This window comes from Schistocerca nitens, chromosome 5 (assembly GCF_023898315.1).
Source record: "Schistocerca nitens isolate TAMUIC-IGC-003100 chromosome 5, iqSchNite1.1, whole genome shotgun sequence".
Classification (NCBI taxonomy): domain Eukaryota; kingdom Metazoa; phylum Arthropoda; class Insecta; order Orthoptera; family Acrididae; genus Schistocerca; species Schistocerca nitens.
Window position 1 is genome coordinate 123,850,126 of NC_064618.1, and position 144,179 is coordinate 123,994,304.

A 144,179-nucleotide genomic window follows, 5' to 3' on the forward strand; every position below is an offset into this window, starting at 1 on the left:
CACAGAAACCAACAGAAGCATCCTACTTGGACGAGAGTCACCCCTGGCCGACTGGAATGTTGTCGCTGTTTATGTTGGGTGAGTTTTAGATGTGTAAAGAAAAAGGACGTACCTTGAATCCAAAAATAAATTAACAAGTTGCATACCATTTTATACATAAACCAATGTTAAGGAAACTCTCACTACTTTTTATAGCTCACAAACGACAAATCAGAAGAACGCAAACCCATTTTATATGGAAAATGATCTCATTATAAATATTAAGAAGTTACTTTTTCCAAATGAAATATATTAAACACAAAATATGCGAAAACCTCTTCACTAAACAGATGACCAAAGAAAAATATATAGAAGAGGAATTCTTGTCTTCAGTTTATAAGTAGTGTTTGATTGTAATATGTTGTTATTACCACTAAATTAATTTTCAGCAATCAGACTGTTTCGTTAGTTGTACACATCACATCCTTTAGCCGCATTCACTTCTAACAAAGTCCCCGTGCGTTTAACCTGTATGATCACAATTTAAATCTTTATTACAAGTACATACTGTTTAAGACTGGGAAAGTATTGAATAATTACAGTTCCAATCAAGTTTCCTATACTTTGTAGTTTATTATAAAGCATCAGACGCTATTTCTTCTGTCTCTTGCACACACTTTTAATACCACAATTCTAGCTTTCACACATATTAAGTTGACAGCGGCTGATAATTCTTCGTTATATGAAATAAAGTTGGATACATTTTGTGCAGCTCTCTCGCATTGTCTTTTCGTGTCTCTCCTATTAGCTGACTGTGTTACACGCACTTCCATGCACACAAGGCGACCACGGCCCTCTCGTTCAAATTCTGGCCCAAGTGCGGACAGACTTCCCTATGTACACACAAATGGTCCCTATTTCTCGCACTAGCCATGCAGCGGTGCAAAGAGAACGAGTAGCAGAAGAAAGAATACTTCACTGTGGCTAATGAGAGCCATGAACACAATTCTGTCATAGCTGTGTATGTACTAGAAACATTTCAAGACGACTAGTCTCATATTTACGATGTAAGGCCAATTCAGTAATGTTGATATTCAAATTACTTCTCTAGCATCTGAGTGGTGCATTATGGACTTACAATATGAGACCTACTTACATGCATAAAATTTCATAGAATTCAGTCACCGCCATTTACAGTAGAAAATTAAGGACACATCTGTCTTATAGTGGGTACTTCCTCATGTAGTTGACAGTTTTGTATACTATTCTTCATACACTTTTTACCTTAATCCACACAAACATAGGTGAAAGACATGAGAACAGTTAACTGATCAACTCTACAAAAAAATTGCACCTAACAGGAATAAAGTACAATCTTATGGTTGAAGCTCCCTGTCTGTCCATGATTGTTACCTAATATATAACTATGCAAATGTATTGCGGCCTTGTACAACGACAAAAATCTCTTGTTTAACATCCAAACATGTGGCAGTGAAGTTTCACCATTATCAGTGGGTTCTATTTTCTCTCAGATAACCTGAAAGAAGTGTTACATTTCATACAATAGCTTTGATATTATGGTATTTACGTTTACGAAATTGCTGGAGGAAATAATATATACCCTAGTATCACATAACGTCGTTCATGTGGCTCTCTAACACTTGCAGTAGAGCGAATATTTTTCACCAGTTTGCCATCTGCAATGGGTCAGGATTATTCAGTTTTACGTTATCTTTATTTACCAAAATATTAATTCTAACATAATATTTATAACACTATACCGAAAAACCCCGTTCAAATGAAGATGATAAAGTACAGCTTAATATCAGCGGACTGCAAATGTTACACATACTTCAGAAATGACTGTATGTGACATTAGATAGTATATTATTTCTGCTAGTAGTTTTTTAAATGTAAACAAATTGGTCTCTAAACTACATGTATTATTAGAAAAATAACAGCCAAACAAATATCAGTATTTTGTACTGAGGTGTATAGTTTCTCTGTTTATAATTTTGAAGATGTAGCTACGATAATCTCAAAACTATGTGTATTACCTTATTTATATATTATCTGTCAGAAATTAAATTAAAAAATTGACGTTGGTGAAACTTAACACAAGATGTTAGAGTGTTGAACTAGAAGCATTTGCGTTAACTGAAGCGAGAAGCATATTACTCTAATTACATATTAATTATAAAAATAAGGAGGGTGAGACCTTCAGTCACAAGATCACTAACTCAGTGACATACTAAGCAATTGTGAATAAGCGCTACAACAGATCCTGAAACCCAAAAGCAAAACTGCATCGACTACACTCTTTCTGAAGTTCAAGAAAATTAATCTCTCTCAAAAAATAATTTTTAAATTTCTGTATGCCTCTGTAGACAGTATGTCACCAGCTGCCAAACATGTCAACCACAAAGCAGAAATTTATGGGCTAAGACAGTATATTAAATATCTACATTTTGAGAAGGGTGTGATCAGGTCTGGTCTGCTCAAAATCCATCTTAAGACAGTAAATTATTTGAAATTCTCAGAAATATTTATAACATGCTGAATAGAAACACTAATGGAAAGAAGAACTACACATATTTCTGGAAATACATTTATTAGCTAATATTAGAAAAAGCAGACAAACACACAACACTTTCCATAAGCGACTGTTCAATCACACAAACACACAGTTTACAAAACATGAACAAAACCCGCTAGAACACACAATGCCAGCACACAAATTACATAGAAGACAGTGGAGAATCAAATACAGATAAGGGATACACAATAAAACCATTAGAAAGGAATAAATACTCGAACTTTGATCTAGGCCTTACAAGAGACATAATGGTAAAGGCAATTAAATACGTAATCAAGGGATGGAAAATTGACATTACGTAAGGAAACAAAAGACAAGAGAGAAACCAGGTAGGAAGATAAAGCGAAAAACTGGAAACATCAGTGGTCTCCTCACAAAAATTGACATAGGGGCTATGGAACTAAAAGACCTAGAAGAATACATTGATGAGACTAAAATTTCTAAAGGGTGACGTATTATAGAAAACCAGTAACAGAGCGCTTCAATACCAGGAAACTACCTAAGCCTTTTTATAAAAACGTCTCAACATATCCACAAAACAGAAAATGAAATGGCTAAAACAAAAGAATCACAAAGTACCATCTTTAAATAAGTTAACAAAATTTCAACCAATGGACATTCCTATCTAGCCGGTTGTAAATTAAACTGGAGGCATTAATACGTAATTATAGAAAAACTATGTATTCATATCAATTACTGACACTGTAACAACATTGGGCGATCTAAAATGGTGTGAACTCTGAAGAAAATTCAAGAGCCAAGATCGCTACTAAAACAAGACCATTTTGCCATCTTCGGATCTATTGCTTCATAACATTACATTATCTATTCCTCAGTACTGTAAGTGTTTCTCAATGACACATACATAGTGTAACAACACTAATACTACTGAGGAAAAATATGACATAATATTATAAAGCACAAGACCTGAAGGTCGCAACATAGTATTGCTGAAACCCGTTATCTAAATCTAATGAATGCTTTGCTGGTGATCTTGGCATTTAAAGCTCATTCAGAATCCACAGTCATTATGTACTCAGAAACAACAGTCGCTTACACATCATAGATGAGATAAAATAAAAATTAAATGCAGCAACATTTGCACAAAAATTACACTTACATATTTCGGTATGGCACACAACCGACATCATAAAACGATGATTATAAAGGGAAAATGAGATTCCCAAATCACATATACGAGAGATAATAAGTATTTTAAAATTAATCACGAAGTTGTTTACCTGACACAACAGGATAGAGTCTCCATAGGACCACATATCTGTGGACTCCTAGGCATCATATTAATAAATTACAATGATAACAATTCACTTGAAAACGTTTTGAAACCCATAAAATACCGACTAACGTTCTGGGATCGCTAGAGAATTGACATCTACGTGTTGTAGATGAAACATCCAACTGCACACAACTGCACAATGACTCAAATACAATCATACTACATGTAAAATTCACCACAGAATTAGAAAACGACATAAAAATTAATTTAATAGACATTGCAGTACACAAACAAGATAACCAAAAAAATTTTCCATGTACAGGAAACTCACCACTACCAGAACATCTATAGAAAAAAATATCAAATCACTGCACATCACACAAACAAGCTTGCGTGCTACGAAGGTTGAATAAAACTCCAGGCAATGAGGTATCAACAATCACACAAACAGCTGTTGAAACTGGACGCAAAACCAACATGATAGACAAACTAGGCCATAAAGTTAAAGTAAAAATGGAAGAGACACCCAACACGCAAGAACAAACAGATCGAAACTAGGAAACACAGACACATAAATCTCAGACATACGAAACACAAAAATGCACAACACAACTGAACAAGAAATATCTACAACAACAGACAAATGGCACACTCACTACATTAAACAGCTCAAAGGATACGCAACACATTCGAAAAACCAGGACTGAATATGTCATAAGTACAAACAACTCTATGCAAAAGAAACTGAGGACAACCAGTGATAACATACACAGTTTCAACACATTTGGAGTCTATCATCTTACATTTCAAGACTGTCATTCATTGTCTTTCTGTATTGGACAGACCAGTAGAACTTGCGACTGCAGATTCATTTAACACAGTAGGACACTTAAGAAAAGCATCAATTATTGTACATTTACAAATACGTTATGGACACACATGACAGTCCAACAGATATTAAAACGAATCTAGAAATTCTTAATGGCAGGAAAAGACCTCCACAAAAATTGATAATAGAAGAAAATGAAGAGTCGAACACTATTACTTTAATAAATTGAAGACATAAAGTCTGAAAATGAGTTGTGTTCATAACAAATGACAGTTAAAGTATCAGACAACAAAAATGAGTTGATAGAGCGTATCATGACAGTGACTCTTTTATAACCTAACAGTTGCAAAGCGGAGAAAGGGAACAGTTTCATTTCAGCCGCTACATTTAGGTAAATATACTTAATGCAGTACTGAAAAGTTGTGACTAACTGTCACAAAAAACCAGAAAAGCATCAGCTGTACTGAAAACGTCACACACGCACACTAATAGCAGAATGTGATACCAAGGTACATATATTTCTACTAACTACTGCATAAATGCACTTGAATTGGTACATTCAAGAATAGAATAATGTGCATTTGTTTAGTTTAATAGTCTATACACGAAAGAGATTCATGAATAAATTGGGGTTTCCATACACATTGCTTATGGCTCAATACTGAATACTCCTCCAAACTGCTTGTCTATTGTGAGTCACATTACACCACCTGATAACACATGTAAGAGTGGACTACTACATGAATACAAGAACAGTATTAATAATTCCGACCCAAAAATATTGAATGATGTAATTCCTATGGAGAGAAAAAGATTAAGATTATCTTACCACAGCCAGGAGTCTTACTGAAAATGAATTCAACGCCAAACGACATCGATGCATAGAAACCACTGTTGGCAATTTATTTGTTGTCAACAACACCTGAAACGACTGTGCATCCAGTAGAGCAACCTAGATTTGACCAACGTTGGGTAAATTGACTGTGAATACACACACACACACACACACACACACACACACACACACACACAAACATATATATATATATATATATATATATATATAGAGAGAGAGAGAGAGAGAGAATAATATCTCTTTATGAATACAAGAAATTTTTCGGACTTACTAGATTACAAGTTGTGGCAGAGGTACGTTAAAATACAGCCCAATGACATCAGTCAAAAATAAGAGGTATTAGAGATAAAGTTAGTGAACTATTATAAATGCTGACTCTGAAATTATTGGTGATCGGAGCACCACTTAAGTTATTTGACACTTCAAAGGCTTCCTGTACCAGGATACAGAATAGTGGGCTGTTTTTGTGGGAGCTCCTTGTGTGGGGGTTGGAGGGGGAGAAGTGGCTATGTACATATAAAACAGTGATCCAGTTGAGTTGTAGAGGAATGTTGTACGAGGCTTGGCTGTCAGGATGCACCATATTAATACTCGTACGAGTTCCCACAGTGATTTATTATCTCCAGCTACAGTGCCCTAATTCTGCTCAGTCTGCATCCCTGGGTCCCGCAATGCTTAGGACACCACTTCGCTGTCTGCAAAATGGGTTGCCGCAGAATGGCTGTCTCAGCAACCTGCGCAATGCCCTGCTGTGTGTCGGCATTGTATGGCTGCAGAGTTGTGATGATGTCAGGATGTGCCGGCAGTTGACTCAGCAGTCTCTGTCCCTGCCGCCCCAGCGCCGCCTGCTGTGAGCTGCAAGGCTGCCTGCAGTGTGCTTCCTCACCGGTGTGGCTAGGGTTGCGGCAACAACAATCACCCCCATCCTGGCGTCCAAATCTGTGGTTCTCACCTCAGGATGCCCCCGGCTTGTGTTGGAAGCCAACAAGACTGCCCGCAGTAGCTAGCCATGGCTGTAACTTGTGTGCTCAGAAATATTGCACCGAAGCTAACCTTTTCCCACCTTAAGCGGTGGTGCCACTACAGAGTCCATAGACGTATCACAGCACTGTAGTGAACTGACATTTGAATGTTGTGCAGGGGCTGTAGAATTTAGTGAAACTTATAATTGTTGTTGTTTATAGGTCCCCTAACACTGACTTCAGAGCATTTCCGCTTAAGCTAGAGACTGTTCTTGATTCCCTTTGTAGGAAGTACCAGAAATTAGTTACATATGGTGACTTCAATATAAATTATCTATATTATGGCGCAGGAAGAAGGATGTTTGTAGATCTCCAAAATTCATAGATCTGATGCAGACTATGCTTTTTCCAACAACAGGTGAACAGTAGCACAGCCAAAGACAATATTTTTATTCATTCTTCATTACTAGATGGGCATTGTGTTAGTAAAAGGGTGAATGGCCTTTCAGACAATGATGTAGCAATTTTAAGACTAAAAGGCTTTCATACTGAAGTAAATCTCACATATAATTACAAACTATGTAGAAAAATTCATCCAACATCAATAGAGTGTTTTTTAAACCTTGTCAAGGAACAAGAGTGGCATGATGTTTATAGTACCGCTAACATATATGATAAGTATAACGCTTTCCTTGACGCATTTATCATGCTCTTTGAGAGTTGCTTTCCATTAGAATGTTCTAAATGGGGTACTAGCAGTAACAGACAGCCCAGGTGGCTGACTTGTGGGACAAGGATATCTTGTAGAACAAAGCAGGAATTATATCAAAATGTTAGAAGTAGTCACAACCAAGCTACAGTTTCCCTTTAAAAACAGTATTGTAAGGTGCTTAAAATGTTATTAGGATGGTATAGAGTATGCAGTATACAAACAGAACAGTTAATTCACAAGATAAAATTAAAACAATATGGTCAGTTGTGAAGGAAGTGCCTAGTCAGCAGCACAAGGTCAGTGATAAAAAGTCCGTTTGTAGCAAAAATATTTCTGTTACTGATAAATCAGGTATCAACGATATAAAGTCAGTTTGTAGTAAAAGTATTTCTGTTACTGATAAATAAGATACACGTACAGTATTTAACAATCATTTTCTGACCATTGCTGGTGAATTAAATAAAAATTTTGTTTCTACAGTGAATCATATAATTTTCTTGGCAAATGCCTTTCTGAGATTGAAATAGTCCTCTCTGATACAGACAAGGGGGAGATTGAGTCAATAATTAATTCAAAAAAGACTGAGGAGTCTCATGTATATGACTGAGTGCCTAGCAGAATATTGAAGTACTGTGCTGTACATGTTAGCCCTGTATTTATCCATATTTGTAATTTTTTATTCAGGAATTATCAGTTTCCTGGAAGATTAAAGTAGTCAGTAGTAAAGCTACTTTACTAAAATGGAGAAAAGGATAATGTGGACCATTTTAGACCTATTTGTATACCATCTGTGTTTTCTAAAGTTATTGAAAAGGCTGTGTATGTAAGGATAATTTATCATTTTATGTCACGTGATTTGCTATCAGATATGCAGTTCGGCTTTAGAAGTCATTTAACAACTGAAAATGCTATATTCACTTTTCTCTGTGAGGTACTGGATGAGTTAAACAAAAGGTTTCGACCGCTAGACATATTTTTTGATTTAACTAAGGCATTTGATTGTGTTGATCACAAAATACTGCTCCAGAAGTTGTATCATTATAGAATACGGGGAGTAACTCACAATTGGTTCACCTCCTACTTTAGCAACAGGAAGCAAAAGGTCGCTATTCACAACGTTGATAATGGCTGTGATGTGGAGTTTGGATGGGGGTACAGTCAAGGGGAAGGTGTCCCAGGGATCAGTGATGGGGCCTCTTCTGTTCCATGTTTATATAAATGATATGTCATGTAGTATTATGGGTAACTCTAAAATATTTCTGTTTGCTGACAGCACTAGCTTGGTAGTAAAGGATTTTGAGTTCAACATTGATCCGGTTTCAAATAGTGCAGTTCATAACAAGTTCATGACATGTAGAAAATAAACTAATGCTAAATCGCAGTAAGGCACAATATTTACAGTTTCTAACACACAATTCAACAAATCCTGAAGTTTTAATTACACAGAATGGGCATATGATTAGTGAAACAGAACAATTCAAATTTCTAGGTGTTCAGATAGATAGTAAACTGTTCAGGATCTTAATGCTGGCCTTTTTACTATTCGAACAGTATCTGAAATGAGTTATCGTTCATCACGAAAATTAGAGTACTTTGCTTATTTCCATTCGCTTACGTCGTATCTTATTATATGTTGGAGTATCTCTTCCTATTGAAGAACGATATTTTTGGCTCAGAAACGTGGCAGTTCGCGCAATAATTGGTGTAAGTGTAAGGACCTCTTGTTGACCCCTGTTCACGAGTCTGGGAATTTTGACATTTGCCTCTCAATATGTATATTTCTTACTGTAATTTCTCGTTGACAATATTTTCTTATTCCCAAGAACAAGCAGCTTTCACTCAGTTAAATGGGGCAGAAATCACCCCAGCACTTGGATCGGTCTTCCTTAACACTTGTGCAGAAATGTGTGCAGTGTACCGCTACATCCATTTGCAATAAGCTACCACTCGAATTCAAAAACCTGAGCAGTAATCCACAAGCTTTCAAATCGAAACTAAAGAATTTCCTCATGGGTCAATGGGTCACTTCTTCTATTCTGCCGAGGATTTCCTTAAAAAATTAAGCTAATTCTTGTTGTATCGTTGATTGCGTTAACTTAAACTCATGAATTGACTTTTTTTGGGTTCATAAACATTTTATTTTTACCTGTTACTACTTTTATGTTGTAATTTCATGTACTGACATGTTCCATAACCTTGGGGATCTGCTCCTCAGTTTGGTCTTACGCAACTTGACTTGTAAATAAAATAAAGTAAGAATGCTCAGGAAGAGGTGAGTCATTTTTATGTCATGGCAGATTTCAACTTGCATTCCTGCAAGCAAAAAGTGTGTAGCCGAAATTATCATGTATTGTGCTAACAAGCAGACCAATTTTCAGTGAACGGTATTGGTAAATTCAAACAGTTATTTTCTTCAGAGTAGAGCAGTAATTTATTTTTGTGGATATTCCAAACCAAACATTGCACTAGCGTTCAAGATGGTTTACTTCTTTCACCATCCTATGTTTCACTTCAGAATTTGTATTGAGAAAAAAAAGTTTACCGAAACTAGAATTTCCATTTCCGTGGCAGGTGGGCACATTAGCGCGGTGCCTAAGACGTTCAGCAAGAGGTTACAGATATTTCTTTAAGAGACCAAAGTATAGTAATGTAGCAGCGGTACGTTCTGTGTGACATAGCTCAAAGTTTACTGCCGAAATTTGAAGTTGCTGTCCTGTAGCACATTCCTGTCACGTATTGTTATGTATGTGCCACGGTCATACTTCAATGGAATGCCACTATAATTTTACATTTTTTACTAACATGAAATTTTTTACTATAACATTATAACATTGTATTTAACCGTTTCAAGTCTCCAAATGCGTGACGTCGTAGTTTCCAGTTTATGACTAACGCAATGTACTCTGTAGCCAATATCATACATTCTTAAGCATAACTCACAAGTACCTGAAATTACTTTCAATATATTTAGATTAGGGTAGTAGAAGAAAATTCCTTGTACTTATCGACTAAAAAGGGTAACAGGAGAAGACCAATGATTCAAGAAACAAAAAAGTTAACACCCAGCTTGAGGAGATATCGTCCGCCAGTCGATGTTTTCAGAAAGGTGTACTTGATCCCCTATCGACTTTCAAACGTAGGAAAATGCCGGAAATTCAGATTGTCATTTATTTTCGTAAATCTTTTCCTGAAATGCTCAGTATAATAACGTGCGGACTGTTCAATACTTTGTGTGTAAGTACATTTTCGTGCAAGGAAATAACCACCTAAGTTGACAGTATGGAAACGTTTGTAATCGTAACTGTAACCTTTCTCCACCCACAAAACTTCTTTGATATGCCGTCTAGGCTATTCACTAGTTCAGCTGCTAATGAAATTATGCTGTCGCAAAATATTTCGTAAATGCCACGAATACATAAAAATACACAATGTGTCAAAATATAAATAAGAATAACCAAGGTCATCAGACTTCCTTTTTCTTTTACTATGTGTAAGCTGTTCTTTCATTATTCTTACTTTATTCTTTCTTTTGCCGTTTCGATGTTTTACATTTCTTTGTACGTGAAGAACAAGCTAGAAAAATGTTATGTGAGTTTCTGGTTACGTTACTCGAAATAGTAGCTGTTTTTCTCAAGGTTGGTATAGTGAGATGTTTGATTTATTGTTCTCCATGAGCTGAGTCGGTACTGGATATTACATTCCTTTCTTTGGATGGTTGTACTTTTTGTACGCCAGAGAGCCGTTTCGACGTGTCTTGTTCACTAATTGTTTCAATACTGATACTAAGATGTTCGTGACGCTCTGTGAGTTGCGACATTACTTCACTCGGTATAGCGATATTTCTTTTTGCGAGTAGTTCTTCTTCATCTTTCTGTTGTGTGGTTTTCAAATCGTTTTGCTCTGTTTCGAGGTAGTGTGGTATGGTCTGTAGCGTCATAATAACAAGTTGTAAGTCATCTCTAACCTCTGCTCAGATTTCTACAGAATGGTTTTGCTGTGATTCATGAATTCTGCGAATGGGATGTCAGTTCATTATTCGTACTTTTGATATCTTTACGTAATTCTTCTTGTGATTCACTGTTTTATTCCCAGACTTTTTTTTTCTATGTTTAGTAGCAACTCTATCAAAGTTGGATTATTACTTAATGTGTTCATGTTTGCTGGACTTGCAACGGCTGAGTTTTTATTGTTAGTAATTGATGTTGGCTCCTGTACTGTTTGCTTAGAAGAAACCGAAGCAAAATCCGAATCGACTGACTCAAAAATTGGTTCTTGAGCGAGCCCCGGATTTACGATAATTCCGAACGGTGACAAAACTTGACAATGTCACCCCCCATCTCCCCCATCAACCGTTCGAGACAGGAAATCAAAAAATTTAAAAGAGGCGATTTTTCTAAACTTTTTCATTTTGTAACGCAAATCTCTCTGAATACTTTAATATATAAATCATATACGACCGAGGAAATGTAAGATATGGTATTCGGTCTTAAATGTGTCAAAGCCTAGTGCAAAGTATCTTCACACAGCATTCTTCTATCGCACGTCACTGTATTTCGCTCTGTGGAATTCAAACGCGTATATGGAAGCCATTAAGCCTATGTTCAAGACAGTGGAAATTAAAATGTCATGTGGTGCCTCTCCTGCTCCCAGTCGGCCGGTTTGACGCCCTGCCTCTCTTAAAAAGACGCACAATTGATACTGGGTGGGATTCTTTGTGAGCGGAGATAAAAACTCTTCAGAAAGTTTGCACTCTTTATTGCCTATTAGCTAATAACTTCCTCTTTTGTATGATATAAAATTAAATATTGGAAAAATAAAACAGTACAGACAAGAGACAAGTAAGTCAGTAGACACTTCTTCAATCTTTAGGTTCCAGCATTTTTTTTCTCCTTAATCTTGCTAAAGCTTTACACAGTGTGCTTTCGTTTCTGTGAAAGAATCTTTTACCTCATCGAAGTTCGTCAAGAGTTTTGCCACATTAACAATCAAAATATCGTTGTCTAATTCTGAAAAAGCTGTTGATACGAATAGTATCCGAGACTGGTGTGGTTTCTCAAGCTGATTACTTCTATTTTGTCATTGTATGGTAGATAAAACAGGCCTTGCTAATGTTGGAGCAGTTGTAACACGTGCCACATAAGTGAGACAGTTTTGCCACAAATAGTCATTTTTATGCACCTCATTTACATAAATAACACGACAGAACATAATTCATGAAGTACCAATATCAAATGTCTACTAGGCCTATAATAAGCAAAAAGTTTTATGTTAGGTAATAACTTCACATTTCATTCATGCTCCCCGGTTTCACAAGCGTGGGATCGAAAAGTAGTAGTACGAAATTTTTATATAAATTTGGACTCGTCCTGTTCTTGCATATAATTTGTATGATGTCCCCGTATCTGCTCCTTCCTCGTTCTAACAAACAATCTTTTCATCACTAATTCTGTAGCTATTCCTGCCATTGTGAAAACTTATTCTCTGGTTAACTTCACTAATCCTGCCAGAATCACAGGTTTAGTTCTCTCGCGGTTATTCCCTGGTTAAACGTTTCGAGAATAGAACTTAAAACAGCTGCTAATCGGGGACTGTACAACTGGTATTGTAGCGATCTGGCAAAAATTATTTTCTTCCTAAATTTCATTTTCAGGTCACACCGAGAAGATAATCCGCAATCTATTTCACCTGTTATTACTGTTAGTCATTTGTTTCCACTCTGATAGTCAGAACATATAGATTTCGCTAGTAATTATAACAACGCTGATCATTTGCACACCCAATCAACCACATAAATATAATGCGACTGGCATTTACCAGTTCGGGTTTATTCGGCTTAGCTCTTATAGCCCCGTCCTCTTTTGTCCGCGGGGAAGGTTTCTTTATTTCTAGATGAGACGGGTATTCCCCTGGCGGAGACATCAAATACACTATACACACATTCAAAAATAAACCTATGATTCGATCAGAAGTCAATTGAGAATTTGTTCAAAAATGTTCTAAAACCAACTTTTCCTCTTTTCAAAATCATGTGAATAATCGATAGACCAACATGTGCAGGACTCTAGGCGCTTTGTGAATCAAGCTTTTTTTCTTCAAGAATATGAGTTTGGAAATTGTCAAATGGTTCAAATGGCTCTGAGCACTATGGGACTCAACATCTTAGGTCAGAAGTCCCCTAGAACTTAGAACTACTTAAACCTAACTAACCTAAGGACATCACACACACCCATGCCCGAGGCAGGATTCGAACCTGCGACCGTAGCAGTCCCGCGGTTCTGGACTGCAGCGCCAGAACCGCTAGACCACCGCGGCCGGCTGGAAATTGTCGTCCGGGGCAGGTACTCCAGTTTGCATCCCTACCCCCCATCCCACTTACTAGATCCCGGTGTGACCTGATGACGAGATAGAAGAACAAATTAGAGTTGATATGGAAGACAGAGAATCTAGTAAGAATTTAAACGAGCTTTGAGAGGGTCGAGATCAAGTAAGACAGAAGGTGCAGATAACATCCAACAAAATTCACCAAGTTGTGGGGAGAAGTGGTCGCTGAACTACTGTTCAAGTTGATACGTATCCTCGTAATCTACGAGACTGGCGACATCAGGCTTTGGGAAGAATACAATCCACGCAATTCCGCGGACAGCAAGGGCAAATCAGTGTGAGAACTATCACACAATTAGTTTCACAGTTCATCCATAAGCTGCAGAGGAATGATATGCAGAAAAATGGGAATCACAACTGAAGGCCCGTTAGATGACGATCAGTTTGGCTTTAGGAAAGGCACGGGCATCAGAGAGGCGGTCCTCGCGTTAAGCTTGATAATGTAAGCAATACCGAAGAAAAATCAAGACACACTCATAAGATTTATCAGCCTGAAGAAAAGCGTTCGACAATGTCATATGGTGCAAGATGTTGGAAATTCTGAGGAAGGATTAAGCTGTAGGGAAAGACGGGTAATATCAAAAATTTACAATAGCTCGTGTGAGTACGAGCAGTGGATAATTTTGATAGTGTTTCTTTTCTTCGCTGGCAAGTACGTGTTTACTTTCAGCGCTCACAGACCAAGTCAGTTTAACGAAGACTTAAGAGGACCGGTCGAGCTCGCAGCGGTGAATCATGTGGTGGATGAGCAAAAAATTATGCTCATATGGCAGCTCAACAAAAACTGGAAGTAATTACATTCTACAACAGTATACAGAATGGATTGGATGTAACTGATAATATGTACTAACTGTATGAGAGGCAGATATTCAAGAAGCTGGCCTCTTACTGTATATAAATTTGTTATGATCAGAGAAGCTTGTAATGCAATTTGCATTGATATTGTGAACCAAAACTACAGTGAAGTTTGATGTCCAAATTTTCTTATTGACCTATCTGTGGTTGTATTTGAAACCTCCGTCTCACAAAAGACTTATTTTTTAAATAAAAGGTCAAAGAGTGTTGGGGAAGAAGATCGTATTTCAAAATAACACCAAATAGAAATAACACGAGAAGCGTGGAATGCGTATATGAAAATCATTTGCTGTGGCCATTCCAAAATCGTCCGTATGTCTTCTTCTCAAAACCGTGAGTTGATTAGTGTTTTTGGAATATGTCTTTTTTTCTTAATGAATCAAATCCAATGAAGTCGTTTTACTTAAAAGTGTAATGTACTATTAAAATAATGCTATTTCCTCGAATATGAGGGTATATGTTTTCTGTTTTTTCCTAAATTTTAATAAACGTTACTATGGACAGTACATAAAACATTTTTGATTCTCCTTGCTGACTTCAGTATCTTCCTTTTTTAGTTCAGGAAATGACATACCCATGGAATTGTTTGTGTAATTAACTGACAACTTCCAGACGTCGAACATCATTCACACTTTGTGACAGATTTGTCTTAAATTTCACACACTCCGGTAGTAAAATACGCAAATCTCCTTCTAATGATTTGTGATGTTCATTCACCCTTCTTTTACTTTAAGGTAACCTCTTTATAGTAACAAGTTTGTTTTCTACTATAGAGTTCCTTTCGGCTTTCACGAAACTCAGAAAACAGTTCCCCTGAATAGTGAGGACATTAAACGTGCCTGAACCAGTTTCCGAAATAGATTTCAATTTTTTGTTCTAAACATTGAGCTTGTGCCTTTAGTGCATTAACACTAGTGTGCTGATCCCTTAAAATAGTTTAAACCTTTTCATTTAATTTATCAGCAGTAGCCTCTATTGTTTCATTATGTTCTTTCGTTTTACCCTCTGTTTCAACTTCCCATTTGTCTGAACCATTTCATTGTTCACGAGACGTAATCTTGTTGTAGTTCCATACTTATTTAGTTTCCTCTGTTACTGTAGCCCTTATTTTGTCCTCTTATGCTGCTAACATTCTCATCAAATCCTGAAAATAAATTGGTCTAGCAATCTGCTGTTCGACTTGGACATGACACGCGGTAGGAGCCGCACACTCATCTGACACAGCATCACAACCAACATACTTGTAGACTACAGTGTCAACACCACTTTAGACACACATGCACTCCCCTCAAAGTAACACCACCAGTCTCCTGAGGCACAGAATTTAAATTAAAAGTTTTGACGCTGTCGTATTGATTATTCATTACTGTCGACAGGGAGAAGAGTGTCACTACCATCAGACTGCTTCACCAATGTAAACTTCTCAGTCGTATCTAAACCACTGACAAATTACCGCTTCTGGTTACAATAGTCCGCTCCATCTCATAACGTCAGCCTCCATAGTTGTCACCAACGCAGCAGAATGACATGGGAGGGACACAGGTTCGATTTCCGGTCGGGTCGGAGATTTTCTCTGCTCGGATACTAGATGTTGTCTTCATCATCATTTCATCCTCATCAACATGCAAGTCGCTGAAGTGGTGTCAGCTAAAAGACTTGCAACAGGCGACTGGTCTACCAGACGGGAGGACACACACACACACACATACACACACACATTTCATTTCCAATAACTCGTGATGAATACAGAGAGACACGAAAAAGTAATCCACTTCTACACAATAGTACACTACTCCACTGCAGAACACAAGCCAAGCAACTGATAAGGCAAGAAAGAATAATATTTTTCCACTAAATTGTCCAAACCTCTATATATATCACCACAAGATAACTAATGACAGAAAGCAGACCAATGAAATCCGCCGTCAACATGAGAAATGACAGTTACTACTGCAGTTCACAATTACTTCAATAGCACAGTGGTAAACAGTGAGCATAATGAATGTAAATTGAACGTAAATGAGTATGAAAAATCATCTGTAATACTCCAGCGATAGTGAATGTCTTTTAGCAGTCCGACATATATTTACAGTGTGCTGGAGATGTGAATCCCGATTTGTAATCATAATAGTCAAATACGAAACATCGAACACCGTCACCGCAAGTAGCACCAGCTTCACACTTCACTAATAATTCGTCCATAGAGGGACATACGTAATATTCGTAATAATAAAAGCGATCGTTGATCAGAAATATCGTATGAGAATGCTCGAATTTATCAATTTGTGCAGATAAAATTTGTGTATTGCGTTGTGTGACCGTGTAGTGGCTGTAGAATATCAGTCACATTAATGCATTTAAATAAAAACTCCAGTGACCAAGAAAAAGAAATCAAGGAGAGTATTTAAATACCACTTCATACCACTGACTTGTGAAACAAATTAATAGAATAATACATATCCCCTTGGTGTACAATCGACATGTGCTACGTAGAAAATAAGTACGTACTTGTCATATGAACGAAGTCTCTACACACGATAGAAAGCATTTAAGAAATTAAATTAATGGAAAAAGGAATTGAACTGACTGTAGTAATTTTTATGTCAACTGACTATATCGAATTCTGTTCCAAGTCTCTTAGCTACTAACAGAATGTTAGTAATGCGCATATAAGACTCAGTGTTCAGAGAAGTTTCGAAACTTTAACTGATAAAAATTTAATCATGAAACGTAAATACCTAACCAAATGACTAAGGAAATAATTTTGCAAATGCCTACGGTTAATACCAATATCGTGAACCATCTCACCAAGCAATAACCCAGCGACAACAGCATTCAGCACCAACCATGTCTTCCTCTAGTCCCAGCACCTCCGAACAAAGTGGGTTTGAAAACTGTGGTCCAGGATGCTTTGTGTGCGGTCATTGGCCTCATTGGCCCGGACATTCGGGAGCATCCAAGCATGCTTTCCGCAGTCCTCACATACAAAAACTTCTAACGTAGCCAGTTTCGTAGTTGCCACGGGATACAGAACACTATTTGCTGTAATGCTGCGATCACTATTTCACGAAGTGATAGAAATATATAGACAGCTAAAGCAAGCGTAAAAAAACGGTGACGTATCTGCGCGACTAACAATAACAAATAAATTCCTGAAGACTAAATACTTTACATAACTCAGTTTGAGCGATTCAATTTTCGGTAGTCAACTCATAACGCTGTAGGATAATGTTTCGTGGTGTTGTTATCTTACGAGCTGAGCTCAATTAAGTAATGAAGTTGGTGTATACTGACGTCAGTTATTAGAGACAGTGGTAAGCGCTTATCGACGATGGATCACCAGCACGGTAGTGAAGAAGTTCCACTATCGATCTCATTAGTTACATCGTACGTATGCCAGCATACTGGCCACTGTGCTGTTAGGTACTTCATATAATTTCTTAGCGTTCCATTATTTAATAGAATTTATTTAATGCTAAGAAATTTAGTTATTCGTGAAACGTTTTATTAATAATACGTAGTGCTCGGAAATACTGTGTACTGCGACAGTCCCACACGCTGCAATGAATGTTTGATTGTCAGCGAATTATTGACCATAGAAATTACTATAAAGAGGTGAATTGCTTACTGGCGACAAGACTACTAGAACTAAACTCTCACTGGAAATTCCGTAAGTATAGATCATTAATTGCGAAATTGTTACGTAGCCCACAGGATTTAACATCTCTTCTACAAAATCCCGTTTATGCACATTTAGATATGCCATATATAGTACCCAGAAATGCTTATTCACAACATCAGAGCGTACATTACAGAAAATTGTCACCCTGTGGTATCGGTGTTTATGTCTCATCGTCTTATAATCCAGATGGTTTCTCCCTTTGTCACCAGGCCTTTTCCCAGTATAAGTCCCACTTTTGCAAATTTTGAGTAGTGTATTGATTATCTCTAGCTGAAATTAACTGCACAGTTAAATACGTTTACCTTTTGTCTCATTTCTGATATCGAGCCTACATTCCTTGATAACTCTGTCCGCTAATGTTTCCCCTACCATAGCGTTCCAATCCTCCACGATCACTAGACTCTTACCTCCCTTTCTACTATACCGAGTTACACGACCAATGTCCTCATATTTTCCTCTTACTCATCTTCTGTTTGTGTCATCTGAGTCTACATCAAAGTACATACGCCACCGAATGGTGCATGGCAGAGGGAACCCTGTACCACTATTAGTCATCCCTTTTCCCATTCCATTCGCAGAAAGAGAAATGGAAAAATGATTCTATTTTCTTACAAGCGATCCTAAAATTTTCTTATCTCATGCGGCCTGAGTGGCCGAGCGGTTCTAGGCGCTACAGTCGGGAACCGCGCGACCGCTACGGACGCTGGTTCGAATCCTGCCTCGGGCATGGATGTGTGTGTTGTCTTTAGGTTAGTTAGGTTTAAGTAGTTCTAAGTTCTAGGGGACTGATGACCTCAGAAGTTAAGTCCCAATGTGCTCAGAGCCATTTGAACCATTTTTCTTATCTCATTTCGTGTTCCTTACCGCGAAATGTGTGTTGGCTGTAGTAGAATCGGTCTGCAGTCAGCTTAAAATGCAGCAATCTGTCAATTTTTCCGACAGTCTTGCCCAAATTAAAAAGTCCCTCCAGGGATTCCCATATTAGCTCACAAAGCATCTCTGTAATACTCATGTGTTGATCGAACTTAATGACCTCGATGTATTTTTTTAAATCGATCTGGTGGGGACCCCCAACACTCGAGTAGTTCCCAGAAATTGCTTGCACTGGTATTCTATAAGTGGTTACTTTACGTATAAGCTACGCTTTCCTAAAGTTCTCCCCATAAATCAAAGTCCACCATTCGCCTTCGCTGCTAACGCCCTAAGTGCTCGTTGCATTCCAACATTTTGCCTAGATGTATAACCGACTTGACTGTGTCAAGAAGCAAATTACCTATGCCGTATTCCATTGTTATGGAACTGATTTTCCTACTCATCTACATCAATTTAAGGAGGGTAGGTCGTCAAACGGGCCGACTTGGAGCAGTAGAGGCACAACAGGACATTTTAATTTCCACTGTCCATACTTTTACAAATAAATTCTTAAAACTTTGCCAGCATGACCAGGAAGGATTCAGAATTCACAATCATAGCAGTGGAAGTTCGAAAACATAACGAAACGATTTTTGTTACATGTGAAATTTCCTAATTTTTTTCACTTACTAATGTCAGTATTTTTTGCTATAGGTACACTTTTCTTCATAAATAAGAGAGATTATTCGATGTATTTTGCACAGCATACAAACGATACTTAAAGGTGTATGAAACTCTAGAATTTTCCAAATCTATTAAAAACTGTGGTAAAAATTGAGGTAATTATCTACAAAATTTGTGTTTTTTCTAAACATGAAAATACAACAGCTCATTCGTTTTTTCATAAATTAAATAAATTCTAGATTTTCATACACCTGTAAGTACGGTATGTATGCTGTGCAAAATTCATCGAAGAATCTCTCTAACTTATGAAGAAAAGTGTACCTATACGAACAAATACAACTATTAGTAAGTGAAAAAATGATGAAATTTCGCACGTAAAGAAATTTATTTTGTTATGTTTTCGAACTTCCACTGCAATGAGTGTGAATACTGAATCCTTCCTCGTGATGCTGATGAAGTTTTATGAACTTATTTGTAAAAGTATAGACACTGGAAATTAAAATGTCGTGTGGTGCCTCTCCTGCTCCAAGTCGACCCGTTTGACGTTCTACCCCCCCTTAACATTTTTCCACACTTACAGTAATCTGCTGTACATCACACGAACTAAGAATTATGCATCCTCCTACAGCTGATCAACAACAGCGTCTTCAAGCATGCCACAGCGTCATCAGGGAAAAGCCTCGGATTGCTGCCCACCCTGTTAGATAATTTGTGTATGTAGAGGATAACACTTCCCTGGGGCACCCCTGCTGCTCATGAATACTCGCCGTCGAGCAAAACGTGCTGGTTTATGATGGCCAAGAAGTCTTAGAGACACTCGCATATGCGTAAATCTATTCTGTATGATCGGAATTTCGTTAACAGTCTGTAATGGGGCACCGTGCAAATCCGGAAATGTAGGAATGTGAATTGGCATACATACTTTCACTATTATTGCTGGCGTAAATCACTCTCTTCCATACCTTCTTATTAGTAAATATTCCCACTCCCATTACACCAACTTCTATTGCTGTTGATCACTATATTCGCCAGACCAGAAATTCTTATCTTCTCTCCATTTCACTTTACTGATCCACACACTTCACTGACCCACACAATGTATCCAAACGGAGCCTTTTAATATCTAACAGGTTCCCTATCATATTCAAGCCCTTAAGATTCCATGTTGCAATTCGTTGACTGTTACCCTACAGGTTATTTATTCTCTCACAGTCACTTCCCATTTGGATGCCCTCTTCATCATTTCCAAAAGATAGTCTAATACGTAATCTTTGGCCAACAAACAGATCATCATGGCTCTTTCTTCAATAACTGGCCACACATTTTGTTCACTCATGCTATGTAATACTAACCCTAGAATGCATAAATAGCATAGAGTAACAAATATGCATGAGAGAGTTCTGGAAGGCCCCTACCTTAAAACATTCACTAAATGTTGGTATTAAAGGAAGTATTATAAAGTTACGAAGGAATTGATGACACAGAATAAATAAGAAAGTATTTGGTATGATGTTATGACTCTTATTTTAGCATAAAAATTATGTTATAATTTCCCAGAATTGGATAACTGTCAGTTTTACAAACCCACGTCACAATATGTTCTCATTTTAATTAAGACACTTCACAAATAATTCCACTAGGTACTTAGCACACATTTTTGTGGCTCTGAAGAATGATTGACCGTATTTCTGTCTTATGTGGGTCCATGAGGCATCTTCCATTTGGTGATACAACTGCTACAATCTTCGCCGGTTGGCTACTAATTCCGCAACACGCTCTGGCTTGTAGAGCTTTATTTTGGTGGCGTGGCTTGTTGATTCTCCTCGCCGTATGAGAAAAGTTTTGTTGTTATCAGATCTGGCTTCCACATAGCTGGGACGTTAATGTCAAAATAAGGACAAAATATTTATTGCTATTACATTGAATACGTTTCTCCATTAGACAAAATATCACCTTCTTGGCTGTCTCTTCCAAGAGTGTCTACTTGCCTTCTCGTCAAGAAGATCAACTCCTGATGTACATTCATTATAGAATAATGGTGCCTTTACGACTTTCATGTAAAGTGCTGCTATTTTGCAGAGACGTAGCAGGGTCACACATTTGTTCTTTATGCCCACACAACGTAAAACTGTCAAATTGTCTTTCAGACGATAGTGCAGATTACAAAATTTCTCAGGCCGTGGAAGCCTTCATTTATGGAGGGCCTTCCTTTATGGTTCAAAATGGCTCTGAGCACTATGGGACTCAACTGCTGTGGTCATTAGTCCCCTAGAACTTAGAACTACTTAAACCTAACTAACCTAAGGACATCACACACATCCATGCCCGAGGCAGGATTCGAACCTGCCACCGTAGCAGTCGCACGGTTCCGGACTGCGTGCCTAGAACCGCGAGAGCACCGCGTCCGGCCTTCCTTTATGTTTCGTTACACTATCTATTACTGGACAAGATTGTATTTTAATGATAATGTGTATTCGTTTTCTGCATCCTGGTGACAGTGATTTACTGTATTGAGTTCCATCATGCATGAAAAGGAAATCAGCAGTTTTGTAGTCTGTATCATGGCATTCCTTCTGTATCATCGCATTCTCTCCCGTTTGTTTCACCCGCGACACGAGAAGACATTAGTTCATTATACTGATGATCATCAATCTGAATCTCTGCTGTCTTCTTGACAAAAGATAGTTCCTTCTTCAGGCCATTCAGCAATAAATGATTTAAAGTTTTGATTACTTGTACTGATTTCAGATGTTCTTCTGCCATTATATGCAGTATGGTATATAATGGTATGGTATATAATAATCCACTACGGGATAATAGTAACTCGAAGCCCCTGAGGGAAACAGCGTTCAGGCCTGGAAAGAATTCCAACGTGCACTCGGTTTGTCTGCCGGGGGTCCTCATCCTATATGTGGAGGGGGCCTTGCCTGCGGCTATCGAGCGTACGGCGTGCAGTCGTCTGGAAGGAGTTGCTCACGTTGGCACCAATGATGCCTGTCGCTTGGGTTCTGAGGCGATCCTCAGTTCGTACAGGCGGCTGGCGGATTTGGTGAAGACCGCTGGCCTCGCACGCGGAGTGCAAGCAGAGCTCTCTATTTGCAGCATTGTTCCCAGAGTGGATCGGGGTCCTTTGGTTTGGAGCCGAGTGGAGGGTCTCAACCAGAGGCTTCGTCGACTCTGCGACGGTCTTGGCTGCAGATTTCTAGACTTGCGCTATTGGGTGGGGAATTGTAGGACGCCCCTACATAGGTCAGGGGTGCACTACACAAAGGAAGCGGCTGCTCGGTTAGCAGAGTACTTGTGGCGTGCACATGGCGGTTTTTTAGGCTAGGCAGTAGTGCGAGGCAGGCAGGGAAATCATAACGCGCTCAGTGTAAAGACACCTCAGCTATCAAGATATTAGCAGTAAATTTTCAGAGTGTTCGGAATAAAGTTCCTGAATTTACTGCCCTCCAGGAAGCGTGTGGCACGCAAATTATTCTCGGGACTGAGACCTGGCCGAACCGTGAGATAGGAAGGTCTGAAATATTTAGTGAGGGTTGGAACGTGTATCTGAAAGACAGGTTAGACACAGTAGGAGGTGGTGTTTTCATTGCAGTTGACAAAAATATTGTGTCTACTGAGGTCGAAGTAGAGTGTGGTTGTGAAGTTATCTGGACACGTTTAACAGGGCTAGGAGAAATAAGGATAATTGTAGGGTGTTATTACCGGCCACCAGGTTCCATCGTGACAGTTCTAGAATCATTCAAAGGGAGTCTACACTCTGTATCGCAGAAGTACCCGGATCATGCTATATTAGTCGGAGGCGACTTCAACTTACCTAGTATAGACTGGGATGTCTATGGATTCATTACAGGTGGTACAGACAAGCCGTCGTATGAATTACTTTTGGACACATTATCCGAAAACTGTCTTGAGCAGCTAAATCGACAGCCAACGCGTAATGGAAATATTTTAGATCTGGTAGCCACGAACAGACCAGACCTCATCGACGGTGTCAGTGTTGAGACAGGGATTAGTGATCATGATGTTGTCATTACGACTATGGTTACTAAAGTTAAAAAGTCGGTCAAGAAGACTAGGAGAGTATTGTTACTAGAAAGAGCAGATAAGCAGTTGTTAGCATCCCACTTAGTAAATGAATCGATTTCATTTACTTAGGGTACGATGGACGTGGAAGAATTATGAGCAAATTTGAAACACATTGTAACTCACGCATTGGACAAGTATGTGCCGAAAAAGTGGGTTACGGACGGAAAAGACCCACCGTGGTTTAACAGCGCAATTCGGAGAATGCTCAGGAAGCAAAGACAGTTGCACTCGCGGTACAAGAAAGATCGGGAGAATGAGGACAGGCAAAAGTTAGTAGAGATTCGTGCTGCTGTAAAAAGAGCGATGCGCGAAGCATACAACCATTACCACCGTCATACCTTAGCAAAAGATCTTGCTGAAAATCCAAGGAAATTCTGGTCTTACGTAAAATCGGTAAGTGGGACGAAAGCTTCCATCCAGTCACTCACTGCAGTCTGGCCTGGCAACGGAAGACAGCAAAACGAAAGCTGAAATTTTAAATTTAGAATTTGAGAAATCTTTCACGCAGGAGGATCGTACAAACATACCACCGTTTGAGACTCGTACAGATTCCCGTATGGAGAACATAGTGATAAACATCCCTGGGGTTGTGAAGCAGCTGAATGGGTTGCAAATAAATAAATCGCCAGGTCCTGATGGGATTCCAATTCGGTCTTACAGGGCGTACTCTACTGCACTGACTCCTTACTTAGCTTGCATTTATCGCGAATCTCATGCCCAACGTAAAGTCCCGAGCGACTGGAAAAAAGATGGGTAGAAGGCCGGATCCTCAAAATTACAGACCAATATCCTTCACATCGGTTTGTTGCAGGATTCTCGAACATATTATCAGTTCGAATATAATGAATTTCCTTGAGACAGAGAAGTTACTGTCAATGCATCAGAACGGCTTTAGAAAGCATCGCTCCTACGAAACGCAACTCGCCGTTTTTTTCAAATGATATCTTGTGAACCATGGATGAAGGGTAACAGACGGATGCCATATTACTTGACTTACGAAAAGCGTTTGACTTGGTGCCCCACTTCAGACTCCTAACTAAGTTACAAACATACGGGATTGGTTCCCAAATATGTGAGTGGCTCGAAGACTTCTTAAGTAATAGAACCCAGTACGTTGTCCTCGATGGTGAATGTTCATCGGAGGTGAGGGTATCATCTGGAGTGCCCCAGGGAAGTGTGGTAGGTCCGCTGTTGTTTTCTATCTACATAAATGATCTTTTGGATAGGGTGGATAGCAATGTGCGGCGGTTTGCTGATAATACAGTGGTGTACGGGAAGGTGTCGTCGTTGAGTGACTGTAGGAGGATACAAGATGACTTGGGTAGGATTTGTGATTGGTGTAAAGAATGGCAGCTAACTCTAAATAAGGATAAATGTAAATTAATGCAGATGAATAGGAAAAAGAATCCTGTAATGTTTGAATACTCCATTAGTAATGTAGCGCTTGACACAGTCACGTCGATTAAATATTTGGGCGTAACATTGCAGAGCGATATGAAGTGGGACAAGCATGTAATGGCAGTTGTGGGGAAGGCGAATAGTCATCTTCGATTCACTGGTAGAATTTTGGGAAGATGTGGTTCATCTGTAAGGGAGACCGCTTATAAAACAGTAATACGAGTACTGCTCGAGCGTTTGGGATCCCTATGAGGTCGGATTGAGGGAGGACATAGAAGCAATTCAGAGGCGGGCTGCTAGATTTGTTACTGGTAGGTTCGATCATCACGCGAGTGTTACGGAAATGCTTCAGGAACTCGGGCGGAAGTCTCTAGAGGAAACGAAGCGTTCTTTTCGTGAATCGCTACTGCGGAAATTTAGAGAACCAGCATTTGACGCTGACTGCAGTAGAATTTTACTGCCACCCACCTATATTTCGCGGAAAGACCAGAAAGATAAGATATGAGAGATTAGGGCTATTACAGAGGCATATAGGCAGCCATTTTTCCCTCGATCTGTTTGGAAGTGGAACAGGGAGAGAAGATGCTAGTTGTGGTACGAGGTACCCTCCGCCACGCACCGTATGGTAGATTGCGGAGTATGTATGTAGATGTAGATGTAGATGAATACTTATTCTGTTTATGAAAAATACACTCACATTCAACTTAGTACTGGGATGTAGCTTTAACAGTGCTTCTGACCTCTCAGTAAAGAGTAACCTGTGCCTATGCCGATTGAAAACTGTTGTCAGTAATCTAGCTACGTTAACGCGTCATTCTGGTAAAATATAGACAGTTATGCTCTATACAAGTAGGACTGCAAAATTCATGAAATAAAATAATGAATGTAGCTTGCAACAAACAGTGTTCCTTCTGACGTAAGCTAACAGTATTTCCAAGGATTACATAAAATATCAACTAAATTAAATAATTTCTGAAACACTTTCTTAAGAGAGTGAAAGTTTGGTGACTCCAAAGGACCCCTATTATAAATCTAATGGTTAATATGAAAGTATATGTTACCTTCTGCAGCCTTATGTCGTTGATCATTATTTATTATTCCGCCTTTTAGTGGAATTTTCGCACCTAAAGTCTTCACCAGCACGTAGGGAAGACCTTTGACAGATCAAGAGTGACTCTTTATGCTGGTATCATTCGGTTTTCATTGCTGATGATTTTGTAACTTAAAATTTGTCGTTGGCTCTGATTGAACCATTGTCTAGGGGTGTTTCTGTTTGGTAACCAAAGGCTGTACCCCTACAACACACAGGATCGCGGTTTCAGCAACATCTCCCTAGTGTTCTTAAATAGTAGTTGCACAACAAGCTTGCGAAGAGTCCCCATTGATGAACCAATGTCGTGCCATCCCGATAGTTTTATCAGCAAGATGAGGAACTGCGATCCATATGAAGTACCATGGTACCAGCCAAATACATTGTGCACCTACGCATTGGGTAGCCTGTAACCTACGTGGTCTGACACTCGTCTACCACAAGATTATTTCGTTAATAAAAAAAGAGGTGAAAGTATCACAGATGCAAGAGTCATCTGGCTTAAGGTACAAACCGAACTCTAACGGCACTGATGGTAGTACAGCCGTTATGCGTGAAAGGTGGCAATGTTCAAGATGGAAGATCAATCATAAAAGCTTAAATGCTTTTAGAGTGATTCAGTGCCGCGCGATGGATACCACCTTAGAGAGTTCCCCAGTGAATGCCGAATCCCTATACAGTTAACATGACTACACACTTGCTGTCTGAACAGGAATAATTTGTTTTTGAGTCATCAGTCTTTTGACTGATTTGATGCGGACCGCCACAATTTCCTCTTCTGTGCCGACATCTTCATCTCACAGTAGGATGTGTAACCAATGTTCTCAGTTATCTGTTGGGTGTCTTCCAATCAGTTCTTACTCTCTACAGCTCCCTCTAGCATCAAGCAAGTTATTCCATGACGTCTTAACAGATGTCCTACCATTGTGTCCCTTCTTCTTGCCAGTGTTTTGCATATATTCATTTCCTCCCCGATTCTGTGTAGAACCTTCTCATTCATTACCTTGTCGCTCTAATCTATTTTCAGCATTAGTCTGTGGCAACAAATCTCAAATGCTTGGATTCTCTTCTGCTCCGCTTTTTCCACAGACCATGCTTCATTATCATAGAATGTTGTGCTACAAATGTACATTCTCATGAATTTCTTCCTCAATTTAATGCTTATGTTTGCTACTGGTAGACCTCTCTTTGTCAGGAATGTCCTTTATCCGAGTGTTAGTCTGCTTTTGCTGTCCTCCTTGTTCCGCCCGTCATGAGTTACATAGATACTTAGATAGCAGAAGTTCTTAACTTCACCCACTTCTTGAACATCAATCCTCATGTTAAGTCTCTCTGTATTCTCATTTTTGGTACTTTTCATCTTCCCTCGATTTACACTCAATCTATATTCTGTACTCAATAGACCGTTCATTCCTTCAGGAGATCATGCAATTCTTCTTCACTTTCATTCGGGACAGAAATGTCATCAGCGACTCATATCAATGACATGCTTCCACTGAGCCTTGCACGGCTTATGTTCATGCCATTTATTGTTTGTCATCTTCTATTACGGTACTCCCTCCTCGTTTTCTTATTCCATTTACTGGCGTCACGAACTACCTGCCTTACTTGACCGTGAGTGGCAGCAGCAGCGCGTGTCGATAAGTGCACTGTCGTACCATCTCTGGAGTGACCGATAGTATTTCTGGGGCGTCGTGTGTCTGGAAGTGAGTTGGACCAGGAGGGCGGTCGGGACGCAGCAGCAGTGCAATCAGGGACGGAGCCAGTATCAGCGGGGACGACCGTTGGTTGGTCGTTCGGTCGCTCGTCTCATCGACGACGTGTATTTGGGTAGGATCCCTCCCTGTGCAGAGATGTTGGTTGTGTTCCCTCTGCATGGTTGGGTCCGAGCCAGTGTCTTCTGGACGTCGTCCGTTCGGAGGAAGTCAGTTCAGTTGGACCAGGAGAGCAGTCGGGCTTGGAGCAATGAGTTGGCAGTCACCTGGAAGCCAGAAAGTGCGAGTACGCGGCGGGACCGTGGTCGACGCAGACGGAAGGCCGTTGGTCGGTTGATCGGCTGGTCGTAGCATGGCGACTTTTGGTCTGCTGAGCACTGACACCAGTATCAGTCAGGGAAGAGTTGGCAGCCAGCAACAGTCGTGTCCGTATGGTGTTAGTATTCGCCGGGTCCGTGTCGGCGAAGGTGGGCTGCCGTTGGTCGTTTGCTCGGCCGGTCGTCTCAGTCGACGACGTCTTGGATCCTCAGGACAAACACCATTTTCCGAGTCGGGATGTGGTGCGACCTTGTTGGTTCGTTGAAACTGAGCAGCGACGCAGTCTCCACAGCGCGAAGCCAGGCCAGGGCTTTTGGCGGCGGGCACGCGCTGTTCCATCTGGAGGCGCTAGCTGTGCGAGCGACTTTTCGCTTTCTTCCGAAGCAGGATCCTCAAGTTGTGTAATCAGTTACCTGTTCTTAAAACTCGACTGTTACGATTCGTTCGTTATTTGTGGGTTGTCGTTTTCTCAGCCCGTGGCGCCTGTGATAAAAAGTCGAGTGTTTTCTTGCCTAGAATCTGCAACCTCCGGTAGTGACTTCACAGTTGTGACTTGTGTTTTCGGATTCTTTTAAGCTCGTCTTCAGTGATGAGAGATGCCTTGATCTTGGTGAGGCCTAGTTGAAGTTATTGGTATCTCGGTTTACTCTTCATCGGCCGATATTTTCCATTATTTGTGCAGTTGGATCTGACCGTTGGAAATCGGGCAGATTGTCGGTCGGTCGTGAACCATCCCTTGGTTGTGTTGCCTTCCGATTAAGAGCTTGTCGGTCTGGCTGCCTGTCTCACCCAAACGTGTGTTAGTGTTACTTCCCAGGCCGACACTTGGAACCTTCTGAGCCCCGCTCCTTGTGTTTTACATAGTGATTTCCTTTTCGTCTTAAGTACTCTGTGTGGCCTTCAGCCGAGTTTTAGCTTATTAAGACTGTAAGCTATTTTTCTCATTCTCGTGAAATTGTTGTCTTCATGGTGTGTGACCTTCAGCCGAGTTTTAAATTCTCTTAAACTGAAAATTCAAAATCTTGCTCTTGCCGTTAAGTTATAACACTGTAATCTTTTTGGGTGTGAGGCCTTTATCCGAGTTTGCATGAAGCTAAGACCCTCAGCCTTTTCAAATTGAAAGCTCTTCTTCCTAGGCCTTAAGCAGTAAAATTGTTTTGACATGGTATGTGGCTTTAAGCCGAATTTTGATCTCTTTTAAATTGAAAAATTTAAACTCTTGGTCTTGCCTTAAGTGATAACATTGTTATTCTTTAGTTTAAGGCCTTCAGCCGAACTTGCATAAAATGTTTTAAGCTAAGGCCCTCAGCCGGTTAAACTGAAAGCTCTTCATCCTAGGCTTTAAGCCGTTAAATTGTTTGGTTGATGTGCGACCTTCAGTCGAGTTTCAGCCTGTTTAGAATTCATTGAAAATCTTTGCTTTGACCTTAAGTCGTAACACTGTTCTTGCTTAATGTATAACCTTCAGCCAAGTTCTGTGGGAGAGACTTAAGCTAAGGTCTTCAGCCTATTTTTATTCAAGAAAAAGAATTTTTTTAAAGAAGCGAAATTTCCAGAAGAACTCCTGCACGTAAACTCTTTGCACAGGCATTGGGTCCTGGATTTTCGTATGTGGCTTTTAGCCGATTTAAATCAAATCAAAGGAGCTCTGTGGTTAAAACCTTGAGAGTTTTTAATTCTTGTTTATGTTATTCTGTGTTTTAAATAATAAAATTTATATGTTGAGTGTAACTGACAGCAACTTATTTTGGCCCCTTTCCCCAAATATAACCTAATCCGCTCTGTCTCGCTGGTTCAGGGATTTCATCCACACTGAATTTTAATTCAGTTCGTGAACTTTTTTTCCGTAATTGTTTCTTCGATGTATAGTTCGAACAGTAGGGACGGAACGCTACATCCCTGTCTTACTCATTTATTAATCCGAGGACTTACATTCTTATTATTCCCTCTTGGCCCTTGTACACGTCACCACCTCTCGCTGTCGCTAATCACTATTCTCCTCAACATTTCGGATATCTTGCATCATTTGGGTTGTCGAGCGCTTTTTCCAGGTTGACAAATCCTACGAACGTGTCTCGATTTTTCTTTACCCTTGCTTCAGTTATCAATCGCAACGTTAGAACGGCCTCTCTGGTGCCTTTGCCCTCCCTAAAGCCAAACTTATCGTCGCCTAATCCATCCTCAATTTTCTTTTGCATTCTTATGTATATTATTCTTGTCAGAAACTTGGATTCATGAGCTGTTAAGCTGATTGTGCGATAATTCTCGCACTTATTGGCTTTTGCAGTCTCTGGAATTGTGTGAATGATATTTTTCAGAATGTCAGATGGTATATCGCCAGATGCATGCTTTCAACGCGCTAATGTGAATAATCGTTTTGTAGCTGCTTCCCTCAATGATTTAGAACTTCTGATGGTATGTTATATATTCATTCTGCCTTATTTGATCTTTTTCCTCCAAAGCTCTCTTAAATTCTGATTCTATTACTGGCGCCTCTGTCCCTTCCCTATCGACTCCTGTTCCTTCTTCTATCACATCAGGCAAGTCTTCCCTCTCACATACGCTTCATTGTAGTCTCTCCACCTATACACTATCTCCTCTGCATCTGATAGTGGATTTCCCATTGTACTTTTAATGTTATTATCCTTTCTTTCTATTTCACTGAAGGCTAACTTTTCTATATTCCTTATTGCTGTATCTATAGACTTAGAGAACTTCAAGCGTATCTCGTCATTACTTAATGCTTCCGTGTCCCACTTCCTTGCGTATTGATTCTTCCTGACTAATCTCTTAAACTTCAGACCGCTTTCATCACTACTACGTTGTGATCTGAGTCTATACCTGCTCCTGGGTACGTATTACAAACCAGTATCTAATATAGGATTTTGTGCCTGACGATGATGTAGTTGACTGAAACTTTCTGTATCTCCTGACCTTTACCAAGTATACTTCCTCGTGATTCTTGCTCAGAGTATTCGCTATTACGAGCTGAAATTTATTGAAGAATTCAATTAGCGCCTTTTCTCTCTCAATCATAGTACCGAGCGCATATTCTCTGCTAACTACTTCTGATGAGAACCACAATAACACTGAACCGTTCACAGTAACTCACTCTCTTCCCAACCTTCGTATTCATAACGTATCCTACTCCCGTTATGTCATTTCCTGCTGTTGTGGATATTGCCCTATACTGATAAGACCAGAAATCCTTGTAACCTTTCCATCAGACTTCACTGATCTTTACTTTTCCTTTTCAGATTTTCTAATTTCCCTACCCCGTTCAAGCTACTGACTTTCCACTCTCCAAGTCGTAGGTCATTGTCCTTTCGTTGCTTACTAAATCTTTCTCTCATGGTCACCTCCATTTTGCATCTCCTCTCGGTTATCTGAATGGGAAACTTCTCTGGAATTTTTTTGCCAGTGAAGAGATCATCATTACCCTTTTTCAATTACAAGCTATATGCCCTGTGGATAGACATTATGTGTCTTTAGTTGAGTGACTTCCATCGCTCTCTGGATCCTCATGTCGTTGATCATTCCTTGTTCTCCCTCCTTTAAGATCAGTTCCCCACCCCAAGGGAAAGAGAGCCCTGAACCAATGTCCACTCCTTCACCCGCTTTAACATTGTCGTTTCGAGACTGGGGACGACTTCTTATGCTGGTAGTATTTGACTGTCAAAACTGATGATTTTTTTTTCAGAATGTAAGCTATGGCGGGTCCAGAACGTATGACAGAGAACGATTTGATAACTAATCAAAGACGTTGCCCATAGACCACAGGTACACAGCGATCTGTAACGAAAATATGAATCCGACAATAACTTAATTTCGTGTAAGTAGCCCTCAGGGCTTCTGCATTCCTTGGCTGGGTACATGTTTCGTAACCCTGGGATTCCTGAGCTGGGCACCGGTAATCACCGCCCGTCGTCTGTCACTGTAAGTTCTGGGCACGCTTCAGCAAAATCTGTAACGTGCGGTAGCAGGACTTCGTGTACGACAAGGATTGAAGATCTTTGTTTCACTGTAAGTTCTGGGCACGCTTCAGCAAAATCTGTAACGTGCGGTAGCAGGACTTCGTGTACGACAAGGATTGAAGATCTTTGTTTGACTGCCCTGATCGTGAGGATGATGAAAACTTCCAAAACGTATCGCCTCAATCCCAAGGGGCTCTGCGCACCGGTGGGATATATGGCTCTTTTTATTGAAACAGTTGTTAGCGGACAACCTCTGGGGTACCTGCTGCACCTCCGTTGTGTAATACTTACCTAAGCGTGTGGAGCTCTGTCTGGGTAACCCCTTAATTCCCTAGCTTTTCGTGGGACTCAGATGTATATCTCGAAATTTTCACTTCCTTTCCCCTGCAATATAGGTGGACTGCTAATACTAACAACCAGTCCAACAATAGCGCCTGTATTGCCCATCATCCTGACACAGAATGGTTTCCAAAACTATTTGTACTAGTAACAGAATGCCTGCTGCTAATAAGAATGTGTTTATAATAGTGAAAAAAAGAGGTCGGTTTTGAGGAAGTTTCGCGTTTCTGTATGCAAAACGGTTTAGAGCACTTACTCGCACTTTAAAGTTAGTCAAGTGATTGGGCAATGGAACATTGTTGGTTGAAACCTGTAGTTCACAACCTTCTCTGAAGCTGCAGAAAGCTAAATGCCTTGGGGAATGCGCCAATGAAACGGAGCGATATAAAGCTTTGAATGTAACTTCATCTTCTGGTGGAGTATGAGACTACGGCTGTTCAACGTTCAATAAAAACAACACCAATCGCCGTTGTATAGGTTTATTTCTAGGCAACCAGTTTCGACGTTACACTACGTCATATTCAGCCCAAAACTGCTCCAATCCAGTAACCTTTGTGTTACAAATATATCAGCGCCTTTAACTGGTCTCGTAATAGCTATTACGGACATACGTGCTCGTTGTTCAACAGTCAGCAATTTGGTGTTGTTTTTATTGAATATGAAGCCTTGGTCTACAGCAAAGGTTTTCTGTCCCGAAGAGATATTGTTGATATTACTCAGGAAGAACTGAAAGGTTACTTGGCTGTAGAATATATCCTTAATGTGCGAAAGACACTCTAAGACACAAAAAACGACATATCACGAAGATACTATCCTACTGCGGCAGACATATGTAGATACTATGTATATGTATAGATAAACAAATGATTACAATTTCAGAAAAATTGGATGATTTATTGAAGTGAGAGAGCTTTGCAAATTGAACTTGTCATCAATGCCTTGGTCCACCTCTGGCCGTTGTGTAAGCAATTATTTGACTTGGCACTGACTGATAGAATTGCTGGTTGTCCTTCTGAGGGTTTTTGTGACGAACTGCGTCCAATTGGCGCTTAAGATCGTAAAAATTTCGAGGTATTCTGAGGGCCCTGTCCGTAACGCTTCAAACGTTCTCAACTAGGGAGGGATCTGGCGAAACTGCTGGCCAAAGTAGGGTTAAAGAAACACGAGGATAAACAGTACAAAATATCACCTTTTTTGGGAAATGTAGAATATCGTCAACGAAGAGCTGTTCTGTGAAGGTGCCGCAGATGACAGCCACTGGTGTTCTACTATGAAAAGAAATGGCATCACAGATCATCTCTTCTGGTTGCAGGCCACGTGGTGGGCACAGTCACGTTGGTATGCATGGCATCTCTAGACACATCTTCAGCCTGCAATGTCATTCACCGTAGTGTAATTGTTTTCAGTGATGATTTCCTCTTTAGTCTGACTCCTGATGACCAGCAAAGCCCTTTCAGAAGACGCCCCAAATATCAGCGGGATACCAGCCTGCAAGTCGCCCAACATGTGACTCAACAATCACGACGGATGATCTGGGATGCTTATTCTTGTCATAGGAAGACTCCTTTTGTTGTCATACGTGGCACCCTTACAGAACAGCGAATTGCCGACTATATTCTACTCGCTATTTTATTGTCCTTCATAGCAAACCATCGTGGGCTTAAGTTTCAGTAAGAAAACTCCCATCCGTTCTGTTCTGATGATTCCTATATGAAGCGTTGTTTTTTAGTCTTATAGTGTGTCAATAAACAGATGGATGCTGATCTGGTAAAACTCCATTGCGTTACTTATTCTGAGTAGCATTAAACTCCCGGTGGATATCAAAGTAGGTTTTCTTCGCTGGAACATGTGATGCTATGAACTGAACTCAACGCTCTGTTTTAAATGACAACTCTTTGGGTACACTACTCTAGGATGTAAGGGAGAAGCCACTTGTCGAAGAAGAGCAAGAAAAGCTCGTGGCAGGCTTTCCTGGACTCCGTCACCCGTTTCAATTTTTCCAAAAATGTAGGGGATCTATCTACAGGATTTATGCTAATTAAAGACGTTTACCACTACCAACAGTGCTGAAACAATGGTGTCTCTGAACAACGCCCAGACTGTGATGGTGCATTTTACAACTACTTCCGATACCGGCCAGTAGCCAGCGCTCACTGAGAGGTAAATTGAACTTCAGATCAAACAATTCTGAGTTTTACAAGTACCCTTTCTCAATATTGGAGCTGTATTCGACAGTATCTGAGACTCATGGTACTGCACCTGATCACAACCACGTCTGATAACTCATGGTGCATATACACGCATGTTTCCTACACTTAGACTGTTTTGATATGGCAAACAGGTCATGTTCCCAGCTCGTCGAGAGAGGCAACTGATATCTGTCCTAAGGCCAGTAAAGGACCGAAGTCACCAGGGCGTCAACGATCTGTGCAGGAAGGATCATGGAACAAATGGTTAACTATCGTCTAGTCTCGATGTTCGAGAATTGGTAACTCCTTAGCAAGTGTCAGTGTGGATTCCAGAGATTTCCATCCACTGTTGACAACCTGACCCTGCTAGGGACACCTATCCAGCAGGCTTTTCTATGTAAACATCAAAGTATACGTGCATTCTTTGGCATTAGTAATGTGTACGACATTACTTGGTGACACAATATTTTATGGCAGCTGCACCAGTGGGGCTTCCGTGGCCACCATCCAAACCTCATAATATCCTTTCTGTCTAAGCGCTTTTAGCCCCAGAGTTGGTGTTGTGCTGTCTGATCGTTTCGAGCGGCAGAATTATGTTGCCTAGGCACTGTTTCAAGTCTTACCCTCTTTGCCTTAGCCATAACACTATCACATCTGCTATAGGAAGTCCTCTACAGTGCTCCTTTACTTGTGGGCGATTTTGTGTTTTTCTGTTCCTCTCTTCCAGTGTTGCAACAGTGACTCATCACTAGCAGCTTACAGCTCAGAGGTTGGAGCAATGGCCTGCAAACATAGGTTTTGAGTTTTCAGTAGAAAAGTGTTGTGTGTTTTCATTTTAATTATTCGAATCGTACTTTTAATACACTTGTGTTGTTTATGTGGAACACCATGCTCTATTTTAAACACTGTGAGGTTCCTGGGCCTCACATTTGACTCCAAAATGTCGTGGAGTAACCACATATCCAGTCTCTGTCTTGCGACTAGAGAACCGCCTCTTACCATCTGGAGGCAACTTGTCATGTTGTGTCAGGTGCACGACTTCCCATCTACTTCCATTTCACTAGCAATCCGTACCATTGCTCATGCAGCTATGGAACGTCTTTTCAACAAAGGTCCATGGGTAAAGAAGTCGTCCGGGACTCGTGTAGTGTGTGCACTGGAGTGTGGAGCAAGTTCCACCACAAATCCAGGGTTCTTACGATGTGGCACCCTGCTTACTGCAGAGGCTCAGAGTGATTTTCGATTTAGTGCAATAAAGGTGAGTTCACACTCCAGCATATTGTTTTCCCTTTTTTTCGATGGCTAAGGCCTGTTTCCTTCAGTACCCATATGTCTAACCTGAGGTTCCCGCTCCAGCTTTTGCTTGGACGAGCAACATTTCTTTTATCAGTTTGTAGTTTATTTCTTACGAATTTCACAGTCTTCCATTCATCCATTCTGTCTATGTTTTCGTTCCATTCATACTTTCTCTTATATTCCCACTTATTAATGGTGTCCGCTTTACATTCTTTTCTAAGGTTTTCAGTTCTCCCAGTCTCCCAATATCTTCCCTGCAGGCTTTTATTTTCCCTGGTTTCCGAAGCTCTTTGATGTTTTCGACCTTTCGAGCTGTGTAAGGCACAACTTGTCTCAATACTTTCTACAATATTCTTGTCTTTTCCTGTTTTCCTATACCCTTGTTTTCTCAAATAATATCATTTAAACACCCTGCCACTTTATTTGCTCTTAATACTTGTTCTCTAGTTTCATTTCAATATTTACACTTCTGGACATTTCAATACCAAGATATTAAAGTGTCATTACCCACTGAGTAATTTTTCCATCCACTTCTAGTTTCTATCTAATTGGTTCCATAGATGTCGTCATACATTTGGTTTCTTGAGTGGATATGACCATATTTAGGTTTTTGGCCGCCACGCAAAAAGTTTGTTAAAGTTTCTACAGGCTATCTTCACTGTCGGGCAGCATTACTGCTTCATCATCATAACAAATGATTCTCATTTCTTCCTTCCCCCATCCTATAACCACTACCATCCAATACCTTCCTTGTCACTTTTTCATGACTATATTGAAAGGTGGCCTCCTCAAACAGATTCCAGTACTCCATAACAAAGTCTGGTGGAGCAGTTTGGGCCCCTAAGCTGTGATGAAAGCAGCCAGCTTAGGGAAACCCACTGAGTGTGTATTTCCACTGCTCAGGGTATCAGCATCTACCTGTTGAAGTAGTCATTTACCTCCTTTCGTTTTTGTTAGGTATTCAACAATAATTTTCAACCAGGAATACCTAATACAACAAGTAAATTTACACCAGTTTTTGGATGTTTTGACACTATCTCAACCATTATTTTTTTGTACATCAGTTCATGGTTCAATACTATGTTACTGTTCATTATTTAATTAAATTTTAATAGATTTTCGTTTAGTTTTCCACTTGGTACCAAATTATAATCAACAGAAAAATGTTCATTTATATAGATAAAAAACTTATAAGAATTAATAATTTTTATATTTCTATTTACATAACTCTACAAAAGCTTCATTCAATAGCTTTTGCTTACTAAGGTTTATTCTCTTTCTCAGTTTATTTCTCTTTTTTCATATTCACTGTATTTTGGAGTTTGCATATGGCTATGGTAATAATCTCTTCTAACTTTTCATTCTTTAGCTTGATCTCTTGATATTTCATGACTGTAAAGAAACGTTAAAAGCACAGTCAATAAAACTGGCTTATTATGTTTTTCTATTTCATTCTGCTCTTCAATTGTAAGTTATTTCCTTGATGAAACTATAGCAGATCTTATAGGGTAAGTTCTAGATTTCTCAGTTTCTAAATTTCCATTATGAGCTAAAATTGATATCTCATTTCCTTTTCTATCATCATCTTGGTGACCTGCCATTCTCCTGCATTAAAATTATAAATGTAGTTCCAGTATATATTTTATTCTGTATGTTGTTCATGATCTTGTGTGTTATACCATGCATTACCTTCACATAAAAACTATAAATTTTATTAGATGTTATGTTCATAATCGCCAACCATTTTCATCAACATCGAAACCCATTCCTAATCTTTCTTTTCCATATATTATTCCTCTAACATCACTAGCTGCAATTTTCTTTTTCAAACTAGCATCTGAAACTGTACATTGTTTCTTTTGCAAGTAATTGAAGTTCTTGAAAAGCTTGATATCTACACACTGATTCTTTATCGTCATGATAGGATATGTAAGTGTTACATTATATATATATATATATATATATATATATATATATATATATATATGTGTGTGTGTGTGTGTGTGTGTGTGTGTGTGTGTGTGTGTAATTTATCAGGTGAATTTTTCTTTTGTTGGAGTGTGATTCTTTCACTCAGGGATATTATCTTTTCTTATCACTTTTACTTACATGCATAAGTAAATATGAAATGGGTTCTTGAAGAGCTGCTGTTATTCATGTACCAACTTTAGATTTTGAATGTGATGACTAAAATATAGTTGCCATTAACTGAATTGAATGTAATTTTGTTAATTTCTATTTTCTGATTGCAAAGCAAGGCTTGAGAGTATGTTGATTGTTGCCATGGAGTGGCCAAGATTAAAGTTACTGAACTCCTGGAATCTGTATAATTTAAAAAATAAACTTTAATGTAAATTAATTAACTGTTGCAATTTAAAAAGGTTGTTACAACTAAATCTCCCGCATTTACAGTAACTGTTAACACTTCAAAAAATAAATTAATACTTCAGCGCGTAATGGCCGACCAGAGGCTGCATCGGAAGATGAGTTTCCCACAGTGCTAATTACTGAAAAAATGCTTATTGAAATAATTAGCCACTGGGACCTTTTGAGTTGACAACTATTACAAAGAAATTCATTTTGTGATGACAGTAATTAGTTTCTTTAGCAGAATACTGAAAAACTTACATAAAATATGTGTAGCCGCTCAATGGCTGCCTTCCATATCGTGAAACAAACCGTGTGAGTACCATAAATTACATCCTTCCTCCTCAGCCATACAATCGTGTCTCTTAATGATCCTTTTTTATTTTCATAGATTTGTTTTAAATAAAGATGCTACTTTCAAATTATCGCTGCATATCAGTTGTTTCAAGAACATTAACTGTATCTTTTATAAAAATTGCGTTAAGTGTTTACAAATAATTTTTATTTTACCCTTAACACTTCACAATATTGTTCACTGTTTACAACCGATAAAAATGTCAATATTTAAGTGACATACTGTCACATATGCTTCAGCTACTTAATTCCCTCATCTTTATCTACTAGTCTTTTGTCGAATTAGTAAATGGTATGCAGTGATTACATTCTGGTAGATACATCTCTGACATTGGTAAATTATGTAAAGCCCAATTCAGTAGACTTTCTCCATGATTTTCACATTTACATAATGTAAGTGATAAATTATACAAATATGTAATCAAATACAGAGTTCTGTACACATTATTTATAATAAACTCACTAAATCTGTTTGTTAACATCAGCATTATTCCAACATTTCATTATGACAATTTTTATTTCGAGCTACGTCCTCACCATGAATTACTGGTAATCTATTGCTTCAATTTCTAACATCATTCATCCAAACCTACTCAAGCGGTTTTTCTATTTTTTTAAATTAAACCTTCACCGGTTTTCCATCTGAATAGTCTGAAGAATCTCAATCTGATGATAGTTGATACACTTTTGGAAAAAAGATGTCAATAATATATTTGATCAGGTTAGTGTAGTCTTCTAGGCAAGTTTATTTTGTCTGAGCTAATCTCAGAATTTGTCATTCCTGAATGGTGCAATGTATCTGTGTAATTTGGTATATAATCAGAATCAAATTTTTCAGCCATAGCATCAACAGTTATTTGTTGTTTAGTTAACAGACACATTAGACTATCTGTGCATTTGTATTCTTTCCACTAACTTTTAATTTATCGCCATCGTAATCAACTGAAAAATACCCAACAAATTACAAGTTTTAATCCAAAATCTGGATCTTCAGTAAGATCAAAATACTGTAACATCCTTTCACTAATGTTTTTTTAAACATTATCCCCTTTTATTTCTTTGTCAGACTGCATCGCCTTTATTTTTTAACACCATATCTTATTCAATGGAGCTAGAATTTCTGATTCATTTAATGTAATGTCATACTTACTAGGAGTAGCCTCAGACCAGTAGTGTGGTTTTGTAATTGGTGAGAAATCTCCAAATTCTGTCTAGATAGGGATGTTGATGATAAAGCACCATTTGATTTCTAACTACTCTATTTTCTTGAAGAGCTTTCAAAACATTATCAGCTAATCCTATGATTCATCTTTTACTTGTTCAGTGGCATCAATAACTCATTAATCGTCTTCTTTCTGCTTTTCATATTCTGTTCATGGTTGTTTTTTACAAAGCTTGAATTGTTAATTCAATTCTTCACGATTCGTTCTACTTCATTTAGCTTTTACAACAACTTCTGGGTCATATTTTGCAAACTCTCAATAGAGATAAAAAGAATTAATTATTTTTAAAGAATTGATGTTTTGCTTAACATTCTTGCACCAGCAGGAACTGGTTTAGCCAGTATCTTGTTTACCGATTACATTTATAAAATTTAAATAGATGAAATATTTTAAATATAAATAGTTGAAAAAAATGACAACCACATATATCAGTTCCAAATTTTGCTTCATTACTAGACCATGAACTATTATTATAATATTCACAAAAACCTTGATTCAATTTTTTTAATTTTTTATATTGTTTTAAATAACCAAGTGCCAATTTAAATCTGTTAATGTGTTTAGGCAAAATATCACTGTGGCTTGACATTTATCCAATATAATGTTTTATAGTACTCATTTAATGAGGATAAAAATATTAATATTGAATGAAATATTGTATTTTATTTCTGAACATTTTTCATTCGGCTTTCTAGTCATGTCTATCATAAAAAATCCATTTAGATCATTCCAACATTTACTGCAGATGTCTTAGAAATTATCAAACTTTAAATCACCACCAACTAACTCATGATAAATAGACTTGAATTTGTGTCATCTAATCTGAAACTATTCAAAAAATAAGATTATTTCTTACTAATTGGTTTGTGTTTTTGAATAAGTTTGAGCTAAATAAAAACTCTCTATTCCTTTATGTCTTCTTCTACTGAAATATTCTCTAACAAAATCCGGTTTTGCAAGAATGAAGTCATCAATACTACTACTGAATTATTGACTTAATGGAATAATTTTTTCATTAATAATAAAAGTAGTAATTTTTTTTCATTCTGCTTCTCTTCAATTTTGTCACATCTCCTTATACACTCTTGATATTTTGGTTGATCGAATGTTTTTTCAATAAACATACAAATTATTTATTTTATTCCAATTGAACAGTAATAGAGCTTGAATATAATTGCCAATTAATAATTTAATTTTTCCACAGTCACTTGGTAGTATGACTACACATCAAACAGAATTCAATAATAGCTTACCAGTTTTAATGTCTTTTCTGGGAATCTTATTTTTTGTTCCCAAGCTGTGCGATGTAGGTCTCGACTGTGTCTCATTTATTTAAATAAATTTTTATCAATATAAATCGAATGCCTATTTCAACCAAGTGGTAAGTAAACTATTCTTTAAAAAAGATTAAGTGTTCCAATAAGAGACACTTATAAAAATGTTTAATTAGTTAGCTTTTATTCAACTTCTTTAACTTCAAATATTGCATCGAAAAATAATAAACTGAATTGTGGTGGAGAAACTACTGAAATTGCTATACGTCAGTACAGTTTAAGAAATTTAGAAAGAAAATTCATTCAAAAAGTCCTATTTATATCACAGCTGATGAAATTTGAAATACAATGGCTATTGAGAGTCACGTTAAGTTGTATAAAGATATAAAAAAGAAAATGCTGCAAGTATTCTAGGATTTAATAACCAAATTACTGAAGCTAATGAAAAGACTGTTGCTAAACAAGTTCCTAAAATTATTTTATTCGAATTAATCAATATAAATTTTAATTTGGCTGATGGAATGTTGATAAACATAATGATCATTTTCATAGAGAAACTAATATTTTTGCTTAATTTAAACCTAATGCTGAGTTTCGAAGACCAATAATTTATGACCCAAATTACCATGTAGATATTGCTATTTTTGATCCTATTGAAGATTTAAAAATTACAATAAGTGAAGAAAATGACAATTTGGTTGACTATAATGGTGCATGTGTAACAGTTGTTTTAAAAATGATTAGTTAATTTTCTCATCTATAAATCATGAATGAAATCCAGAGTTAACAATTTTACTAATTCCATAAACAGATATTGAAATAAATATTGGTTATGGATGGCTTCATCCAAACTGTGCACAATTATATGTGAACATAGCAAATCTAGATGGATCAGAATCAGATTATACAAAATTTAAAAAAAAGATAATACAAATTAATTGAGTATTAAGTAGCAACCTGTTTGATTTTGTGGCCATAAAGAAAGGAAATAAAATTTTATCTAGAATAGAACATCCATTTTTTCATCAACAGCTGTGTTATGTTAGACTTCATCTGTTACTGGTAAAATAAGCTTGAAAGGACATATTATTAATAATGGAAATATAAAAAGTGAGAAGGAGATTTAACAGTAATTTTTACTAGGTCTTCTAGTTCTGCACATGCAATTCTTAGATGGCCTGACTGTAATGGTGCTGGAGTTAAAATTAAAGTGGTTAGAAGAATTTCGAACTTGATATCACAAACTACAAAAACTCGGCGGAATTTGTTATTCCATATTTCGTATTTGTTTAATTTTAGACAGATCTTAAAAATAATCACTTTCTTGACTCTTCATTATATGATCACGTTAATCTACAGACTACATACTGGAAAAATGGAGGAATAAAAATTTTCCCACAGGAAATGTGGAGTGTTAATCCTCCAAACAATTTTTTCAAATCATACAATGCCTTTCTCAGTTTTAAATGAGTTACACTATTCGAATCAGACACTGAAATAGCTCCATATAATTTCACAGTGAACTATCATACATATGTGATTAACATGAATCGTAAAAAGAACATTGTAAGTTCACAGAAAACAACTATGAAACTTTGTGCAGCTTTCATTGAAAAAATTCCTGCACATACCTTAGTGTAGGTAACATTGTATGGTAAGAAAACATTAATTTACGATCCACAGCATACACTACTAACTGGAAATTTTTTACTAGAAATGAATAAAACATTAGAAAAAGTTAATGAAATCTTAAAATCGTGTTTGCATTTCATTTTGATGTATTTTCAGAAATGATCTCGAAATAAAAACAGAAAAATTTATTATGACAATTAGGAAATAATATCCAATTCTCATTTTTGAATAGCTCTGATTATGTAGATTAAGTTTTTTTCAAAATAGGTTAATATTTTGTGAGATCGAAGGGCAGCAATCTGTACATAGGGTCAGTGCAGCCCAAAAAAGTGTTTGTTTTGCAGTTTTTGAGAATGAACTTTTTCCCAAATAAATTTTATAATCTATAAATGGACAATACGAAACAGCCTAAGCAGAGTGATGACTGTCTAGTGAAATAGAATATTAAAGAATTTTATAAAGATAAATATCGAAAAGATGAATATTGTTGTACTTGTGAAGAATGTAAAAAATATTACCTGAAAACTAAAGTTCCTTGTGAATGTGGTAGAACTGTAGATATGCCTTCTCTTAAAAAGCATTTACAATCGCCAGTTCATAAAAAGCTAATGACTGATCACGGAGTAGGTTTCTTATATTCACCACAATTCATTTTATTTATTTTCTTAAAGTTCAAGTTTAGCATGGAAAAAGTAATTACTATGAAAATTGGTCAACGTGATACAAGAAAAATATCCATTTTCATTAATTTTTCTAGGTAACTTAAATGAAATTGAGTGAATTAGACCTGAAAAATATTTTTTAGTTGATAAAAAAGTCAAGGCCCTAGGTAAGCTGTCACTTTCTAGTGAACGAGCGAGAGAAACGAGTGAGTGAGCTAGAAAACGGTAACTCAGCTAGAACCTACATTTTTTAACTACTGATGCAGTCTCAATCGCTTAAATAGAAGCCTTTAATCTAACCCGTAGGTCACAATCGAAGTAACAAACATGTACAAGAACTTACAGGCAACTGTACAAAAGAAACCATAGCCACAGTCTGCACATAAGGAAAATTTTTCAAGTCCTTTTTTTTAAAGTAGCAGCTTAACTTTCACTCACATAGTTTATGCTGTCTGCTGTTAACCATCAATGGTGCTAGCGAGATCCAGGTTTGCTCCTGGTAGGTTCTCTATCCTTCTTCTCTTTTTGTGACGTGTATATACACTGCATTTGGTATCGTTTGCTTACATGTCGCACGTGACTGCGTCACGTTTTGCGTTCAATTCGCTTTGAGCGAGCGTGAAAGCAGGTATTTTTTTATGTGTATGACCTCATACTGAAATGGTGAAAGCGACTGTATGGCACTATCTAAGTTATTAGGTTTTACTGTTGTTTTTCATACATATGAGATATTTTATCTGTCCAAGCCTTCATGATTTGGTCAAAATAGAATCGAATTCAAACTTATTCACAAGCGGTCGTTTTGTAGTCATTCACACTGACATGAAGCACTCTTACCATTTTATACTTTTATGCAGTTCATGTTCTGCAGTCACATTTATAAACTATAATTTGTACTCAAAATATTTTACATTAATGTACGATCTTAAGCTGTCAGACTAACGATTTATAAAATTTGATCGTGGATTCACTTCCACAGCCTCAAATCGGATGTCATCAATAGTGTTATACATGAAAAGTGGAGACACGTGGCAGTTGGGCTAAAACAATGTCTCCACCCTGGGTTTAGTTAGTCACAATGGTGTGAAATTAATTCTTCTGAGTGGAAAAGCAAAACGTGAACTATTATCGTGTAGTCGTATTACTAAATTAATATAGGATACAATACCGCTTATAAAGTCTGCCTTTACACCGTTAGATCGACAACGTAAGAACTGCACAGGTACAGACTTCACCATCCACCTCGAGACGACGTAAGACGGCTTCCACCTGGGTGACGCTGCTGATGTCACACACTGACTATAGATTGCTGTCGGGAGGAGAGCAATCGCTTCGGACCAAGCTGTGTTTCCCTGATGACTCAAGCTAGCTGACATTGTAATCCGTTCTACCTGGCGAGCCTATGGAGTTTCTTGGTCGCTCGTGAAACTGTCTGTCACACTTGGAGTATCAAAGCAGACTTCATATGACAGTGTATTTTGCGTTGCATAATGACTAGTATCTATCACATATTAAAATAAACATCACCGCCACGACCAGCAATTTAAAATTCACTGTTGACTTAATTCCTGTTTCTGAGCCTTCATGGAATATAATCTTCAGGAGTACTCTTACATGTTGCTCTTCCGTATTTCCTAATGGGAGCTATACACAGACCATTAGTTCTTCGTCCCGCTTTTTACCAACATCTTTGGATGCAACAAGAACTTCAGTCCAATAGCTATCCACTAGTCTGCCCTTACGTTCCAGAGATACAGACTTAATTTTATTACTTCAGGCATTAAGTCTCTGCTTCTCTTCATTACATTTGCCTTTCTTCTCTCTCGTAGCAATTCGCATTACGCGTCAGATATATATTCTAGCGAAGCAGCTCTCAGTCTTGAATGCTTTCCACAAGCTAATTCCATGTCATACTTCTGTGAGTCGAAACTGGTAACGCAGACTGATTGTTTTGCTCACACTGGAATCTTCGTTTTGAAAGCTCGGTTCCGTTTATCAAAAGCACTCAAGGCTAATTTTACTCTTCTGTTTATTCCCTTTCATAACATTAATAAATTATCATTACAGTTGTTTTCCTCATTTCTGGAAGCGACCATTAAATATCTGAGTTTCATAGGAATTCACTGAATGAAGAAATATTTAATGATGGGGACATTAAGCAAGAATCGACTTACATGGACTCTAGGTCGGAAAGTGTTATGAAACAGTTGTTGTGGAGGTCCCATTATTTTCGACAAAAGTATTACAATTTCAGTATTTTTTTTCTTAGGTCATCGGCACTCTGGCTGAGAAACTTCACCTCCCCACTTGTCACAACCAGCTCATCTCAGTGTCACTTCTGCACCTTGTGTGACCACTCAATCACTTATTAACTGTGTATACTTATCATTCATTCCCCTTGAATTTCATTCCATAGTAACATGGAGGATATTCTGTGTTGCCTAAACACACGTCCAATCATCTCTTCTAATTTGTTTGGCTAAATATTGCTCGCTTTCTCGGTTATGTGAGGAACCATCTAAATTTTTATGATACCAGTGTATCCAATTTACAGCGTCCATCAGTACACCCCCTTTCAAATGTTTCCATTTCCTTCTTATCTTGTTTCCCTTCAGTCCATGATACACCTTCATAAGGTGCTATGCTCACCATAAACGTTTGTAGAAATTTGTTCGTCAAATTAAGAAATGTTTTGTACTAGTGTACTTGGCTTAAGAGAAAGCTTTCACATAATCTACACCATATAACCAATTTTTGGTATTACGATTACCCCTAATCTCATTTCTGCTGCTCCTTAATACCTTCATCTCTCTCTGATTTACTTCCAGTTGAAATTGGGTAGTCAACAGACAGTTCATCACATACGAAATTTCTGTTACGGATCGGAGCTATGTCAGCAGCAAATGTTACTGACTCTCTTTGTCCCAAATTTTAATCCATGTCCTTAAACTTCCTTTCGTTTGTTAATTGATTTTCTGCCCTGAAGCTTGACCAATGGGGAAGTTGATTGCGTCCCTGTCTCAGGCACTTATTTCTTGATCTTCCACTCTGATTCGTCGTCACCTGCCATTCCCTATATGTTATACTTATTTTTGGGAATTCCGAAAGTCTTGCACCACTTTGCCGTGGCGTAGTTTTGCTTCCACTGTGTAGCAGATCCACAAAATTGTTTTCGACTCTTCTGGTCAGCAAGTCTGATGACTCATCTGTCCGTTCCTTCTCGCACTTACTTACCCTTGCTGACTTAGGCACTGTGTGGCTGATATTCTTCCGAAAGTGCGACGGTTTGCCTGCAGATTTCACACACTACTTTAGGAAGTCATTTGGCTGCTAATTCCTGCAGTGACGTTAGAAATTCCGAACGAGTGTGAATCATGTCATTTTATCTGTTTGATCGCAGGTCTTGAAAAGGTCTTTCAAACTCAAATATTAATGATGGATCACTCATGCCTTCCAAATGCGTAGCTATTTTATTTTCTTGTATCCACATAGCAATCAGTTCCTTCCCTGTGGTTTCCCTGTAGTTTTTCCACAAATCCTCACTTTCGTTTGGGTATACACTGATGTTCCCTTAACACTGTTGATGTTGACATCTTACCTTTTAAGTTCATTAGAAGTTATTTTTACTTTTATGTGTGCTGAATCTATCCTTAGGAAACCGTTTACTTTTCTGTATAGTGACTTTTTTATTTGCAGGCATTTCCCTTTAACTAAAATTTACTCCCGAATGATTACATATCTTTGTGAATAATGCTGCACTACTCGCTTCTGTTCTTTCTTCGATCAATTGGAGTAGTTTACTTTGCGAATCCACAGCTTCATTACCTTCATGTTACCTATATCATTATTTGTGTGTCCAATTCATACGATTATAATTTTAGATACGTCAGGTGAACGTGACGTGCCGTATACCAGTGCCTGTAGCTTCAGACAACAATTAAACATCATGGTTTCTTAGCATAATTATATCTCACCTCCTTGTATTTTGATTTTTACTGACAATTCTCGTAATTCGAATACTCTTCTGTGGGGGTAAAACTCCGTTATACATTAAATGTGGGTGGGGGAAGGTGCAGCATTATTGGCACTTGGGAACACTTGCGGCTATTTCAATTAAGTTTAGAACATCTAAATCACTATCTGGAGAAATATACGTCTACAATGTTACAGTGGTCATGAAAACGCTAGTGCATCAGTTGACAACTAACCAGTCATGCTGCCTCATTAAAAGTGGGCCTACACGCAGAATGAATACACCTTTGTAGTACCTTATTGTTGCGCTCATAGGCGAAACTAAGAAATGAAAAATATTAACACATTTTTGTAGGAGAAAAGCTATTGTGAGCTATAAATTACTTTTTAATGATAACTTATCTGTACATACAGAGGTGGAATTTGAAAAAGTTAGCAAGAATTTTGTAAGATAGATAATATTGTGGCTTATATATTAGGCAATCAAGAGCCGACTGTGTACATTTGTTACCATCTGTGACAGACAATATAAGTTCTAAGTAACAGCAGCCGGTAAATATTTTTCCTAACTTCAGGTAATATATCTGCTGAAAATTATTTGTTATTCTTCTCTGACCTTCTACTGACTCCTTAGACTTCCCTGAACCCCTTTTTCTTGCGTATCCATCCCATTCGTTAGTTGTTTTGGTTAAATAACATAGTAATCTATGCCAATTCTCAATTGGAATCATTTTCGATCTGTACATTCTTATACTTTAAATATTTCAGTATAAAGTACATAAAATATGTTTCTTCAATGGTTACTTGTGAAATTCATTGCGCTTGTGTTTCGAATTTGGAGAAAAAGTCTTTGTACTGCTATAAACTGTCGCTAATGTTGTGCCACCCACCTGTTTAGTTTCTCTGAGGATTGCCTAGAAAGTTGTAAGCCAGTTCGTTGCTGATTATGAAATAAATATTATTGTGAAAAATTAGTACTGTGCATTTAAGTTTTTGTTCTTCTTCCTTTTTCAGGTGATGTCAGTGAACGAATGTGCCATGTTGCTGCCAGATAATACTGAGAAACTTTTATTGGCCACCAAGCCATTCCACTTCACGTGCAAGTTGTTTGGTCTGATGCCTTTTACAGTTGATATAAAAACTGGATCATTGAAGAAATTAAAATCGGATCTGGTTACAGTAACCTTCGCCAGCATATCACATATGATTTGTGCATATGTTATCGTGCGTTTCTGTTGCAGACCGTTACCTACATTCTCTGTAGCAAACGTCATCTTTGTTTTCGCCATAGTGAGTATGTTCGCAATGACCCTCGTTTCAATAGTGCAAGATGTTTGGAACAATACAGAAAAATACGAGGCAATTATTAAGCTAATAGCATCATGTGACAAAGCTCTGATGACTCATATCGGTCCTGTGAACACATGTGAGGGGAAGATAGTAAAGCTACAATTGGTTCTATTATTTTTTTACTGTTGTTCATTCTACACACCAATGTTCACAATTAGTAAAGAGCAGGACTATAACCTGTGTGTAGCGCTTACTGTGGGCAGTTTTCTTGCTACCATTTTATCGCTTTTGAGATTTGCAAATTTACAGTTTGTGATCAGATACAGACTCTCACTTCTTAACGTTTGCATTCGCGATATGAGAAATGACGCTTCGTATTTTGGCAACGTTTCTGTGAAGGAACAGTCTGTGTACAGAGGGAATCTACAACGGCATCCTAGAATGCTATGGAGTGTACCAGGCTATGTGCGATCTCTCGCAAAACTGCATGCAAAACTCTGCAAATTGTCCGAGTTGGTTGCCTCTGCCCATGAGCTTTTTCTAGTGTTATATTTCATATCAGTTTCACTGTTTTCCACCCTTCAGATTTACTTACTTGGCACAAAACTATCGTTCATAGGTACAAGTAATATAAGTATGTGGCAAGGGAATTTGAGTATACTTCTTAGCCTAGTTCACCTCACGCTGTTTGTAGTGCCTGCCCACTGTGTGGAGACGGAAGCTATCCACTCTCAGAAGCTGTGTTGGGAGCTGCTGCTGGAAGTGCGGCGTGTGGGCGGCGCCGCCCACCGCGAGCTGCGGCTGCTGGAGCGGCAGGTGTCCTCTGGACGCCCTGTGGCCAACTTGTTGGGCATGCTCACTGTGCGGCTGAGCCTCGTCGCTTCTTTCATCTCTGTAGTGACCACCTACAGCACCTTTTGCCTCACCTTTTGGCCCTCAGGTTGAGTGAGGAAATACAACTAACATATTTAAGTTGGTACATATTCAAGTATCAATGACTCCAGTGTCAGTAACTATACGCCTAACGCCCCCTAAGTGACAACAGCAAGACTGACCCATATTATCCATGTTTGCGTACCTCCTAACTCAAATTGTAGTAGACAATTCCATAAACAGCAGCTGAAACAGTTGTATTGGTTTTGTGTGTACCCATACAAACACTTCTGCAACAGCTCACTTTTGTCCAAAACTCAAATCAATTTTTATATAACAGTAACAATACAGTTGGCCCTTGACTGAAAGTAGCTTCAGAGGTGAAAAATAAGAAAACCACCCTGAAAAGTCTAACCTCTTTACATCCAGAAGGATTTTACATCAGGAAAGGTTGGAAATCGGACTTTTTGGGATAAATGTAGACATTCGAACAAGGAAAGAAAATCAAAATATGTTAAGGTAACAGTAGATAACTTTTTCATGACATCCTAGGAGGGACAGGAACAAGATACAACTGAGACACAATTCCTCCAAACCTTTTTTTTTTTCACTTTTTGCACCGACATCACGTATTGGTCACTCTGAGCTAAGTTTGGCCTTGTTGCATCGCATCAGGGCTTAGTATATAATTTAAATTTAATAAAACTTACTTTACATCGGTGTGTTAATTGGGATTATGAGAGATCACCAAGGGGTGGACTTCAAAACTAGACACACAGAGGCCAATATTGCTTATAGGTCATTTGCCATAATGTTGTGATATAAAAGTGTAAGAAGTTTAAATTGGGGAGCTGTTTCTTATACATCCAGAAGCAGTCAAAAGTAATGTCAACGTATTATGTTTGCCTTAATGTTTTTTATTTCTGATAGTTTGAAATGGTGCGCCCAGACAGGCAAGGAAACACATCCGCCACCTGATATTATTCTCGATACCACTTACATACTACTATTATTGCTGAATATTTTTTGTGTAGCCTCTTCAGGTAGTTGAAATAATCCGCCAAGTTCCATCTGCGCCATCTTGTCTTCCGAGATCTAGACATCGCACAGTTTCAGCAACGAAACACTGTCTAGAAATCTGGCAGAAAATCTACATACGTTTTGTATGTAATTTATTCCAGGGCAAGACTAAATCAAGATCTTAAGTTGGTGATGCAATGACGATGTTGCCGACGATAGTGTTACTAAAGTAGAATTGCTAATCACGGTTTTCCGACATTCCTTTACAAAAGAGGATGCAGTAGACACACCTGTGTTCGAATCGGAAGTAGCTAATAGCGTGAGTAATTTGGTATCCTCGATAAGCAACTTCAATATTTAATAAAGGCAAGACTTCTTATCAAAACTGTATATCAACTGCTATTTATTCGGAGTATGCTGAGGCAGGTATGCTCAATTTTATCAATCATATACAACAGCTGGTTACGCGAAGGAACTGTACCTAATAGCTTGGAAGTGGTATGGGTCACATAATGAAAGAGAAAGAGCTCCAAATCATCAACATCGCTTTTCGGTACGGTTGTGGAACATTTATTAATGAAAAATCTTAAAATAATCTCTAGTCACGTGACACCACGGATTCAGAAAGCATGGTTCTTTTTGAAACACAATTCGTACTAAATAATGAGTGCTATCGGCGGAAGATCTGAAGTTGATTTCATAATTTTACATTTCCTGAAGGCTTTTTACACAAAACTCACGAGCAGCTTCCACTCAAACTGCATGCCTTTGGAGTATCGTCATCAGCTGTGTGGATGCTTGATGTCCTGTCACAATGGTCTCAGTTAGAAGTAAATGACACAAAGTCATTTCGTGAAACTGCAGTGACATGAAAGTGGTGTAAGCTCTCAAGTGCTCTTAATTTACATGAAAGATTTAGGACATAATTTTAGCAGGAGTTTTAGATCGTTTGCAGACAGTGGTATCAAATGGTTCAAATTACTCTTAGCAGTATGGGACTTAACATCTGAGGTCATCAGTCCCATAGACTTAGAACTACTTAAAACTAACCCAAGGAAACCACACACATCCATTTCCGAGGCAGGATTCGAACCTGTGACCGCAGCAGCCCCGCGGTTCCAGACTAAAGCGCCTGGAACCGCTAGACCACAGTGGCCGTTTGATGGTGGTATCATTTAGATTCTGGTGAAGTCGTCAGAATATCGGAACGAATTCTATAATACTTTAGCAAGACATCTGCACTGTGCAGAAAGTGGTAAATGACCTTAAGGGATAAAAATTCTGAGGTCCTCCATTAAATTTGGGTTACAAGATTAATAACACAAATTTAAACGTTGTGGATTCACCTAAAAGCATTGGATTTACAATTATAAACAACGTAAACTGGGACCCTGACATCGAAAATGCTGTGGAGACAGGGAACCAAGGATTTCGTTTTATTCGCATAATATTTAGAAGGTGCAATGAATCTATCAAAGAGACTGCCTGCACTATCCTTATTTGTGTACTTCTAAAGTATTATTGTGTGGTATGAGCTCTGTACCGTATAGGACATATGGAACATATCGAAAATGCTTAAACAGGTTCAGCTCATTTCGCATTGTCGCGAAATCTTTTCCCAGACTTTCAATCAGCTACTCTTTCCCATTGTTATCGAACCATTTAATTGACTACCACATACATAGTGAAGAATGTTCATCGTAATAAAATAAGAGAAATCGGAAGTCCCATGAAAAGATTTGGGTTTCATTTTCCACCCATGTTATTCAAGAGTCGAAAGGTAGAGAAGTAGTATCAAAGTAGTTCTATGAACCCTCTGTCAAACACATAACTTCGAATTGCAGACAAGTCATGTAGACGCAGTTTTATACGTAGATCTATACATTGTTGAATCTCGGAACTGATAAGCCATGGCCCCATACTTGGCATTAAGAATTTAGTGATATAAAGTGAATGAGGAATGAAATGCAAATGATGTCGCTCCATGTTGGGCTCCAAAAGTGTGGTGTTAGTGGAAACGAATAAATAAGGTCGCCCCTGCACGCAACAGATACGTACGAAATTAAATCAAATGTGATAAACTGATTTTATTTCTGTCATCCGAAAATCAACAATAGAAATGTAAGCTCAGGGCAGATTTGACTGGTCATAGAAACACCGCGATAATAAAACAGATAGATGGAACGGAATTAACCACACCAATTCACCACTTGTCTTAGTGTAAGAAGTGGGTGTGGGAAACATGCGATGTTGGCACAACTTGTCAATCTGCTTTGACGTCGTGTGGCAACTAGATGACAGCCAGAAATCTTCATATTTCGTGTCCTGCGTTCCTGAGGTGACGCTCTCGACAGCTCAGTTAATTACTCCTCTTCCCTTTCCACACAGCAGCCACCTGCCAGCTGACACACTCTTGTTATCCACGGAATGGCGTCTATTGTCTGTACTGATATGCGTCTCAGGAGCGGCGTCAACAGAATATTTGCAGGCTCACGTGACTCAAGGAAAAACCAGTTAGATGGTTAAAGATTCAAATACCACACACGAAATAGACCACCCTTCATGGGGTGCAAAATTAGGAGACATCGGAATTAGTGCAGGGATCCGACTATAACCCTGAAAACTGTGTCAACAATAGACTGACATGCCACCAGAAGGCAAAATTAGAATTCCTTTTGGATAGAGCATAAAAACCGCTTAGTATGACCCCTGATCAATCCACAGAACGAAAAAGTTGCCTTTCAGTTTTCAATGCTCTTCAAATGATTACTCACCTGATTGACTGATACTCCATGGTCTCCAGCTAACACCCATTGAAGGCACAGTGACTTCTGTCATTAATAATGATTGATTATCAGTCCCTCCATAGCCCCTGCTCGGTCGTTTTGCTGTTTTTCCCCATTATGCTTTACCGATTTCATTAGAGGTCTCAATTGCAATCTCACCCAAACCCACCAGTCTTCGTACAGGGACCCAAAGTTTCAGGTCTTGCAGTGACTGGAGTGTATTGCTCTCATACTGCTTCATGTTGTGGGACTTCCCACCGTGGCTGCAGATTCCCTAAGGCCACTACGTCTGATTTTCTTGTGATAACTGCTGAGAATTCCTGTAAGTGTCTATCTGCGCTCCTGAGTTGTCAAGAAGGCTGTAGGCCGACAACAAGGGGAACTGGTTGTAACATGAATGGCAGTAAGCCTTCATTCATTGGTCTCAGGTGCTTGTGAATGGTCTGCGGCCACCCACTGTTAGTCAACCATCAAACGACGCTATCCCTTCCGCGTGAGGCAAACACTTTAGGGCATTACATTGGTGGAGCTGCCAATTGTACTCAGGTGATTAGTTAGAAAAGGTTTCGGTCGTGATTATGGCAGCAAGACGCTATTTAACAGACCTTGAACGCGGAATGTTAGTTGGCGCTAGGCGCATGGAATATTCCATTTCGGAAATCGTTACGGAATTCTATATTCCGATATTCACATTGACAACAGAGTGCCGGCAATACTAAATAACACGCATTACTCTCGCCAAACTAACGAAATGGTCGATAGTCTTCATTTAACGACCAAGAACAGCGGCTTTTGTGTAGAGTTGTCAGTCCTAACAGAGAAGCAACACTACGTGAAATAACCGCATAAGTCAATGTGCTAGGTACGATAAACGTATCCATTAGGAAAATGCTGTGAAAGATGGGCGCTTTTACTAACAGCATGAGATCGCCTGCAGCGCCTCTCCTGGGCTCGTGACTACATCCATAGGACACCAGATGTCTGGCAAACTGTGGAATTAGGAGATGAGTTGGAAACTGCTGATGGTAGGTTTCAAATGCAGAGCAGATCCTACGAAGCCATGGACCCATGTGGTCAACAAGGCACTGTGCATCTGGTGGTGGCTCCACAATGGTGTGGGCAGTGTTTACCTGGAGTGGACTGGGTCTTCTGACGTAATTGAAGTGATCATTGGCTGGAAACGATTATGTTCAAGTTCTTAGAAACCATTTGCTGCCATTCATCGACTGCATATTGACAAACAACAGTGGAATTTTTAAGGATGACAGTGTGACATGTCTCACGGCCACAATTGTTTGTGACACGTTTCAAGAACAATCGGGACAATTCGAATGAAAGAATTGGCCACACAGATCATATGACGTGAAAACCCCACATTACATTTATGGGAAACAATCGAGAGGTTCTGGCAACACTTTCGCAATAACGGTTGGCCCAAGAGGGAACATGGCTCATTATTTCTGCAGGGGACTTCCAACGACTTGTTGAATCCGTAACGTCGAGTCGCTGCAGAACGACGGACAAAAGGAAGTCCGACAGGATATGAGGAGGTATCCCATGAAATTTATTACTTCCGTGTAGTATCAAAATGGTTCAAATGGCTCTGAGCACTATGCGACTTAACTTCTGAGGTCATCAGTCGCTAGAACTTAGAACTAATTAAACCTAAATAACCTAAGGACATCACACACATCCATGCCCGAGCCAGGATTCGAACCTGCAACCGTACCGGTCGCTGGGTTCCAGACTGTAGCGCCTAGAACCGCACGGCCACTCCGGCCGGCCCGTGTAGTATCTTCAGAGATAAAACATCCTACAGGCTATAGGATTAAGTAATGATTACATTACGCTCCTCATTCCTGTTGAATTGCCAGGGATACAAAATAACGTTAAGCTGATGTCCTACTTAACAACAAGAAATATTACAGTTAAACATTTAAGGTTCCCCATGTAATAGTAAATGTTACTTCAAATTAAATAGTTCTGCAGCATGAGAATTTAGTAACAATTACCTAAGCAATGACATTTCAATCTCTCTCTCTCTCTCTCTCTCTCTCACACACACACACACACACACACACACACACACACACACACACCATCGAGCATCTTGACTCTGCAGTTCTGCTGCCAAAACAAAACTGTTCGTTATAGCCACTTGCCGCACTTAACACAGGATATCGAAGCAGCTGAGTACCTCGTAAATTATGCTACAATAATGGGTTTTCGAAATGCAAGTTACTTCTCTCTAGTACAGCCACCACAAATAGTAACAAATCATAAGTTAAAACATAAACATCACAGGTTTTCCACATTGGCAAACACCATTAAAGTCAGGTTTCAGTTCTTATTTATAAGCCCTCATATTCGTTCAAACTAGTTTCTTCTATAAGTGCTCACATCTTAAAAGACAGAGAATAGTTGAAACTTTAGTAGAAGTCTTACTGGACCACCGCTAAGAATCCTTCACACCTGCTAATAATAGTCATTCAAATAATTACGCTCCTATGCGTTTAATCTTAATGCTTAATTTAGTTACACTGACTATTTTTAAGTATTAGTATATGTAACTAAGCTTCTTAAAATTTAGTGGAAATACACCTTTTCTAATCATGGCAGCCTGCAACATAAACACCCGAAAACTGTTAAGAGATATGTAGAATATACCTATCCTCGTACATACTTTTACTATCCAGAAAGCAGCTTTTTCAGTAGTGAGTGAATCCATAGATGCTGTTGACACAGAATTCAAATATATCTGCTCTAGCATAACAAATAAGAAACTATGTTGCACTCATAATCGTGATAGCGAAATTGTTAATTTTAGTGAAGAGACTCCAACACGAAAAAACTCATCAACAATCAGGCCTTTTGAGATTCACTGAAAGATTTTCTGGTGACTGTTTTATGGTCTTTAAGTTTGGAATGTAGTTCTTTCTTGGAATAATTGACACTGTCCACTGCTTATGTTGCCCAATTGAAAAAGATTATTTGTCATATTACTTTTTAATGTACATCTCCATACAATATACAGTGTCTTGAGATCTGACTAATTTATGAACTGCTTGCATCATTTAGCGTATTAATTTGGGCGCACTGAAAAATCACATGATCGTAATCAGTGGTCGTTAAGGTCAGCAATGTTATGACGAAAACACATAGGGAAAATATATATTGTTGATATGTAACACTTTACTTTTAATTTTGAGTGTAAACAAGGAATGGTAGTCTATACTTTACGTTTTAGGCAGAACATCATATTGCATTGCACAGATGTTTGATTTTGTTAGGAAACACAATTAACATCAGAATAATATAATGACAATTTATGTAGGTTATTGTTATAAAGTGTAGCTGTCACCTCATTTAAAATTAATTTTATGTCAATATTCCACCACTCAGAGTGACTACAGTTGTGTATCTCTTACTTCCAGAATAAACATCGTTATGTTTTTGCCAATACTTGATGAAGACTGAAAGCAACAGGGAGGAAATATATATATTACATAGCTAACACCATCAAAATCCACATGCACATTACAAGATATCATGGACCTCTCGTCCTGATATGCAGTTATAGAACCTTCATGCTGCTTTATAAAATAACAGAAACTACGTAATATAGTAGCACATTTGCCCATTTCCATTAAGTTTGATTTGGCAGGTGTGGAACATACCACACGGGAACAAGTTTGACCTCCGAATGGAAACTTTTTGATGATCCCGTATGGTATGTTCCACACCTGCCAATGGAAAATTAATGGAAATGGGCAAATATGCTAGTATATTAGGAAGTTTCTATTTTTTATATACAAGCATAAAGTACTATAACTGCCTGTCAGGACAAGAGGTCCGTCATATTTTTTAACGTTCATGTGGATTTTGATGGTGTTAGCTATGTGATATATATTTTTCCTCCCTCTTGCTTTCAGTATTCATCGAGTATTGGCGATAATATAATAATGTTTATTCCGGAAATAAGAGATATACGTTTGTAGTCACTCCATCGTTTCTCATGCTGAGTGGTGGGATACAGACTCAAATGAATATTTTTGTTGTTTTAATTGACTCTTCTGCAGTCGATCATGTTAAACTACAAAATATTTATGTAAAGGACACACAAAATCAATTTTTTTCTCAGGAGTTATGGAGTCTTGATCGACCAAGTAACTATCTAACAGCTTATTAACGTTTTTGCGATTTTAAAATAATAACACAGTTAAATAACGATGTAAATGCAGGTCCATTCAATTTTATTGAAAATGATCTTATCTAAGTAATAAATATGACTAGATGAATGAGCATTTGGACTGAACAAAAAGCAACAATGAAATTCTGCGCCACCTTTGACAAATTCTTAATATTGCACTTCGCTATGTCATTCTTAATGGTAAAAAGAATATTTCTTACAGGTCACAACACAGAATATTAGCTGAAAATTTTGAAACTGGAAAATTTATTATCTTACTAATGAAATGTATTCTGATTTTATTCATTGTATTTTTTTCTGGATAGTTGTTTTTATGTAGATTACTTTAGCACTTTGAATTTTTAAAATCGGTTGAAATTTGTTTGGAACATAAAAAAATTCGATCTCTTAAACAGCTTCTGGATGCCCACAGGCGAAAGCTGTTGCATAACTCCTCTCTGTATGAAGCGTTGAGGCTGATAGAATGATCACACACACTCCTTGTTGTCAAACCCACATTCTTGCTGGCTGCACCTCTTATCTATCTCACACTTACCTCCATCTTATTCACATGTTGTTTGAATACAGACCAACAGATGGTTCTGGTGTAAGCTCCACTTATATTAATGTCGTGACATACTTCATTTCAAAAGTATGGTATTCTATACTGACATTAATTTTGATATTGTCATTGATATTTACGTTTTGTTTACAATTCGTCTCATCAAATAACTGTAATATTGTGATGAAAATGATTTATTTTATATGTAAAATACACAGATAAAAATAAGTAAATTAGAATCCACTTGGTATCTCGATTACCAGCTATAATTACAAACTGTCAACCTGTGTTCTCTGTCAAACTCTGGATGAGTACATTGATGAAAGGGTAGTGGCCATTGATCTGATGGAGTCGTAAGTCGCCAAAGGTGGAGAGAGCTGGGCATTGGACAAAACATTTACTATCCTCACTTGTGTACTTGACACCAACCCCAAAAAATAAGTGGTTCAATAAATTCTAAGCTTCGTCTTCGTGAAGTGTCATGTACACAGGGTCTGAGTTCTGAAACTCGGAAACCATTGGAAAATATTTCCATAGGAAACGTTTTGCACTTTTAACTGAATAAGTTAATTTTATTTTTTAGGAAATAGTTTCGAAGATTACGTTTTAACTTACAATTAACAACACAGAAATTTAAATGAAAATTTTGAAACTTGAAAATGTCGCATTTACAAAAATTAAAACGCATATGAAACATTTTAATTATTGAAAACCTAAATTTCTTCATATAAATACAGCAGAAAAAATGAACATGTACCATCACATTGAAAATCTATTTGTGGATGCAGTAGTTACATTATTGGTTATGATTAAGAGTTAACTGAATTAAGAGAATTGAAAAAATAAATATTACCATATTTCAAAATCTGTAATTCAGGTAATTAGCTTTGGTCAAAAGCTTTTGTTAGTTTCGGATGATAAATTTAAATTTACTCTTCCACATTGTTATAGTGAAAAGTTTTCAGGATATGAAGAAAAATGGAGGAAATTGTTGTATGAAATATTATACATCTAGCTAACAAACAAAATAAAGGTAAATCACTTCAAATTACTGAATGAGATTGAATTTTAGATTTTATCTATATTTGTTAAGTTTTCACTGAGTAAATTTAGTTAGCTGAATATTAAATCTTTACTGAGTAATTTTTGTTCAGCTTATACATTTTTTAATTAAATGGAGATTTCATCATAGTTATGGGAAAATTGTTTAAATGGGGTATACAGTAAAATTAAAATCATGGTTTTAAAAAGGAAACTTTAAAAATGTGCTCCCTGTGCCAGAAACATACATATAATAATTATGTCACCTTGTCTCTGGGCAATATTCAAATGCTCACATTTTGCCAATGGTAATAAAATCATTCAGAAAATCAGGCTCAGTCAGAATACATTTGGAAAGTTAATTCATGATCATTGCAGCAATACCCATTGGCTTGTCCACCAAATCTTTGTAGAACAGCTTGGGGCACCACTTTGAAAGGTGATTTGTTCATCATGATAACATACGAAGTACCTATTGATGGTTCTCAAGTGAACCTATTGCGCATTTGACAATTAGACATCAACACATCATGAACAGGATTGTAACTCTCATCATTAAGGCTGGATGATGGCTGTTCAGAGGGAGAATTTTTGGTCAGCTATTCCTCGTCCTCCTCAAATATTTTCATGCAACTTGGCACTTGTGAAAGCTAACACAGTAGAATTCACATAGTCTTGATAGATCAGCATAGACACTTGTAGCTTGATGTCAACTCCACAGACTGGCCTCTGATTCACTTTTAGGCTTTGTATGACTGCCTTTCAAGACCTCTGCATACCCCCAACCTCCCAGGCCACAGAAAAGACCTTTGCTGGGCCTGTGTGGCCGTACATTCAATTTGTTAAATTTTTGCTGTTGAAAGGTTCAATATGTTGAACGAATTTGTATTCTATGGAGCTATTTCTTCCAGATGTTTTAATGTAGACATGGATTAGTGTGTTATCACTATTTCCAAAAGCTGGCTAAGCAATATCAAGTAGTAAGGAAGCTGGCAAATGGAATCGTTTCCAATGCTATTGAAAAACTTTTAGTCTCGTTTATGTTTGAAATCTAAATATATCCCTTTCGACGTTGTACATGTGTACCATTATCATCTGAAGCACTATGTGTGTGATGGGAAGTATACTTGCTGCATACATGCGTATACATTTACTGCCATCATGTATGTTACAAGTTACCCAAATCATATAAAACGAAAAGAAAGGGAACCTCACGATTTTTGCCCTGAGAATCATTCTACAGACGACCGACTGCCCGATCATTCTCATTCATTCATCACATCAGATTCATCAATCCATCAAAGGTCTGCCCTTGGAGGCCTACCTCTTAATGAGGTGGTTCCTCAGCTGATATTTCGTGGGAGAGTGCACCCTGATTGGTCCGGTCTTATGAAAATGGAAAAACCCTTGATGGGACTGGGAATGGAACGAAAGACTCCAATATGAGAATCTGTCACGTTGACCACTTGGCTACGGAGGCAGAATTCGTGTCACTCACGTGATAGAAAAAGTGAAGTGAATACACAAACTGGATAAGAAAATTATCTTCCACTGTACCGCTCTGCAATACACAGATTAGCCCAGATATCTTTGATGACGCTCTACATCATTTAAACTAGTTGGAAAATCGTAAATGTGTGTCAGTAGTGATTTTAAAACCGGTTTCGTTTCGTAACGATAGAGCCACTACTATACTTGGTGTCAGATATTGTACCCACTTCAGCATGTGTGTAGTAGTCTGCCCACAAACACTTCACATAATTTAGTACCTGTTTTTTTCTGCACAGTTGTAACTGCAGCACACTTCAACATCAGACCTTCTGGCCAAGGGAAAATATGGTGTAATGGCTTTCTCTTCTCACATGTACTTGGAGGTACTTAAAACATAAATACATACTACTCCTAACAGCTGTCATCATTAGTGTGCAGGTGAAGTGAATACTGATGTTATGTTGTTCACAATACTGTCCTCAGTCGCCAATAAAAAATTCTTGTCTTGTACCCATAAAACCCTGTATGTAGCTCAGTGTTCCATGAAAGGTGAGACACATTTGTCTTTGGTTTCAAACTAAATACTCCTTCTTGTTAATGTTTCAGCTCGTAATCTTTAATTTATAGTCACATACATTAGATTTTCGATGTATGTGTTCTGTGAAAGCAGTCTTTCCCATTTCAAATATGAAAGTACATCTTTCAAAGGGTAAGACAGTATGCATATGAGTTTTGTGACACAACCAATGTTTCAATGGAAATTATGGCCTACCTCTGATAATCAGTTTAGTGTTTCCTAAGTTGCAAACCTACTATGATTAAAATCAGAAGTCATTTCATTAGCAAGATTCCAAATATTCCAGCTTCAAAATTTTCAGCAAATATTCTGTGTTGTGAGCTGTAATATAAATTCTTTTTACTATTCACAATTACTTAGCCAAGTGTATTTTTCAGAATGTTTTTGTTAATAGTGGCGCATAATAACATTGTTGCTCTTTGTTCAGTCCAAATGCTCATTCATCTAGTCATATTTATTACACAGATAAGATCATTTTCAATAAAATTGTATGGACTTAAATTTACATCGTTGTTCATCTATGTTATTCTTATATAATCGCAAAAACGTTAATAATCTGTTAGATAGTTATCTGATCGATCAAGATTCCTTAACTCTTGAGATAAACTTTTATTTTGTGCGTCCTTTACATAAACATTTTGAAGTTTAATATGAGCGACTAGAGAAGAGTCAATTAAATAAATATATTTTCGTTTCACTCAGAAAAGAAAAATAGAATGCAGCATATAAAATTTTGCAGAATTACAATTATGTGTGATATCTGGTTCAAAATTTCTTTTTCCACGTAATCTAGCAATTTCAGTGGTCTATGCTCCAAGGAAATGACTTCTCGGATATTTGAGTCTTTCTTGTTCTCGTTGAAGTGCGACTATAACACGGATTTCCATCGATTCCACAACTATTTTTCCTTCCTTAGGAAGTGTAGTTGCATCTTCAACTACAGCTTCATTACGATCAACCCATCTACGAACAGAATCATTAATATTTGAACTCCAAGCGAAATGTAATGTTAAATCAACTTCCTTTATTGTTTCTTTAGAATCCTTAACAAAATTTGACAAATATTTTTAATGGATAAGGTACTCCATTGTCTTACTTCTACATTACCATTGTTAAGAATATGTCCATCCATGGTTAACCTACTGGCCAGATTCTAAGTGAACAGAATAACAGCTGATGATGAAATAAACAGATGTTCTATTCCAGAAAGAAATTGTTTCCTTTTTTATTATGATAATGTCCAACAGTTTTACCAAACAATTAACAATTAGTTTCTACTGAATTTTTTGTCACATTATGTATAATCTGTAACAGATTGGTTCTAATGACACTTAAAGTCACACAATGTTATGAATGATTAGGATGAATGCAAACGTCTACAATATTAATAGTAATTAATGTTTCCTTGTTTGGAATGTTAAAATTATTTTTCGTTTTATCATGAACTGGAACGGAGTAAAACTTGTAAGTCTGAAATTTGTTCATGACTTACTAAGGAAAAAATTTTTTACTTATCGGTAACATAACTGTAACAGGTGAACTATTGAATTTAATGAATTCATCATTTTCATCTGTTACAGCAATTACTAAATGTTGAACAGTATAAAAGTTTGGAATATTAACAGCATAATTCGGTTCATGTAATATTGGTCCTCCTTATTCAGCACTTGGTTTAAATGAAGAGACAATATTAATTTCTTTATGAAAATGGTCAGTATGTTTAACAAACATTATGTCATACTGATTAAAATATATATTTATTAATTCCAATGATTGTATTTTCAGTAAAATATTACCAATCATTTTTTGATTGTATCCAATAATTTCAATATCCAAAGCTAAAATTTGTCCAGTACTATCTTCTCCATCCATGTATAATTTAACATCGCTGTCAATAACAACATTAGGTTTTTTGAATGAATAAAATCTTCAAGTTTTTCAAATAATACTCACTGACAGGAATTTTTATTCTTTCTCCACCATAGTGAAAGTATAATTTTTTGACATAGTATTTGATGCTAAGAATGTTTAGTAAAAAACAACTAAAGTAACATTTTCTCTTATTGGAATGGTTAATCTTTTCTTCAGAACAGATGACTTTCCATTCAGTTGAGTAATTTATTATTAACAACAAATACATAAATAAAAGGAAACAGAGTAGGAGCTGAAAATAAGAATCGTAGAGAGGAAAATGAAAAATAAATACAGGCTAACTTTCATCGAATTCAGTCCAATGTCCAGCAGGAGGACCCACTCTTAATGATCGATAATTAGATTATAACTTCTGGATGGTTGGAATGGAGTAGAATTACCAATTTCTATGTTTAATTTAAAAGTTTATATCCACCAAAATACAACAATTTATCAAAAGTGAGAAAAAATCGAAGATAAAATCCAGAAAAGAATCACTACTTTTATTGAATATAGTGAAGAAATTATTCCATTAGATGAACGTGAAGATAATTCAGTTGTTATTTTTGACGATTTCATTCTTGAAAATAAGGATATATTTAGAAAATATATTACTAGAGGTACACACAATGGAATAGATTGTTTTTATTTAATTCAGGCACATTTAAAAATAGCAATATACAAGGATCGATCATATTTACCACGAGTTTGTCGGTGGGCATTTAGAATTTTACGATTTTAGAGAGATGTGAATACAGATAAAAGATTCAGAACTTTTTTAACATTGAAAAATAATGTTAAACATAAACATTGAAAATGAATGTTAACTGTGAACATTGAACATAAGCATTGGACATAAATAATTGACGTAAAATCTAAGTGATTACTGGTACCTTATCCTTAATAAATGTTTACAAAATGTGACCCAGATGATGTTAGAAAAGCTAGAAAAAATCAACTATTAAAGGAAGAGTATGAACAATTGAAATACAACAAAAAACATAAAACAAAAATATTTAACAGTGATGACCATCCAGTTATTGATGCCATTGAACAAGGAATGAAACAAGTTAAACAAGAAATTTAAGGCTTACGTGGTAATGTGTTCAAAGTGATTACAGAAAACAGAGAAGTTGAAAAACAAATGGTTCCTTAATGTCAATATTATTCAGAAGAATCTGACGATATTTACCAGTTAAACATAATGACAGCTCACCTCTTGAACATACATAATGAGAATCAGAAAACAAGATTTGCTGAAAAATTATGAAGATAAAATTAAACATACAAAAAAGTTAAAAATGAGGAAGAATCATCGAATACTGAAAAATTAAATATGAGTGATGGAATCTATTGGAAGATTACCAGTACAGTTTTATGGTGATAATAATTGGAAAAATAATGTATGAAGGAACTAATTGACTACTCAATCTGAAATGTCCCCTTTAGAAAAATTTGATACAGGACTGTGCTTAAACTGACACACAATATTTTGTTAGCGCAACGCAATCTGACTTTCAGAATTCCCTACAAAAGAATGGCTCTGACTAACATTAAACTATACCTTTAACAAATCACTTACCTCACAAAAATCTTTGCTACTCAAGCTACTGCAATACAGCGAGCGCCACAACTGCCAGCTAAATAAAAGATTCAAACTACGGAAGGCACTAACTACTGATAGGGATAGTTAGCAAATGAAAGATATTAATAGAGAACAAACAATGTATTTACCTTGATATCATCATATATATATATAGCAGTTGACGATAAAATTTCAAAACTCCGCCATCTCTCTCCCCACATCCACCACTGCTGGCGGCTCACCTCCAACTGCGCAACGCTACGCGCTGTTCACAGCCAGCTGCCTAACACTACAATGGTTGAGTATTACAACAATGCAAAGCAGCCACAGACTGCACACAGCACAGCCAGTGATTTTTTTATACAGAGGTGGCGTTACCAATAAAAAAACCTAAACAGCCTACTTACATATCTTTTAATTAATAACTATTATCTATATGAGTGAAAAATTTGGTTGTATTGATTTACCAAATTATGCTGAAATATTGTTTAATTCAGGCATAGTATATAGTGAAAATAATCAGACTAAAATAAAATCAAATAAAGGTAATGAATGTAAATATTTGATAAAAGAAATTGTCAATATTTATTTTCCCAAATAATTACCCATCAATTTAGATTCAAGTGTACATGGAAAAGTTGGTGGCATTTAATTAAAAAATAACCATAAAAATCAATCGATTATGTTTCAATGAATGATGTCAGCGATTTAATCAGTAGAATATTTATGATTAATGGTGAAGAACTAACAGCAAATAAAAATTATTGCAGTGAGAAAGTTAGAACGACACAGGTATTAATAAATAAATTTAGTGATTTTATTAGTAATAATCCAAACGGAATTCCTAATTTGACTAGATTTTTGAATAATCTTCCTCACAAGGTTTGTAAATAGGAAAAGTATGGTAAAGGGCAAGATAGTACATTAAATGACAAACTTCCTCTTGAATTACGTATTCCTGGTTGTAGTTACTATGGTCCTGGAAGATGGTTAGAAGGAAGATATCCTAGAAGTGATAAAGGAATTAATCCATTCGACAAAGCATGTAAAAACGTACTGAAAAAGAACTTCAATTAATTGCAGAAGAAAGGAAGCATTCTAACGATATTTCGATAGGTGAAGCATTAATTTTAACTGCAGTTACAGGAATAATCTATGGAAAAAGATAATCAGTGATAAAGGATGAGGTTTATAAAATTCCTTATTAACTTTTAATCTTCCTGAATGAATGACTTTAGTATCGATTATACATTATTTTCAAGTGCCAAAATACTAACTAAATCGATTAAAGTTAAATTAAATAATGAACAGTTAAATAATATCGATAATTTCTTAACAGATCGTAAAAAAGAAATGAAGATAGCAAACTGGTGGAATTTCACTCACTACATGACGTATTCCCATCGTGAATTTAATTATTGAGTATCTAATAAGAAAGAAAGATGGTTGTGGATCAACAAAACATGAAAGAGGAATCTACAATAACTACTGGCTGAATTTACATATGTTCCAACTATTGGCTCACTTGCTGTGGGTTCAGCACCCATAACAAATTAAGTAATAAACAAGAAAAATGCTGATAAAGAATTATAAGAAGAAAAACATGTAACCTAGATATGGAAAATAAAGCTTTTAAACATTACTTCTAGTGGCTGATTTAACTTTGTACCTAAGTCAGTTCAGAGAGCTTCAGAAAAATGCTGTGACAAACAAACACTGTAATTCGATTTTCTTATGGGTGGTGGAATAATAAATTACAAGTTTGTGTGCAAATACAAAATTAAGTGAATTATTTTATTTGAGGGCAATATAGATGATGATTTGTCTGCCACTAATTATAAAATAAAGATAAGACACGCAACGATGACGAATTGGAAATTTCATATCCAACTGAGTCCATCACTAGAAATGAAAAAGGAAGATTTAATACCTTTGTCTCTAAATCTATCAGTTAAAGCTATACCTGTTTGAGGTGAACTACTCATGTTTCCCGAATAACTTTTACATTAAATGATGATTGAAGAATAGAACAATAACAGATCTTATTTTATTAAATTTTTTTTCTTTGTAGATGGACAAACACATGTAATCTTTCGAGTGTAAAAATCTACTCAAACACACAATCCTCCCAGTGTAATACTAAAAATGAAAAACAAATAATTGAATGTCTTTATTCTAATTGTAAAACTTAAAATAGTAATTTCGTTAAAAAATTTTAGGTAATAGGATGAAGACAGTTAAATACTTGCAAAGAAATTATAGGTGAATTAAAAAACCAATGGGAAAAAATTATAAAAAAAGACCTATAATATATCATATTATCGATAATTTATGGTAATCTGATGACATTGAAATGGTTTCTGGTAATTTTAAAGTTATATTGAATGTATTATGGATGTAAATATTTATTAACCATTATGAACATTTGTGAAATGATCTGTTGAAACTTAATTATCTGTATGTTTATCTTGTTGACAAAGTTTTGAAAAAAATAGATAAGGACGTATATGTTAAACGGTTGGTAACTGACAATTCAAACAACAGCTGGATAAATAAAACTAAAATAATTTTACAATTCTAATATAAATGCAGTTAGTTACTGAAAACTTAAATAAGTTTAGTAGTAAATTATTATTTATAATGTTTAATGTTTCATGAAAGAAGTCAAGTGCATTTGGATATTAAAATAAGCATTAATGAGAGTGACTTTATGTCACAATTATTTGAGAATTTAAAATTCGAATTAACTGAATCAGATGTCTGTAAACAGTTTAGTGTAGTAGCTCTTTATACAGATCTTTATGAATTTAGCATCAAGTTCGATTACATATAAGGAAGTTCAGATTTATTTGCCAAGAAACGTTGTGAAGACTGACTATCAATATTTCTCATGAGTAATGGTACCAAATATTAAGAAAATTTCGATAATACACAATATGAAATCTTTCTTTTATGCCTTAAAATAAATATACAGACATAGTAACACTAATAGGTCTTAAAAATTTTTCACACTTTGAAAGTCTATTCCTGATAATATACATTTGTTTTTGAAGTTTTTTAGCATGTATTCGATTAACATAGTAATCAAAATTAAAATTATCATCATATAACTCTGAAATAACAACAGTAGCTCTTAAAAGTCTGGTCCTTTGCTTAGGGATCCATTTGAGGTAATAACATAACTATTTCTCTGGTTTTTTTTCTTCATTTAATACATCTATGCAGTATGAACTGTTTCATTCATTTTCTATACATTTTTCACTCAATTTGTTTGTTTCTTGTAAATATTTTATTTGGTTTCTGAGGAATGTTTCATTTCATTTCTTACTTTATATTCACCTGTTTCGAACTGCTGATGAAACATCATGAATAACCAATATATGAAATTGTTTGGCTTATTCGTTTTTTATTTTGATATTAAACATTATAAACCAGGTTTGCTGATAAAATGGTCTGTTTTCCATTACATGTTAAGCTGTCCTAATTGGATGGTTTTAAATTTTCTAAAATTTCTTTTTCATCTGTATATTTATATAATCTAAGTGGTTGGTTGTATTTCAATAATGTCTCTTCCTTTTAATTTGGAATGTTATTTTTATTGATAACTATTAAACTCCTTTGTATAGAATTTGGTTATTTTTAAGACCTAAAATGAATCCAATATGTCAATAAAGTGTATTAAATTTTATTTTTTGATCTACATCATTTTATTACAAGTGGAAAGTGCAAATAAAGTGATTTGGTCATTAAGTAAACATTAAAAAGAAAAGTTAAGAAAGAAATAAAAATTATAAAACCGAATTCACCAACAAAAACAGTTGTATTGATAATGTAAAACGAAACAAACACCTTTGAGAGAAAATATCTCAGAAAAGAACATTAATAACGAATTAAAAGCATTTAAATGTGAAAGTTATAAAAAAACAAAAATGCTTCTAAATATTGTCATATATATATGTAACTATGATCAATCAACTATCATAAACATAAAGATTGCTATTATCAAGAGACTGAACGTTTTTGCCAAAAACGTGTTGGTAAAATATATTTGAGAAGTATCAAAAATTACTACATTATGAAAAATATTAAAAACTGATCAAAATGCAAACAAGTAAGATAGTTAATTTTTTGTTTATTAATTATTCACATCCATTTAATTTTATACTGATATTGTGATAAAGTATTTAGTCCATCTTTAATTCAAACTCTTCATCATTGTTGGAACCTAAGATCATTTTATTAAAATAAACTCTATATAATTCATGTTTAAAGATGTAATTAAATTTATTTTCATGTATTGTTTATATTCCATCGTTTAAGTAATTTTTAAAAATATCAAAAGTAACTTAATTTTTGACAGTGGTTTTTTTACTCCTTTAGAATTTATATATTCCTGATCTTCTACTTATTTGCATATATTTTTGACCATAAACCGAAGTGTTGTTACAAAATTTTCCACCATTTTCATCAATCATTTTCCCTAAAGCTTTCGTGTTTACTTGTGCAATCTTATAAACGTTATTCTTTAGATAATCACTTACACCAAATTTGTTTTTTGTTGATTTAATTTCATTATAAAAATGCTCGGTTTTTGTGTAATCAATGAAGGAATCTGTATCCATTTGACATTAATCAATATTTTACCATATTTGCGTTTCACTACATTATAATGTAAACAGTACATTTTATTTTTGAAATACACTCCTGGAAATTGAAATAAGAACAACGTGAATTCATTGTCCCAGGAAGGGGAAACTTTATTGACACATTCCTGGGGTCAGATACAGCACATGATCACACTGACAGAACCACAGGCACATAGACACAGGCATCAGAGCATGCACAATGTCGGCACTAGTACAGTGTATATCCACCTTTCGCAGCAATGCAGGCTGCTATTCTCCCATGGAGACGATCGTAGAGATGCTGGATGTAGTCCTGTGGAACGGCTTGCCATGCCATTTCCACCTGGCGCCTCAGTTGGACCAGCGTTCGTGCTGGACGTGCAGACCGCGTGAGACGACACTTCATCCAGTCCCAAACATGCTCAATGGGGGACAGATCCGGAGATCTTGCTGGCCAGGGTAGTTGACTTACACCTTCTAGAGCACGTTGGGTGGCACGGGATACATGCGGACGTGCATTGTCCTGTTGGAACAGCAAGTTCCCTTGCTGGTCTAGGAATGGTAGAACGATGGGTTCGATGACGGTTTGGATGTACCATGCACTATTCAGTGTCCCCTCGACGATCACCAGTGGTGTACGGCCAGTGTAGGAGATCGCTCCCCACACCATGATGCCGGGTGTTGGCCCTGTGTGCCTCGGTCGTATGCAGTCCTGATTGTGGCGCTCACCTGCACGGCGCCAAACACGCATACGACCATCATTGGCACCAAGGCAGAAGCGACTCTCATCGCTGAAGACGACATGTCTCCATTCGTCCCTCCATTCACGCCTGTCGCGACACCACTGGAGGCGGGCTGCACGATGTTGGGGCGTGAGCGGAAGACGGCCTAACGGTGTGCGGGACCGTAGCCCAGCTTCATGGAGACGGTTGCGAATGGTCCTCGCCGATACCCCAGGAGCAACAGTGTCCCTAATTTGCTGGGAAGTGGCGGTGCGGTCCCCTACGTCACTGCGTAGGATCCTATGGTCTTGGCGTGCATCCGTGCGTCGCTGCGGTCCGGTCCCAGGTCGACGGGCACGTGCACCTTCCGCCGACCACTGGCGACAACATCGATGTACTGTGGAGACCTCACGCCCCACGTGTTGAGCAATTCGGCGGTACGTCCACCCGGCCTCCCGCATGCCCACTATATGCCCTCGCTCAAAGTCCGTCAACTGCACATACGGTTCACGTCCACGCTGTCGCGGCATGCTACCAGTGTTAAAGACTGCGATGGAGCTCCATATGCCACGGCAAACTGGCTGACACTGACGGCGGCGGTGCACAAATGCTGCGCAGCTAGCGCCATTCGACGGCCAACACCGCGGTTCCTGGTGTGTCCGCTGTGCCGTGCCTGTGATCATTGCTTGTACAGCCCTCTCGCAGTGTCCGGAGCAAGTATGGTGGGTCTGACACACCGGTGTCAATGTGTTCTTTTTTCCATTTCCAGGAGTGTAGCTAAAACAGTCTTTCCAGTGTAAACTGGGTTACTGAATTTCACTATTTTTTTTTCATATGAAAAGCCACTACATTTTCCAAAATACGATAGAACATTCGTATATTTTTTCTGGATTATTATTATTATTTTACTATTACGTCTGATTCTAATATTTTGCGTCATTTTACCGAAAACCGAGTTAGTCATTAGTCTAAAATTTTTTTCCAATTATTTCGCTGCATGTTTCTCTCATGCCTGTGTTAAAATCAATATACAGGCTGACTCACTCACACCTCCCTGATTTCGAAGACTCAGTAAAAGAAACCACAGTAAATACAACCACGAAAAATGCACCACATTGTAGAGCATCTCAAGGAATTTATTTATTTATCATCAATACACCTCTACATGTGAACTATTTGTAGCATGAAGAATAACGAGTCTATATTCAATTTCTTGCCAACCTCTTTGTAACATTTCTTCTGTTATTGTTGCAATCGCATTAGTGATATGATGTTGCAACGTAGGAATATCGTTCACTTCGGTCGCATACACGTGGTCCTTCACGAATTCCCACATGAAGAAATGAAGTGGTGTAATGCAACGTGAATGTAGTGGCCAGGCAATGTGTCCCCCGCATCTGATCCAATGATTGGGATATTTCATATCCAGGATCTTGCGAGCACCATCTTGTTGAAAAGTGATGTTGGGTTGAAAATCTTGTATCTAAGGGTATACAAAATGCTCAAAATGTTCATATACACTGACCCATTCACCGTTTGTTCCACAAATAAGAACGGTCCAAAAATCCTGTCATGCATTAGCCCACACCAGACATTTAGTTTAGGGTTATTACACACATGTTCCATGAGAATATACGGATTTTACGAACCCCAAATATGAACATTATGCCTATCAACCCTTCCTGATGGATGTAAGGTTGCTACATCGCAGAATAAACATCTTTCCAGGAAGCTGGCATCCATATCAATATGCTGCAGCATATCCACAGCAATTTGTTGCCAGCATGGCTTGTCGTTTGACGCCAGATGTAGAATTCGCACTTTTTAAGCACACATACGAAGACTCTGGTGACCTACAAGAAGTCGTGTTGATCGAGGTACATCAAGTTGCCTAGGTGCTTGACGAACTGACTAACATGGGCTTCTGAGAAACGTTTGTCAGATGTCCTCCACTGTCTCTTCTGATATTTCGTAATGCGCAACTTCCTGTTGCCAGATACTTCCTATGCCATTCCTTAACTGTTTTCACATCAAGTGGATCACATTCATACACATGACGATAATTTCTTTGCATCGTAATCGGCGATCCTGTTTCTGCAAACCACACTACAGCTTTCGTGTGCTGCTCTGGAGTCGCCATTTTCTCTTCATTCGACCACGCTACACACTGGCGACGATACTTGGCACTTCTGACACACGAATATAAATTCCTTGAAATGCTTTGAAATGCTGCATTTTTCGTTGTTGTATCCACTGTGGTTTTTCTCTCCAGCGTCCTTGAAATCAGGGTGGTTTCAGTGGACACTGTATTTTTCCAACCAATCTGTTTGTTCAAGTAATGAGGTCTATTGCCTTTTGTTTACTTTAATCCAAGACTTAGACACCAGTTAAGATTTCTGGAATTTGAAACATGGTTTTCTTTCTTATTTAACATTGTTAATAGTTTATTTCCTCCTTTGGGAGGAAATGGCAAATACTTGTGTAAATCACGTAATTTGTCTTCTAAAATAAATCCAAATTTATAATCCTGTATTTTATCAGTATTAAAATTTTCTGTATGTAACATTTCAAATTTTTTTATTAGTAAAAATTGAGACATTGCCAACTGTTTCAGTCTTTGCATCCAAATGTGCAGTATGTGACTGTTTCTCTGGTTCCAAATTTTGCATATATTTATTATATGATTTGGCATATCTTTTAATACTGCCTCCTAGAAATCCATTTTCAGTAGATAAAATCATATGGAATTTGGATAGTAAATCTAGTTCAATTTTAATTATTTTAAACCAGGTGCAGTAAACTCCTAAGCTGGGTCACATTTATAAGGTTTAATACGTGTGTCTGTAAAATATTAAAAAATTCTGCCAATCGTAAAACATCAGTTTTAATATAAAATCATTTACTTTGTAAATTTTTGATGGTACATTATTTTAAAACTAATTCCACATAATTATATTCTTCATAAGAAATATTAGATTTATTAAGTCTACATCTACATCATACTCCGCAAGCCAGGTAATAGTGTGTGGCGGAGGGTACTTCTGCTACCACTATCTGATTGCTCCAACAATGTTCCACTTACGAATAGTGCGTGAGAAGAATGATTGTGGGTAAGCATCTGTATTGGCTCTAATTTCTCACATTTTCTCCTCGTGGTCAATTTGCGAGATATATGTGAGGGGAAGTTACATGTTGTATAACTGCTCCTGATAAATGCTGTTCCAAAATTTCAGAAACAATCACTCCATGATGCACAACATCTCACTAGTAACGCCTGCCAGAACAGTTTGTTTAGCATCTCCATAACGTTGCCTTTCCAGCTAAACGATCCCATGATGAAATGCACCACTCTTTGTTGTATCTTCTAGATCTTCTCTATCAGTCTTACCTGACAGGGATCCCACATAGATGAAGAATACTCATAAATCAGGGGAACAAGCGCCTTATAAGAAACTTATTTCATTGATGACTTACATTATCTTGAGTCTTCTGATAAATCTGAATCTGGTGTCTGCTTTTCCCACTAAATGGACTTGAATAAACACTTTCTTTAATAGGTAATTTTGTTTCTTTTAATTTTTCTTCACAATCCATATAGTCATCAGGATAAATACCTGTTTTAGTCACAACATCTCATATGTCCACATTTGAAATATTATGACGTTTCTTTAAATGGTTCAGTTGTAAGATTTGAATATGACATATCAACACTTGAGGTCATACATTAAAAACTATCGAAGAACTACAAACTACATCCATCCTTCACTGTTTTAACAAAAGAAATATATTTATTCATTGTTTGGAATAAAGTCAATATCTTGATAATCTATGCCAATTCTTTGATAAACAAATGAACACCTTAGTTGGTTAAATTATGAAAACAAATTGCAGTAAAGAAAGCATTTCTATAATTAAGATGGGCATTTCCTTGTTATATTTCCGTTAAATGACACTGATCTCTTACTTTGTTTGCACTTCAGTATATGTTTCATCACAAATAAAACAAGTTTCACAATGTTTAACGTTTATTCTGTCTTCTTTACTCATTTTCATTAATACCTTTCGTTTCCACATTTCTGCAATTTCTCGACATTCATGTTTTAAGATTTTTATATTTTTTTCCAGACTCTGCACCATCATATGCTACAGGTGGTTTATAATTACCATTAAAATAGTTGACAAAATAACTAAATCAAAACGGTATATGTTTTTATATTTATTGATATAAGTGTTCTCATGATTTGGTTGAAAAGTATTAGCTTCTTTTAAAAGACATTCAAAATCGGCATAAACTACAAAAGGTATCCTAATGAATGATTGAAATTTTACATTTAATTTTTTGAGATTTTAAAGGCACATTTAATTTTACTTTTTTATGTTCCTTGCAATATTTTTGGTGATTTTCTAATTTTTCTTGTGATTAAAAATATATTAAACACCTATAATAAGGATAAATTTTATGTCAAGTTTTCGTTGATTAGGAACTGATTAATCTAGATAAACGTTTTATCCAACAATAGTGAGAATTATTTTCTTTTTGAATAAAAGGAAACTCAAATGGTTTTCTTTTTGCTATGTGGCAAAGTAGATATACAATAAAGTTTCAATCATAAATGTAAACATTAACGGAAATATTTTAGTTGTTTTCAAATTTTGTAATATCTCTTAACTGAACAGAATAATGACTTCTTTTGTATTCAAAAATTTCATCTAATTCTGCTCCAAGGTTTTTGTATTTACTGTTTCTTTCCCTACAACGATTAGCTGGATGTAAAGATGATTTTCTTGATTGAGGGAAACATTTTTGATCGGTATTTGTAACATTAACTACAGCTTCTTGTCTTTAATTTGATTTGGAGTATAATAAGAAGAACTGGAGTCTTACTGTGTCTATTAGCACTTAGTTTCAAATTAATGATAGAAAATAAAAAACAACCAAATGTTTCCTTTTTAATTCATCAATTTCAGTTAGTAGTTTATTCATTGATCTTCAATAATAATCTTCTAAATTAGTTGCTATTAATAAAATTTCAATACTTATTTGAAAATTAAACTCTTGTATTTCACCTTGTCTCTAAAACAGGAATATAGCTTCATATTAACTTTAATTGCTCTTTTGTGTATTAAAATATTCTTTAATTTACTGATTACTTCATCTTGGTTCCAATTAAAAATTTCTTCATCTACATCTACATCTACATCTACATGACAACTCTGCAGTTCACATTTAAGTGCTTGGCAGAGGGATCATCGAACCACAATCATACTATCTCTCTACCATTCCACTCCCGAACAGCGCGTGGGAAAAACGAACACCTAAACCTTTCTGTTCGACCTCTGATTTCTCTTATTTTATTTTGATGATCATTCCTACCTATGTAGGTTGGGATCAACAAAATATTTTCGCATTCGAAACAGAAAGTTGGCGACTGAAATTTCGTAAATAGATCTCGCCGCGACGAAAAGCGTCTTTGCTTTAATGACTTCCATCCCAACTCGCATATCATGTCTGCCACATTCTCTCCCCTATTGCGTGATAATACAAAACGAGCTGCCATTTTTGCACTCTTTCGATATCCTCTGTCAGTCCCACCTGGTAAAGATCCCACACCGTGCTGCAATATTCTAACAGAGGATGAACGAGTGTAGTGTAAGCTGTCTCTTTAGTGGACTTGTTGCATCTTCTAAGTGTCCTGCCAATGAAACGCAACCTTTGGCTCGCCTTCCCCACAATATTATCTATGTGGTCTTTCCAACTGAAGTTGTTCGTAATTTTAACACCCAGGTATTTAGTTGAATTGACAGCCTTGAGAATTGTACTATTTATCGAGTAATCGAATTCTAACGGATTTCTTTTGGAACTCATGTGGATCACTTCACACTTTTCGTTATTTAGCGTCGATTGCCACCTGCCACACCATACAGCAATCTTTTTTAAATCGCTTTTCAACTGATACTGGTCTTCACATGACCTTACTAGATGGTAAATTACAGCATCATCTGCAAACAACCTAAGACAACTGCTCAGATTGTCACCCAGGTCATTTATATAGATCAGGAACAGCAGAGGTCCAATGACGCTTCCCTGGGGAACACCTGATGTCACTTCAGTTTTACTCGATGATTTGCCATCTATTACTACGAACTGCGACCTTCCTGACAGGAAATCACGAATCCAGTCACATAACTGAGACGATACCCCATAGACCCGCAGCTTGATTAGAAGTCGTTTGTGAGGTTTAATAATGTTATGGTGGCTTGGAAGCTTTCCCCGATGCAAACATCTTGGCTTGGTAGATGTGGAGTATAGCGGAGAGTGCAGGTCTACTAGGTAAGGTTCTCTGTGGTACTTTGGTGCCAGACAAGCCGTTTACTTTTGTCTACAAGAAGAAAGAAGCTATCCTGTTCATTCATTAAGTCATTTAAAAAAATTATCATCATAAGATTTTTGTTTAATTTCTTGATTTTTATTCACACTTTGAGTTTTTCAATTACAGTTGTTATTAATGTACCCTCAGATCTTTCAATAAGCTTTTCCTGAGATCGAGTAGCTTTTGTTTATTATATTTAGAATAGTTTTTTTAAATTTTTCACTTTACAGGTTTTATAAAGAACCTTTATAGATTTTTATTCAGTTCATTATCATTGTTATTAATATTTACTGCAACATTTACAATGGAACCTAATAAATATTCTTTATTAAGTTTAGAAAATTTTCATTAAATTTCTGTTGTTAAAGAGCATTTGAGGTCCTTTTATATATTTATCTTACTTCCTTGTCATCCTTTTCCTTGTTATTGAAATAATCAATAATTGCAAGAGATCTTGTCTAGTTATATTTGAGTAACTTTTCCTTTGAATTCATTTTCTAAATCATAATAACTCGATCCACGTTTTTCTTTACAGTAGTTCTGTAAGTCTTGAAATACTATGGAATGAATTTTTTTACTTTTATTTACATAAAAAACTACATTTTTAAAAATTTGTTTGTTTACAGTTGAAATATACCTTTGAGGTTTTAAATGAAATATTTCCATCGTTGGTATAGATAACTGTGATTTGATAGAACTAAATTATAAAGTATTTCTTTGTTAGTGTCGACTGACTGATCTTTGGCGAACAGTGTACGAATGTAACAACTGCACGAGAAAAATTTGTGAGATTTCAGCTTTTCTCATTACTCGAGATTTATTGGTTGTTCTTCAGTGTCATATTAGGTGTAGATATTGGCATAGGTAACATATTACCAAGGTTTTTTGCCTTGAACCCTCTTAGAATTAGTATAATGGCAGTTGTGAGATTTCCATGTCTACAGCTGGTTACAGCTTGTCATTGCTAAATTTGATCTGAGTCAACATATTAGGCGAGCAGAGTGACATTCATCGTGGACAAATGAAACGAGATGGATGCTCAGCCCCAAGTGCTACATCACATAGGGTAGTCAGAGGCTCTAATTTCGCGCCATTCTCAGTGGGATCACTAACTATAGCGTAAACATCACTGTGTATGTGGTATCAGTAGCGGTAACATCTGTTCACGAGAATTTCTTATACTGACCCAGGCAAATACATTGTTCCGTACAATGGAAACGATTTACTACTTTCCACCAAGTGAGAAATGCATTGGTTATGCTGACTATGTGCATGGTGGGTTTTGTTCATGCTGATGATATGCTTAAGCATTCTGGCGTTGTTATTGGTACCTACGCACTTGGTATCGTCACAGACAGGGCAAACAGCGAGCCTGTGTTCCCAGCTACTACTGAGAGGGCAGACATGGGTCGGCACAACATATCCAGAGGTGCGTACGCGGGCGCTGCAAGTGACCTCTTGTCGTTCCACGAGCAAGGTACTGGGGGTGTTCAATTTCGATCTGAGGGTCGTCTCTGACTTCATCTCCTCCGTGACGACCTACAGTATCCACCCACTCAGATTCATTTCAGATACTGCAGACACCTCTATTCTCAAAGTTATGATTTGATCTTTTCATTTTACATTTTTGGATTATTTGTAATGAACGTACTTCACATCCTTTTCCACCACCCCTTATATGTTCAAAGACGTATCCATACTTTCTAACGATGTACTTAATTTGACATTAAAAACGTTCACTTTTCGAGTGAAGTTTTGTATGAAACGTCTCATTCTCTATTGGGTAATTAAAACTTCGACACCATGAAGGTGGTGTGCAATGGGAGTTAAACTGAAACGTTTGTAAATGCAAATCACTACCATTTCAGCACAACTGCATAAAGCATGTGTGAATAACACCGCCAATACTCAGCCGGGTTTCTCGTTAAAAAATCACAACTGAGTGCATTTAGTTTTAGAACATCATTTTATGCCTTGTACAAGGATGAGAAACGATTGCCAGTAGGTGTCTGAATTCGAAAGCGGCAGGATAGCGGTCCATCAAGACTGTGGATCATCAGTTCCTGATAAATCAGTTCAACTCAGTTGAAGCAACATGGTACCACTGAGTCGAGGACGATCATATCCAACAGCATGCTGCAACTCAGCCGTCCCACGCAACTAACGCCACAGAAGTGTTATGGGTTGGATGGGATGGAAATCAGTAGATTTGGTGTACGTGTACAGACATACAAATGATTACAATTTTAGAATAATTGGATGACATATTCGCAACTAACGCCACAGAAGCGTTATGGGTTGGATGGGATGGAAATCAGTAGATTTGGTGTACCTGTACAGACATACAAATGATTACAATTTTAGAATAATTGGATGACATATTCGACAGAACGAGGTTGACAAATTGAGGGACTCAACAACGCGTTGGTCCACCTCTGGCCCTCATGCAGGCATTTATTCGGCTTGACTGGCACTGGTTGATCGAGTACTTTTGGCAGATATCTGTCGTGCAGCATTCTACTTAGCTGGAGAGCTGGATCATCAAAATCCCAACTTGGTTTGAGGGCATTCGTGACTTTGTTCCAAACGCTCTCAGTTGGGGAGAGATCTGGCGACCTTATTGGCCAAAGTAGGGTTGAGCAGGCACGAAGACTAGCAGTAAAAATTCTTGTTATCCGGTTGGGCATTATCACGCTCAGTGCAGGCCCAGGATGGTTTGTCATCATAGGGAACAAAACGGGGTGTAGAATATCGTCGACGTACCACTGTGCTCAGAGGGTGCCGCAGCTGACTATCAAAGGGGTCCTGATATGAAAAGAAGTGGCACTCCAGGACAGCACTGCTGGTTGTCGGGCTGTATGGCGGGCGACAGTCAGGTTGCTCTCCCAACACCATCTGGGGTGTCTCAAGGCACATTCTTGGCCCGTAGTTACATGTCTGGAGCACCCCAGGCTATGGTGAGATACCACCTGAATGTCGCCCTCCTTACAGCCCGATAACAAGGAGTGATGTTCTGAGAACCATTTCTTTTCATAGCATGTCCCATTTCTTGTTATCCGATTATATTGTTGCCATGTCTACAATATTCTACGCCCCGTTTTGTTTGTTGCTCCTTATGGTTAACGACTCTGTCAACTAATATCAAGCCGAATAGCTGCCAGCAAAAGGATCAGAGATTCACAACACTTTTCTATCTTCTAAATTTGTGGCTCTCTTTCTCTGGGATAAACAGTCCTCTTTTTCTGGAATTGTAAAGATTTGTGTGTCTGTACATGTACATAATATCTGCCGGTTTCCTCTTTTACGGGTAAGTCTTCCGCGATGCGTCATTGTTTATTCTTAACATGTACACACATCAAAAAATGTTTTGAATCACCTTGGTTCTGAGAGTTCTGGAACCAAAAATTGGAATAGAGATCAACATAAACATCATTTCCTCAGTTTTCATTGCTCTTGAAAGCCGCACATTGCATGTTGTACCAACACACAGCGAGATCATCAAGATGTGGTGGTCCAGATTGCTGTACTCACTGGTACCACTAATACCCAGCAGCACGCCCTCTTACATTGATGCATGCCTGTATTCGTCGTGGCATACTATCCACAAGTTCATCAGGGCACTGTTGACCCAGATTGTCCCACTCCTCAACGGCGATTCTGAGTAGATCCCAGAGTCTTTTGTGGGTCACGTCGTCTATAAACAGCCCTTCTAAATCCATCCCAGGCTGGTTCGACAGCGTTCATGTCTATATAACATGCTGGCCAGTCTAGTCGAGCAATATCGGTATCGTGAAGGAAGTCATTCACAACGTGTGCACGATGGGGGCGCAAATCGTCGTCCATGAAGACGAATGCCCCGCCAATATACTGCCGATATGGTCACGCTATGTGTCGGAGGATGGCATTCTCATACCGTACAGCCGTTATGGCGCCTTCCAGGACCACCAGCAGCGTACAAATAATGGTTCAAATGGCTCAGAGCACTATGGGACTTAACTTCTGAGGTCATCAGTCCCCTAGAACTTAGAACTACTGAAACCTAACTAACCTAAGGACAGCACACATATCCATGCCTGAGGCAGGATTCGAATCTGCGACCGTAGCGGTCGCGCGGTTCCAGACTGTAGCGCCTAGAACCGCTCGGCCACCCCGGCCGGCAGCAGCGTACATCGGCCCCACATAATGCCACCACGTAACGACAGGGCAGGGAACTTCCACCTTGCTGCACTCGCTGGGCAGTGTACCTAAAGCGTTTGCCTGACCGGGTTGTCTCCAAACATGCCTCCGACGATTGTCTCGGTGAAGGCATATTGCGACACTCATTGGTGAAAGGAACGTGATGCCAATCCTGAGCGCTGCATTCGGCATGTTGTTGGGCCAATATGTACAAAGCTGCATGGTGTCGTGGTTGCAAAGATGGATCACCCCATGGACTTATGGAGTGAAGTTGCGCATCATGCAGCCTATTGCACACAGTTTGAGTCATAACACGACGTCCTGTGGCTGCACAAAAATCATTATTCAACATGGTGGCGTTGCTGTCAGGGTTCCTCCGAGATATAATCCGCAGGTACCGGTCATCCACTGCAGTAGTAGCCCTTGGGCGGCCTGAGCGAGGCATGTCATCGACAGTTCCTGTCTCTTTGTATCTCCTCCATGTGCGAACATCATCGCTTTTGTTCTCTCCGAAACGCCTGGACGCTTCTTTCTTGAGCGTCCTTCCTGGCGCAAAGTAACAACGCTGACGTGATCGATCAGCAGTATTGACCGTCTAGGCCTGATTGAACTACAGACAAGACGAACCGCGTACCTCCTTCGTGGTGGAATGACTGGAACTAATAGGCGTTGTCTGTCAGTGTAATACTTCAAGCCTGCGTGCTGCCTGTGTACTCCATACCAAATTCAATGTAGATGTGCTTCGTCTGTTGCTCTGATAGTGACATAGGATGGGCGAGTAGATAGGAAGGATGGATAAGTCAGACATAGTTAACTGGAAGTGTATATGTCTAGAGTTTGAATCGGATACAAGGTGAGAAAAAGATGAATAGCCAACGAAAGAATGACGTTCTAGAGTCGGGGCGTAGAATGACAGAAGTTTCAGCTTCATAAGGAAACTAGATATTCTGAAAAGAGGAATGCCGAGGCTCAGTTTAGATAAGGTGGGGGTCAGTGAAGTGAAATGGGAAGAAGACAAGGAATTCTGGTCAGAGACTATAGAATAGTATTAACAGCAGCAGAAAACGGTATAACATGACTAGGATTGGTTATGAATACGGAGGTACGGCAGAGAGTGAGTTACTGTGAGCAGTTTAGTGAAAACGATTGTTCTCAGCAGAATCGACAGCAAACCAATACTGACAACTGTAGTTCAGGTATACATCTGACGACTCAAGCCAAAGATGAAAAGATACCGAAAGTGGTTGAGGATACTGAACGGGTAATGCAGTATGTAAAGGGAGATGAAAATCTAATAGCCACGAGGAACTGCAAAGCGGGAGAATGGGAAGAGATAGGCTAAAGGCTTACGGAGAATAGGGGCTTGGCATTAGAAATGAGAGAGGAGGAAGACTAATTCAGTTCTGAAATTAATTTCAAATAATAATATCGAATAGGCTGTGCAAGAACCATAAGAGTCGGAGGTATACTTGGAAAAGGACAGCAAGATTTAAGGTAGAATACATCATGGTTAGGCAGAGTTTCCGAAATCAAATACTGGATTGTAAGGCATGCCCAAGAGCAGGTATGGATTCAGATCATAATTTAATGGTGATGAAGAGATGGCTGAAGTTTAAGAGATTTATCAGGAAGAATGAATAGGCAAAGAGCTAGGTCACAGAATTACGAAGGAATAAAGAGATACGCTTGAAATACTCTGAAGCTACACATAAAGCGATAAGAAATAGTTCAGTAGGCAGTTCAGTTGATGAGAAATGGAAATCTCTAAAAAGGGAAATCACAGAAGATGGAAAGAAAAACAGAGGTACGAAGAAACCATGGGTAACAGGAGAAATACTTCAGTTGATCGATACAAGAAGGAAGTACAAAATGTTCAGGGAACTTTTGGAATACTGAAACACAAATCACTTAGGAAAGAAATAATCAAGAATTGCAAGGATGCTAAGGCGAAATAGCTGCATGACAAATGTGGAGAAATCGAAAAAGAAATGATTGTCTGAAAGACTAACTCAGCGTATAGATAAGTCAAAACAACCTTCGGTGAAATTAAAAGCAAGGATATTAGCGTTAAGAGTGCGGATGGTTCGTCCTGTAACCAATGAATGCGGTTTGGAGGAGTCGATCTTGAGCAGCCAGGAGGTAAACTGATTGAAGTTGATTTGGAGGGATCGTTGTGATTCCTGGAGTGTAAGGTAGAGATAAAATGCAGAGGAGAGAGCAGATAGGTGGAATGAGTACACTGAAGGCGTCTATGAAGGGGAAGACTTGCCTGGTAACGTGATAGAAGAAAAAGCAAGAGTCGATATAGAAGACATAGTGATCCAGTAACAGAATAAGAGTTTGAAAGAGCTTTGGAAGACTTAAGATCGAATAAGGTGGAATGGAGAGATAACATTCAATCACAATTTCTAAAATATTTTGGGGAAGTGGCAACGAAACGACTATTCATGTTCGTGTGTAGACGGTGTGAGACTGGCGATATACCATCTGACTTAGGAAAAACGTCATCCACACAATCCCAGATATTGCAAGAGCCGAAGACTGCGAGAATTATTGCACAATCAGAATAAGAGCTCATGTATCCAAGTAGCTGACAAGATTAATATACAGAAGAACAGAAAAAAATATGTGTATAGTTTTAGACGATGATCAGTTTGGCTTAAGTGAAGGCCAAGTCAGCAGAGAGACAATTCTGACGTTGCGTCTGATAATGCAAGCAAGGCTGAAGAATAATCAAGGCACTTTCACAGGATTTTTTGACGTTTAAGAAGTATTCCACATTGTCAAATGATGTAAGACCTTCGAAATTCTGAGAGAGACAGAGGTAAGCTGTAGGGAGAGTCAGGTAATATACAGTATGTAAGAGGAACCAAGAGCGAACAATAAAAATGGAAGGCCAAGAACAGAGTGCTAGAATGAAAAATTGTGTAGGATAGGAATGCAGTCTTTCGCCGCTGTTGTTAAATTTATACAAAGAAGAAGAAATGACGGAAATAAAAGAAAGGTACAAGAATGAAAGTAAGATTGAAGGTGAGAGAATTTCAGTGACATGATTCACTGATGACATTGTTATACTCAGTGAAAGAGGAGAGGAATGAAAGGATCTGCTGATGAAACAGTGTAATGAGTATAGAATAAGGACAGAGAGTGAATCGAAGAAAGGCGAAAGCATTGAGGACTAGTAGAAATGAGAACTGCGAGAAACTTAACATCAGGATTGGTCATCACGAAGTAAATGAAGTAAAGGAATTTTGCTACCTGTGAAGAAAAATAGCCTGTTACGGACGGAGCAAGGAGGACATAACAAGCAGACTAGCACAGGCGAAGAAGGCATTCCTGACCAAGAGTGTCAAACATAGGACTTATTTTGAGGAACAAATGTATAAAAATGTACGTTTGGAGCTCATCATTGTATGGTGGTGAGATATGGACTTTTGGGAAACAGGAACAGAAGAGAATTGAAGCATTTGAGATGTGATGCCACACAAGAGTGCTGAAAATTAGGCGAGTGAAAAGGAATGAGGACGTTCTCTGCAGAATCGTCACAGAGGCAAATATATGGAGCACACTGCCAAGAAAAAGCGACAGGATGATAGGATATGTATTAAGACATCAGGGAATAACTTTCATGGTACTACAGCTAACTGTAGGGGAAGACAGAGATTGGAATACTTATAGCAAATACTTCAGGACGTGTGTACAAGTGTTACTCTGTGATGAAACATTTGGTACAGGAAAGGAATTCGTGGTGGGCCACAGAAAACCAATCGGAATCATGAAGAAAAGACGTAGGCTTTTCCAAGCTGATTTATTCGAGTTCAGCTAGTGCAACAGGAGATAAGTAAGGTGAAGGAGCTGGTCATCAGAGGACAAATATTTACAGAAACTATGCTGGTTAAGAGGTAGGAGTTGGTGCTGGTTAAGCTGTTGATGAATGCAATGGGAGGGGATGGATTGAAGGACTATGCTAAACACTGAATTGAGTCAGACGGATTGGTACGTGAAGGTGTCAGTAGGAGGTTTGTGTTGTTCCGGGATAAATAGGATTTTGGAGATTTTCCATTGGTAAGGGTAGTAACCTATGGAGAGGGTAGGGGTGTAAAGCATTGCAAGGGTGACTACGAAGTAGAGAGGGTATTTTACAACGTGTCGATAAGTAAAGCAGTCATGATTGGTGGAAATGTTGCACTTTTTGTGGAGTACTTGTTTTATGTCGTGTGCTTTCAGTGGGGTATTTAATTCTGTTTATGGTATATCGTCCAAGTACTGATAGCTAGGAGCCAGGGGTGTACGTTAGTGGATAGTACAGAAAAGTGAGTAATCAAAATTAGGGTCATCAGAGACGGAGCCAGCCATTGGTGGCAGAGCGGTTCTAGGCGCTTCAGTCTGGAACCACGTGACCGCTACGGTCGCAGGTTCGAATCCTGCCTCGGGCATGGATGTGTGTGATGTCCTTAGGTTAGTTAGGTTTAATTAGTTCTAAGTTCTAGACGACCTCAGATGTTCAGTCCCATAGTGCTCAGAGCCATCAGAGACGGAGATGATGTTGGACCAATAGGATGCAGAATGGTTCGATTTTATCAGGGTCTCAGGTAAGAGATGTTTGTTGTGAAGAAGCGAGTAGGGAGCTATGGGGTCATTGCCAGTGAGTCGATGCAATGGTTTCGAGAACTTGGAAGAGTTAGTAGTGAGTGTAGTGTTGGGTCTGGTGGACGTCTGGCACCATACCCTGCGTTTTTTAAGCATTTAACAAATTTCTAATGTGTCTCTGTACCTGCCGGTAGCATGTGAGTGTATCTCAGTGACAAGTCACCAAGGAGAAGTGGCACATATGATGGAATTCTCAGAAGAGGAGTAGGCCACTATGGTGTGGGGGGGGGGGATAATTAGGGTATACGGGGGATATTGTTAGGTCGTTAGACAATCAGGGTGTGGCTTCCAATCTCGATTTCTGTAGATTCCCACTAGGTACCCCAGTTTGTGCAGAAAGAGTCTTGGATAACTCTTAGACAAAGATTGGGATGGAATGGGCGAGGGCGAGGTTGTATGCAGGAGATGGTTAGGAGTACAAGTAGATGGCCACCATCAATCTGATCAAAGAATTCTGCACTGAGACGTCGAAGAATGTTGGGAGATGCTAAGATGACATCAGGGGTGATGTTGATTTCAGCATAGGTGTGGCATGGAATGGGAACAACGTCACCTCACTGGGTGTCGATGACTGATGCCACCACTGCAGTTCTTTGAGGCATCGTCTATAGATGCCGAGGTCAGTGGCTATAGTATAGCTATAAAAGTCATGGACTGTATGGATGTCATAGAGGATGTCATAGAGGATGTCATAGAGGATAGGGTGATCAGGTCAGATATTCATGGTGGCACAGTTAAAAGTTAGGGTTTGGGAGAAGTGGATAAGGATAAAGTGTGGGTGTATTGTATAAGGATTTTGCCTGAAAAGGAATGTTCTTGTGGTGGCCAATTGCAACGCCACCTCTGCCATGACGAGGGGGTTATCTGGGTGGTGGAGGATATAATGAGAGCTTCAGATGATAGGTTTGAAGGAATGTTTCATTAAGTATAAGCGTATGGATGTTGTGTTGCAATAGGGTACGGATTTAAAGGTATTTAAAGGTGGGAAGGGAGCAGTTGAACTAGTACAGGGTTTTGTAGTGTCATAGCACAATTATAAGGGGTAAGATTCTTTTGTGTAGCTGAGGACTGGGAGAAGCTTAGACAAGTGTGTCGAGGCGGCTGAAGATGAAGTGGACCTTGTTGTGGGAGTAGGTAGCCTGGGAGTTGGGATGAAAGATGAAGTGGGCAGCAAGGGGTGTCGACGTTGGAATGGATGGATGTTTTGGAGGAGATTTTCATGAACTTAATTATTTCTTCAGTGGTGGCAGCTGAATGGAGGGAAATGTGGTGAACGGGGGTTTGGTTGGGACAGACTGGGTCAGTGTGATCAGATTTAGCAGATTGTAGCTTAACTTTGTATTCGGCAAAGTAGATGCTGAGGGAGCTGTTGCAAGTAGGAGGAGATGCTAAGTTAGGGCTCCGTTTAACAAACATAGCCCTAACAAAGCTTTTGCAGTTTTACAATGTGCAGCAAGTTGACCATTGCAGCAACATTGTCTGACATAGGAAATCTGTGCAAATTGTTCAAACTGTATAGAGCTTGCATCCGTGAAATTTTTCTGCAGTAATATCTGTTCATTTAAAGCCCAATGCCTGACAGATTCTACAGGAGCGACTCTTGTAAACTCTGTATGTTGTCTGAAGTTTGTTGAATGGTTGGTGGGTCACGTCGTCCATAAACAGCCCTTTTCAATCTATCCCATGCATTCACAAGATGTGTAGGATGGGGGCCCGAATTGTTGCATAAGAAGACGAATGCCTAGCCAATATGCTGCCAATATGGTTGCACTAGCGGACGGAGAATGGAATTCACGTATCGTACAGCCGTTACGTCGCCTTCCATGACCACCAGCGGCGTACAGCGGCCCCAAATAATTCCACACCAAAACAGCAGGGAATCTGTACCTTGCTGCGCTCGCTGGACAGCAACCCTGACTGGGTTGCCCCCAAACACACCCCGGGTTCGATTCCCGGCCGGGTGGGGGATTTTCTCCGCTCGGGGACTGGGTGTTTGTGTTATCCACATCATTTCATCATCATTCATGACAATGGTGAGTATGGAATGTGTAAAGATTGGAACTTTGTATGGGCGCTGAAATCGCGTGGTTTAGCACCCCACAAATCAAATATTAGCATCATCATCATCGCCAGAAACTGACTCGATCTCTGCTCTTCAAGACGGAGCATTTCACTCTTTTGGTTGTAGTGGCCTGTCTGAAAATTACTGACACGCCATCAAATAAATTTTGATTTCTTCCCCAATTATTACTGCCATTATATGCCCAACGTAGCCTGTCTTGTCCTTTGGTACGTAGTTACAGACTGTGAACCACTACCTCATCTAGATTCTGTACTGAATCTTAGATTATAACTATGTCTCTGTGGTTCTGAAACAATCTCCACGGCACCTGTCCAGACAATTGTCTCTTCAAATAGGAAATTTTGGTGAGTATCAACACAAATGATTTAGTTGGCTAAGTTCCTCACTGAAAAATTCGTGCATATGAATTAGTTGTGGAAACGAATTTGCTTTGGATGTCTGCTGAATTTGTTAGAAAATGACTGCCAAAACACATCAAATCATACAAAATAGGATGAGTGCTGATTCGCCTACGCCTGTGCTGGATCCTCAAATTGCTTGTGACACGTTGGGGCTCAGTCCTGTCGCGGAAATGAGCAACGTGTGTGACGTGTCAGTCATTGTTGTACGGCTAAGATGTCATTGTACGGCTAAGATGTCATTCATCATTGGTATTGGTTCGTGTTACTGCATGGGAGGGAGAAAAAGTACATCTGTAATGCACGGGAGGGCGGCGAAACACAAGAAAACTCTTTGCAGCCCATTTACCATCAAACTTGTCTCTCTCTCTTTCTCTCTCTCTTTCTTTCTCTCTCTCTCTCGCTCTCTCTCTATGTCACAAGAGCTCTTGCGAATGGTCGAGAGAGTTTACATCACTTCAAAACGTCATGCTTAAACTTCGCTGTTTTGGGGAGAGCCATCATCTCTCACGTAATTTCACACCATTAGCTTCTGTTATTCTATGAAATAGATGACTGAGCTACAAAAGAGGATGACCTTAATAATTTCCCGTCTCCCTTCACAGCTTCGTAAAAACGTCATTAGTTCACTCCCTGACTCACCGATAATGCAGTACATTTCCATCAAAAGGCACAGATTCGAACATGCATAACTACTTACTGTAGAACGGGAGTAACAGTAAACGATATCTGAATCATAAAAAAGACTGTACATAACCACAACCTTCTTTTCGTATTCTTTTAAAACATCTAAATCAATAGAATGTCTCCGAGACAACTTCCGAGTGTATACTGTGTACAAAACGGGCCCGCTCTGGAGCAGCGGCGGTATTCTAGCCTCCTCCATCAGCGCCAGACTCCCACAGGCTTCTACTCTCCGGCTGTGCTCCACGCCGTGTTACGCAACCTCCGGACAGCTAACTCAATTTGCTTAAGCAGCATGATCCGAAAAGCAGAACAAAAAAAAGAACACATACATCCAACACCAAAGTCAGTAACAGGCAACAGCAAACCGGCACTTGTCCTCATTTCTCCTTCACACTGTTCAGACGGCACCTTAGTCCGGCGGAAAATAAAGAAGTTCCACAATCTGATTTGGATCAATAAAAAGTGATCTAATATTATCTAATGTAACAAATTTGTGAATGATCTCATTGCACCAAATCTTATAATAAGATTTTCGTTCCATACACTTTTATGTTCAAACTATCCAGTTTTTCCCACAATCTCTGCGATTGCAGCATCAAAACTAGCTTTCATATTCCCACATTATTCGTCAAACTTACCATTTAGATTGCATATTTCACTGCTGCAATTGATCTGCATGTGCCCTGTCGCTATTTTTCTTCCTCGCATCGTTAAATTGATCATTTCCTTAAATGAAACTTGTTCACTTAGCAACAATGGCCTATATACTGAGGTCACATAGGTCACAGAATAGCAATACGCAGACATGCAGATGGCTGTAATGTCATGTACACGAGGTATAAAAGGACAGTGTTTTCACAGAGCTGTTATTCATATTCAGGTGATTCATGTTAAAAGATTTCCGACATGATTATAGCCGTACGACGGGTATTCACAGACTTACAATGCGGAATGGTGGAGATAGATGCATGGGACGTGCCATTTCGGAAATTTCACAGCGCAGTGTCAAGAGTGTGCCGAGAATAATAAATTTCAGGCATTAACTCTCACCACGGACAATGCAATGGCAGACGGCCTTCACTTAACGACCAAGAGGTATTGGTGCTCGCGTAGAGATGTCAGTACCAACAGACAAGCAACAGTACACAAAATAGTCGCTGAAATCAGTGTACGACGTGCGACGAACGTAGCTATTAAGACAGTGCGCCGAAATTTGGCGTTAATGCTCTACGGCAGCAGACGACCGACGCGAGTGCCTTTGCTAACATCACAACATCGTCTGTAGTGCTTCTCCTGCACTCGTGACCATATTGGTTGGAACTTAGACGATTGGAAAACCGTGGCCCGGTCAGGTGAGTTCCGATTTCAGTCGGTAAGAACTGATGGTGGCGTTTGAGTGTGGCGCAGATCCCTAGGAGCCATGGACTCAAATTTTGAACACGACACTATGCTAGCTGGTGGAAGCTTCAAAATGGTGTGGGCCATGTTTATATGGAATGGACTGGATCCTCTAGCCCAACTGAACTGACCACTGACTGGAAATGGTAATGTTCGAACGCTTGGAGACCATTTGCAACCATTTATGGACTTCATGTTCCCACTCAACGATGGAATTTTTCTGGATGACAATGCGCCATGTGACCGGGCCACAGCTATTCTCGATTTGTTTGAATAACATCCTGGACAACTCGAGCGAATGACACCGCCCGACGTGAATCCCACTGAACATTTATGAGACACAATCGAGAGGTCAGTTGGTGGACAAAATCCTGTGCCGGCAATAGTTTCGCATTTACGGATAGCTATAGAGGCAGCGTGGCTCAATATTTCCGCAGGAGACTTTCAGCAACTTGTTGAGCCCAAGCCACGTCAAGTCGCTGCACTACACCCGCCAAAATGGGGTCCGACACATATTGACTTCCGCCAACTTGCTGTATTTGCCACCTGCCTTCCTCCAATCCACTGAATCACCATGGCCTACTGTTGTTTTCATAATGACCTCTGGCTGACGAAAACACTGACATTATAAACACAAAATAAGTGCACTGCTGTGATCACCTAGCTCAGATATCTGACGCCGAGTCTGCTGCTAGGCGAAACTATGGTAGCCAATCTGCCTGGCACTGCCGCATGTGACCGTGTAACGTGTGGCGTAGCCGCTGTTGCCTGCCATTCCGTTGTGGTGAGTGAGAAAGCAGTTGCCCGCTGCTATTCCACGTGTTTCACGGCGGCCGTTGCACTTCAGGTGCGCCGCATTACGAAGTACTGCACACCAAACCGACAGTTTCCGATTGACCCACATTATCTTACTCTTGCGGTCTGACTAACGTTGTATCGGCTGTTACTTAATGTGTGTTTGTAATACGTTCCATATACGTTATTTTATTCAACCGACTTACAGCTACTTCTTTCATTTTATCTTAATCTACTTGGCTAGATTTTTATGAAGAAAAGTCTTTACATTAAATTTAATATTTTTGAAGAACACAAACCTCATTGTACTCATGGATAGTATTCTATACCCGGATCTGAATAACAAAACGGTTAACAGTGAAGCACAGTTGAGCGTGGAAGGTGACAATGTTGTCGGTTCGCCGGTCAGTGCGGACTCAGTATGGCTGTAGCAGCAACAGCTGTAAGGTTCCTTATTGGACTACCTTCTTATGCCGCATTTTGAAGTGCAGTATTAAGTTCACTTTACAGGAACTTAACATCCTTGTGGCTTAACAAACGGCCCGCATCTCGTGGTCGTGCGGTAGCGTTCTCGCTTCCCACGCCCGGGTTCCCGGGTTCGATTCCCGGCGGGGTCAGGGATTTTCTCTGCCTCGTGATGGCTGGGTGTTGTGTGCTGTCCTTAGGTTAGTTAGGTTTAAGTAGTTCTAAGTTATAGGGGACTGATGACCATAGATGTTAAGTCCCATAGTGCTCAGAGCCATTTTGCTTAACAAACGGACTCCAATGTATAAAATGATACCGTGTTCCTATTACGTAACTAACAACATTAAAATAATATTATCTGTTTGAGTATTTACCAATCACTGTAATGAGTTTGTGGAGTGTCATACCTTTGCTGAGGAGCAGTCCTTAATAATGAAATGGGATTTCCTGTGCAATTGCAGTGCACACCATTCACTCTAAAATATGAAACACGAACTCAAAAATAAAGACGTATTTTGGCAATGGGTAAAAGCCACTCAGCTGAGAATCACTTTCTTGCTCAGCACTGTCGTTTTCTCAGTTCTGGTCTGAAGAAGAGTCACTGGAATTTCTAGGGATACAACAATGTTTTCCGTATAACCTTCAACAGTCACTTCACTTTTCCATGATTCCGTAAGAACCTTTCCTGTGAGGCGTACACACTACTCCACTTCTCTGGCTCTATTTGTGCCGCTGCTGCTTCTAAGAGTCTTCGAATATTTGCCTCATTAAAACTTTCCTTATTTGTTGCCACGTAACGTTTAACCAGTGCCTATATAATTTCGATGGCGTTGAAGTGGCAGTGACGTTTCAACCGTTCAACAATGTCGGCCTGTTTCGTTACCATCGTCGGAGTTGCATCTTTAATAATTCTAGTTTGGGGGTTATCCATTACAATGACAGACGGCTGATTTAAGTTTTCCAGTAGTTTCCCCTCGAACCACTTCATAACACTGTCGTGGTTCATCTCTTCGTGGTAGCCGCTTATTTTCCACGATTTGTAATGATGGAAACAGTTAGGTACGAAACCAGATGCAGTTCCAGCATCCAAGACGATAATTCTTATGCCTATTACCACGAGAACAGCAAAACTTCCACGTATGCTATCATGTGTTCCGTCTTTCATAACGGAATGACTAAATTTATTCAGCCACACAATGTCTTCTAACCGACAGTGCCACGCTGCGAAGTCACTTTTCTCTACTATAAATTTTTGTCAGTTCTTTTCTACCGAAAACCGAGGCCTCTGATACCCATTAACAAAGAAGTCTTGCTGCCACTGAATAACTCTGCCTCGCGAAGGGTAACGAACTGTTTCTTCTTTTTGTAAATAGTTGGATGTGCAATATTCTCGTGATACCCATACACCCTGTTTGTGGCGACGAATAGCATCTTGCTCGAAAACATCCCAGTTTGTTAGCCGTGGCTCTGTCCTTCTATTTTTACCGAGTGTCCTCAGTTTTTTTCCTTACAAAGTTCGACGACAGTGTTTTATTATCTTCAAAGTATCTACAGTTTTTTGGACTATCTTCTAGCCAAGTAATATGGGTCCCATCATTGTTTCTCTCCTTCTAGAAGTTTTCCCGCAACGAGCAACCACGAAAAATATGGGCAGATAGCTGAACTTGCCTTTGGCAACCACACCGCTTTGCGAACTTCCACTAGAAGCTTAAGACATTCTGTAGCTCAAAATAAATTCGCTGCACAGACAAACAAGCACACGAAGAAACGGGCCACAACTGTTTGTGTTACCGGCCGTGAGCGCCGTCTACAACCGGCAGCAGTAGCCGCTACCTGCTGTAGCAGAGATTCGACAGCGATGAACAGAGCAGGAGGCGGAGCCAAGCACTTTCTCTGATCGGCTGTTGCTATGGTAGCAACCCTGTAAACAGCGAGACGTCCATCACTATGTTATTCTGATCCGGGTATATCTATTATTTCATTTTTCCATTGTTACTACACAATCAATAATCCGTTATTCTGAATATATTCATTGTATACCCACAGTCTATGTTTCACTGCCATACAATTCTGTGTTACAAATATACAATCTTGCAAGTATTAGTAAAATCTATACTTGGTAGTAGTAAACCTTCGTCGCCAGGAATGCCAATTCTGCCAGTGCTAGTTAGCTTCTAATATCTTGCTTCCTCCGTCCATCATGGGTTAATTTGTTTGCTGTATAGAAGAAGTCCTTAACTATTGCTACTCATGATCCCCGAGTTACTCGCTTTCCTCATATCTGGTACTTCTCATAACTTCTTTATTTCTTCGATTTACTCTCGATCCATATTCTGTACTCATTCGATTGTTCATTCCATTCTACATATTCTGTAATTCTTCTTCACATTCACTGAGAACAGCAATATCATCATTGAATCTGATCATTGATATCCTTCCACCTGGATTTGAATCCCACACTTGAACCGTTCTTTTATTTTCATCATTACCTTTTCTATTAATAGATTCAACACTAAGGGCGGAAGACTACATTCCTGTTTGTACTGTTCTCAGGTCCTCAGCCGGGCGCAGTCGTTTTCAAACCACAATATTTCGACAGCGTTCCTTGCCGTCATCTTCAGGTAATACCTACAGACTGAGCGCTCCCGCTGAATCTCCTCCCCTTTGTATTATAATAAATCCCCTCCCCTTACCCTGCGTCATGCCGCACGCGGCCCTGCGTGGAGGGATGGTGGGGAGGGGAGGGCTTCTGGCTGCTGGATGCAAACCGTGGACCATCAGATTTCCTGTGGCCTTCGTCGGGCGCGGAAGTCGCTTTGGGTCGGCGCTGTGCTTTTAATTGGCTGAGTGCTGGGTCCCAGGCTTTGCTGAGGTTGAACCCAGCGTCTCTGTTGATCAGCCCGTCAGCTACACGTATTTCAATCGCCTCCTTCATAACACAGTTTCAAAAAGACGAGGCCTGCCGTAAAACTTCCGTTTTCGCGTACTCCATAGTATCTCCATCATCCATGTAATGTTCCGTAACCGCAGATTTTGTAGGCTGCTTCTGTTCAGTGTGCTTTCTGTGTTCCTGGCATCTTTCTTCGATTGTCCGTACAGTTTGCCCGATGTATGCCTTACCGCATTTACACAGAATACGGTAAACATCCGGTTTGCGGAGCCTCAGGTCATCTTTTACTGTACGTAGCAGGGCAGGTGTTTTCGGAGATGGGCGGAAGACACATTTGATGTTACACCGAGTCAGAATTCTGCCGATTTTGTTGGATACTTTGCCTGCATAAGGCAGGTACGCCATTGTCTTCTCATCCTCCTCGTTCTCTCTCTGCTGGGCTTGTGCATTCTGCCTGAAAGCACGTCGAATTTGACTGTCGTTATATCCGTTCTTCTTGAAAACTTCCTTAAGATGGTTAAGTTCTTCTTGTAGGCTTTCTTCATCCGATATTGCGCGAGGCCTGTATACCAGTGTTTGCAGTGCACCCTAACGCTGTGAAGGATGATGGCAGCTGGTTGCGTGAAGATACAGATCAGTGTGGGTTTCCTTCCTGTATACACTGTGTCCCAAGGTGTAATCCGCTTTTCACTTGACTAGGACGTCCAGAAACGGGAGTTCACCATTCTCTTCCACCTCCATGGTGAGTTTGATGTTAGGAGGCAGAAAATTCAGATGTTGGAGAAACTCATGAAGTTTTTCTCTTCCATGTGGCCATATCACAAATGTGTCACCAACATATCTGTAGAAGCACATAAGCTTCAGTGCTGCAGTTTCCAGTGCTTTCTCTGCGAAGTCCTCCATAAACAAGTTTGCTACCACCGGTGACAGGGGACACCCCATGGCAACACCATCCGATTTTTCGTAATACTTTCCATCGAAGAGAAAGAATGTTGATGTGAGGACAAACTGGAAAAGATTAGTCATTGTCGGGTTGAATTTCCCCCTGATCAAGACAGTCGTCCAGCGGCACTCTGGTGAAAAGTGAGACCACATCGAAGCTCACCATGAGGTCCTGCTTACGGAGGCGCAGCTCCCGCAGCCGTTGAATGAAATGTACAGAATTCCTCACATTTCCCGACGTGAGGGCTTAATTCCACCGTAAAATATTTGACTAGCTGATACGTTGGAGCGCCTATGTTGCTGACGATAGGGCGCAAAGGAACGTCCTTTTTGTGCACCTTTGATAACCCATAGAACCTTGGGGCTGCAGCAGCTCGAGGTCGGAGCTTCTTGACGATTTCCTTCGGCAGGCACTGGCGTAGAAGCTCAATAGTCTTCTTTTTCACTCAGTTGGTCGGGTCTCCCTTCAGTTTTCTGATTGCTGGGTCCTCGAGTAGGTCGTATATTTTGTGATTGTACTCTGATAATGGAAGCAGTGCAGTTGCATTTCCTTTATCCACGGGTAAAATAACTTTTTCAGGAATGATCCTGAAAGGTGGTAAAGGAGTTTTGCTATTTGGGGAGCAAAATAACTGATGATGGTCGAAGTAGAGAGGACATTAATGTAAACTGGCAATGGCAAGGAAAGCGTTTCTGAAGAACAGAAATTTGTTAACATCGAGTAGAGATTTAAGTGTAAGGAAGTCGTTTCTGAAAGTATTTATATGGAGTGTAGCCATGTATGGAAGTGAAACATGGACGATAAATAGTTTGGACAAGAAGAGAATAGAAGCTTTCGAAATGTGGTGCTACAGAAGAATGCTGAAGATGAGGTGGGTAGATCACATAACTAATGAGGAGGTATTGAATGAATTGTGGAGAAGAGGAGTTTGTAGTACAACTTGACTAGAAGAAGGAATCCGTTGGTAGGACATGTTCTGAGGCATCAAGGGATCACCAATTTAGTATTGGAGGGCAGCGTGGAGGGTAAAAATCGTAGAGGGAGACCAAGAGATGAATAAACTAAGCAGATACAGAGGGATGTGGGTTGCAGTAGGTACTGGGAGATGTAAAAGCTTGCACAGGATAGAGTAGCATGGAGAGCTGCATCAAACCAGTCTCAGGACTGAAGACAACAACAACAACAACACGCTATACTTTTATTTTTCTACTTTTAAACCTAGCTGTCATTCACAACACTAAGCGATAATTTTGTCTAGGTCATCTTGTATCCTCCTACAGTCCCTCCACGACGACAATTTCCCGTAGACATCAACATTATCATCGATGAGCCGGAGGCTGCTGCTCAGTGTCCGCTAGATCGTTATGTATATAGCGAATAAAAGCAGTTTTGTTACACTTCCCTATGGCAATCCTGGCGATACCACTGTCTCTGACGAACTCTCGCTATCGAGGACGACATACTGGGTTCTGTTACTTAAGTGTTCTTCGTGGCACCTATATATATGTGATTTCTTTCCGTATGATCGTACCTTCGTTAACAGTGTGCAGTGCGGTGATTTGTCAAAAGTTTTTCGGGAATCTGAGAATAAGGAATCTGCCTCTCATCCTTCATCCATTGTTCGCAAGATATCAAGTGAGAAAAGGACCAGCTGTTTTTCGCATGAGTGATGAGGCTCAAGCAAATTTCACAATAAAATTCAACAAATCATCTTGAACAGGAGAAAACAAAAACCCATATGTCTATAGTGATTGTGATGCATGTCAAGGGTAACGTTACTTGTAATGATCAAAGAAGCTTACATGTAAAAATTCAAAGGATAACAGAAAGTCTCTATAATTGGTACACGAGTGTGTAAAATTTACGTTTAATTCTTCCATACTTCTTTCGACAGGAGTTATTTTTCCTAGGATATTCAGTTAACGATTCATCAACATTTTGTCACTGCATGTCCATTATGTTTTGTTTCCAAAGATTCTCAGACATCATCAGTTTTGTCGCACATTAGTCAGTGCCATATGCTCTGGTGTTTAAAATATCAGATAAAGTGTCAGTGAGATGGAAACTATCTACAAAAGTGCATAGAACTACATCTACATTGAGACCTGGTTTCGAGATTTAAGATCCGTGAGTAGTAGGCTATTTTTCTCCGTCTAATTCATCTGGATTTACTATATTCTTGAAAAAATGACTATTATATATGGTTTTTGTGGTGTCACCGCTAGACACCACACTTGCTAGGTGGTAACTTAAATCGGCCGCGGTCCTGTAGTACATGTCGGACCCGCGTGTCGCCACTGTGTACTCGCAATCCTAGCGCCACCACATGGCAGGTCACACGACACGGACATGACCTCGCCCCAGTTGTACGGACGACATAGCTTGCGACAAGACGTATCACGTCTTCCTCTCATTTGCCGAGAGACAGATTAAATAGCCTTCAGCTAGTCCATCGCTACTACCTAGCAAGGCGCCATGTGTATCATTGCTAATTGCTTACTACTATGCAAGAGATGTATTTCCACAAGAACAAGACTACATTAAAGTTAAGTATATTAAAATCTCTCTTCTTTTCTTTATAGTTTTCATCCAGTCTCCTGTTTCAGAATTTACGCCCGTCTGCGTTAGTTTCGCGTGCACCTAGCCACTCATTGTGTCGAGACCTTAGGGAATCGACACAACAATATTTTGGCGCCGAGGAGTGGTGCCGCGCCCACGTTGCAGTCTTTGTGTTATATTTGCTCTAATTTGCTTGTGTCATGGCTTCGCCGCATTCTCCAGATGTACTGTCCGAATTTTTTCGCTTGCAGAATCAGCAGACGCAGGCGTTATTGGAAGCCCTTGGACAGCTCGTCCAGGGTCAACGTGCGCTGCAAACCGATGCGGCGGCAGCCGCTTCATCGCTACCGCAGCCACACAACGCTGTCGCACCGCCATTTAGGCCCTTTGAGGCCCATAACGAAAGCTGGACTGAGTGGGCCGATCAGTTCCGGTTCCACCTCACAGCTTATGGAATTCAAGGTAAAGAGCGGCAGCCGTTTTTGCTTTCTTGTGTCGGTGTGTCTACCTACCGTGTGATAGTGAAATTGTTTCCCCGACGCGACGTAGCAACTCTGTCCTACGAGGAAATTTTGTCGGCTTTGGATGCCTATTTCAAAGAAACAGTTAATGTAGTTGCAAAACGGTATACGTTTTTTCGTACAAAACGTACGGCCGGTCAGACTAACAGGGAGTGGGTTGCAACTTTGCAAGGCCTTACTAGAGACTGCGCGTTTGCCTGTGAATGTGGCCTCCCATATTCAGATACTATGGTGCGTGATGCAATTGCACAGAACGTTTCTGATGTTCGCATAAGGGAACAGATTTTGAAGCTAGTTAATCCCTCCCTGCAACAAGTGATAGACATTTTGGACAGGCAAGACACACTTGACTTTGCTCAGGAATCATTTGAAACTTCGCCAGCAGTGTGTCACGTTAATCGGCCCGCCCGGCCCGCTGCACGGGACGCTGCGCGGCCCTCGCGCCCGACTTCGCAGCGGCCGCCTAGCTTGCAACCACGTGCGCCGCGTAAGCAAGCAAATGCAGAAATCTTGCCCGCGGTGTGCAACTAGACATTCGCGTGAAAATTGCCCGTCACGCCAAGCTCTTTGCTTTTACTGTCGAAAGAAAGGACATGTACAAAGTGTTTGCCAGAAGAAGCTTAGATCAGACAATCACACAAATTCCAGGCCCTTTGCTTCGCGCCGGAATCGAACCCCGGACAATCCGGCTCGTGGACCTTCGCCCATGGACATTCATGTGGTTCATTCCCACCCGTCCAGTGACACTTTAGCTAACAGTGACTGTGTTCGTCCCACCCAAAGTGTGCGTCGACGTCGCCGGAAATCCCGTAAAGTTGCAAGTGCTTCTGGACTTGTATCAGTTCAAATTGCACGAGACAGTCGCTCTTGTCGTCAACAAGACAATAAACTTTTTGTGGACTTAGACTTTGCAGGAAAAGTGATCCCATTCCAGCTCGATACCGGAGCTGCTGTTTCATTGCTCAATCACGACACATACAAACAACTGGGCGCCCCGCCATTGCGTGCCGCAAATGTTACGTTAACTAGTTACTCAGGACAGCACATACCTGTGTTAGGACAGTGCAGCCTTATTGCAACATACAAGGGACAGACAAAACTTGTGTCATTTTATGTTCTTCGTTCCTCTAGTGCCGTGAACTTGTTTGGGTTAGATTTGTTTCAATTGTTTAATTTGTCTATAGTAAATCAGGTCCTATCAGTGAATCAGACTGTGCCTTCCGCCAGTGTTTCTAGTCTTTGTGAAGAATTTGCAGACATTTTTGCACCGGGCCTTGGTTGCGCTAAGAACTATGCTGCGCATTTGGAACTGAAAGACACCGCGCAACCGAAATTTTTCAGAGCGCGCAATGTTCCCCACGCATTGCGTGATGAGGTCGCACGAACATTAGCCGAATTAGAATCTCAAGGTGTCATTGAACGAGTGCAGGCTTCTCTCTGGGCCTCACCCTTAGTAATTTTGCCCAAACCTTCCGGAAAATTGAGACTTTGCGTGGACTTCAAGGCAACTGTGAATCCACAACTTGTGACTGCTACTTTTCCTTTGCCCCGCCCGGAAGATCTTTTTGACAAACTGTGCCCGGGAAAATATTTTTCAAAATTGGACCTCGCAGATGCGTACTTGCAAATACCTGTGGACGAAGAATCCCAGCGCGTCTTAGTGGTAAACACGCATCTTGGCTTGTATCGCTTCAAAAGACTGCCATTCGGGTGTGCATCCGCCCCTGCTTTATTTCAGCAATCTTTACAAACTATTTGTGCGTCGGTCCCTACTGCTGCGAACTATCTGGATGATATTGTGATCTCAGGAAAGACAGAAGCCGAACATTTGCAGAATCTCCGAACATTATTTCAGGTATTGCGTCAGAATGGTCTTCGCTTGAGGAAGGACAAATGTGTGTTTTTTGCTCGTGACTTACCGTACCTGGGGCATGTCATAAATGCCCAAGGTATACATCCGAGTCCAGAGCACCTTCGTGCCATTCAGGACTTGCCGTCACCGCAGAACTTAAAACAGCTACAGAGTGTGCTGGGTAAGGTAAATTATTATTCAAAGTTTGTGCGCAATGCTTCTTCCATTTCAGCTCCGCTTCTTCGCTTACGCCGTAAAGGTGTTCCGTTCGTCTGGACGACGGAATGCGAACGCGCCTTTCGCCAGTTGAAATCGGCGTTACTTTCAAATACTTGCCTTCCGCCATTCGATCCCCGAAAACCCCTTTTGTTGATGGTAGATGCATCGGATTTCGGGATCGGTGCTGTGCTTGCGCACACGGATGGCTCGCATGATCGCCCTATTGCCTTTGCGTCAAAATTGCTCTCATCTGCGCAAAGAAATTATTCACAAATAGAGAAAGAAGCTTTAGCTCTCGTGTTTGGTGTTACCAAGTTCCATGACTTCTTGTATGGTCGTCACTTTACAATCATCACGGACCACAAGCCTTTGACATCACTTTTTCATCCGAACAAGACTGTACCTCCACGTACAGCGCAGAAATTCATTCGCTGGTCACTTTTTCTCTCGCAGTACCGCTACGATATCTTGTCTCGGTCCACTGCTAAGCACGGCAACGCTGATGCGTTGTCCCGTTTGCCTGTTGCTGAGGATAAAGCATTCGATTCTTCCGAACTTGCTTGCATGTTCCTTGATTCGGAAACCGATGACGTGGTCGAATCGTTTCCGATTGATTTTCGTCGTGTCGCTACAGCCACAGCTGCTGACCCTGTCCTTGCTCCCGTTTTGCGTTTTGTTGCTACGCAATGGCCCTTGTCAAAGTCACGGATCGAGGATCCTTTGGTTCGCAGATTTTTTGCTCACAAGGAGAGACTTTTTGTACGACGTGGTGTTTTGTTGTTGCGTTCCGATAATGATCAATCCCGAGTCGTGGTCCCACGTTCGCTACAGTCCTCTGTCTTACGGCTTCTTCACCAAGGACATTGGGGTATAGTGCGAACGAAACAACTTGCTCGACAGCACTGTTCTTGGTTCGGAATCGATGCTGCGATTACAAATATGTGCTCCTCTTGCGTGGCGTGTGCCGAACAACAATCCGCACCGCCGCGGAAATTCTTTGCATGGCCGAAAGCCACTTCCCCTTGGCAACGCTTGCACATCGATTTTGCTGGTCCATTCTGGAATGCTCGATGATTGGTTGTGGTCGATGCTTTCAGTAATTTTCCTTTTGTTGTCCGGATGTCTTCCACGACGTCTTCTGCCACAATCCAAGCCTTGTCTGCTATCTTTTGCATTGAAGGTCTTCCGCAGACTATTGTTTCCGACAATGGCCCACAATTCATGTCCGCAGAATTTCAGTCATTCTGCCAGGCCAATGGTATTCAACATCTGACATCCGCGCCGTTTTCGCCTCAGTCAAACGGTGCCGCTGAACGATTGGTCCGGACTTTCAAGTCACAGATGTTGAAGTTGAAAGAGTCGCATTCTCGGGAGGACGCTTTGTTGCTCTTTTTGTCTTCATATCGCTCTCAGCCTCGCGATGGTCGCTCGCCGGCTGAGTTGCTTCATGGTCGTTCTCATCGAACTTTGATGTCTTTGCTGCATCCGCCACATCAGGTTCCTGTGCAGCGGCAGTCTCCTGCTTTTGCTCCTGGCGACGTTGTCTATTATCGCAACTATCGCGGTTCACGGCGTTGGCTCGCAGGGCGCATTCTTCGCTGCCTCGGCCGCGCGATGTATTTGGTTTTGGGGGCCTCTGGTGAGGTGCGTCGGCATCTCAATCAGCTGCGCCTCTGTCGTCGCCTGGGTTCTGCCGCTCCCCGTCTGCTTTCAGCGACGGAGCCGTCAGGTCAGCGCCTTGGGGACCCATCTACTGGCTCGCCTCATCCCCAGGTGTTACCGACGATGCCTTCCATTTTGCCTCATGGCGTCGCGCCGCCGCAGCCGCCGCCGGCGCCGCCAGCAGCGGACGCTTCGCTGCAGCCGCCTCGCGCCTCCCTGGGTCACGCGCCGCCGCTTGCTTCCCGTGACCAGCCGTCCTCCGCCATGGACCTCTTGCCCGCTCCGGACCAGATGTCGTCTTCGCCCGTCGGGTGCTCCGACCACATGGAGGTCGACCCCGCGGCTCCTCTTATATCATTCCGTGCGCAAACACCTCATGTTGACGTGCGCCCTGGACTAGGTTTGCAGGCGTTTCCTAGCTCCCCTCGGACCGAATGGCCGGGTGCGGGTGGCACAGCCTCGCCTGTTGTTAGGCTCCCCACCTCATCGCATACGTCAACATGGGGTCCTCCCCACGGCGGGCGGAAGCCTTATCTCACGACCGTTCGCCGATTTGCGGGGGAGGAATGTGGTGTCACCGCTAGACACCACACTTGCTAGGTGGTAACTTAAATCGGCCGCGGTCCTGTAGTACATGTCGGACCCGCGTGTCGCCACTGTGTACTCGCAATCCTAGCGCCACCACATGGCAGGTCACACGACACGGACATGACCTCGCCCCAGTTGTACGGACGACATAGCTTGCGACAAGACGTATCACGTCTTCCTCTCATTTGCCGAGAGACAGATTAAATAGCCTTCAGCTAGTCCATCGCTACTACCTAGCAAGGCGCCATGTGTATCATTGCTAATTGCTTACTACTATGCAAGAGATGTATTTCCACAAGAACAAGACTACATTAAAGTTAAGTATATTAAAATCTCTCTTCTTTTCTTTATAGTTTTCATCCAGTCTCCTGTTTCAGAATTTACGCCCGTCTGCGTTAGTTTCGCGTGCACCTAGCCACTCATTGTGTCGAGACCTTAGGGAATCGACACAACAGTTTTCACCAAGAGAGACACTGAACCCTACTGTGTTGCAGGCGCTTTCGGCAGTCGTTTCTCTACTTCCTCAGACAGAGAGGAGGTTCTTATCGGTGACATGAAATGAGGGGAAGCATTATGCAATCTTTGATCTATGACATATCTTGCGGTAGCAATGAATTCAGTCACTGAGCGGTAACGCAGAACGAACACTGCAATTCCAAAGTCTCTAGACTGCCAACTATTCAAATGTCCCTCAGACTGTAACTGTGTGCATATTCATGAATCTTGCAATTCTTTCATGGACTCGACTAAGAGCTGTAAGCAAAGTACTGAGGACGCATCAATTGCTTCATCCAGAACAACCAATACAAATTTCTATTCACTTCTCTCCTTAATTTTTTTTAAGGAAAGAGTTTGAAACAGAAGCAGTCAAGTCATTACATTCCTGTAAACACAGGAGAATGTACAAAATCATGTTCAAGTTCTTCGTCATATTCACTGAGAACATACGTGGGTTTAATAAAGTTGAGTTTGTTCATATTACTCATAATAGGGAATGCTGACATCCACGCTTGGCTCTTATAAAATTGTGTAGTGAAATGCTATATTGTATGTTTATGATTATGGTACACAATTCATTTGTAGATCTAAAGACATGTCTTTTGTACTTCGCCTTATGGAAACTATGGACGCGAAAGTTGTGCAGCAGAGTCTAATATTCACTGTGACTCCCCCCTGCTTTGATTTCGACGATTTCGCCGCTCAGCGGTAAGATACCCACTCAACAGGCCTGGTTACTTATCTTCCCGCCAACAGGAGCATACCAATGTGATGCTTGTTTAAAACGTTAAAATTGTTGAGATAACATACAACTATCACCATTATGGTTAGTCCTTCGTATACGCAGGGTGGTCCATTGATCGTGACCGGTCCAAATATCTCACGAAATAAGCATGAAACGAAAAAACTACAAAGAACGAAACTTGTCTAGCTTGAAGGGGGAAACCAGATGGCAATATGGTTGGCCCGCTAGATGACGCTGCCATAGGTAAAACGGATATCAACTGCGTTTTTTAAGTAGGAACCCCTATTTTTTATTACATATTCGTGTAGTACGTAAAGAAATATGAATGTTTTAGTTGGACCACTTTTTTCGCTTTGTGACAGATGGCGCTGTAATAGTCACAAACATATGGCTCACAATTTTAGACAACAGTTGGTAACAGGTAGGTTTTTTAAATTAAAATACAGAACTCAGGTATGTTTGAACATTTTATTTCTGTTGTTCCAATGTGATACATGTACCCTTGTGAACTTATCATTTCTGAGGACGCATGCTGTTGCAGAGTAATTACCTGTAAATACGGCGTTAATGCAATAAATGCTCAAAATGACGTCCGTCCACCTCAATGCTTTTGGCAATACGTGTAACGACATTCCTCTCATCAGCGAGTAGTTCGCCTTCCGTAATGATCGCACATGCATTGACAATGCGCTGATGCATGTTGTCAGGCGTTATCGGTGGATCACGATGGCAAATATCCTATGCTATTGAATACCGCTTCAACCGCACGCGAGCTCTGTGCCGGATATCCATCATGTTGCAAGTACATCGCCATTCTGTCATGTAGTGAAGCATCTTGTAGTAACATCGGTAGAACATTACGTAGAAAATCAGCATACATTGCACCATTTAAATGCCATCGATAAAATAGGGGCCAATTATCCTTCCTCCCATAATTCCGCACCATACATTAGCCCGCCAAGGTCGCTGATGTTCCGCTTGTGGCAGTCATCGTGGATTTTCCGTTGCCCAGTAGTGCATATTGTGCCGGTTTACGTTACCGCTGTTGGTGAACGACGCTTCGTTGCTAAATAGAAAGCTTGAAAAAAGTCTGTCATCGTCCCGTAATTTCTCTTGTGCCCAGTGGCAGACCTATACACGACGTTCAAAGTCGTCGCTATGCAATTCCTGGTGCACAGAAATATGGTACAGGTGCAATAGATATTGATGTAGCATTCTCAACACCGACGTTTTTGAGATTCCCGATTCTCGCGCAATTTGTCTGCTACTGATGTGCGGATTAGCCGCGACAGCAGCTAGCACACCTACTTGGGCATCATCATTTGTTGCAAGTCGTGGTTGACGTGTCACATGTGGCTGAACACTTCCTGTTTCCTTAAATAACGTAACTATCCGGCGAACGGTCGGCACACTTGGATGATGTCGTCCAGGATACCGAACAGCATACACAGCACACACCCGTTGGGAATTTTGACCAGAACAGCCATACATCTACGCGATATCGATCTTTTCCGCAATTGGTTAAAGGTGCATTTTAACACGGGAATCGTATCACGAAGCAAATACCGTCCGCGCTGGCGGAATGTTACCTGATTCAACGTACTTATACGTTTGTGACTATTACAGCGCCATCTATCACAAAGCGAAAAAAGTGGTCCAACTAAAACATTCATAATTCTTTACGTACTACACGAATAAGGAATAAAAATGGTGGTTCCTATTAAAAAAAAAAAGCAGTAGATATCCGTTCGACCTATGACAGCGCCATCTAGCGGGCCTACCATAGCGCCATCTTGTTTCCCCCTTCTAGCTAGACGAGTTTCGGACTTTGTAGTTTTTTCGTTTGATGCTTATTTCGTGAGATATTTGGCCCGGTCACTATCAATGGACCACCCTGTATATAGATACATAAGCGTGCAGAATCACGCACTTTCACTTTTATTTAAATACATCTCACATATGTCGATCTGTGTAAGGAATGTTTTCAAATTTTATTGTTTCCACTTAATGCTGTGTAAGCAGTCCTTACTTTCTCTTCACTGAATATATGCCACTGATGATAAGCCCTACCGAAGGCACAAATTGTCACGTTTCAGCGGTTCAAAGAAAATGCCCGTGACTGATACCTAACAACTTTAATAGTTTTCCTGTGTACTACTACATTACTTACTCTACAGCAAATAATAACAAACGCCTTAGACGTTAATTTCAATACATACGCCACTCTCGGCCCTATTAAATTTGTGCTAGTCAACTCGTTACCCTGTGGAATTTTTCTTCGAAGTTCTTATGAGACGTTCTCATTTAACTAATGGTAGGAAGGCTTTATTGACGTCATTAATTACAGACGCAAGAAGCGTGTGTCAGTGATGTATCACCAGCACAGTTGTGAAAGTGCCATCTCTTTTAATCTCATAAGTTCCATTGTGCGTCAATGTGACACTAACAGCTAAGTAATTAAGTACTCTTCCATAATTCCTTAGCGTTGCAGTTACCCATTGAAGCAGTAAGCAGTGAAATTACTTCCTGTTGGAAGGAGAACTAGAATTATACGCTCACAGAAGACTCCGTAAGTATAAAACACTAACTGCTTAAGTTTTTCGTAGTGCATGACTATTAATATATCTTACACATAGTCCCATCCACAAAGAATTAGTATGTGCCATTAAAGGAGGAAGAAATCTTAGATGCTCATGCGTATATTACTGCTAAAGTGACATTATTTGTTTTCGAAGTATTTGTTTCACCGTGACGTAATGTAGGTGGTATCTTATTGAATCTCCAGCCCTTTTGCAAGCATACCTCCTTGTATTGGGATTTCTGAATAATATTAATCTGTCCCTATCCTTCATAAGGTGAATCACGTAAAATTTTCAGCGCAAAACTATCGATGATGGAAGGCGCCATTGACACGCGGATTCCATAGCTGGAATGCGAAGCAGGGGCCCGCCTAAGCAACGCATACATAGAGTGATATTAGGTTTAGAAGTGTGTTTATTTTAAAAAGTATAAATATTTCCATGAAACAATGCCTATTGACAGTACCGCAACCAGGCAGGGTCTAGTGCAAGTCGTTAACGAGTTATCGTAGTTTCAACATTGTAAACACAGACTGCTGTTGTTCGATATTGAAGATAAAACGAATCAGTTAGACATAGGTGTGTATGCGCAACCCTACTCAGATGTTAATGTCTTCGGAAATGTCGTGTTTTTAAATGGGACATTGGCTGAAATGAAATGTCGTGTGGCTAAGGCCTCCCGTCGGATAGAACGTTCGCCTGGTGCAGGTCTTTCGATTTGACGGCTAGGACCAACGAAAGACAAACAAAAGTGAATGCATTACCTCTGTTCGATCTGACACATAAACAATCAATGTACCCTCAAAGCTCAAAATCACAAGCATCTCTACAAGGTTTCAGTCTCCCACACAATGACTGCTTCACACGTTCCAGTATTCCAGCGGTGACTGCAGAGCGGGCAGCCGTAATACGCCGTTTCTGAAGAGGTAGAGGTATATTGGGATATTTTTCGGCGTACAATGTAGACAAACGAACAGCGTACTTCCTATATTCACCATCAATCACAGGCACGTCCGCCTTTTTGGCAACTGGAAATACCATCTTCCAAGCACGTTCTACTTCGTTCACTATAACACAGTAAGTGACAAGTCCGTCGCAATGCAGTGACAGTGTACACACAACACAACGTAAACACACATAACATCGTTACCTAACATTTAAGCAATAGGACGCAACAAACAGCTGACGCTCTTTACTATGTGCACAATACAATATCTTGTAAACTAGATTCACTAGCTTCCTGTAACAGACTCCAATGTCGTTCTCATTTACGCTAACTTTAGGATTTTACTGCCTATAGGAATCGTCTCAAGTCAAAAAATTTTAACTGGTGCTAAAAACTGAACTTTCCTCATCGTCTCAAAATCTGAGTAGATGCTACAAATACGTGCCCTTGCCTACAATTGAATTCAATGAAAGCCGCGTATCGATAGTGCCTTCCATGTCCGATATATTTGCGGTACAAGTGTTAGGTGATTCACCCTGTATATATGATTAAACGTGAAACAACAGAAGTACAGTGCAAGAACAAGTATGAACACACGAGCAATGACAAAATTACACTTAAACTCGGGAGTGCCTGGAAACAAAGACCGGAGGCTAAAATTTTAAATTCACAACACCGTATTACAATGTTTTACACCGCATTAACAGCGGCAAGCCACGCGGAGTAGCCGTGCGGTCTTGGGCGCCTTGCCACGGTTCTCGCGGCTTCACCCGTCGGAGGTTCGAGTCCTCCCTCGGGCATGTGTATGTGTGTGTTGTCCTTAACGTAAATTAGTTTCAGTCAGATTCAGCCTAGGGACCGATGACCTGTGCAGTTTGGCGCCATAGGAATTTGCCACCACATGAACGGCCGCAGCCAAGAAACAGTTTCAATTACAGAGGCAGTTACAAACGGGCACAACAAGTCCCCATGAGCTACTTTATGCTAAAAGCGAACGCCTGTCCTATCATGAACACTCTGGTTACAGGCTGGTAGAGGAAATATCTGAAACAATGGAAATTGAAATGCCGTGTGGCTAGGGCCTCACGTCGGGTAGACCGTTCGCCGGGTGCAAGTCTTTCGATTTGACGCCACTTCGGCGACTTGCGTGTCGATGGGGATGAAATGATGATGATAAGGACAACACAACACCCAGTCCCTGAGCAGAGTAGATCTCCGACTCAGCCGGGAATCGAACCCTGGCCGTTAGGTATGACATTCCGTCGCGCTGACCACTCAGCTACCAGGGGCGGTCATCTGAAGCAATAAACAAGCATGTATGTAACAACAAACGTGAAGACTTCACAATCCCACAACCAGCTCCGAGCTGGGGTATGTTAAACACAATGGCAGTACCTATAATTAATAAAAAAAAGTGCATCATGAGAAAACTTTAACATGCAATTTTAAATAAAAAAAACAGGGCGTCATTTCATGGCGCCGCAAAATAATTCATCAGTTACTTCACTTGAAAAAAGGCAACACACACTAGCAATGGCCGTTCAATAACAAACAATTAGTGAACGGTTGCTGTTATAAGCTAATGGGACAATGATTACTAATTTCAAGTTAGTGAACTAATGTCAAGTTATTGAACAAACTCGGTTCGCTTCAAATAACTCGGTAAAACGGAAAATCACAGACGTGCTTTAAAAGTAACTTTGAAAACAGGCAGCGAGCACATCGACATACCAAGTTCACGTAAAGCTAACGAAGACCAGTGCTGTTAGGAACATACAAAACAGTTAAATCACTGGCAAATGCACTTCCATATCATGCCGAAGCAAAGCTTAGTTCTGTTCAGTGAGAAACATAAATTTCCATCACCTCACAACGTCTCTCCAATGTGACAACAAGTAAAGGGGATTAACACAGGTTACATTCTACATTTAGGGAGCCACAAATTTCGACCCCCCTCCCCCCCCCGGTACGGTACAGTGGCCAACTCCACCTGCTGCAAAGCGGACCATCCTCCACACCGAGCGCCATATCTCCATGTAAGCCTGTACACAACGGCTTAATAGCACTTTAAAACATTGTTCGGGGTCCAGTGCTATCCACTACAAGTTTCAAAGCATACTTCAGCACCACACCACCTCGTGCCTGTCGTAAACTCAGCTTTGACTATGCGCTGCAGTTCCCTCGATGATAAATCACCTCATTCAGTTCTCCGTCCACAACTGTCTCCATCGGTCCACGCTTTCCTCCGTTACGCTTCGCCACCGCACGCTCGACAAGTCGCTGAGAGAGATACATCGCAATTCTGCAGTCGACTGTGGACCGTCTCACTGTATTCGCTATTACTGGCTGAATTTTATTGCAGAGTTAGTTAATCGTTCTTTCCCATGATTCCTGATAATGATCCCATATTCTTTCATAACTTCCTTCCACTAGCACAGCGTTCAGTCCACCATGACTAACAGATTATCCAATCAGTACCATGACACACCCTCCTTAGGATACCTTCTGCTTGTGACATCGGCATGTATTCCCATGGTACCCAAAATCTGGTTGTTGGCGTCGGTCACTGAAACGCTCAAACCTTCTACTTCATGAAGATTTTTTTCTTCAGATCCACCATTTCTTATTCATAACGAATCCTTCTTTTGTTACACCATTTTCTGCTGTTGCTAAAACAGGGTGTCCCAAAAAGAATGACCCGATCTTAACTCCTAATAATACTGAGACAAATGTCACTAGGTAACTGAAACAGTGCTAGATGTAATCGGCATGGTATAGAGTTTCAGAAAAAGTCCGCTAGAAGTCGCTACGAGCGCTGACATGGAGGGTGCACCCAATCTCGCGCAATATGACGTCCGCGCAACAGAAGGCATATTGTTTTATTGAATTTAACCGTACTCTATCAGTGATCGCAAATCAATGGGCGTTTCATATTCGATTTCGTGCTAAACCACCATCACCAAAGAACAGTCGACCGTGGTATAAACAGTTTGAAGAAACAGGGTGCCTCTGTAAAGGCAAAAGTCCTGGCTGGCCACCCGTTCCTGAACAAACAGTGGAACAAATCCGACGAGCATTTGAGCGGAGGCCCCGCAAGTCTACACGTTGTGCCAGCCAAGTACTGGCGTTACCACGCATGACAGTGTGGCGTGTGTTACAGCGTCGTTTAGCCCTCAAACCATACCGATTACAACTGGTGGAAGTTCATCGAGATACTGACGAAATATGAAGCGAGTGGACTTTAGCAATGCTATTCTAGAAGACATGGAAGATGACACTTTTGTGTCACGGCTGATATTCAGTGATGAGGCAACTTTCTATATTGGCAGGTTCACCATCATAATGTGCATACATGGGGACTCGAAAATCCTCGTGAAACAAATGAACGCGAACGTGATTCACCAAAAGCGAATGTTTTTTGTGCTGTTTCGCAAAGCAAGGTTTATGGACCCCACTTTTTTGAGGAAGAAACCGTCACAGGACAATCATATCTAGCAACGCTACGAAACTGCTTATTCCCATAACTTTGACACTGCACTGGCACAACAATGTCCGCAGTTTTCTCAATGCCAAAGTGCCTCAGCGTTGGATAGGCCATACGGAACCGTGAGACCAGGCTTTACACTATAGGCCTCCTAGGTCCCCTAACACAATGTGATTTCTTCCTGTGGGGATATGTTAAACAATGTGTTTACGTTCATCCCTTACCTTGTGACACTGATGAACTAAAAACCAGAATATCAGCTGCTACAGCTTCAGTGACAGAAGATACCTTACGCTTAGTTTGGAATGAATTCGGCTACCGGCTATATTTTGTCTGTGCAGCAAATGGAGGAAACATTGAACATTTATGATGGATTTTTATAAACTTCTGTTTTTCTGAGTAATTTAGTATGCAATTTGTTGGTGTTAAGCCCTTCTTCCTAATAAATAATTCTATTTAAAATCCGGTCATTCTTATTGGGACAGCATGTATTACCCCTTACTCGCCTAACCACAAAGAATTACATTCTGTCCATTTCACTTCGTGGAACCCCATTGCATCCTGATTGAGTATTTGTATTTCTATTTTCAGTTTTTCCTTGTTCCCCACATCATTCCATACTGCAGCACATATATTGATAGGCTGAGTTAGTTATTCGGCCTTTTTCTCACAGTCATGCCGCATATGCTAGTTCCCTCAAAGAGTTCTGGGCGGGATTAATACAGCATCTTTTTTGCAATGCGGAGATCATCATGACACTTTTTTCGGTGACTGAACTCATGTCCTGCAGGTACATATCGTGTAATTTTAATTCAGAAGTTTGCATTACCTTCTGAATCCTTAGATCGTAGATCATGGCTCGTTATTCCGCCATTTATGGGCAGTTTTCTACCGCAAGCCCCGTGCGCCCAATTTGACAAGCGAACTTCACGCCAATACATTCAACTTCCACTGCTGATGAGTTTCTCTCTATTCAAGATTTAATCAATGGCTGAGTTCGAACCTTGGACCAAGGAGTTTGTGATTAGTAGCCCAAGAAGCCACCCGTGGACCACAAGGGAGCCGTCTGCTCTAGCTCTCTAACCCTGTCAAGTACGAGTTCAAATGGTGTTGTAACGGCGACCGGAGCAGTCGCGGGATTGAAGTGACGGGAAACGCGGCGGGACCAGCGGAGCGGCCCGCGAACAACAACCAATGTACAGGACGGACACGACTAACGAAGGACCTTACGACAACAAAAAGAACGAGACAACAGAGTCAAGAAAACCAAACTAGACAACCACGTCCACTCTTAAACAAAACACGAAAATAAATACGCTGTCTAAGGCGAGGCGATATGTCCAGAGACGTACGCAATGTTAGACTGGCTGGCTGAGCTTTTTTTTTTTCTTTATTGATTTTCAATTCCCCCCGAAGGGGGCGGGCTGGCAGCAGCTTACTACGCTGCTCTACAGCCTACAGACTTTTTTGAAATAAAGGAGGAAGAAAGAAACAAGGAAAAACAGGTGATGAAATGATGATTTAAAGTGTAAAATGGCGTAAAATTGCGGAAAGTTAAAACAGAAAGCAAAAGGGGTTGGCAATGTAGATAAAATACACAGGAATCAGACAAGTAACATAGTAGACACACAATTAAAAAACATGGCGACAGTCTGGTTTCTGTTCGCAAGAGATAAAAGGCACACCCAGTGACAGTATGATGGCCGTTCGCAACAAGTCCCAAAAAACACAACACGGAACACTCACTGTAAAACACGCACTGTAGAACACTCACTGTAGAACACTGCACGAAAGTGGCAGCACAAAGACGACACTCCCGAGCCAAAGGCAGATGGGGGGGGGGGGACCTGCAGGAGGGGGAAAAACAAGGAGGGGGGAGAGGAAAAAACGAAAAGGGGGGGGGGAACCAAGGAGGGAGAGGACTAATAAAGGGGGAGAAGGGCAGACGGGAGAGGGAATGAGAGGAGGCAGAGGAGGGAAATGGAAAAGGACGCGGGGGAGAGAAGGGGGCAAAGAGAGGGGAGGTGGGGAAGAAAGAGGATGGAAGGAGGGGGGTGAGGGAGCCCGGGAAAAGTACAGAGGAAAGGAGGGGGAGTGAGGATCAGAGTTGATAGGAGGGGTAAATGGAGGGAGAGAGGGCATCATCTGGGAGGGGGAAGTGATGGAAGCCACCTTGGGAAAGGAGATGTAGGGTGTAGAGATGGAGGGTAGGGGGGACACAACGGTGAAGACGTGGCAGGGGGCGGGGATCGGAGAGGAGAGGAGCAACCAGGGGGTGAGGGGGCTGGCTGAGTGACAGGCAGGCGCTTAAGTACTCTATCGGGGACGCCACTATTGGCAGCTGCAACCACGTGTACCACTGTGGTTTCTTCACGCGAAATGCGGGCCAGGAGGCGCGCGCCAGCATAGCTTACGGCGCGATGGTGCAGAGGCCTCTAGGGGTCTTCGACGTCCATGACGTCTGGCGGGGATTCAGATTCCACGGCGCACGGTACCAGAAATGGTTCAAATGGCTGTAAGCACTGTAGGACTTAAAATCTGAGGTCATCAGTCCCATAGACTTACCACTACATAAACCTAACTAAGCTAAAGACATCACACACATCCATACCTGAGGCAGGAGTCTAACCTGCGACTGTAGCAGCAGCGTGGTTGCGGAATGAAGCGCCTAGAACCGCTCTGCCACAGCGGCCGGCCAAGTACGAGTTTCAATATGAACTTTCAAAGAGCTAATTTGTTGAAGCAAAGTTATGTGAACCCCGAAGGTTTAACTGACAACGGAAAGAACACTGATCCATATCAACTGCTACGATGGCAGCTAAGTGCATTCGTCGCTTCTTCATATGTAGCCTGTAACTCATACGACACAACACTCGACGACATCAGAGTTATTAGTTATTATGTTAATGAAAATATAATCGTAAATTATGGAGTTTACAGGCGTAAGATCCACACTGCACTCTAACCGCCGTACGCTGCGACAGGTGACATTGTTTACGCTGGAGGTACGGCAGAGAAGGCTCAGCGGAAGAGTTTAGAGATCGCATTACATGCTTTCAGAGGGACAGAGTGCAGGGCGACAGTTGATACCTAAGATGTATTCCCTTTCAGGTAGCTATGTGTTCGTGCGATCGTTTCTCGAGTGACTAGCAGTTCTCCCTAAAGTTAATTTAGCAGCACATGTACTGGCTGAGCAGCGATATGTAAGCAGACGGTCACAAGTGACATTCTTCACAGCACTGACATTAAATCTTTATTTATTAACATCCCCGCTTCAGGTGCTAAGGAGATCCTAGGAGAGCACGTTGCTCCAGACGTGTGTGACATCAAATTATGTCTGCAACCGAGCTATTTAAAATATGGAGGATAATTATGTTAGAAATCCGACGGTGTTGCTATGGGTTCATCTTTTTCGCCAGTAGCGGCTGACATTTAAATGAAACCCTTAGAGGAACACCTATTACGTAATGCGCCACTCAAATGTTCTTATGGTTTCCGTTTCCGCTATTTGGATGATTTATTTGTTTTTGGGCCATATGGCAAAGTAGAGTTTCACAAATTCCTCTGTTTCTTAAATAAGATGCAAGCCAAACTCATCATCACATCTGAGGTAGAGTATAAGGTCGCTCTCTCGTTTTACATAGAAGACCTTCCAGCACTCTAGGAAAGACTGTATGGACAGATTACTAACCCAAATGGGTATTTAAATGTCAATTCGCACCATCACCCAGCCCAGAAGCAACCAGTGTTCAGCATTCTGCCAGCACGTACCTTCCACATCAGTGGTACTAACAGTTTGGAGTCGGAGTTGTATTTTTTAAAGCAGATAATGGCTAACTGCTAAAATGGTTTGGCCATAGACATGGCTTTCGAACGAAATTTTGTTTGTTCTAAGACAACGGACGAGGAACCACCTGCTCGCACCGTCAGATTACTGTTCGTTTCTGGTGTTACTGACTGCGTCATCTGAATTCTAGGGAACAATGGTACACACAATACATTTTTTCAATAAATGAAAATACAACAGCTTTTATGATCTAAAATGGACACAACTGATTACCTCCACACTGATGGACTCCAAGTGAGTTTTGGCTGTGACGGAGTGCATCTGGGCACTACATAAAGATCTGTAGAAGAACGTATAAAGAAATGCGCAGGCCACTTACAGTTAAAACAAAGTGTGAAATCTGCTGCAGTGGAACAGCAGAAGAACTGCAAGCCACGACAGAGACTCCAAAAAAGTACGTGTGTTAGATAAGGAAACCAACATTTATAGGAAAAATGAGAGAGACGGGATCTTGGTTTCCAAGAATGAACGTAACTACAACACAGAATACAGCCATCGGCTTTGTGGCCTCCCATCGTCAAAGAAATGATCACGGAATCGCGGTGAGCGAGAAATACAAACAGTTTCCAGGAAGACACCTCTATGGCACAACATTAATGTTTTGATTATCGTTCCCCTTTTCTTTGATTATCCTGATTCACTCATACCCAGGGACGATAAACCACAGAAGATAGACAGTAGCCTTGCAATTATATCCACTAACAGAACTTCAGCAGTAGCACAGGAAAACGCCCTTTTCTCCAAATTACGATGGCCTACCAGTGATAACCGGAGGAACTTTAACCAATAAACCCACTTCTATTGAGTAAATGGAGGAAAACGCCCGATGCTGGCCTTGTACAGTGTTCACCTAAGAGTGAACACCCCAGATCCAGAAAAGGCTCCCAGTAGAGGTGTCGAAACATCGATCGAACAAAGTGAAGAGATAAATGAAGCAGGCTAGTATCCTAGAACATTTTACCTTCAGTGATATATAATCTTAATGTGCAACCATAAGTAACCTGATTTCCTGCAGAAAGCAGAGACAGTACAAACGCTACTTTATAGACATTTGCGTGTAGATTAAGACAGAAAAACAACCACACTGTATTTTATTGAAATGAGTGATTGTAATTCAAATGGTCCCATAGTGCACGCCGAATTATAGTACATTCAGAACAACAAATTAGGAAAAACATTAACAGTTATTATAATATCTCAAAACCCGTGGATACAAAACAGAAGTCCGCAGCTCGTGGTCGTGCGGCAGCGTTCTCGCTTTCCGCGCACGGGTTCCCGGGTTCGATTCCCGGCGGGGTCAGGGATTTTCTCTGCCTCGTGATGACTGGGTGTTGTGTGATGTCCTTAGGTTAGTTAGGTTTAAGTAGTTTTAAGTTCTAGGGGACTCATGTCCATAGATGTTAAGTCCCATAGTGCTCAGAGCCATTTGAACCATTTGAACAAAACTGAACATTAAGCAGTTTAAGTGAGCGTGGACACGATTCAGCAATAGAGCATTTGGAGGGGGATGATCCGCGTTATTTCATCGCATCACAGAGCTGGTGTTTTCATTCATGGACAGCTGGAGTGATGTCGAAGTGACGTGTATCTTCCCTGCCAAAACTCTTTCGGCGTCTCGTATCTGTTGATTGACAGCCGCCAGCTCTCACCTCTGCTCAGCTTTGCGGACCTCACTCGTGCTGCTTAGCTCGTTCCTTGTCCCACTCTAATCGTTCAAGCGTCCCCTCCAGCTAAATCCAGTGGCAGACGCGATGCTGTTGTACCCACTGAGCGTCGATACTCGGTTGTTCCCAACACAGTCGGTACGTCTGTTGTTCGCAGTAGTTAACACGCAGAGGCGTCGTCAATGTTATTGAGACCTGGTACTTACAGAAAGGCAGGATTCGGTGTGGACGGGGGTCATAATCAGCTACCGTTGGTTGCTCAGTTTTTTTTAATTACGTATACCTTATTTGGAAACAATTGCAAATAAAGTTCACAATAAGGAACAATTATCAAATTTGACTGTTAAGACACAATGCCTAATTAAAAAATTGTTAAGAAAGTTTTACTCATGGCTGCAGGCCTTATTGACCAGAAATAGAAATTATTTGTCGGCCGAACGCCCCAACAGTAATAACTCAAAAGCAATTTGACAGCTGAAGGCCTGGATAGCAAATTCTTAAGAACCAGTTAAACTTCTCCAAGAGATTCTAAAGCATTTTAAAAAAGAGATTCATCAAAATTTCACTATTAAGAGAGGATATCTAATTAAAAATTCTCAAGACCAATTGCGTTCACAGCCGAATGCCTTATTGGCTAGAAATTCAAATTATTTGTTGACTGGAGGTCCCAATAGGAACGGCTCAAGAAACGTTGGACGGCTGAAGTCCTGGATAACAAATTTCAAGGATCAACCTGGGAAAGTCGCCCAACTTCATAAACGAAGAGACAGGCAGCCAAGAGTTGTATTCACTTAACCGGATGGAAACTCAAAATAGTGACAGTTTAAATGCAGACCAGCACTCTTGCAAAATCAACGTAAGATCTGCTAACCAATACAATGATGGAATAGCTCAGGCAAGGCGGGACCGGCAGACAGCATAGCGTCTTCAGAGTCCGGTGTTTCGAACATCCAGAAGCAGAAGGAACCACTATGACCAAAGTAGTCCAAAAGAAACAAAATATCCGAACCACAATCAAGGAGGCTGTCGAACTTCACGTCTTACCGGACAGCAGCAGCAAGGCGAGCAAAGGTACAGTGTTGCGAAAATACGCTAACCTCCAGGGTAGGTAACTGGGGCGTTAGCCGCCACTAGGCAGAAAAATACCGCTGGTAGTTCACCAATGATAGCACAAGGAATTCAATGATTCATAATAAGAAGCGGAGGACGGCTAATTAATTTCACCAACTCCAAACACTCCACTCGTCGCTCTTCGTCTCGGCGACCCTGTGAGCAGCAACGTGCGAGCAAACAGCGTGATCTCAAAATAGTGGAGGTTTCACTACTGGGTTAATGTTCACTCATCTCAAACGTCGTGGGTCCGGTGGACAACGAGGTTGTAGCCCTCGCAACTACAGCCCCTCGATCCAGCAGCGCATGTGTGCTGCCAGCAGTCCCAGCAGTCCCGGCGTGTCCATGCGCTGCCGAGCCTCACTGCTGCTCCGTTCCAACCGAACTCCTGACACACTCTGACCAGAAAACACCTGACATCTCTCCAAAGATAGTACCACTGTACTAGACAGCGATAACAGTTGCTGCTGCCACTCACTGACAGACAACACTAGCAAACGTAGTGGCGCCAGTAAACACAAGAAAAACGAGACGCCACTATCCGTATTACACAATACCAAGCTAGCAACGGCACCAACGCGTGCAGGAACACGGCCCAGTTATATTTGGAATTGAGGTCAGATGTGTGAAACACGAATGGGTGCACAAAGATTTAAGTATTGAACCAGGATGAAAACGAGGATGTCTCTGTGTGTCAATAAACGTCAGACAGAATGCAGGGTTCAAGCCCAAATTTCTAAACCTGAATATAAATGAGGCTGAATATGTCTCCAGGAACATCATGAATAGCAATTACCTCGGTGTAATTATTATCTTCGAATAAAAGTTTCATTTCTTTTTCTCTCAATGTGTATTTATTTCAATTATCATCGTACCATTCTGTAGCAGTTTTTTCTACACCTGGCCCAAGTTTCATCGAGGCACTTTACTTAATGACACATTACGCGAGTTTTTGGGTGGTGCTGAGCGATTTCTAACATATGGGTCACATTCCTGTGAAGACCTGTTGGACTTCGTTTTCTGAGCGGGACACAATAGCAAGTATAGGTGGTGCTGGTAAGTTCCTATGGGACCAAACTGCTGAGGTCATTGGTCCCTAGGCTTACACACTACTTAGACTAACTTAAACTAACTTACGCTGAGGACAACACACACACACACACACACACACACACACACCCATGCCCGAGAGAGGACTCGAACCTCCGATGGGGGAAGCCGCGTTAACTCTGCCACGCGCGGCAGTGATACTCACAAATTCTGGGATTGGAGCAAATTATTGATTTAGTAAAATTAGTTACGTTGGTGATTGACTGCGAAGTGGCTTAGCAAAAGAAGTTAATTACGATCGTAATTGTTTGTTATTTGACCATTTGCTTACTCGTTCAACTACCGCCCGAAAAAAAAGTTTTTTTGTTAACAAACATTTCGAGTTAACACATAACATTTAGTCATGGTTAATGAGTCTTTCGAATTTAGTCTGATTATAATTTGATAATTTTATGTGGCTCACACCCGGCAGTGAACTTTACAAACTGTATTTTCTACTGGAACTACACTATGTGATCAATAGTATCCGGGCACCACCAAAAACATACGTTTTCCATATTAGGTGCATTGTGCTGCCACCTACGACCTCAGTAGTCATTAGACATGGTGTGAGAGCGGACTTCGAACGTGGTCAGGTGATTGGGTGTCACTTGTGTCATACGTCTGTACTCGAGATTGAGACACGGCTAAACATCCCTAGGTCCACTGTTTCCGATGTGATAGTGTAGTCGAAACGTGAAGGAACACCTATAACACAGAAGCGTACAGGCTGACCTCGTCTGTTGACTGACAGAGACCGCCGACTGTATAAGAGGGTCGTAATGTCTAATAGGCAGACATCTGTCCAGACCATTACACAGGAATTCAAAACTGTATCAGGATACAATGACAGTCAGGCGGGAAGTGATAATTTGGATTTCAGGTTCAAACGGCTGCTCATAAGCCACACATCACGTCGGTAAATGCCAAACGACGCCTCGTTCGGTGTAAGCAGCGTAAACATTCGACGATTGAATAGTCGAAAAATGTTGCGTGAAGTGACGAATCAAGGTACGCAATGTGGTGATCCGATGGCAGGGCGTGGGTATGGCGAATGCCCGGTGAACGTCATCTGCCAGCGTGTGTAGTGCTAACAGTAAAATTTGGAGGCGGTGGTGTAATGGTGTGGTCGTGTTTTTCATGGAGTAGCCTTGCATCCCTTGTTGTTTTGCGTAGCAGTATCATATCACAGGCCAACACTGATGTTTTAAGCGCCTTCTTATTTCCCACTATTGATGAACAATTCGGGGATGGCGATTGCATCTTTCAACACGATGGAGCACCTGTTCATAATGCACGGCCTGCAGCGGAGTGGTTACACGATAATAACATCCCTGTAATGGAGCGACCTGCACAGAGTCCTGACCTGAATCGTATAGAATACATTTGGGATGTTTTGGAACGCCAGCTTCGTGGCAGGCCTCGCCGACTGACATCGGTACCACTCCTCAGTGCAGCACTCCGTGAAGAAACCTTCCAGCAATTGATTGAAAATATACCTGCGACAGTGGAAACTGTCCTCAAGGCTAAGGTTGGGCCAACACCATATTCAGTTCCAGCATTACAGATGAAAGGCGCCACGAACTTGTAAGTCATTTTCAGCCAATGTCCGGATACTTTTCATCACATAGTGTATTTTGCACTACGTTATATGGACAAAGGAACAAAGAAATCGTTCACGCATTCAGTTCCTCAACCGCAAGATAGGAAAGAAACAAAAATTTAGTACGTAAACCAGATGTGAGCAATGACAGACTCGCTGAAGCAGCCGCAACACTCTGGACGTATTTAGTCAGTGAGGGGTTATATCAAACATTTTATAAAAAAACAGAAAGCTAATTATAGAGTAGTAGTATTACTAGAATATCATAAAATAAAATCTGTCTTATCATTACCATCTTTAGGCCACGAGATCGGTAGCCGAAGGCTATGAGAGCCACAGGTAACAGCGACTGCCATGGGATTACGTCAGGGCGGAACGCCGACCTCTCGGCTCACTCTCATTAACGAGACTACTTGTCAAAAGCCTGAATAATCACCTTTTGCAGCGTAGACCGCTGCGAAACGTGCAGGAAGATAGTCAGTGAAGTTCTGGAAGGTATCGACAGTGATGTGGCACCACTGCGACGCTGGCGCCGTGGCATTAGGCTTGCCCGCAGAGGATCCAGGGCGTGAAAAGCTCAACTGTGGCGGCCAAACAGATTTTCGATTGGGTTTAAATCTGTGGAATTTGGAAGGCCAGGGAGTAAATTATTTCCTCCTGCTGCTTTTGAAAACACGCACGTGCACTGCAAGCTTTGTGATACGATACATTATCCTGCTGGTAGATGCCATCATGCTGAGGGAGAAGAAACTGCATGTAGACGCGGATTTGGTCCTTATGGATAGATGAATATTTACGTTGATCCATTGTATCTTCTAAAATTGGTGTGGTGAGATCTGCAGAAAGTCTTAAGTTGCCAGTCTAACGATAATTCAAACATATTTATAAATATACGAACAAGAAATTCCTACACAACATTTACAAAAAAGCACATGTTCCCCTACATCTTTTTTGTGCAAGTAACTAATATAATATCCTTGACTGAATCTTAACCCTGATACAATATTGATGGCAAACAGCGGTGATACAACGATTTCAGATTTAATCTCAACTCAGTTATGTCATCAATTAAAAGTTTTCATCCAAAACTCGGCAACTAATTGACATTAAAATTTAAATCAGCAAACCTATTTTAAAAAGCATATAGCAAACCCGTAAACAAAATTTACAATGATAAATTGGTATCAGTTCAAATTTCAAAACAGTCTTCACCCAAAAACAGTTTCGCAACAGAACTTAAGCAACACAATAACAATTACAGTGGCACCCACATTCATAAGTTTTACGCACACCAATTTCACTCGTGGCACAATTTAAGATTTACTCAAATAATGTACAGCAGTACCAGACAATTTAAACACAAGCTTAGGCACAGAGAGCTTTCAGACGAACGGCAAATAAGAGACGCTAACTGTTCAATTACAAAAGGTATTACTTAACTCAAAGATTGATCTCCAACATTAGAATTCATCCACGGTTACCTCAGTAGGTTTGCAGTGCCGTAAGCCTGCAATCACATTTTCTTTCACACTTCAGCGCTGCGTACAGTTCTAGGCGATACATTATACACATCATTAAATTGGCATGATAAAACCTGAAACATAAACCAGTTACTAACGATCCCAAACATTCGCACAACAAAAATAGCGCCCACAAGGGCTGACGCAATGACAACAACTTGAATAGATAAAATAAACAGATCACCTGGTAATGAATATTAGAACTATTCATCTTCGCATGGAGTGAACAAGTACTCGTCCATTAACGAAAATGTTCAGAGAAGGCAGTACAGACCTTCCAGCTTTGCTTTGATTGACAATCTCTTCTGGACAACGGATACAGTATAAGAAAGCGTAGGCACCGTTCACTGTCAACGCATCTATGAACACAAATACAGTGCGGCCAGCGAACACTTGAATCCAGTAGAGAAGGTTCTTTTCAAATAAACATCACTCAGCCCCAACGATGTCGCACTATCACTCCTGGTACAGATAAAATGTCTTCCGACACATAAACGGATCTGTTCCCAGTACTGGTCCCGCTCGCCAACTCCTTCGTGCCGCTGCTAACCCAAATCCTCTCCGCTGGCCCGCAAGCGCTGGCAAATGATGTCTTCTTACTTGTTTGATGCCGGTTGCCACGAATTCCTCTCCTGTGCCAACCTCTTCATCTCAGTGTAGGACATGCAACCAACGTCCTCAATGATTTGGTACATGTATTCCAATCTCAGTTTTCCTCTACAGTTTTTAACCTCTTCAGTTTCCTCTCGTACCACGGAAGACATTCCCTGGCGTCTTAACAGATGTCCTATCATCTTGTCCCTTCTTCTTGTGTTTTCCACATAGCCTTTTCCTTGCATAATCTCCGGAGAACTTCCTCATTCTTTCCCTTATCAGCTCACCTAATTTTTAAGCATTCTTCTATAGTACCATAGCCGGCCGGTGTGACCGAGTGATTCTAGGCGCTTCAGTCTGGAACCGCGCGACCGCTACGGTCGCAGGCTCGAATTCTGCCTCGGGCATGGATGTGTGTGATGTCCTTAGGATAGTTAGGTTTAAGTAGTTCTAAGTTCTAGGGGACTAATGACCTCAGATGTTAAATCCCATAGTACTCAGAGCCATTTGAACCATTTTTTTCTATAGTACCATATCTCAAATGCTTCGATTCTCTACTTTCTTGGTTTTCCCACACTGCATGTTTCACTACCATACAATGCTGTGTCCAACTATACATTTCTAACATTCTGCGTGGTGTCTGTTTGTTCTAAGTCGTGTCTCCCTACCACTTTCGTGCAACGACGCTCTGAGCATGTTTTTTAGGGAATGGACTAGTTTGAACCTGGGACCTGTTGCTGGTAAGGAGACGCCAGACCACACATGGCATGTAGAGTTCAGAAGAGTTCAGTGAGACTATCGATGATATAATCAAATACTTAATGATTTCAGCGTCAGCTCTATTGCACTCCCTGTAAAAGAATATTAATTCTAACTAAATTTAGTGGAAGGGGTTCAAGGCATTCCTATTTTTAGTTAGCTGGTAAAATAACGTCGAAAAACCAGTTAAGTTTTCCATTGGAATTTTTATTCCACTCACAAAACATTGTTTATAAATTGCGCTATTAATGAAAGGAAAAATTTAATAAAGGATGATAAAAACCAACTACGTTCAACAAAAATGTGAACGAATATTCCCTGAACGGGTTTCCAACTTCTATAATGGATCGAAGGATGACCAATGCCATAACACATCTATAATCTAGGTTTAAATTAAGTTTCATAAAAGAGAAAACTACCAAAAATGGTCTACAGTGACCCTCTATTATCTTTCGTCACTTATTTAACTTGTCATAAATTACAGTGGCTGATGTGGCTTCTCAATAATTATATAACAGAAAAATCATCGGGTTTCAGATTTTAACTTCTAGTAGCAAATGTGAATACCATGAGATTCAATTGACGATCGACATTAGTATTACACAAAAAGGGGATGTAACAGATGAGACTTCTGCAGTTCTGAGTGAAGCCTTTTGAGCTCTTATGCAGCATCGCGTGCGTTCATTACCTTGTCGGAGGTTAGTCAGCGTCAGGGGGCGGCGGGCGGCGCAGCTCCACACACCTCACCGTCTCGGAAGCAACTCTCTAACTTTTCTTTACTACAATTTACTGAAGTGGGTTTAAGAAAGAGGTATCTGGCTGTGTTTTTAACTGACCAATCAGTGTCTCAATGTTAACCTTAAGCTCCGCCTACAAAAGTTCTGTCTATCCAATGAGAAACGTTATATTTTTCGTGCTGGGCAATGTTTTTAATGCTTGCTACGTAACAGAGACAAGTATAGTCTCAAGCTAAAACTTGCAGCTGGTGTGGCCCTTTTAGTGTTATCGTAAGATCTATACTGTTCTTCTGGAGGGCTCTATATTTTAACATGGTCTGGGGGCTGCTCTTGGGGCTTGGCCGGCGATGTGGGTGTCCTTTATCGTAGGGCCTTCTAGCTTACACGACTCTGCTCTCGGCTTCTGTTCTCGTTTCTCCCCTCGGAACTGCGTCTGTTTCACGGTGGGAAGGTATGACATGCATTTAGGCGTTCTTGTGTTAGTCAGTGGTATTCTATTTGCTCATTCGTTGATCGTATTACTTTGGTTAATTTAATGTCAGGATTTATTCGGAGCTATGTGACATATTGCCGGATTTGCTATCATGTCAGGGTTTTCATGGAAGGTGTTGGTTTTGCCTGACACCTTACACATTCTCAGAAATATTTCCCTCTAATTAAGACCCATGTTTAATATTAGTAGACTTTTCTTGGCCATGAATGCCCTTTTTGTCAGTTGTAGTCTGCTTTTTATTTCCTCCTTGCTCCGTCCGTCATGGGTTATTTTGCTGCCTAAGTTGCTGAATTCCTTAACTTCATGTACTTCGTGTTTACCCTTCGATTTACTCTCAGACCATGTCCTATACTCATTAGACTGTTCTTTCCCTTCAGCAGATCCTGCAATTCTTCTTCACTTTCATTGAGGATAGCAATCTTACCGTTGAGATCCTTTCATCTTGAATTTTAAATCCATTTCAGAACATTTCCTTTAATTCTATTATTCCTTCTTCGATGTATAGATTGAAAACTGCAGGCTTAAACATACATCCCTATCTTACACAGGTTTTAATCTGAGCACTTCATTCCTTGTGTTCCACACTTATTGTTCCCTCTTGGTTTCTGTACATCTTATATATTACTAGTCTCTTCCTATAGCTTACCCCTATTTCTCTCGTAATATTGAATATCTAGCATTAGTTGACCTAGTAGAACGGTTTTGCCAACTCAACAAATCGTATGAACCTGTCTTTATATTTATTGCTGTCTTCGACCAACTGTATTATTTCTTCTGTTACCATGGTTTCTTCACAGTTACCTTCTTTGTATCTATGTTTTACAGCCCTTTTTGGAAATGTCCATTCTTCTTTAACTGAACTGATTACCGAGATATTCCTGATCGCAGCCTTATCAACAGCCTCTGAGATATTCAAGCGCATCTCTTCACTGCTTGACAATTCCGTATCCCATTTCTTTGCGTATTGATTCTTTCTGACTAGTCTCTTTAGCTTTCTGTTTATCGCTACAAAATATTAATCTGAGACCGTGTACGCTCCTAGATACGCCTTACAATCCAGTGTCTGATATCGGAACTCTGCCTGACCGCGACGTAATCTAACCGAAATCTTCCTCTATGTCCCCGGCCTCTTCCTAGTATACCTCCTCCGGTTATGATTCTTGAATAGTTTATTCAACATTACTAGCTGAAATTTATTTCAGAATTAAATTAGTCTCTCTCCTCCGTCACTGCTAGTACCAATCCCATATTCTTTCGTAGCCCTTTCATCTACTCCTTCCCCTACAACAGCACTGAAATACCCCACGACAATTAGTTATTTATCTCGCTTTATGCACTGAATTACCCGTTCGATATTTTTAAATACTTTCTCTGTCTCTTCCTCCTCGGCTTGTGAAGTTGCAGTAACACACTCTTGTCCCTACCTTGCTATTCATAACGAATTCCAATGCCGTTATACCATTTTCTGCTGCTGTTGATATTATTCTATAGTCTTCTGTCCAGAAATCCTTGTCTTCTTTCCATTTCACTTCACTGATCCCCACTATATCTAGACTGAGCCTTAGCAGTTCCCGTTTCAGAATTTCGGGTTTCCCTACCACGTTCAAGCCTCTGACATCCCACACCACGACTCGTAGAACGTTAGCCTTTCGTTGGTTACGCAATCTTTTTCTCATGGTCACCTCCCCTTTGGAAATCCCCTTCCGGAGTCCGAGTAGGGACTAGTCCAGAATCTTTTGCCCATGGAGAGATCGTCGCGACTCTTTTTCAATTACAGGCCACATGTCCCATCGATACAGATTGTGTATCTTTAATGCAATGGTCACTATTGCCTTCTACATCCTCATGCATTTGATCGTTGCTGTTTCTTCCTCCTTTTTCGGCGGTGTTCCACCCCAAGAGGCAGAGAGTGCCGTTAACCTCTGTCCGCTCCTTCGCCTCTTTTGACAAAGCCGTTGGGTGATTGAAAGGGACTTGTTTTGCTGGAGTCACCACCCGTCATTTATGATGATTTTTATTCAAAAATGAAGCGATGGCGGGGATCGAATGCGGAAGCGAAGACGTTGCGTTTGCTAATAAAAGAAGTTATCCCTTGAGGCGTCTATGAATTTTCTTGGTTGTTGTTGAGGCAAACTGTGTCACAATTTTGATGTCACGGCATGAACTTTTTTGTGCAAAAGGAAGTGGGATAAATCGCCTTTGCTACACCTAATCCCGATGCAAAAGCTAGATTTTATTTTTTATTAAATCATCACTATCAACATCACCACAATCATCAGCCATTCATGTCCAGAATTTGATGAACGCCTCTTCTTACTTCTCATGGAAATTAGAATTTTTATTGGTATCCGTGCACGTTCTTCTTGCGTATTTCCTAATGCGAGGTATTCGTTTCCTCTTATGTCGCCGTCCTTTGCTTACCTCTTCGAATACACCAAAGGACTTCAGTGCAACAGCTATCCGCTGACGTGACTGTAAGTCCACCAATCTACATTTAATTCTGAGAACTGCGATTATTAGGTCACTGTACCAGTCCACTCTATGATGCATTTGGTGGTTTTCCTCCCTCTCGTACTAATTTCCACATGCCAAATTCTGACGTAGCAACTGCCAGTTTTAGTGGTTTCCGTATTGCAGGTCAATGCCTAATTGAGATAAGTCATAACTGGTAGTCACCTTCATTTATTTTGGTTACAGTCCTGTCCTGTAGGCTTTAAAAAAATACGATGGGTTTCCTAATTAGGAAAATCGGCGAGTAAACGCTTGAGTTTCAAGGGGGAATTTTGGTAGAACTGAGGAATATTATGATACAGTGATACTGAATCAAATTCCAGTTTCATGGACACCATGAGGACCACAAACTGGTTAGAAAAATGTTATGAGATGAATGGAATCGAGTGTACATTATTATCGATGAATGTTTTGAGAACATATTATTTTTATTTTGGTTCATCGGCAGATTAGTTGATGCAGCCATAGAGGGTTTCCGTCTGTTGTTCCAGTCTGTTCATTTCAGTGTGGCAACCACACGCAAAGTCTCTTCAGTCGTTTATTAGTACCTTATTTTCTAGTTGTCTCACACTCATTATAACGAAATGTTGTGTTCCTACAAATATTTTCAGATATATTTTCCTCAAATTAAAACATTTGTTGGATACTAGTAGAGTTCCTTTAAAGAGGAACGCCTTCTTTCCCTGTGCTAATCTGCTTGTTATACTCTACTTGCTTCTTTCACGTCTAATTTTGCTTCCAAGGTAGAACAATTCCTTTTCACTGTTTACTGTGTAACCCCAGTTTTGATGTTAGGCTTTCGACTAACCTCTTTTTTGCGACTCTTTAGCGCTTTCCTCTCTCATTGATTTACTCTCAGTTAAAATTATGTGGTCAACGTATTGTACATCACATTCAGCAGGTCTTGTAATTCTTTCACATATCCTCATCTTTCTTTACTTCTGCTCAGACAACATGATGCACGAGCAGTCAGAATTACTGAGCTGATACTAACACTTATCTGAATAACCATTGGGTGCCAATTGCTGCAATGATTTTAAAAATTATGGACAAATATTTTCCATACAATTTGAACTGATTGATTGCCGATCTTAGAAATCAGCGTCAAACTGTGACTTGAAAACTGAATCGCACATGCCATCAAAATCGATTTCTTTTTCATGCTAACTCTGAAGCATACAATTCATATCCCTTGTAGAGATACTTAGCGTACTCTTTCCACATATCTGCTCTTTCCTTAGCTTTTTGTACTAGAGTTCTATTTGCAGTGTCAATGTTGATGTCGCAGATTTAAGTTCATCGAACGTTATATTGACTTTTACATGTGCTCATTCTGTTCTTCTGAGGACCTTTTCTTTTTGATTACTTCACTTTTCTGAAAACGTTTTGCTTTAACTTTTCTGCACTTACTATTGATTACATATCTGAGTAATATTGCTCTATTCATTTATTTTCCTGAACAATTTTTTTTATTACCTTTCTTCGTCTATCCACACAAGTATCTGTTTCTTACCCAAATTTTCATTGTAGCTATGTTTTTGGACATACATTTTGCTGTCCACTTTCTCTTACTACCCTTTTTGGATATGTCAGTTCCTCCTCAAGTGGCAAATAGCAGTACCGAAAACTTCAGAAAATATCGAACACACTTCAGTGACTCAGTTCTTTCCCAGTGCACTCTTGCAGACGATTCCCTTAAATTGCAGCCCGTTAGTCTGTGGGGGCAGGACACCGCTATGAATTAGGAGGGGAGATATGTGGACTCATAATGCCATGTGGAAATCTAAATAAAGTCTGTAAAACTTGATTTACGATGTGGGAAAATATACTAAGGGCTACTTCTGGTATATACAAAAATTTGTTGTCAGATATGACCGAAAGTGTGTATTCCTCTTTCCTTTTGCAGGTGATGCCAGTCAACGAAATCACTGTCTTGGTGCCAGAAAACACAAAGAAACTTTTGTTGGCCACTAAGCCATTCCACTTAATATGCAAGTTATTTGGTCTGATGCCATTTACGCTCAATAAGGAAAATGGATCTGTGAAGAGATCAAGATCGGATATGGTTACTGTGACACTTGCAAGCATATCACACCTGATTTCTGCATACATTCAAGCGTATTTCCATTTCAGATTAATGCATACAGACTCTGTAGTAGACGTTGTCTCAGTTTCCATGCTATTGGGTTTTGCAGCACTGGCCTTCGTGTCAGTAATAACAGATGTCTTCTACAATACAGAAAAATATGACAAAATAGTTAAACTGATAGTGTCATGTGACAGGATTTTGATGACACATATTGGTCCAGTGAATACATGTGAGGGAAAGATAATAAGGTTACAACTGGCTTTACTATTTTTTTACGTTTCTGTAATTTATGCAGCCATTTATACGGTTAGTAAAGGGCGATGCCGCAAGTTGGGAATAATATTTTCTGTAGGAAGCTTTCTTACAGTCTTTTTAACCCTTTTGAGATTTGCAAATTTGCAATTGGTGATAAGGTACAGAGTTTCACTTCTGAATGTTTGCTTTCACCATATACAAGGGGATGTGCTTGCAGCATGTCACAATTACGTATCTGAAAATAAGAGAATTGTGTACGGAAGGAATGTACAGGTTCACTGTAGAGTGGCTTGCGGCATATCAAATTCAGTGCGATCTCTCCGACGAGCATATGGTAAACTCTGTGAAATGTCAGACCTGGTAAACTCTGTTCACGGGAGTTTTCTTATGTTATATTTCATGAATATTTCACTGCTTGTAATAGTTAAAATTTACTTCCTTGTGACAAAATTATCCTTCCTAGATTCGAGTGATATCAGTGCTTGGCAAGGGAAGGTTAGCATGTTACTCAGCCTAGCTCAGATGACAGTTCTTGTCGTGCCTCCTCAATGTGTGGAGACAGAAGTGAGGCGCACCCAGAAGCTGTGCTCGCAGCTGCTACTGGAACGGGGTCGTGTGGGCGGTGCCGCCCTTCGTGAGCTGCGGCTGCTGGTGTGGCAAGTGTCCTCTGGACGCCCAATGGCCACCGTGCTGGGCATGCTCACCGTACGACTGAGCCTCGTCACTGCTTTCATCTCCATAGTGACCACCTACAGCGCCCTGTTCCTCACATTCTGGCCCTCAGGTACGGGAAAGTAGTTAACGTAAGAGGCTTGTTGCTAACTACGTGAGGTTAGCAGGGTGGTGAGATATCAACACTACACCGTGCTATTCTTATGGCTACACTGACATCACACGCCACAGGTCTGCATGCGCAGCTAAATGAAGTGCCAGTTTTGATAAATAACAGAGACATGGCATACAGTATATCTCACCCCTTTCACTTATTTTATCTTCTAGGATTTCGACCCAAGTGTCCTCACATCCAGCTACATAGTTGTTCTGCACTGCTAACGTAATATCACAATTTTGATGCAAAACAACTATGGCATAGATGAAAAACTAAACAGAGCATGATAAAACAAAAATGAATATTTAAAAACTTACTTCAGATTTTGTATTGTAACTGGATAGCCCACAATTTAATTTTAAACAAGAGGTATTTGTGCATCACAAATAACAACTTAGCATTTAATATTATGTTTAAGTTGTAATATACACAAATATATTATTATCACATATGTCATGTTTCATGCCAGACTCATTTTGTATTATTGTAATGATAACAGTATCAGTTATGGACATATAAGTTTGTACTCTGCATTGATGTCACATGTATACAACTGACAAAATACTAAGTTGGCTGAATAAGGAATTTTCCTGTTAAATCTTTTAGATATGAAACTGATCTCATATGAAACAGTTTTAATTTTTAAGTCATTGTTGATCATAGTGCTTCAACAGAGCGGTTAATATTGTTTGCACTGTCATAATTTGGACAACATGAATTTTACAAATGTGCATAAAACCACAATGTCCAGTCAATATCGTTATTAGTTATACTATCAATCTGCAAGATACGGGCTTTATCTAGAGATGACCTTCCAATTATTAAGGGATATAAGGCAGTTAACATACGATATGCTCCATTATAGAACAGAATAAAATATTTATTCACATTTGACCACTTTTACAAGCAACTGGTTTCATCATATGAAAATTATGTACACTTATAGAACATCATTACAGTGATTTTGCTTGGATCCATAACTATCTATGTTACCAGAAGACTTTTATATGAATAACTACTTCACTAAAGTATGTTGTTATACAAACTGATCACTTTTAACAAATCTAATACAGTATGCACCATTGAACCAGTATATAATGTTAATAGCTTTGTACCATCTGCAAATAATTATAATAATTATAAACTTTATCTCTGTACTGATTTATAAAATATATCATGGTAATTCAGCTGCAGTTTCATAAAACACTACAACTCATAGTTTTCTATACTCCCAGCTAAAAATTGTAAGTCATCTAATGAACATTCTTCAAATTGCGTCACTATGTAAGAGACTTTACTTCTTACCTACATTGTTATTTCGCTTTTATTCAGGGGCACTGAAGTAGTAAGTGGGTATGCTGAGTGCACTAGGATAAAATTTACCAAGCAGACCGAGCCCCCCACAAAATGTACTACAAAAATGTAACTTACATAAGATTTTGTATATTGTTAATTCTAAATCATGAAATTCATTATCATTATTTTTAGTTGTCTTCATTCCATTATATCTTACTTCAATATTATGATCTTCAAAATATTGAAAAACCCAGTCAGAAATTAATTTATATCATCTATCAGTTGAACTAATCTTAAATTCCTTATTCAGTTCTAAACCAATTGTCTCTCCATATCCTGTTTTCAAATATTGACAAACTGCAAAATTTTATAAGGCAATTACTTGTAACTCATTAATCTCTTTTAACAAATTAGTACTGCTAAAAATTCTGAGCTTTTTCAGAAAAGCTACCATTTATATAGAACAAATTTTTATTGACATTAAAATTATTAATGAAGTTAAATGTGACTAATGTGAGGGATTAACTTAAATCTAATGTTTTTGTTGAGGGAAATAATAAACCAAGAGATAAGTAAGTTGAGTGTAATATTTGCAAATAATATTTTAAATCACCTTTAATAATAGATTATTTGAGAAGCCAGGATCATACTGACAATATTAGAGTATTAAATGAAGTATATAAAGAAGAAGAAAACAAAATGAGGTTTAATAGTTATGATGAAACTGATTTAGAAATATGGGACGAAATAGAAAACTCAGATTCTCTCTCTATGACTGTAAAAAAAGGGAGTTAAAATTTATCAATAAATAAATCAGCAAAAATGACACAAAACTGTATGAAAGCTTGTTCATTATTTTTAATAGTTTCTCACTTAATAATTAGAGATGCAGAATGTGGTGAGTATAATAAAAATCCAGTAATATATTTATACAATTGTTATAACATATGTGTGGATTTTATTCTTACAGAACTAGATATAGAAAAAATATTCGAATCTTATTAAAATTTATTATATAATAAATAATTTTTAATAACCATTTTCTGGAACTACTGTTTTATCACACTGAAATGAGAATTCTTTCCTAACCCGTTTGTTGATTAGATTTTTAGTGCCAACATCCTTAGTGATCTGAGTGTACCCTAATTTTATCTTTTCCTTCACTTCACACTCAATTAATCTTACCAGAGAGTCCCCATTCAGCTTTTAAATATTTTTATTCTTCCAAGTCAAACTCTTAACTGTTACCACTGCTTTTACCATTGTTCTCATAATAACAACTCTTTGGTCCAGTCGAAGTCCTATTTGTTATCCATTTATTATGTCCTGACTCGTCTGTCCATTCACCCAGTATTCAATCTTTTTCTGAATTGACTTTGCCATCATTAGTACATGGACAATGGCCTTGTCACAGTGGATACACCGGTTCCTGTGAGATCACTGAAGTTAAGAGCTGTTGGGCGTGGGCGGCACTTGGGTGGGTGACCATCCAGGCTGCCATGTGCTGTTGCCATTTTTTGGAGTGCACTCAGCCTCACGATGCCAATTGAGGAGCTACTCGACCGATTAGTAGCGGCTTCAGTCAAGAATACCATCATAACAACCAGGAGAGTGGTGTGCTGATCCCTCACCCCTCCTAACTGCATCCTCCACTGACGATGACATGTCGGTCAGATGGTCCCTGTAGACCACTCGTGGCTTGAAGACGGAGTGCTTTTTTTTATCATTAATATATACTAGAAATTGGTGTAAAAATACAGGGTGTTTCAAAATAAATATATGGGTTTCAAGCCTTTGTAGCAAATGCTACATTTAACTTAAAATTATAATAAAAACATAAAATAAAAGAGCATCTCAGACAGTTTTTCTTCCAAGTGTTAAATGTGAGAACCATTTATCACTCATTGGCTCGATAGGCGAGTTCTTTGCATACCTCAGTCAGTGTGTCTAGAAAAATTGTTACAACAGTGTTGTTTTTAAGGACGTGTGGATCAGGTGAGAGCGGAGCAGGTGACAGTGGAGACATATACACATGATCCTTCATTAACTGACAAAGAGAAACATCGCAAGGCATAAGATTGTGCATGAAAATGACACAAGCAGTTGGATACAATGTCATTTAACCAATTGTGTACTGAGTTATGACAGTGGGGTAGTGCACCATTTTGCTGGTGAGTAAAGTTCTATTGAAGCTTCTTGCAACTACAGAGAGAGCCATAGCATACAAAAATAAGAAACACCAGTTGCTTCACTGAAAAAGAAAGGCCATAGACTTTCTGCCTGGTTATGGCACCAAATAACATTCAATTTAGGGAAGTCTCATTGCAACTTTACCATTTGTGGTGCTTTGTTGACCTGCAGATGCGCACATTAGATGTTTCCGCATTTCCACTTTGGTGAAATGTCGATTCATCACTGTGGATGACAATATGCAGAGAAGTTTCATCATGATGCAGCAACATTTCGTTTGGAATGTTGGCACATTAATCATAGTCTGTAGGCTTTAGAGCTTTTAACAGATGTAATTGTAAGCGCTTCCTTAAAAGTCTCTGCACAGACACCAGTAGAACTACTAATTCATGATTAGTCTTCCAAACTGATTTCTTGGGGCAAAACGTGAGGGACTCTCACTCATTCAACACGTTCTTCAGTCATTCTTTGTCGTTCCATGCTCTTTCCTTTGCACAAAGGTATACAAACAAAACTGTTGAGTTGCTCTCTCTTTTGATGTGTTATTTATAATTGTATGTTGAATGTAATAAATGCTCCAAAACCTTAAAACTTTTATATTAATTTCGAAACACCCTGTATATAACGATTTTTCCAAGTTTATCTAACCTACCATACAATCTAGGCATTTATATGGATGTGGTGAATGCAGCTATAAAAATATTTGTAGCTGCATTATTTTGGACATCATAATCCTTGAAGTTGTACCTCGTCTGTACCATATTCTCATTAGTAAAATTTATATCTATATCATCTAATCGGTCGTCCAACGGTATCTCATAGAACGTTGTAAATCTGTTACATACTCAGGTTTACTTACGCTTTGCCATTGTCTAAATTTACCCTGTAAACTCTTAAACACGTTTTGGCAACTGCTCGTTTTCCAGGATTTTCTTCTATCTTTTCTTTGTCTAATAGATCACTTTATTTATCTCTTACTGTTTTTATATATTCGTCTTTGCTTTCAAAAACGTCTTTGTAAGGACTAGTTCCTAATTTTATTTCATGAAGTCTTTCACATAATTTTTTAACAACATGTTGTTTTTATTTTTAAATTGCCATACCTCATAGACGTCTAATATTTTGAATCCTTTTCGGACACCATACTTTGCTTCATCTGTTACCCAAATACGCAAGAGACTTCTTTCCTCATCATTGAGATAGCATCTGCTTATTTTTTCTTCTGAACATTGGACACAAAGGGAAACAACTCTTTTTTATTTATTCTAACAAGCAAACCTGGATGATAAAATCTTCTTGGTGCCAATACCTCACATTTTACAAATCCACACAATTTTTTAAGTATGATATCTTGGTCAGCATATTTTTGTTTCATGACGTTCAGGATAATCATAATATTGTGTGGTTGGATAAAGACTGCATACAATATCAAATCTTGTTTCTGTGCTAAAACCGCCTGTTTCAGCTCTTTATTTTATTGCATTTATATGACCACCATAAAAAGTATCTCAGTGGTTTGACAGCTTCAGGTAACAGTTTCAGTCTTTTAGGCTTTTTATACTCTTTTCAGTTAAGCTAATCACATTCCCACATCTCTACTAAATTATATCCAGCAATTCGTGTTTCTGCATGTCTTTTTGAACACAGCTGATAAACATCACCCTTTGTTTCTTTATTTTTATTGTTAATCATCACACTTCTAAGACATTTCTTACAACCAAGCCATAAATGGCCATGATATTGATAAACAGTATTTGTTTATTTAACAAATCCATCTTGCTTTGCTATCCTTACTTCAGCACCATTAACAGCATGTTGAATACTATTATTGGTGAAAATGTTTAACCAAGCTATGAATTCTTTACTGTAATTTTCTTTCTGTTTATTAACAGTTACACCAATTCTATTTTAGGCATATATTTAGATGTGTATATGGACATGTAAATTCTATCAATTGTCAATTAACAGAATAAATCAAAATTAGCTATTTTGAGAAATGTTTTCTTAGATTTGAACAACCTTCTCTAAAAATTTCTACATCAGAATTACTATATTCATCGATCTCTTTTTTTCATATTGAACACATTTTTTTTAACTCTTGAGCTATGCCATTTGGGAAATATTTCTATGTCTTTTGGCTTCACAGTGTCCACCAGAATAATATTTGCCATCAGGAATCGACCCTATGTAATTTTCATTTTCTTTTGTACTGAATAAATAAGGAAAATACACTTCTTCAATTTTTTAGAAAACTACTAAGAGTAAACTGAACAAAAACTGCTATCTGTAATTACTAGATCTAATTGCTTTTTCTCATTTAACATAAATTTAGTTCCTGTGTAGACACTACATGTTTTTATTGTATTGTCAATGCACTACATCAAAATAAATTATTGCTCATACCGTTTTGCACAATATGGTGTAAATGTATAAATTCTATTTTCATCAGATATCATCTAACCATAGAATTCGTCATTTGTTTTAAATTATATATTTGTCCACTAAAATTGTGAGCTACTGTCAGATTTGGAATATGTGTACCAGTTTCTTGTTGAGCTTCATGACAAAATCACATGTATTTTTCTGTGTTGTGGTCTTCCGTCCAGAGACTGGTTTGTTGCAGCTCTCCATGCTACTCTATCCTGTGCAAACTTCTTCATCTCCCAGTACCTATTGCAAACTACTTCCTTCTGAATCTGTTTAGTGTAATCACCTCTTGGTCTCCCTCTACTATTTTCACCCTCGACACTGTCTTCTAATACTAAATAGGTGATCCCTTGATGCCTCAGAATATGCCCTACCAACCAATCCACTCTTCTACTCAAGTTGTGCCACAAATTTCTCTTCTCTCCAATTCTATTCAATACCTTTTTATTAGTTATGTGATCTACCGATCTAATCTTCAGCATTCTTCTGTAGCACCACATTTATAAAGTTTCTATTCACTTCTTGTATAAACTAATGATCGTCCACTTTTCACTTCCATACGTGGCTACACTCCATACATAGAGTTTCAGAAACGATTTCCTGACAGTTAAATCTATACTCGATGTTAACAAATTTCTCTTCTTCAGAAACACTTTCCTTGCCATTGCTAGTCTACATTTTATATCCTCTCTACTTCGACCATCATCAGTTATTTTTCTCCCCAAATAGCAAAACGCCTTTACTACTGTAAGCATCTCATTTCCTAATCTAATTCCGGCAGCATAACCGATTTAATTCTACTACATTCCATTATCCTCGTTTTGCTTTTGTTGATGTTCATCTTATATCCTCCTTTCAAGACACTGTCCATTCCGTGCAACTGCTCTTCCAGGTCCTTTGCTGTCTCTGATAGAATTACTATGTCATCGGCGAACCCCAAAGTTTTTATTTGTTCTCCATGGAATTTATAACCTACTCCAAATTTTTCTTGTGTTTCCTTTACTGCTTGCTCAATATACATATTTAATAACATCAGAGATAGGCTACAACCATGTCTCACTCCCTTCCCACCCACTGCTTTATCTGCTTTCTGTACAAACTGTAAATAGCTTTCGCTCCCTGAATTTTACCCCTGCTACCTTCAGGATTTGAAAGAGAGTATTCCAGACAACATTGTCAGAAGCTTTCTCTAAGCCTACAAATGCGAGAAACGTAGGTTTGCCTTTTCTTAATCTATTTTCTAAGATAAGTCATAGGGTCAGCATTGCCTCACGTGCTCCAACATTTCTACGGAATCCAAAATGATCTTCCCAGACGTCGGCTTCTACCACATTTTCCATTCGACTGTAAAGAATTCATGTTAGTATTTTGCAGCCGTGAGTTATTAAACTGACATTCTGTAATTTTCACACCCGTCAACACCTGCTTTCTTTGAGATTGGAATTATCATATTCTTCTAGAAGACCGAGGGTATTTCGCCTGTCTCATACATCTTGCTCACTAGATGGTAGAGTTCTGTTAGGCCTGGCTCTCCCAAGGTTGTGATTAGTTCTAATGGGGTGTTGTCTACTCCCAGGGCCTTGTTTCGAATAAGGTCTTTCTGTGCTCTGTCAAACTCTTCATGCAGTATCATGTCTCCTATTTCATCTTCATCTACATTCTCTTCCATTTCTATAACATTGTCCTCAAGAACATCGCCCTTGTATAGACCCCCTATATACTCCTTCCACGTTTCTGCTTTCCCTTCTTTGCTTAGTACTGGGTTTCCATCTCAGCTCTTGATACTCATGCAAGTTGTCCTCTTTTCTCCAAAGGTCTCTTTAATATTCCTGTAGGCAGTATCTATCTTACCCCTAGTGATATGCGCCTCTACATCCTTACATTTGTCCTCTAGCCATCCCTGCTTAGTCATTTTGCATTTCCAGTCCATCCTATTTTTGAGACGTTTGTATTCCTTTTTTGCCCACTTCATTTACTGTATTTTTGTATTTCCTCCTTTCATCAATTAAATTCAATATCTCTTCTGTTACCCAAGGACTTCTATTAGCCCTCGTTTTTTTACCTACTTGATCCTCTGCTACCTTCACTATTTTGTCTCTCAAAATTACCTGTTTTTCTTCTACTCTTTCCCCCCTTCTTGTCAATTGTTCCCTAATGCCCTTCCTGAAGCTCTCTACAACCTCTGGTTCATTCAGATTATCCAGGTCCTATCTCCACAATTTCCCACCTTTTTGCGGTTTCTTCAGTTTCAATCTACAGTTCATAACCGATAGATTTTGGCCACAGTCCACACCTGCCCTTCGAAATGTCTTATATATTAATACCTGGTTCCTGAATCTCTGTCTTACCATTATATAATCTATCTGATATCTTCCTGTATCTCCAGGCTTCTTCCATGTATACAACCTTCTTTCATGTTTCTCGAACCAACTGTTAGCTATGATTAAGTTATGCTCTGTGCAAAATTCTACCATGTGGCTTCCTCTTTCATTCCTTACTCCCATTCCATATTCCTTCTCTTCCTTTTCCAACTGTCGTGTTCCAGTTACCCATGACTATTAAGTTTTCGTCTCCCTTCCCTATCTGAATAATCTCTTTTATCTCATCATTCATTCCATCAATCTCTTCGTCATCTGCGGAGCTAGTTGGCATATAAACTTGTACTACCGTGGTAGGCATGGGCTTAGTATCTATCTTGGCCAGAATAATGCATTCTCTATGCTGTTTGTAGTAGCTTACCCGCATTCCTATTTTCCTATTCATTATTAAACCTACTCCTGCATTACCCCTATTTGATTTTGTACTTATAACCCTGTATTCACCTGACCAGAAGTCTTGTTCCACCTGCCAACGAACTTCACTAATTCCCACTATATCTAACTTTAACCTATTCATTTTCCTCTATAAATTTTTTAACCTACCTGCCCAATTAAGGGATCTGACATTCCATTCTCCGATCTGTAGAACGCCAGCTTTCTTTCTCCCAATTCCCAATAACAACGTCCTCCTGAGTAGTCCCTGCCCAGAGATCGGAATGGGGGACTATTTTACCTCCGGAATATTTTACCCAAGAGGATGCCATCATCATTTAACCATACAGTAAAACTCCACGCCCTCGGGAAAAATTACAGCTGTAGTTTCCCCTTGCTTTCAGCCATTCGCAGTACCAGCACAGAAAGGCCATTTCGGTTAGTGTTACAAGGCCAGATCATCAATCATCCGAACAGTTGCCCCTGCAACCAATGAAAAGGCTGCTGCCCGTCTTCAGGAAACACATGTTTGTCTGGCCTCTCAACAGATACCCCTTCATTGTGGTTGCACCTACGGTACGACTATCTGTATCACTGGGGCACGCAAGCATCCCCACCAATGCCAAGGTCCATGGTTCATGGGGGAGGTGTGTTTTTCTGTATAGCCAAAATTATTAACTTTTCAACCATTCTTTATTATAACAGTATGTATTGCAGATTGCACAATATATATTGTTTTCTACACTTTCAGGTACTGTACCATTCCACATTATACAGATTTTCATTCTATTTTGCACTTATGTATATCTTTCTCGTTAAATGTTTTGTTATATGTGTTGTGGTTGTTGTTGTTGTGGTCTTCAGTCCTGAGACTGGTTTGATGCAGCTCTCCATGCTACTCTATCTTGTGCAAGCTTCTTCATCTCCCAGTACCTACTGCAACCTAGATCCTTCTGAATCTGCTTAGTGTATTCATCTCTTGGTCTCCCCCTACGATTTTTACCCTCCACACTGCCCTCCAATACTAAATTCGCGATCCCTTGATGCCTCAGAACATGTCCTACCAACCGATCCCTTCTTCTGGTCAAGTTGTGCCACAAACTCCTCTTCTTCCCAATCCTATTCAGTACCTCCTCATTAGTTATGTGATGTACCCATCTAATCTTCAGCATTCTTCTGTAGCACCACATTTCGAAAGCTTCTATTCTCTTCTTGTCCAAAGTATTTACCGTCCATATTTCACTTCCATACATGGCTACACTCCATACAAATACTTTCAGAAACGACTTCCTGACACTTAAATCTATACTCGATGTTAACAAATTTCTCTTCTTCAGAAACGACTTCCTTGCCATTGCCAGTCTACATTTTATATCCTCTCTACTTCGACCATCATCAGTTATTTTGCTCCCCAAATAGCAAAACTCCTTTACTACTTTAAGTGTCTCATTTCCTAATCTAATACCCTCAACATCACCCGACTTAATTCGACTACATTCCATTATCCTCGTTTTGCTTTTGTTTATGTTCATCTTATATCCTCCCTTCAAGACACCATCCATTCCGTTCAACTGCTCTTCCAAGTCCTTTGCTGTCTCTGACAGAATTACAATGTCATCGGCGAACCGCAAGGTTTTTATTTCTTCTCCATGGATTTTAATACCTACTCCGAATTTTTCTTTTGTTTCCTTTACTGCTTGCTCAATATACAGATTGAATAACATCGGGGAGAAGCTACAACCCTGTCTTACTCCCTTCCCAACCACTGCTTCCCTTTCATGTCCCTCGACTCTTATAACTGCCATCTGGTTTCTGTACAAATCGTAAATAGCCTTTCGCTCCCTGTATTTTACCCCTGCTACCTTTAGAATTTGAAAGACAGTATTCCCGTCAACATTGTCAAAAGCTTTCTCTAAATCTACAAATGCTAGAAATGTAGGTTTGCCTTTCCTTAATCTTTCTTCTAAGGTAGGTCGTAAGGTCAGTATTGCCTCACGTGTTCCAGTGTTTCTACGGAATCCAAACTGATGCTCCCCGAGGTCGGCTTCTACTAGTTTTTCCATTCGTCTGTACAGAATTCGTGTTAGTATTTTGCAGCTGTGGCTTATTAAACTGATTGTTCGGTAATTCTCACATCTGTCAACACCTGCTTTCTTTGGGATTTTGTTACATATATTACAGAAATACACCAATCCCACAAGTGGTTAGCACACTGGACTCGCATTCAGGAGGACGACGGTTCAATCCCGTCTCCAGCTATCCTGATTTAGGTTTTCCGTGCTTTCCCTAAATCGTTTCAGGCAAATTCCGGGATGGTTCCTTTGAAAGGGCACGGGTGATTTCCTTCCCAATCGTTCCCTAGCCCGAGCTTGCGCTCTGTCTCTAATGACCTCGTTGTCGATGGGACGTTAGACACTAACCACCACCACCACCACCACCAATCCCACAAAAGACCTCATACTGTTAATTATATCAAAGTTGTTGTTTTTTTTGTACAGATATATGTTTATTTATTTCTCATGACCGCTATCGGTAACTAAATTAAAATTTTCAGTACATATGACATATATTTGAATACCTAAAAGTTCTTCAAGTTTTACTGTTATCTTTATTTAACCCTCCTTCATTGTATTCACCTAACTGATTACATAATAAGTTAGTTAACTTTGGTTAGTAATATGTATTTATCTTCTTTTCCAATTTTCTGTATCTCATTAATAGTGAGTTCTCTACCCAAAATATTACTGATCGAGGACAGCACAGATTATCTTTATTGTTAATTCTTGTGATACATCTTTAAGTCTTTTGTCTTCAGCGATATTTATAATTTTTTTGCCCCTACTGCCTCTGCCTTTAGGATTGCTAGCATTTTAATATGAAATGAAACCTCTGCTACATCAATAGACCCATCAGATATTAATATATCTCTGATTTTCTTGCATAAAACTTGGACAGATCGTCGAGTATTATTTGATACTTTATATCCTGTAGAAACGGGAGAAAATATTTTTGGATTTGTAGTAATTATATTCAGCTTATACGTTTTTCTAAAATTGGTTCTGTTTTTTGCTATGTCTACCACAGAACTGATGCTTTTCTTGTGTAATCTGTTTTCTCACTTATGGTATTGACTATGCCAATATTAGAATTGTTAAAGATAATTTTATAGTCAGCAGAATATGCTTTAAATTTTCCAGTAAACCTCGACTTATTTCTTTAATCTCAGTTAAGTTCTTTTTAATGACTCAGTCGCATTTTCTTGTTTAAATAGTTTGCTACTGAATGGATAAATCTGATCTACTCTCACTACTTATTCCCCTCCAGGTGGTGGAGTTTTTTCAACAGCATCACAATCAAATCTGTAAAAAAGATTTACATTAGGTAAATGGTCTTACCTTGACCTAGTTTTTTGGAATATTTCTGCATGAAATCTAAACTCTTGTAACCCAATAGCATTTATTAACTCTGATTTCTTTAATTTACTGTATCCTCTCATACTAAGCTACTTACCTCTAGCTTTGAGTTCTCATATTTTCAGATTATCGAGAGTCTTTGTAGGAGAAGGTAAAATACGTAAAAAATTTGATTATTAAAATAATCTTTTCTAAATATGCTACACACCCATAAATTATTTCGTGTTGAGTGACTGAAAATCTCTCAATAAAGCTTCCTTTTATCTATGTAAAAAATATTAGCTTTGTGAAAAATGCGAATAGAAAAATTAAGTTTCACCTTCAGTTCATTTTTTATGCTTGTTTGTTATCAAATATCTTTTATCACAGCTTTTAATTATTTATTTTCCGTGTTTCCACACAATATTCTTTTATCCCTATCTTTAGCTGACAAATCTCGCATTTACTTGAGAGCTTGTCAGTAGATGTACAGTTTAAGTAAAAACATCTAAACTCTGTAAATACTTGACAACCAATACATCCTTTCTGCATTCATTTTTCAATAGTATCGAATGTTCATCACTTGGAAATACCTTCAAGCGTTATCTGTAATAATGTGCAGAAACGTATTTCCCATGTACAAGCATACACGTTTTGGAGATGCTCACTATGAGATTGTTTACATGAATTCTTATATTTATTCTTTATATATTTACATGAGTGAAAATAATGAGTTGATTTCTCCACTGCACAAATTTTGTACTTTATGACCACCTCCATTTACAAAGAAAAATTTTCATTACATTAGTTAACATTCAGATAATGGGTTCAGCTTGAAGTTTAACCAGAAATTCGTGAACATGGAGAATATAAGATAAGAAAAGAAATGATAGAATTCTACAGACACGAAACAAAGTATGTAAGACAAATACGTAAGTGCGATGAAAACCCAATAAAAATGGAAAAGAAACAGTTGATATGTCCGTATGAAATAAACAGAAGAAACAGTGAAACAGATGCACTGTTACCTAATGTGGTTCCTCAAATTGAAAAACATAATTTTAGACCAACTTTTGTTTTGTTAAAATTATTTTAAGAACCGTTTGTCAACACAGTTATTGTAATACCTTGGGCGACTATACACAAGAATAATTTACTACTGATATAATGAATTTCCACATAGCAGAGTTGTAATTTCCTGGATCAGTTTGATTATGTAATATTGCCAGTTTTCATTTCCTTTTAACCCATGTAAATTGGATGTGTTTAATTTTGCTAATGTAAATCTTCATTATCAATACGTTAAAATGCATTATATAGTTGATTATATTCCAGTATCTCTGCAACAGTAGCTTGTAGTTTTAAAGAGGAATTAACCGTTATGTTTGTCCCCCCCCCCACAAAAATTCTACTTTTTCCTTTGCTGTAATTACAACGAAAATGATCAATTGGAAAAGTCGATTACTGAATTCAATCCATTATGGAATCCCAGATGATACAATTATGCCAATGAAAATTTTAAAGAAAAGAAAAAGGGATTACACTAACATTTTATCTTTTATGCATACTACCCCAAACATTAAACATTTAGCACCTGAAACTGTATCAGAAACGTTTAAGTACCAATAATCAGGTTTCTAAAGTCATAATTATAAATAACAAAATTGGTTTATAAATCTAAATGTATCTTCATTAGGATACCATACAGGTAGAAAAAGTGAAAGTGTAAGTTTTATTCATTCTTAGTGGGCCGATTTACATATCAAAATTTTGATAATTTTATTCTTTATCTACCCAACTATTATGTGAGTTACCTAATCCCAACCATTAAATATAAAGTTTATGATCTTAACTCCTAAAAACTTTTCCAACAAGATATATATCAGGATATTTTGTTTTCTATAGTTGTTGTTCATAGAAATTTCGATTACTATCCTTCAATTTATATGTAACTGGATTAGAATGAATAATATATTGAATTTCAAAAATTTCTGTTGACCAGTTCGATGTGTATCCAGTTTCAAAAAGTTCTTTACGTTTATTGATTCTAACTTTGTATGGTGTTTTAAATTTTGGGTTATTATTAGATTTAACAGAAATGGGTTTATAATTTTTTCTTTAAATTTCTGTTGTTTTACTTTTTCTTGTTGAATGTTTTGTGTTTTTATATTCATTAACTAATTTTGAAACCTTATCAAACCATTTACAGTTTCTCTGAACAGTGAATTCCTACCACACATCGTTCCTTTAAAGTATTTTATTGAACCTTTCAATATCAGATGCTTTTAATTCAGTAGAAGTTCGAAACTGGTTATTGTGGTGT